This window comes from Staurois parvus, unplaced genomic scaffold (assembly GCF_062004578.1).
Source record: "Staurois parvus isolate SC_StPar_1 unplaced genomic scaffold, SC_StPar_1.0 ptg000719l, whole genome shotgun sequence".
Taxonomy (NCBI): Eukaryota; Metazoa; Chordata; class Amphibia; order Anura; family Ranidae; genus Staurois; species Staurois parvus.
In genome coordinates, this window is record NW_028318515.1 from 9,794,960 (window position 1) to 9,939,138 (window position 144,179).

At 41.4% G+C, this 144,179-nt stretch overlaps 1 long non-coding RNA gene across 1 annotated transcript; it reads right to left on the reverse strand.

Moving 5' to 3' along the window:
• Window positions 1-21,631: 21,631 nt before the first annotated feature.
• Window positions 21,632-85,525, reverse strand: LOC149445554 (uncharacterized). The gene is made up of 2 exons (XR_016306394.1): window positions 85,294-85,525; window positions 21,632-21,797 (listed from the first exon to the last, which is right to left on the reverse strand). It is a non-coding gene; the product is annotated as an uncharacterized LOC149445554 (long non-coding RNA).
• Between the last annotated feature and the right edge of the window lie 58,654 nt (window positions 85,526-144,179).

The following is a 144,179-nucleotide window of genomic DNA, read 5'->3' on the forward strand; positions in this document are numbered from 1 at the left end:
ACTTTTATTCTCTATCTTTTGTTGTCAGTACAATGCCCAATGTATACTGGTAATGTCTCTCTGTCCCTGTTTCATTACTTCATTGTTAATAAAATGTTTGGACAAGAACAAGTTGGCGACATATTGCAACATCTATTTTTTTCCATTCTTCAAGAACAACCTCTTTTAGAGCCTGGATGCTGGATGAAGAGTGATGCTCAACTTTTCTGTTTAGAATTCCCCGTAAGTGTTTGATTGGATTCAGAACAGGAGACATACTTGGCCACTGAATCATTTTCATCCTGTTCTTCTTCAGAAATGCAACAGTGGCCTTAGATGTGTGTTTTGGATCATTGTCATATTGGAAAAGCGCATGACGACCAAGGGCACAGAGTGATAGAAGCATCTTCTTTTTCAATATAGAGCAGTACATCTGTGAATTGCAGCTCTCCGACACCAGCAGCATTCATGCAGCCCCACAGAAGGCCATTGCCACCACCATGTTTCACTGTAGGCACTATGCATTTTTCTTTGTACTCCTCACCTTTGTGACCCCCATACAGTTTTGAAGCCATCAAAACTTGGTCTCATCACTCCAGAGTACAGAGTCCCAGTAGTCTTCTTCTTTTTCAGCCTGGCAAATTCTAGGCAGGTTTTTTTGTGCATGGGCTTTGGGAGAGGGTTCTTTTGTGAACGACACCCATGCTTGCCAATCCTCTGTAGTGTACGCTGTATTGTGTCACAGGAAACAATCACTCCAGTTTGGTTTTCTACTTCTTTAGCTAACTGCAGTGAACTTGTATGGTGATTTTCTTCAACCCTTCTCATCAGAAGATGCTCCTGTTGAGGTGTTAACTTCCATGGATGGCCTAGATGGCTCTATGAGATGGTTGCACTTCCATCTTTGTTAAATTTTTGTATCACTTTTGCTACAGTATTCTGACTGATAAACAACTGACTGATAAGCAAAGCTTTGTTGATCTTCTTGTAGCCGTCACCTTTCTTGTGTAAAGAAATAATTTTCTTTCTTAGGCCTTGTGACATTTCTCTTTTATGAGGTGCCATTGCTGACAGCATGAAATGGGAAGGGGTTTTCTTTGTTAAGTAACACCCTTTTATAATCAACTGTCTGCTGGACACCTGTTTAATGAATAATTAGACTCACCTGTAGTTGAATTCTTGTTAATTAGGATTTTGTTGTCTAAACTTTAGCTTTGCTCCTAAGACTTTTATTGGGGTGTATTCATTTTTGCAACATAGTCTTGAAAGAATTTGTTAGGAAAAATAAGTTTTTGTGTGTGCAAATTAACAAATCTTGTTTGCAATCAATGGCCCGCATTTGTGGGTGTATTTTGTAGTATAGTGTTCCATAGAAAATGTTGATTATGAAAGAAAAGTAAAGATGTGTATGTTTTATATATACTGTATGTGTGTATATATATATATATATATATATATATATATATATATATATATACTTATAAATCAATTTTGCTTTGTTTGTATTGTTCTTTCATACATGCTATACTATGCACAAAGAACGAATGTGGGTGACCACGAAAGTTCTAATTCCTAACATAGATGCATTTCAAGTATCATACTTCCATTAACAGAATTTCATTTGTTCAGTTAAGATATTAGAAACATTTTCTACCCTTAGCCTTCACATTTTCTTGTCTCTACGGTCAAAAATGATCATTGGTTTACCAATATAGCATTAGAAAATTGCAAAGAAAACATTTTTGAATGAAGTTCTAACCACGGATAACCAGCTTGAGAAGATATTTCATAATGCAGAGCTGGTTTGCAAAGCTGTAGCCAGTACAACCTCATGTGCTTTCAAGTGATCTGGTTATACTTCCATAACTTCTCTCAGTGAATTTGTCACCCAGCCTTTCATCAGCACAGATGGCTGAATATAAAAGTTCAATGTCCTGATCATTTGCTGCCATGAGGAACAAACTTTCAGTGCATGTCTAGGCGTCACCTCACTGTTTGCCCTTCTGTAAGCCTTTGATGAGTGACCCTGTTTATGTTCTGCTAAGAGTTCTGAGGATAAGAGACCTGCTATATAAATCAGTCAATAATACTACATCAAAGCACATACCCGACTAAGGAAAGATGTGGTGTGTGCATGTTGACCCTAGAATGTTCAGAACCATTTTGGTTTCCTACAAATAGAAATACTATATTTATACATCAACATAAACATATCAGAGAGTTTTTGAGGCCAGGAAAGATGAACTAAAATATAATACATGTTTATTTGGAGGGCTTTCCATATTGGGTGACTGTGATTTTCGTGCTGCCATTCGTCTTTTTTAGTTACCTTCTGTACTCATTATAGCCGAAAGACTGTTAGTATTCTCTTTTTTCAATGGCCTTGAACCTGAACCAAACAATGTTACACCCAGGCATACTTTCTTCTGAGCACTGGTCACTGGTTTTCATTAGGAGAGGGTTGTACTGTAAAGATAAATTAACAGAGACTGGGCTGACAGAGGATTTTTAGGCATCACGCCCCCATGCTACCAAGAAGAAAAATGTATGTAGATACTCAAATGGGCTTTTAGATTTCCACAAAATACCTACAGACTTAATGTGGAATTAAATCCAAAACCAAAAATGTTATATTTTGCAGCTTACCAGTCATTAGATGTGATGGCTGCATCAGTTTTCTTTTCTGTACCTTTATCCCTCTTTTATCACCTGGTGATCTGGCCAGTAACACACCTCCGGTATTACTGAGATACCACTCTGGATGAATGCCCACACATAGACACCACGACATTGTAAATCTGTGGGGGAGTTTTTAATGTATTAGCAGATTTGAGTACAATAACAAATTGGAGCCAAACTCCAGCTCTCACTTTACAATCAGTTACAGCAGTTTTTTCCCTTTTGGGATAAATGGTTTACATGAATAAATAAAAGCTGATAATTTTAATCACCCCTGCCAATGTTAAATGGTCTGTAAACAAAACAGTTCTCCTCCCTGTCAGCTCGTGCACACTGCTTTGGATAACAGTGCACAGCACAGCCATGTAAAGCAGTGTGCTTACAGTGAAGCACACACACAGCCAACAGAGTGAAAAGGCACACTGTTAACCCTTTGATCGCACCAGATGTTAACCCATTCCTGCCCAGTGCCATTTAGTACAGAGTCAGTGCTTTTTATTAGCACTGATCACTGTATTGGTGTCACTGGGGATGTCAGTGACACCAAGTCAGTTCCACCCAGTGTCAGAATGCTGATTGCTGACATTACTAGTAAAAATATAAAATAAAACAAAAAATCCCAATATATATACCGCCATTTGTAAACTTTATAACTTTCATGTAAATCAATTAATTTACACGTATTGGGATTTTTTTTAGCAAAGACATGTAGCAGAATACATTTTGGCCTAAATTTATGACAAAATTTGATTTTTAAAATTTTTTTACTGGGCATGTTTAATAGCAAAAAGTCAAAAATAAAAAACACACAGGCAATCATATACCACTGAAAGAAAGCTCAATTTGTGGGAAAAAAAGGACGTAAATTTCATTTGGGTGCTGCGTTGCATGACCACGCAATTGTCAGTTAAAATAATGCAGCACCGTAACACAAAAAATGGCCTGGTCAGGAAGGGGGTAAATCCTCTGGAGGACAAGTGGTAATGTGTCAGCTGTCAAACGGGGTCCCCTTCTGACAGCTGAATGTAAAAAGATTTTCCAGCATTGCTCAGCAATTAAAATGTTTTTTCTTTAATGCATGGGGTCATTCCCCCCCCCCCCCCCCCCCCCGTCCATACTAAGTCCTTTGGATCTGGTATGGATTTTGAGGGGAAACCCCACGCCAAAAAATTTTTTTAATGGTGTTGAGGTCCCCTCCAAAAGTCCATACTAAGTCCTTTGGATCTGGTATGGATTTTGAGGGCAAACCCCATGCCAAAATTGTTTTTAAATGGTGTTGGGGTCCCCTCCAAAATCCATACAAGACCCTTACCTGAGCATGCAGCCCAGCAGGTCAGAAAAGGGGGGGCAATAAGCACCCCCCCTCCTGAACCATACCAGGCCACATGCCCTCAATATGGGGGGGGCATGAGGGGGTGCTTTTAGGCAGAGGGCTCCCCCCCAAGCACCTTGTTGTACCCATGGTGATGGGGACAATGGCCTCTTCCCCACAACCATGGCCAGTGGTTGTGGGGGTCTGCGGGTGTAGGGCTTATCAGAATCTGGAAGCTACCTGTAACAAGCGGTCCCCCAGATTCCTGCCCCCCATGTGTAAAAAATTACAGGAGACCGTATTTGACACACCCTTTATTAAAAAAAAAAATGTCCCTTGATGCCTGCTGCCACCACCGACCTGAAAAAAGAAACAAAAATAAACCCCACTCTCAACACTGGCTCCTGCTGTCTCACAGGTGAGCCGGAATGACAGTTCATAAATACAGTGATGATGTCACAAGGGAACGGGGTCACCTCACTCCCTTGTGACATCCTTAATTGGTAAGCTACAATATAATAAATGTTTCATTTTGGGTTTAATACTGCTTTAAATAGATAAAATATTTTTTTTGTTCATTTACAACACTGGGTAAAAATATATGTGATATGACAAAAAAAATTTTTTATCTGATATACAAATCAATAAAAGCACAGTTCCTTCCCTGAACAGATTCTCACTATTTATCACTCACTCCTTTATATTTAATGTTTCAGCCAATCCAGAAGGTAATTTTCACTGGCATTAAGGGAGTAATCTTTCGTCAATGCATTTCGCACTTCTGCTTCTTCAGGGAAAGAAAATTTGTTTGAATACTATCCACTATGTTCAATGGTAGTATAGGTGAACAGAGGCTAGCTTTGTGTTCCCGACAAGGAAAAAAGAGCCCACTGGGTGTAGTTTCTTAGCATTAGCTGTCCACATACTTGTTGTCAGGAGCTGCTTTTCAAATGGAATTCAAATTGATTTTCAATACATTTCCTTTATGTTTTATACTGCTGTGCTTGTAATTTGATCACCAGCTAACCATAAAGAGAGAGCTGAAAGAATCAGTGGAAAGATGCAACCTATTCCTGTCTGCAAATCATACATTTTTAAATAAATCTGACAAAAAAGCATTATTGATTTTCATTTTTTTCCCCCCTTTAAAGCAAACCTAGTCACCAGGTCCAGATAGCTGACAATATAGCTCTATGAGTACATACCACATAAAGTGGTATTTACCCCAAAAACAACAATGTATTAAATTGTGGCTTACCATGGATGGATGTTTGGATGTGATGGTTGTATTAGTTTTCTTTTTCTCCCTTTGTTTTTACCTGATTGTCCAGATAGTAAGTCTGTTATTTTTCAACTTCCATTAACAGACAAAGCTGTCCAGACAAAGTAGCAGTTAAGGGGGTGAGGCAAACCATTTAACACTGGCAGGGGTGCTTACAATGGTCAGCTTATATTATTTATATAAAGCCCTTATCCAAAAAGGAAAAAAAAACTGTTTGATATAACTGCCTATAAAGTGTTAGCTGGAGTTCGGCTTTAATTTGTTTGTCAAATAATTCTAAATCTGTTAGTTTAACACTACCCTCCCCCAAGTATGCCAATGCTGCTGTCCAAAGGTGTCTACCTTACTACTTCATACAGAATGCAGACATTCTAAGGCTACGTTCACACTTGTGAATTGCAGAACTGTACGTAAAATGGTGTTCTTTTCCACAATGCACAAAAACAAGCAGCCGTTAGCAGATCCCAGCAGTGCCATTCCTAATGGTGCTCCCACATATCTTGGTAACATGTGCACATATGCATATGCCAAAACACATGCTAACAAAGTACAATGCATTTGGTGTGGAGCAATTTTTAAAAAGGGAGAATGTCACCAACACACATCGTCACATGCCTGATGAAGGGGTCCTGTGAGACTCCGAAACGTTGCCTTGCTGTAACTATGTGATAGTTAATTAAAACGTTTGGACCCATATTGGTGATCCTCAGTGTGCTGGGGACATTCTCCCTTGCTGATTCTGTTCGATTCCAGCCGACAGTCGCTGCAGCCCCCACTTATACACACACAGCCATTTTTAACACAGGAATGTGTGCATTTGTACACATGATTTTTAAAAAGGCTCATGGACTTCTTTTGCACCTTTCTCATGTGTTGGACAGCCCACTGAAATTAATTAACATAGGGAAGTACACAAAAACATATGCACACTCTGTCATACCTGCATGGTGTGAACGGAGCCTAAGACAGGGAGTGTGTCTGGCTGGATAACCAGGTGAAATAAAGGGAAAAAGGCTACAAAAAAGAAACAATGCAGCCATCACTACTATGGAATGGTAAACTACAATATTTTACATTTGGGAGGGGGGGATTAATACTGCTTTAACTTAAAGTGGGACTGTCACCTTGTCCAGCAGGGCCAAAGTTTTCATGTGTTTTGAGGTCAGTGAAGAAGATGTGTGGATGGTTTCTCATGAGGGAGGCTGTCACGTACCTGATGGGAGACTGAAATGACGAGGTCGGCCTCACTTGTGTCACCAGCCCTGACCCCGCTGGAGTTGGAACAGAGGGAGTCTAGGACCCAGGGGAACAAGAGTACCAGTAGTTGTAGTTTGCAGCTCTTGCAGATGAAGACCTTGGAAGGCTGATAATCCTCTGATTTTGGCACAGTAGTAGTAGGCAGCGCAGGTTTTGCAGATTGCCAGGCGTGCACCAGAGCAAGGCAGGTAGTGAGGACAAGAGACAGGAGCAGTGTCATGGAATAGCCGGGGTCATCAACAGTCGGGCAGCACGGTACAGAATCAGAAGGAAAAGCCAAGGTCAGGAGCAGAGCCGAAGTCAGGAACCAGTATCAGGAGATCAATCAGAGTCAGGTGAGGAACAAGCCGGGTCAGCAACAAAGGAATCATACAGGAACAAGCAGGACACGGGGGAGCTGAAGACCAGTCAGCACTGAACATGAGCAGAGGCACTCCCTAAATAGGCCGTCTGGCGCCAATCTGCATGTGCGCAATCGCGCATTCCTGCGCGTATGGGCATTTCCGATCACGATTCTTCTTGCCAGAAATCCCTTACAGAGGCTCTAACATTTGTCATGCTGCTGTTGCTACCTTTTGTGGATGTCATCCAGATAAGCAATGCTGGCTTTGCACAGAGTTTAATTTATATAGGACTGGACATGAATTCCTTGCTTGTGGGCAATATATTGAGGTAAAAGTTAACCCATGGCTACCCAGCTACCCTTCTGTGGACTTCTCTTCTTTCTTTCCCTATTCTCCATCGTAATTTCACTTCCTGTGCCCTAACAATATCAGTATTATAACTTCTGTTGCTGCTTTGGTTGCTTTGGATTAAATCAACAAGTCCAACAGTGGTGATAAAGAGGAAGTGATAGACACTTTAATAGCAATGACTACCCTGCCTTTTCATCCTCACTGCCTGCAAGGTTGTACCCCTTTTTCTTCTCCTTTGATTCCAAACATCCCCTACTTCACTAAAGGTATCTTTGCATTGTAAGCCCACCTTACATTCTTATTATTTCTGCACATCCATGGAACCAGCTGCAAATTACTACTGCAAAATAGAGCAGCAGCTATTGTAATGGCCAGTACTTATCTGTAATTATCCACTGGGCAAATCCCCTAGCTAGGCAACTCTGTGCCCCAACAACAACAGCAGACAGTGCTCACCAATTTCCCCCATCAAAAGCAAAGCCCTACTCTGCTGATTTGCACCTGTTGAGCCTGAATAAGGAAAGCCATGTAGAGGTTGAACAGTTGGCTTGTTTCCATCAGAAAATTGGTTGCTAGTGTTTTCCTTACTATCAACATAGTCGAGAACAAAGGTATTTGGGGAGACCCCTGCAAATAGTCCACTTTGCTCATGTCACATTACTGAACTCTAGCCCTGCAGGAAATGATAAATATTCCCCAAAGTTTCTGCTTCCACTTTGACACATCACAAACTCTGGTGGTTATGAAAAGACAGAATGGCCTACCAGCGGTTGACTACAAACTTTACCACTCAAAGGAATTTCACTGTGTACATAATCTTCTGAAGTATTGAAAAGTGGTCAGTGACTATCAGATGCCCCATCACAACAAAGCAAGGTCAGAAAGATCTTTCATTCCAGGTAGTGGAGCTTTATAAGCAAGTCCCTTCAAAGCCACAATGGAAAAGTGTAGTTTCAACAATGCCACCTACCCTCTCTAATTTGTATGTTCTCAGCAGCTTTCACCATCCTCAAACACAAGGGCAAAGAAGCCTGAGCACATAGACTGCAATTTTGCAGTGATTATAGCATACCTTAATAAAAATGGTTAGGAGTGTATCTTAGCCCCCAAGTCATTCCTTTCTCTTTGCTATTTTCTCTTTCATTGGTCTCTTTTCCCCTTCATGCTGTATTCTTGTAGAATTGAATTGTTAGCCCTCAGGCCCTTTGCTGAGAGCAGTCGCAAGTCAAAGAAGTAGAGCACTCAAAAGGATAACAAAACGTATTTGCAGAATTGCTGTACCATCACCCTTTATATTGCATTTTCCAATCAAACCATACAGACATGTTTTTCCCTGGTATTAATACAATACTCTTGGATTTATATCTTGGCTTTACGCCTATACTTGTTTTAACGATTTGACCTGAAACAGCCCTAACAGTTATGTCTAAAATAGGATGATATGACTAAAATTAACTTTAGATGAATCATTATTGCTCAAAAAATACATTAATGTATAAGTAGATAAATTATGTAAAGTCTATTGTAAGTATATTGAGTATTGAATGTATTTGTTAATCAATGAGCATCAATCTATTATAGAAACTATATTTCATAAAGTAAGATAAACATAAAAACTATGTAGATTCTGTAATTCCATAAATGATCTGAACATAATTACAATTGTGCTCAAAAGTTTGCATACTCTTGGAGAATTGTAAATATACAGTGAAGTTTATTTACTAAGGCTGGTGAGTGCAAAATCCGGCTCACTTCTACATATAAACCGATCAGCTTCTAACCTCAGCTTGTTCAATTAAGCTTTGGCAATAAAACCTGGAAGCTGACTGGTTTCTAAGTAGAAGTGAGCCTGATTTTGCACTCTCTTTGCAGCTTTAGTAAATAAACCCCAGTATGTACCATTTTTAAAGAAAACCTGAGTAAGCAGAAAAACACATTTCTTTGATTTCTTATGGGATTCATATTGAACTGTAGATCATAACAGAATTGCACAATAATAAAATAAAACAGGGCAACAATTAAACAAATGAAATTACCCCTGTTCAAAAGCCTGCATATTCTTAGTTCTTAATACTGTAGCATCAATGACAGCGTGCAGTTTTTTGTAATAATTGTCTATGAGGCTCCAGATTCTTGCAGGTGGTATAGCCATGGATTCGTCTTGGCAAAATGCCTCCAGATCATGCAGTCTTTGGTCGTCTAGCATGAACTGCATGTGTGAGATCTCCCCAGAGTGGCTCAATGATATTAAAGTCAGGAGACTGTGATGGCCACTCCAGAACCTTTTCCTTTGTTTGCTGTAACTTCTGGAGGGTCAACTTGGCCTTGTGCCTAGGGTTATTGTCGTGCTGGAAAGTCCAAGGGCATCGCATGCACAGCTTTCATGCAGGAGAAGAATGCAAATTGTCTGCCAGTATTTTTTGATAAAATGCTGCATTCATCTTGCCATCAATTTTCACAAGACACCCCATGCCTTTAGAGCTCACACACACCCAAACCTTCATTGAGCCACCCACATGATTCACATTGGGGATAGTATTCTTGTCAGTACAGACCTTGTTGACCCCTCTCCAAACAGAACACTTACGGTTGTGACCATGAAGCTCTATTTTGGTCTCATTACTCCAGATTACAATGTACCAAAAACTGTGTGTCAAGGTGTTGTCGGGCATATTGTAACCAAGCTTTTTTTTGTGAAATTGGTGCAGCAAAGGCTTCTTTATGGCAACTCGACCATGCAGCTAATTTTCACTCAAGTATCATCGTATTGTGCTCCTTGAAACAACCACACCATCTATTTCCAGAGCAGCCTGTGTTTTTCCTGAGGTTACCTGTGGGTTTTTCTTTATATCCCAAGCAATTTTTCTGGCAGTTGTGTTTGCAATCAATTTTGGTCTACCTGGCCTTGGCTTGGTATCAAGAGATCCCCGAATTTTCCACTTCTTAAAAATTGATTAAACAGTACTTACTGGCATATTCAAGGCTTTGGATATCTTTTTGTATCCTTTTCCAGCTTTATAAAGTTCCATTACCTTGTTACGCAAGTTTTTTGACAGTTCTTTTCTGCTCCCCATGGCTCAGTACCTAGTCTGCTCAGTGAGAGCTAACAAACTCATTGACTATTTATACACAGATACTAATTGCAATTTAAAAAGCCATAGATGTGGAAAATTAACCTTGAATTGCCGTCATAATCTGTGTGTGTCACCTTGTGTATCTGTACAAAGGCCAAACATTCCAAGGTGTGTAAACTTTTGATCAGAGCCATTTAGGTGCTTCCTGTTATCAATGTAATTTTAAAAGGAGCCAAACAACTGTGTGATACTAAATGGCTTCATAGGATCAATATCTTTAAATAAAAGACAGTTTTTGTGGCATGATCAGTAATATTTACAATAAAAAATGCCAAAATGTCATGATTTTGCCGGGGTATGCAAACTTTTGAGCACAACTGTATAAAGCTTTATGAGGGAAAGGGGAAGTTTCTAATGGTGACTGGTGAAGTATAAGAATGTTCAAGTTATCAAATCAAAGTACAGAAAAGCCTGAAGTATTGTTGTCATAATTAGGATAATGACAAGTACTGCACTGGAAAGCAAGTCTATATTCTGGGTGCCATGGTTTAAAAACACCCATATCATAGACTGGCATGCAGAGGAAGGTATGCAAGAGGATGTGTGGGTCAACATTCCCATCTGTGTTTTAACATCTGTGTTTTAACAAACTGTGCCAGCATGCTTATCATTAGTGCTGGCATAGCTAGGCTTACATGTCATGTTACTTGCTTGTTTGTGTATTGTGCCATACAACAGAGGGATTTTTTGAACGCTTGGTGTTAATGGTAGAATGTGTTTTTTTTTTGTTTGTTTGTTCTAAGGGATATCTGAATTAGGAATTTTGAAGCAATGATCTGCACTATACTTGTGTCAGTTTTAACAAAGCAGAGTGCTACCATTCCATGAATCTCTGGCCTTTCTTCATCTAGCAGTGCTTCAATGTTAAGCCAGAATCATTAAATGTAGTCCCAGAAGCCTTCTTGAAGAATGGCCAATATTTCCTAGCTGAAGTGCCAGACTGAGTTGTCAAACAAAAGTCCAGTGATTGGAAAGGAAAGTGGCAGCTTATCTGGATTGTCCCTAGGTTTTAGTAAATGTAACCAACAAATCCATCATTTTTTGTTCTGCACTATGGATCTTTGGCTTGGCCTGTCCCAATTTACCTTCCAGGATTTTCTATGGCAACATTCCTGTGTCTTTAGGAGGTATCTTCAACAAAAACAGCCTGGTAATGTAGGTTGTGGTCTAGAGCAGCATTTTTCAACCAGGGTGCCCAGGCAGCCTGGGGTGCCTTCAGGCTTCTTCAGGAGTGCCTTGGCAACATGCCCAAAAATTGTATACAAGCCAGCAGGTGAATCAATCTTTCCTTTTAGTACACAAAGCCACAGGTTTTCATTGTGCACTTTTATGACCTTCTAGTTGCTAGCATCTTAACAACCAATGACATCATCAGTTGATAAGGAGGACGTCGGGTGCATGCACCTCATCCTTGTTTGGCCTTCCCCTGCCCCTCTCCATCAGTACTGGGATCACATTAGCAGAGTGAAGGAGAGAAAATGAGAGAGACACACTGGAATACTAGTCAATGTTCAAAGGTGTATTTGCTTTGAAAGAATAAATAACTTCTAACGATGGCTGTACATTTTAGATTGGGGTGCCTTGAGATTGTGCATAATTTTAAAGGGTGCCTTGACTGAAAAAAGGTTGTGAAACACTGTCCTAGAGTAGCATGGATGGCAGAACTTTCACAAAGTCGACCACATCCTGATGCTCATTGTTAATAACATATTCTGGTATATAATAAAAAGTTCCAGGCTGGAGGCCAGTCACTGTTATCCAAACTGTTTCCCAATTGTGGCTGTCTTTGCAAACTGTTGCTTTTTTGTTGGTGGAATAGTGTATATACAGTTTACATGCTCTGGATCTGCAAAAAAAAAGATTTTCATCATATGCAAACACATTCACCTTACTAAAACTCATCAAAAATATTAAAACTAGACTAATTAAAAGAAAAATCAAAGCTCAATTCCAGCCTACTTTTGGTTACCTAAGAACTGTTCACAGTAATACTATCCTGTGAATCCATGTCTTGATGATACATTCTTCAGGGTGAGGGGGGAAGGGGAGGGGGAGGGGGAGATGTAATTATGTCCTTGAACCCCAGGGTTAAATATATATATATATACTTAAACTTTTGCATACCTTTGCAGAATTGGTAATATACAGCATGTACCATTTTTAAAGAAAACATGCAAAACACATTTCTTTTATTTCTTATGGGTTTCATATTCAACTGTAGGTCATAACAGAATAGCACATTCATTTTGATTGTGCCAGGATGTACAAACTGTATATATACTATAGATACTATATATCCAAAAATGTAATAAAGCAACCTATGAAATATTATTTTATTTTGACAAACTGCAGACATGTAACAAAACTGCAAAATAACCTGATGAATTAAGTATTCAATTAGTCTTATCATGGGAAGAAAGCTAAAAAAATATTGCAATGCTAATATATGATAGGCAATCAATGCATAGTGCAGGAAAAAAAGATTTTGTGGTACAATGATTGCATGGAACAAATCTTTAAAACCTGGAATTGTTCTAGGAAGTCAGGGACATTTGGCCAATATTCGGTAGCAAAGTTAAAATTCAAAAACTAGTACAAAGAGTTGTTTAAAAAATTATAGCAAAAACAAGAAACAAGGAGGGATTGCTCTGCTCTGAATAAACTTGCAATCTAAACAAAAGAGAAACTGTCTAATCCAAATGTAAAGTTTATTTTTCCAATCTCCTAAAAGCAATTTTGAAAAATAGTGTTTGAGCAGTATCTGTTTCGGTAAAGGAACAGAGAACACAAATTCTCTCCCTGTCTTTGGTGCCATGGGCCTGTTTTTGGTATTCTGGATAACTCTTCAATAACGTATTGGGTAATGAAATATACTGCAGTTTACTCTTACACCACTAGGTGGAACTGTATGAAATGATGATTTCATGCAAGAAAAAGATTGAAAAAAAAAATATTTCCGGTAATAAAATAGAGTAAAATACAGTATATAGCAAACATGATATTGCTTTGTGTCATATTGCCTTTTGTCATAACCTCTTATATATTACATGGAAAATCATTAGGTTTATCTTAATTATATACAGTTGTAAATTAGACTTTATTGTTAGGTTCAAATTCAAAGGGTATTATTCTAACATTTTGCCAAAGTTGCAAATTTAGAACTTTGGACAGGTCTTACTTTATGCAATATTTGCAAAAATTATTTATAGTTATATTACTAATCTTATTATTATTATAATTATTGTTATTTTCATAATTTATATTGTATAGGAGATTATACTAGTTCAGGCATAGCATGGAACTTTGGGGCATACCTATCATGAACCCAGTAGTGCAAGGAGTAAAACTTATAACATTTTGCTTTTTTGCTTTGAAGGCAGATGGATTTCATAATTGTCTATGATATCTATTAATGACAAGTTTAGCCTAGGCTCTGATTGAGATATTAATTTGTATCTAAACCCTAGGAGCAAAATTAAAAAAAAAAAAAAAAAAAACGCCTCTCTATATAACCTTTTACAGAGGATATGAAAAGTCTACACATCCCTTTTTAAATGTCAGGTTTCTGTGATGTAAAAAAATTAGACAAAGATAAATAATTTCAGAACTTTTTCCACCTTTAATGTGACCTATAAACTGTACAACTTAGATGAACAACAAACTGAAACATTTTAGGTGGAGGGAAGTAAAAATAAAGAACTAAAATAATGTGGTTGCATAAGTGTGCACACCCTCTTATAATGGGATATAGCTGTGTTCAGAATTAAGCAATCACATTCAAAATCATGTTAAATAGGAGTCAGTACACACCTGCCATCATTTAAAGTGACTCTGATTAACCCCAAATAAAATTCAGCTGTTTTAGTAGGTCTTTCCTGACATTTTCTTGGTCGCATCCTACAGCAAAAGCCATAGTCCGCAGAGAGCTTCCAAAGCATCAGAGGGATCGCATTGTTTAAAGGTATCAGTCAGGAAAAGGGTACAAAAGAATTTCCAAGGCATTAGATATACCATGGAACACAGTGAAGACAGTCATCATCAAGTGGAAAAAATATGGCGTAACTGTGACATTACCAAGAACTGGACGTCCCTCCAAAAACGAGAAAACTGGTCTGGAAGGCTGCCAACAGGCCTACAGTAGCATTAAAGGAGTTTCAGGAATATCTTACAAGTACTGGCTGTGTGGTACATGTGACAACAATCTCCCGTATTCTTCATATGTCTGGGCTATGGGGTAGAGTGGCAAGATGGAAGCCTTTTCTTACAAAGAAAAACATCCGAGCCCGGATAAATTTTTCAAAAACACTTCTGAAGTTTCCCAAAGGCATGTGGGAAAATGTGTTATGGTCTGATGAAACCAAGGTTGAACTTTGTGGCCATAATTCCAAAAGCAATGTTTGGCGCAAAAACAAAACTGCACATCACCAAAAGAACACCATACCCACAGTGAAGCATGGTGGTGGCAGCATCATGCTTTGGGGCTGTTTTTCTTCAGCTGGAACTGGGGCCTTAGTCCAGGTAGAGGGAATTATGAACAGTTCCAAATACCAGTCAATATTGGCACAAAACCTTCAGGCTTCTGCTAGAAAGCTGAACATGAAGAGGAACTTCATTTTTCAGCATGACAATGACCCAAAGCATACATCCAAATCAACAAAGGAATGGCTTCACCAGAAGAAGATTAAAGTTTTGAAATGGCCTAGCCAGAGCACAGAATCCAATCGAAAATCTGTGGGGTGATCTGAAAAGGGCTATGCACAGGAGATGCCCTCGCAATCTGACAGATTTGGAGTGTTTTTGCAAGGAAGAATGGGTAAATATTGCCAAGTCAAGATGTGTCATGCTGATAGACTCATACCCAAAAAGACTGTGTGCTGGAATCAAATCAAAAGGTGCTTCAGCAAAGTATTAGTTTAAGGGTGTGCACACTTATGCAACCATATTATTTTAGTTTTTTATTTTTACTTCCCTCCACCTAAAAGATTTCAGTTTGTTGTTCAACTGAGTTGTACAGTTTATAGGTTACATTAAAGGTGGAAAAAGTTCTGAAATGATTTATCTCTGTCTTCTTTTTTTACATCACAGAAACCTGACATTTTAACAGGGGTGTGTAGACTTTTTATATCCACTGTATGTAGCTGCAATAGCTCTGAGTCTGCTGGAGTTCCTGACATCACATCCAAGATGGCAGTGCCCAGCCAGATGTCTAAGCAATGCAGACTTTACAGGTAAATAGCATGCATAAAATGCACACAGAATCCTATAGAAGATGTGCTGTGTAAAATGAATGGTCTGCAGAAAAGGTCCCTTTATGCCATTCTCTAAGGACATATTTTAAAATGATCCTTTTGTCATTCTAGTGTGTTAATGTTTCATATACTGTGTAGGTGTTATCAAATTGGAGGTCTGTTTTCATAATACATCTAGTGTTCCCTTTAAATCAAACAGGTCATATTCTGTAATAATCATGACTAACTCCCCTCCAGACATTATTTTCAACACATACTGATATGACTCATTTTTGTAAGTAGATTGTGTCTGTTCAGCATATGAATTATGTCATCTGTACACATACTGTACAACGGATGGTACTTTTGTCACTTAAAAACAAGTCATTTCTCCATTTAATGACACATTTAGGCCCTTTCCATGATACTATTTTTGTTTTCACAAACAGTAACATTTCAGGATTCAGGGTTTTCCCTTCTTCTTGGTTCAAGCAGTACTGATACACAAAATTGTAGAAAAATATTTTGTGCTCATTAAGACTTGCAGCTTTGGGGGATGTTAAAAACACACAGTTTAGACATGTATTTAGTGCTTCCAACTGTCCCCCCCGCCTAAACTGCAAAGGCAGTGGACAAGTGTGCTCATGTGCTGTAGTTGTGAGACTCTACTTCACGCTCACAACAAAAATGTATTCCGTGCCGCATTTACTGTTGCTGAACACTGCCCATTCAAGAGAATAGGGATGTACCTTAAATGCTCTGCAACCCCATGCACACATTTGTAGTATGTTAGTATAGCACATACAGGGTTAAAACAGGCAGTGAAGAGACATCATATTGTCTCCTCACTGTGTGTCAAACGCCTCTGAAATGTAGTATGTTAGTATAGCACATACAGGGTTAAAACAGGCAGTGAAGAGACATCATATTGTCTCCTCACTGTGTGTCAAACACATCTGAAATGCATAAAGGGCAGCTTTTCCTGTTTAGCAACAAGCATGAAACAAAAATCACCTTGTTGGATGGTGGCCAACCTTTTCCTACAGTATTGGGTGTTTCCCCTTCACCCATGCCTACAGATCTTCAGAAGATCTTTCTTCAGGGTGGGGCACTGCGTGCTCCTTTAGGATGATAGTATAGATCTCCATCCTTTTTGAAGCCTGCCCAGATTTCCTTCTCCCCCTTAACCCAATCACCACAATCCTCCACCGCACCACCTGCACCCTAACCCTCTTCATTCTCTTTACATCAAGTACCCCAATGCTCCTCCTTGTACTTCTCCTCTGCCTCCCATCTCATAAACTGGTATAACGGGACCATCTCCAGAAGGAACAGGAGCAGCTGTAAGCTCAGCAGTTTTACAAAGCTGGTACTGAGATGCTAGGCATGTGGTTGATTAGGGGACACCTGTCTGGTCAAGGATACTGCTGGAGATAGCAAAGAGCTTCTGATCGATCTAGTTCTCTGCTCTTGTGGGGGGCACGTTGGCATTTTTACTGTAGGTGCTCAAGGACCTTGTTTCAACACTGAATAGAAGCTTTTTGCTGCTGGACAGTACCATTGAAGTGCTGGTCACACCAAGCTCTTTGGTATGTGGTACCCAAACAGATGGCACTTTTACCACGATGGATAAGCTGCAGGAAGAATTTGCAGACCACAATACTTCTGTTGGTAGCAGAGGCCCACACTGCAGAGTTTTTTTCTATTTACTATTTATTCAAGTACTCAGGTACTGTCCTGACACTAAATAATTTCTGTTGAACACATACAATGTACTTTTAACCTATATTTTGAATACTTTGGAAATAATTGTAGCTATTGGGATGGGAGGGAAATTAGGAAATTTGTGGATGTGGTTTTGAAGTATGTTGGTGCACTCTGTGTTGACATTATTATTATAATAAATTTTTAAGAAAATGCAATGCGGTACTATAAAAAAGATGCACATAAACTATGCTGTCAAACTCGTGTTCCACTGGCCAATTTGTACAAAGTTGAGAGATTCAGCTTTGTTTATTTTAAAGGTACAATTTCCGATAACTTTTAGATGTTTTGGCCACTACTTCCACTGGTGACTTCAGACCTGTTACCATTCGTTATAAAAATCAGTGGGCTCCATTCACAGAAGCAGATTGCATGCAACATTTAGGTGTATGGAGACATTTTGCATAAATATCGCATGCAATCCTGAAACTTTCAATTCAGTATACGGTTTTGCAGTATTTACTGCAAAACACTCAAAATGCTTAGTAAATACCGCACCAAAAGTTATTAAACTCAATTTACAGAAGACAATAAATAATTAAATGTATGCAGTAATTAAGTAGTAGTCCATACATGCAGTATTTAAGAAATGTACAAATACAATAGGCAATTTTGAGTAGTTTCTGATTTTTTGGATCAGTTCTCTCAACAGTAATACATTGAAACCTAAATATGGAAATATGGAAATCATTTGACTTGGTTTACTTAACCACAAGCCTACAGGACACTTATTCCCCCTTCCTGCCCAGGCCAATTTCCAGCTTTCAGTGCTGTTGCACTTTGAATGACAATTTCGCGGTCATGCAACACTGTACCCATATGAAATTGTTATAATTTTTTTGTGACTGAGCTTTATTTTGGTGGTATTTAATCAACTCTGGCTTTTTTATTTTTTCTTAAACAAACCAAAAACCACTGAAAATTTTGAAAAAAAAAGTTTTTTCTTAGTTTTTGTTATAAAATTTTGTAAATAAGTGATTTTTCTCCTTCACTGATGTGCGCTAATGAGGCTGCAGTGATGGGCTCCGATAGGCTGCACTGATGGACACTGATAGGTGGCACTGATGGGCACTAATAAGGAGGCACTGGTAGGTGGCACTGATGGTCACTGACAGGCATCACTGATGGGCACTGAAAGGCAGCACTGATAGGCGGCACTGATAGGTGGCACTGACTGGCACTGTTAGGTGGCACTGACTGGCACTGATAGGCGGCACTGACGGGCACTGATAGGTGGCACTGATTGGCAGCACTGATAGGTGGCACCAGGGGCGGACTGACAACTCATGGGGCCCCCGGGCAATAGGGGATCATGGGGCCCCTGTGTCCTTGCCCAAACTCAAAAAAGCCTATGAAAAAGGTACCAGGGGCATCTCATGGGGCCCCCTACTGACCCCGGGCCTTCAGGCAGTGCCCGAGTTTCCAGATGGTCAGTCCACCCCTGGGTGGCACTGATTGGCACTGATGGGTGACACTGAAAGGCAGCTCAGATGGGCACTGATATCTGGCATTGATGTGCACTGGTAGGCACTGATATGTGGCATTGATGTGACACTGATGAGCACTGACAGCTGGCACTGATGGACACTGACAGCTGGCACTGCTGGGGCTACATTGATCATCAGGGCACACTGATCATCAGTGCTCTGATGATCAGTGTACATGTCCCCTCTGTGGAATGCCGATTACCGGCTCTCCTCTCCTCACGAGCTGACAGCGTGACAGCTCGAGTGGAGAGAAATGCCGATAACCGGCATTTCCCTGTTTACATGTGATCAGCTGTGATTGGACACAGCTGATCACATGACCGAGCCGACATCTTCGGCTCTTTCCATGGATCGGTGATTCGCTGTGTCCGAGGGACACAGCGCACCGCCGATCGCCGCGCTGCGTGCTCCGGGAGCTGCGCATGCGCGGTGAGAATGGGAGGACATCATATGACGTCCTCCCAGAATGAGAGAACCACCTTGCGTCCGTCATATTACTATATGGTGGGCGGGAGGTGGTTAAAGAATAACTAAAGATTTTTTTTTTCTAACTTTTGGATTGAGTGGAGGTGGATTAGAACACCTGTCAGGTTTTTTTGTTGTTGTCTCTGTCCATGTTAGGGAGATTCATCCTCTCTATTTGTCCAGTTTACAATCATCATTGAAAGTGAAAGTAAAAGAAAAGAATGTGGGTTGTCCCCAGAAAAGTAAGAGGGGACATCTTCCAATGGTAACACGGATGGCAAAATTAAAAATAAAAAACTGACAGGGGCTATAAACTCCCTTACCGAAAATTAGCAAAGTGTTGCTTACAGTTCTACTTATTTTATTTATTTGTTTATTTATTACAGGGAATTATATAGCGTTGTCAATTTATGCAGTATTCACATACTTTAAGGCAATTTGAAAGTTGCTCCAGAGCTTAGTACATGAGGTAAAGCTTCACTTTACAAAGAATACAGAATCACATGCAAGGAAAAAAAACTGCATTTTTGCTTGCATGTGATTGAATGACGGAAGTCAGCACAGCTCCACTCATTTATTAAGCTCTGGAACAGGGGCGGACTGACCATTCGGAAACTCGGGCACTGCCCGAGGGCCCGGGGTCAGTAGAGGGCCCCATGAGATGCCCCGGGTACCTTTTCATAGGCTTTTTTGAATGTGGTTTGAGTGTGGGCGAGGACACAGCGGCCCCATTATCCCCTATTGCCCGGGGGGCCCCATGAGTTGTCAGTCCGCCCCTGCTCTGGAACAACTTCACTTGCAAAGTGCTCAGTGTGCCTTTAGTAATTCAACCCCATTTATTTAGTAAATCCACCCCATTACATGTAGTAAAATATACGTATTTTCTCATGTCATTTTGCCAGATTTGTAGAGCCTTTTTTTGTGACTATGCAATTATATCCATCATTTGCTGCAGAAAACTCCCAATCACTCAAACAATAATACAATGTACATGCTTAGCACAATAGTATAATCCTTTATTAGAACCTACGTCATATGTAATGGGGATACTTAACTTTTTCCCATGTATTTTTTAGAGATATCTTCCCACTGACAAGTTCCCACTGACATCATTGATTTTTTTAGCCATATATAAGGGGGTCATTCTTCCCAGTGACCACAAGTGTAAGGAACATCCTTCCCAGTGACCATCACACTAATGTATCATGACTTGTAGATATAGTAATTTTTAGCAGGGGTTTCCTGAGACTGGAAAATATTTCAAAGGTTCCTCTGTGTTGAAACTGTTGAGAAAGGCTGCTTGAAAGTGTAACTAAAGGCAAAACTTTCTTTTTCATTTTGGATAAACTAGTGGAGGGTTAGAACCCCTGTCAGTTTTTTGTCCCATTGGGGAGATTTACCTTCATGATATTGGTAAACATGACAAATAGAGAGGGTGAATCTCCTTAATGAGGACAGACTGCAATAAAAACCTAATAGGTGTTCTAATACCTCTCCACCCTATCCAAAACTAAAAAAAAAAGTTTTTCCTTTAGTTTGTCTGCTGGACACTGATAGAAGTCACAAGACTGCTATATACTGCTGATGAGAAAAGGTATTTAGCAGTTTATATTTACTAAAATAATTGCATTTCCATGTTCTGTGTGTTGTGGGAGACCAGATATAGTGAATGCAGGGTCCTGGGTTTACTAACACTAAATAAAAACAAAATATCTTTATAAATGTCAAATACTGAAAGAAAATAGTATAAAAAAGCACACACACATATAAATACCCTTCCTCCACCAATAAAAAAGACAATGTTGTAGAAGAAAGGTGTTTATATGTGTGATATGTATGATTTTTTTTTTAGACTATTTTCATTCAATATTTGACATTTATAAAGATATTTTGTTTTTATTTAGTGTTAGTAAACCCAGGACCCTGCATTCACTATATCTGGTCTCCCACAACACACAGAACATGGAAATGCAATTATTTTAGTAAATATAAACTGCTAAATACCCTTTCTCATCAGCAGTATATAGCAGTCTTGTGACTTCTATCAGTGTCCAGCAGAGCACTGGTTACAACTTGTAGGAGGAGTTTTCAGTCTTCTCTAGGAGGATGCAGGACCCCTGACCTCTGTCTGGACAGTGCTGACTGGCTCTGTGCTGATCAAAAGAAAAATCTCTCTCGCAATACATACCAAACTGAGCATGTGCAGCTTGCCCCCAAGCCTCTGTTCTATCAAGAGATATTTAGGAGACACTGGAAGAAGGGGAGGATCAGAGAAGACAGGATTAACCCCTAGATTCCACAGTGAGTATAACAAGCATTCATTACTGCATATGCAGACTGATTTTACTGTTGTGGGTTTAGTAACACTTTAATGTAACTTAGTAGTTTTTGATACACCAAGTGTGTCCAGCTTCTCTTTAACTGGTATTCTAGTCACCTTTTTTTCTTCTGTATTAATACATATGAGTACGGTTTAAACCATCTTCTCCACTGAATCTTTTCCACTGGATATCATCTGAAATATAATAATGGTCTCATGAGATAAATACTGTATATTTCAATGAAATACCGCATGGCTTATTTTAGTAGCTTTTTTGTGAATTGCAAAAAAAAACAATTTTGAAAAATGCAGTATTTTACTTCAAATTTTAAGGAGGAAAATACTGCTTTGTAAATGGAGCCCAATATCTCCTAACTATGTACATTGACTTATCGTAAGTCTACTTCTATGTCATTTTGATTTAAACGTTGTGCGGTTTGTAATTGTGCTCTGCTGTAATGAACAAAAAAAGAAAAGGAAAAATATTAAAGTGTTTTACTGCTTTTGCAGCCAGATCAGGATATCACCTGCTTTATATTTGTTATACAGTTGCAAGAAAAAGTATGTGAACCCCTTGGGATTATGTGGAGTTTTGCATGAATTGGGCATAAAATGTGCTCTGAACTTCATCTAAGTCACAGCAATAGAAGAACACAGTCTGCTGAACATAATACTACACAAACATTAGATGTTGCCATGGTTTAATTGCACATAACATGTAAACATTCACAATGCAGGGAGGAAAAAGTATGTGAACCTTTGGACTTAACTGGTTGACCCTCCTTTGGCAGCAATAACCTCAATCAAACGTTTCCTGTAGTTGCAGATCAGACCTGCACAACGATCTGGAGTCATTTTGGACCACTCCTCTTCACAAAACTGTTTCAGTGTAGCAATATTCTTGGGATGTCTGGTGTGAATCGCTCTCTTAAGGTCATGCCACAACATTTCAATCGGGTTGAGGTCAGCCATCCTCTGCGGAGCTTCAGTTGGCGGACAGATGTTCGTACGTTTTCCTGCAAAATGTCTTGATAAACTCTGGAATTCATTTTCCCATCAATGACAACAATCCGTCCAGGCCCTGAGCAGCAAAGCAGCCCCAAACCATGATGCTCCCTCCGCCATGTTTTACAGTGGAGATGAGGTTTTGATGTTGGTGTGCTGTGCCTTTTTTTCTCCACACATAGTGTTGTGTGTTCTTCCCAAACAACTCAATCTTGGTTTCATCTGTCCACAGTATATTTTGCCAGTAGTGCTGTGGAACATCCAGGTGTTCTTTTGCAAACTTCAAACATGCTGCAATATTCTTTTTGGACAGTAATGGCTTCCTCCGTGGTGTCCTCCCATGTACTCCATTCTTGTTTAATGTTTTCCTTATTGTAGACGTGTCAACAAAAATGTTAGCATGTGCCAGAGATTTCTGTAGGTCTTTAGCTGACACTCTGGGATTCTTCTATACCTTATGCAGCATTCTGCGCTGTGCTCTTGCAGTCATTTTTACAGGACGACCACGCCTAGGGAGAGTAGCAACAGTGCTAAACTTTCTCCATTTGTAGACAGTCTGTCTTACTGTGGACACATGAACATCAAGGCTTTTGGAGATACTTTTGTAAACCTTTCCCGCTTCATGCAAGTCAACAATTCTTGATTGTAGGTCTTCTGAGAGCTCTTTTCTGTGAGGCATGGTTCACATCAGACAGTGCTTCTTGAAACCAGTAAACCCAAAACAGGTGTGTGTTTTTTAAGGGCAGGACAGCTGTCAGCAACACATCCAATATCATCACACTGATTGGAGTCAAGGTTGGCTCACTCCTGGCTCCAATTAGCTCTGGGAGAAGTCATTAAGCTAGGGCCTCACATACTTTTTCCTCCCTGCACTGTGAATGTTTACATGTTTTGTGCAATTAAACCATGGCAACATCTAATGTTTGTGTAGTATTATGTTCAGCAGACTGTGTTCTTCTATTGTTGTGACTTAGATGACGTTCAGAGCACATTTTATGCCCAATTCATGCAAAACTCCACGTAATCCCAAGGGGTTCACATACTTTTTCTTGCAACTGTATCACTTATTAAATATTTAAAGAATTTAAGGGTAATACACTATATTTAGTTTATATTTTTTTGAGGTACTCTGGATCTGGAGTGGCGAATTGAAACAGATTTTCTGTGAATTGTTTGAAGACTTATTTTGGACAATTGTTTGGACATTTGCAGTAAGGACTATTAGGTGTTGGTTATAGGTATTTAAGAAAAGGTTTATAATCTACAAGGGGACTGCTGATCTAAGGGGGGATTCTGATCAGAGCAAAGATTATGATCTACAGGAGGACTCCAGATTTAAGGGAGGATTCTGATCAAAATTAGTAAATCCAAGGGGAGACTCCTGATCAAGGGGGAGTCTAATCTAAGGGAACTTCTGATCTAAGGGGGCATTTGGATCAAGGGGGGTTTCTAATCCAAAGGGTGACTCTAATATAAGAAGGGAGTCTGATATAATGGTGATTCTGATCAAAAGGGGGACTCTTGATCTAGGGATTTAGGGGTGGATTCTGATCTAAGTTAGGACTCTGATCCAAGGGTTCCAATCTAGGGGAATTTCTGATCTAAGGGGGCATTTCGATCAAAAAGGGGGTTTTTGGTCCATAGGGTGACTTTAATATAAGAAGGGAGTCTGATATAATGGTGATTCTGATCTAAGGGAGGGGTTTCTGATCTACGAGGGGAATCTGATGTAAGAGGAGACTGATCTAAGTGAGGACTCCAATATAAGATGACATTAATGTAAGAAGGGACTCTGATCTAAGGGGGTACTTATATGTAGGGTGACTCTGTAAGGTGGGGCTCTGATGTAAGGAATGACTAATGGGGGAATCAAGCGATTTTCTTTCCTGCAACCCATGGTTGCAGGAATGAAAATCCCTCCATTGTTGGTCAGCTTAAGAAGGTGGAGGCAATACAGAAAATAACATGCAATACAAACAGTGGTCACAAGGCAGCAGCATAATCAACAACAATTAACAAGAGAATAACAAGCTGTACACACAAATGCAACTGCATTTCCCATATACTGATAGAGACATACACTGATGTAAGGAGGGACTCTGATATAAAGGGGACTCTCATATAAGTGGGCTGCCCTCATGGCCTTGCCCCATAAAAAGCTTATTTAATGAATATGTTTACTTTATTTTCAAAGATTGTTGTACATCTCTGTTAGACTGAGGTTTTATGTAACCATGCCCCTTTAAGACTCTCCCACTGTTGACAACACTTAGTAATCTGTGCAGTGCACATGTGTAGGTGGCTGCAGTGTTAAATTGTTAAATGATGTACAGTACAAGTGTATGCGGCTGCGGTGTTAAATGATGTACAGTACATGTGTAGGTGGCTGCGGTGTTAAATTATGTACAGTACATGTGTAGGTGGCTGCGGTGTTAAATGATGTACAGTACATGTGTAGGTGGCTGCGGTGTTAAATGATGTACAGCACATGTGTAGGTGGCTGCGGTGTTAAATGATGTACAGTACATGTGTAGGTGGCTGCGGTGTTAAATTATGTACAGCACATGTGTAGGTGGCTGCGGTGTTAAATGATGTACAGTACATGTGTGGGTGGCTGCGGTGTTAAATGATGTATAGCACATGTGTAGGTGGCTGCGGTGGTAAATGATGTACAGTACATGTGTAGGTGGCTGCGGTGTTAAATGATGTACAGCACATGTGTAGGTGGCTGCGGTGTTAAATGATGTACAGTACATGTGTGGGTGGCTGCGGTGTTAAATGATGTACAGCACATGTGTAGGTGGCTGCGGTGGTAAATGATGTACAGTACATGTGTAGGTGGCTGCGGTGTTAAATGATGTACAGCACATGTGTAGGTGGCTGCGGTGGTAAATGATGTACAGCACATGTGTAGCTGGCTGCGGTGTTAAATGATGTACAGTACATGTGTAGGTGGCTGCGGTGGTAAATGATGTACAGCACATGTGTAGGTGGCTGCGGTGGTAAATGATGTACAGTACATGTGTAGGTGGCTGCGGTGGTAAATGATGTACAGCACATGTGTAGGTGGCTGCGGTGTTAAATGATGTACAGTACATGTGTAGGTGGCTGCGGTGTTAATTGATGTACAGTACATGTGTAGGTGGCTGCGGTGTTAAATGATGTACAGTACATGTGTAGGTGGCTGCGGTGTTAATTGATGTACAGTACATGTGTAGGTGGCTGCAGTGTTAAATGATGTACAGTACATGTGTAGGTGGCTGCAGTGTTAAATGATGTACAGTACATGTGTAGGTGGCTGCAGTGTTAAATGATGTACAGTACATGTGTAGGTGGCTGCAGTGTTAAATTATGTACAGCACATGTGTAGGTGGCTGCGGTGTTAAATGATGTACAGTACATGTGTGGGTGGCTGCGGTGTTAAATGATGTATAGCACATGTGTAGGTGGCTGCGGTGGTAAATGATGTACAGTACATGTGTAGGTGGCTGCGGTGTTAAATGATGTACAGCACATGTGTAGGTGGCTGCGGTGTTAAATGATGTACAGTACATGTGTGGGTGGCTGCGGTGTTAAATGATGTACAGCACATGTGTAGGTGGCTGCGGTGGTAAATGATGTACAGTACATGTGTAGGTGGCTGCGGTGTTAAATGATGTACAGCACATGTGTAGGTGGCTGCGGTGGTAAATGATGTACAGCACATGTGTAGCTGGCTGCGGTGTTAAATGATGTACAGTACATGTGTAGGTGGCTGCGGTGGTAAATGATGTACAGCACATGTGTAGGTGGCTGCGGTGGTAAATGATGTACAGTACATGTGTAGGTGGCTGCGGTGGTAAATGATGTACAGCACATGTGTAGGTGGCTGCGGTGTTAAATGATGTACAGTACATGTGTAGGTGGCTGCGGTGTTAATTGATGTACAGTACATGTGTAGGTGGCTGCGGTGTTAAATGATGTACAGTACATGTGTAGGTGGCTGCGGTGTTAAATGATGTACAGTACATGTGTAGGTGGCTGCAGTGTTAAGTGATGTACAGTACATGTGTAGGTGGCTGCAGTGTGGCATGGCTCTCTTTATGTTCCACAGTGAGTATAACAAGCATGCTTTACTGCATATACAGACTGATTTTACTGTTGTGGGTTTAGTAACACTTTAATTTTTGTCCTATTTCTGTACTAAATTGCATTGTAATTGTACTGTCTGCCCTTGACAGGTGAGTACTGTCGGCGGTATATAAATCCTGTATAATAATAATAATAATTTCAACAATGTAACATCCCTGATTGTACTTGTTACACTGAATAAGGTACACCACATTACTGGAGGTGCAGCTGTATGATCCTGGAATATCGAGGGTTCCTTTCTGTGTGCGACACTTATTAATAGACTGATGTGGCTGCATTTGTTATCACAAGGTTTTGTTTGCATCCCTGTGTTCAGAATGACAGTTTCCTGCTGATTAATTTATGTCTGAGGTTGGGTGGTTGCCTGAAGGCCAGCTTTTATTTCTGGCTTTTATTACCCTGGATATGCGTTTTTTCCCCTAGAGATTGTTGTCTTTGCAGATTTGTTCCTAACATTTGCCTAAACCTTTCTGTATCAGTACTGCTTGGATGCAGAAGAAGGGAACACCCCAAAAATCTTGTTCTCAAAGCATACCTGTTAGTACAAATTAAAAAAAAAAAAAGTATCCTGAAGAATATTTAACTGTGTTGTTGCCGGTGCAGTAATACAAGTACAATCGCCTTCTTCATGTAGTGAGTCACAGTCCATGTTCTTTCACACACTAAGAATGACTCCAGTTTATCGATTAAATAGCATATCAGTAGAGCACATCTGCTTGTATGAAGTATGCTAACAAGTGCACTTCATTCATCACAGATGTCACATTTCCTTTGATGGTGTGCAGATAGGGCATTAGATGAGTGCTGCTAAGCACAATGTTTTCAAACCTCTTTGTATTCTAAGAACTCCAACCAGCCAAACATTTGTCATGCTTTAAGGTGTTGGACCACATTATTACTTTCTTGCCATGTGTTTTTTTTTTCCTGTCCTGCTATTAGGGCTGCAGACTGGCTGGTATCTTTTATCAAAGGACTTTTAAACTGAGACAACCGGTTTAAGGGCTTCAATGAGCAACCAGCATCCACCTAATCCTTTTAATTCCCAAGGGAGCCCAACAGACTCCTTTTACAAGTTTGTCTCTGAATTTAATCCAGGTAAACAGTTTAAAACAGCAGGGGTGTCTTGGCTAGTGCAGGTTTATGACCATAAACTCACAACAGTACCACCTATAACTGTAGGCTGCAAAGTGCCATTTTTTACATCCTTTATTGTAATTTAAACCACATTCTACAGTTATGGAAGAAAAAAAAAGAATAGGAACCACACACATTTCCTGTATAATCATGGTGAGTTTCAGAAAAGAGCAGTTAATAGTGTTATTATTTATTATTAGTAAACAGGATTTATATAGCGCCCACAGTTTGCTCAGCGCTTTACAATATAAAGGGAGACAATACAGCAACAATACAGTTCAATACAAGAGGGTTAGGAGGGCCCTGCTCCTTGGAGCTTACAATCTAGTTATTATTATTATGATTATACAGTATTTATATAGCGCCAAAGGGTTTGCTCAGCGCTGTACAAAGGCAGGGGGACAGAACATGAGACCAGACAGAGACAGTGCGATACACGAGGGGTTCGAGGGCCCTGCTCTTTCGAGCTTACAATCTAGGAGGGAGGGGAAAGTGGCACAGGAGGAAGTGGCTGTGGGGGATGAGGTGGTGGGAGAAGTGGAGGTCAGATGTTAGATGAGGGAGGGGTAGGCCTCCCTGAAGAAGTGGGTCTTCAGGGTGTGCCTGAAGGTGGTGAGGGTGGGTGACAGTCTGATGGTAGGGAATTCCAGAGGATGGGGGAGGTCCTGGAGAAGTCTTGCAGTCGGGCGTGGGAGGAGGAGATCAGGGAGGTAGAGAGTAGGAGGTCCTGAGTGGAGCGAAGGGCACGGGTAGGGTAGTATTTGGATAACAGGTCGGTTAAGTAGGTTGGGGCAGCATTGTGGATGGCTTTGTAGGTCAGGGTAGGTCTAGTTTTATTTTATAAGCTCTATGTCTTTAAATGGTTTTTCTAAATGGTAATTTAGTTACAGTTTTTAGGATGCATTCACAGTTTCGTGTAGCGGGAAGAAGCATTTTCGCTTGCGATTTTGGTTGAACGTTTTGCACGTGATTTCACGAGTCACACATAGGGCAGTCCGTTGACTTCATGGGCTGCCCTATGCATGTTTGTTGACTAAAACCAGTTCATGCTCCTTATGAGGCGACAGTTGTAAAACTTGCGTTTTGCCAGGATTGTCACACGAAAATCGTGGCAGAATTCTGACCGCGATCCCAAGTTACAAGATGTGAATGGGACCTTAAAGTAAGCCTTCATAGGATATAACATTGGAGGTGAACGACTTGCTTTATAAATAAGGCCAGTCTGGTGAATTGTAATCTTTTAACCTGAGTCACAATTTCTTTGTGAATGTTGGGACACAATTTTTGATATTCTGAGAGTCAAGCAATTCAAGAACTGAGGTGAGATAGAACAAGGCTGCACACACACAAATGTACATTTAAAAATACAGTGCAGAGATAGTGAAGAAATTCACAGATGTCTCCAAATGTGTCCATTTGGGAATCAGTACACACAGCTGTCCTAACAAGATCGTTAGAAAGCTTTGTCACTGTATGGATAGTTTTACCCTCCAGTCACATCAAACCCCACTTTGAAATCGTGCGACTTACAGTTAAGTCGCTCGATTTCAAAGTTGGGGGACATGCTGATTTCAAGTGCGATTTGCAAGACACCTGACAGATGTCTATGAAAATCACACCAAAAGTAGTACATGTACTACTTTAGAAATTGGTGAGGCTCTGACCAAGTTGGATTTGACCGCTGTAATTGCGGACAATAGGGTGCGACTTGGCATACGATTTGCAAGTCGCATGGCATGCAAATCGCATGCCAAGTCGCACCCAATGTGACCAGGGGGGTTAAAGGGAATGTGATTGTAAGGCTTCTTTTTTTTCTATTAAAATTATAAACATGTGATACTTACCTGCTCTGTGCAATGGTTTTGCACAGAGCAGCCCTGATCCTCCTCTTCTCGAGTCCCCTGCTGGTGCTCCTGGCTCTTCAACCTTGCTCCTGAGCCCTGCTCTGTGTGTCCATAAAACATTGGCTCTGATTGACAGCTGTGGGAGCCATTGCACAGAGCAGCCCGATCCTCCTCTTTTCGAGTCACCTGCCAGTGCTCTTGGCTCCAAGTCCCCCCCTCCCCACTCCTGAGCCCTGTTTCCAAGACACACAGAGCAGGGCTCGTCCCCCCCCCCCCCCCTCCCTTCTCCTCACTGGCTCTGATTGACAGCATCGGGAGCCAATGCTGAATCTGCTGTATCTGAGCCAATGAGGAAAGCGAGAGCACATTGCTGGATCCAGATCGGGCTCAGGTATGTATTTAGGGGGGGCTGTCGGGGAGGTAAAAAACCTTCTGCCTTTACAACCACTTTATAGTGTTACTAAACCCAGGACCCTCCATTCACTATATCTGGTCTCCCACAGTACACATAACATGGAAATGCAATTATTTATTTATTATTATTATTTCAGGTACTTATATAGCGCCATCAATTTACACAGTGCTTTACATATATATTGTACATTCACATCAGCACCTAACCCTCAAGGGGTGTACAATATAAGGTCCCTAACCTGTATTCACATACTAGGGCCAATTTAGACAGGATCCAATTAGCCTACCAGCATGTCTTTGGAGTGTGGAAGGAAACCGGAGTACCTGGAGGAAATCCTCGCAGGCACAGGGAGAACATGCAAACTCCAGGCAGGTGGTGCCATGGTTGAGATTAGAACCTATGACCCTAGTATTGCCAGACAGAAGTGCTAACCATTTAGCCACTGTGCTGCCCCATATATAAACTGCTAAATACCTTCTCTCATCAACAGTTAGAGCAGTCTTGTGATTTCTATCAGTGTCCAGCTGAGCACTGGCTAAAGCTTGTAGAAGGAGTTTTCATTCTTATCTCACTGCCCTGTGAGATTGCATCACCCCTGACCCTCTGTCTGGACAGTGCTGATTGGCCCTGTGCTGATCACATGCACTCTGCCAACAAAAAGAAAAACTCTCTAGCAATACACACTAAACTGAGCATGTACAGTGTCCCCGAGGCTGTGTTCTATCAGGAGATGAAATGGGTAATGTGGAAGAAGGGGAGGATCAGACAAGACAAGATCAAACATCCTTTTTACAAAATGCAGAGGACTAACCCCTTAATTTCCACAGTGAGTATAACAACGATTACTTTACTGCATATACAGACTGATTTTACTGTTGTGGGTTTAATAGCAATTTAAGCTCTCACAAAAGAATACTTTAGGGCTCATTAGTAGCAGAAAGCAGACATCGTTATTCTCTCTTTGCTATAAATTTCTAGATTACACAACACTATGGCCAGCATTTTGTGACCCATTCATAAAACGCAGGCAGGTGTGGAGTCTACAGTATTTTATAGAGTTCTCTGTGTTTGACACAGCAATTGCACTTTAACAAATCATGTCCCCAGGATTTTCTTCTTCAAGCACATTGCTGTGTTTTATAAATGTGCTCATTTATAGCAGAAAGCTGACATTGCTATCCTCTCTTTGCTATAAAATGCTAGTTTGCCCAACACTATGCCCAACACTTTATGACCCATTCATAAAATGCACTGCACGTTTATAAAATGTGTTTTATAAATGTGCAGTGCTTTCCCATTTTTTTAAAGCAGAAATCTATTCTGTGGAGCAATGTAAAAAATATTTAGCCAAATATGGTTAATTGTATGTTCAGTCATCCCTCAAACTGCAAACAGCTTGAGTTTGGATCAAACGTATGCTCAGCCCCAACCTGACATTCATCTCTATTGTTCTCTAGGAAAAATACCAGTCCTATGATTGCTTTCCTAATAAACATCCCCATGTGTATTTGCTGGGCCAGTAATATACCAGCTGGTTGACAACCCTATTTTCTCTGCCTTGTGTGCTGATTCGGCCATCTTGATAGAGGTGCAAGGCTTGCTTCCTCACACCAGAGCTGGCTCTGATAACTGGAGGCCTGTTGGCTAATGAAAGAAAGCACAGATCCACAGAATGAATAAAGCAGGGAAATTCCTGCACCACAGGGCCTCAGGTACCATTGAGCTACATAGCAGCCACATCACCAAAGTTCCCTCTACATCAGCTAGAAGGACACTACTCTCTCCCCAGACTTATGACACTACTGTTCAAAATAAAACTTCAGCACAAAAAAATCACCAATCTCCTGCGTATACTAGTGCTGCTGACACTTACATGCGTTTCCACTCATCCAGAATGCAGATACCTTTAAGCTGGCCATAGTTAGGTGGGTGGTAAAGCAGGGACCAACAAAATTTTAATCAATGTGTGGGCATTCCTTCTTCTCAACAGAAATCAATCTAAAGATCAGCTTCTGTAGAACAGGGTTGTTGGAAAATTATTCTCAATCAGTGGCTGGAGCCAATGGGCTGCATCCACTAATCAGTGTATTTTGACAGTGGAGAGAATGCATTCTTGTAGACTGAAAAATGACTTTCAGCATCTTTCCAATAGCTGGTCAATGGGGCTACCAGTGGTGCAAACTCAGCCAGTCAGTAACAGAGGATATCAACAGGTTATACACTTTATAAAATTGAAAAGTGATGAATGGTGAATATGGAAAACCTTTTTATTGGCTGCTGTGGCTGGTGGATGCATCTTTGAAAATAAGTGGCCTTCATTTACAGTGCTAGTAGTCAATAATCACAAGTAGACCTCATGCACAAAGGAGTGTTTGACAATCTCTCCTTTCCTGGAAAGGAGGGATTGGCAGAAAAAACTTTGACACTTTTAAGCACTTGTAGACGTGGTTGTAGATGTGTTTAGGTGCGTCAAGTGTTTGGGTATTTCTTCATTACATTGGCCAGAATAATAATTTCTTCAGGCCATGGAATTGAATGAACTCTCAAGCGCTTGATGTGCGCATTAATGTGCGTTTAGATGCGTTTACACCCATTAAACGTTTTTTCTGCCAAAACCCTGCTGCTCATAGACACACTAGTAGTGGGTTTTATTCTGTCTTCAAACACCCCCACCACTTCTATGTGTGCATGGACACATAGGCTTGCATGGAAGGACGTTTAACCACCTCCTGCCCGCCATATAGTACAATGACAGGCGCAAGGCGGTTCTCTCATTCTGGGAGGATGTCATATGACGTCCTCCCATTCTAACCGCGCATGCATGGCTCCGGGAGCACGCAGCGTGGTGATCGGTGGTGAGCTGTGTCCCTCAGACACAGCGGATCACCGATCGACGGAAAGAGCCGAAGATGTCAGCTCGGTCATGTGATCAGCTGTGTCCAATCACAGCTGATCGCATGTAAATAGGGGAATGCCAGTTATCTGCATTTCTCTCCTCCCGAGCTGTCACGCTGTAATCGGCATTCCGCGGAGGGGACATGTATACTGATCATCAGGGCACTGATGATCAGTGTGCCCTGATGATCTGTTTAGCCCCAGCAGTGCCACCTGTCAGTGTCCATCAGTTGCAGCTGTCAGTGCTCATCAATGCCACCTGCCAGTGCCCATCAGTACCACATCAATGCCACATATCAGTGCCTACCAGTGCACATCAATGCCACATATCAGTGCCCATCTGAGCTGCCTTTCAGTGTCACCCATCAGTACCAGTCAGTGCCACCTATCAATGCCAGTCAGTGCCACCTTTCAGTGCTTCCAATCAGTGCCACCTATCAGTGCCAGTCAGTGCCGCCTATCAGTGTGCATCAGTGCCACCTATCAGTGCCCATCAGTTCTGCCTATCAGTGCTGCCTAACAGTGCCAGTCAGTGCTGCCTAACAGTGCCAGTCAGTGCCATATATAAGTGCTGCCTTTCAGTGCCCATCAATGATGCCTGTCAATGCTCATCAGTGCCACCTACCAGTGCCTCCTCATCAGTGCTCATCAGTGCCACCTGTCAGTGTCCATCAGTGCAGCCTATCAGTGCCCATCACTGCAGCCTCATTACCGCACATCAGTGAAGGAGAAAAATCACTTATTTACAAAATTTTATAACAAAAACTAAGAAAAAACTTTTTTTTTTCTACATTTTCAGTGGTTTTTGGTTTAAGAAAAAATAAAAAACCAAGAGGTGATTAAATACCACCAAAAAAAAGCTCTATCTGTCACAAAAAAATTATAAAAATTTCATATGGGTACAGTGTTGCATGACCGCGCAATTGTCATTCAAAGTGTGACAGAGTTGAAAACTGGAAATTGGCCTGGGCAGGAAGGGGGTATAAGTGCCCTGTAGCCTAGTGGTTAAAGGCAGAGAAAAATGCCAGAAACCCCTAAAAGCAGTGATAAACAAGGTAATGAAACAAGGCAAAGCTCTGCTTTTAATTCCAAGAACTCACAGGAAATGCACACCATAGCAAGGTGCCAGGGCTCAGGGGCTGGACAACTAGAAAAGTCATTTTGTGTTGGACAGTAATATGAAAAGTTAAACTGAACCTAACATCAGCTGTAGGCTTTCATGTTGCATAGTGTATGCATGTATTGCACTTATCTCCAAAGGAGCCACTTGATGTGTCGGGTCCTCTGTTCTAGTGCCCACGACTGTGTGAACAGTTTTGTACTTTCTAGCACACCTGGCTAGGCTGACGATATAGAAGCAGATACTTGTGCTTACAAATACCCCCAAACACAACATCATATATACACCAGAAAATGACACAAACCCATTTAAGTAGCAGCAATGTATATTACAAATGAAATAGTAGGAAAAGGTTATAGAGCGATAATTAGCAAGGAAAGGTTATACTGGATTGGTTCACCATCAAAAGCTATAACACAGCTGTCAACCATCAACAAACCGCAAATTGTAGGATTGTAATAGTTAACCAAATACAGTTAACAGGCGCAAATAGAGAATACATAATAGTCTTCTTAACCTCTTCCCATCCGGCCCATGTCGATAAACGGCCAGACGGAAATGTATCTGACAGGGCCCCCCCAAAAAATATTAAAATTATATTTTCATTGAGAATACACTGAAATCTTTATTAGCAGGGGGAATCGAATCCTGGACAGTAAAGGTGATTGGTGAGGTGGGGGGGAGTGTTACAGGAACCAATCACCAGTGTGTCTCTCCCTGCAGCAGCTGAAAGCTGATGAGAGGGAGAGAAGGAGAAGCCAGATTTTCGCTACAGCAGGAAGAGACACCCAGGGGACCAGTTACTCTAATTGCCCCCTCTACTTTACTGATCATCCCTTCTCTCGCCCATATCCAATTCCCTTGCTGGCCTGGGCACCATACTGGATGACTGGTGCTACCCTATCAATAGTATACTAAACCTTCTGCTGGCCATCTCTTTGGGTCCCACAACCTTGCATTGGAGTGTTCGGGGTAGTGCCCCTTAAGGAGTTTGGGTGTGCAGATGAAAAATCTTCTTAGCAAATCTGTCCCTCTAATAGTACATGCATTGCATGGTTGCCCAGCTGCTGCTCATCAGTCCTGTGTAAGCATAGACTTTCTGCCCAAGTGCCAGGCAAAAGGGTTTCTCTCTCTCTAATTGTCCTAAGCATCTGGCTCTGCACAGCAGGCTCCCCACAGTCTAGGTCGCACTTCAAGGATTCAAAAAACTGCCCGCTGTGCCTCCACTGCTCTCTGGTAGTGATCACCTACTCACTGTCCTTTCTGCACTCAGGTGGCATTCCTCCTCTCAGCCTGGGAAAACTACTCCAGTTCCTCCCCTTTAATGTCTTTCTCTTGGGAATTGGGAGTTTCCAGCCAACCTGTGGTGGTAGCTCAGTCTCGTCAGCAAACTACACTCCCCACAACCATTCATGATTTTCCTCAGTCTTTTGTAATCTACGTCCCTCTAGTGGATGGAGGGCAGAATTACCATTGTGTGTAACAGTTCCCCACTAAGACTGGCCATAGACGGGCCGTTTATTGGCCGAATTGTCGGCCGATAAATGAAAAATTGGTCGGCCTCGTTGCCGATGCTGCCACCAATGTCCACAAAAAACGGCCATTTTTCGTGGATTTTCCAGCATGACCGATAAAAATAAATGAGAAGATCCACCCCACTAACGGCATGAATATCGTCCTATTATTCGTTCGGATGAAAATTTGACCGATAAACAACCCGTCTCTGGCCTGCATAAGGGCAGAGGCGGACTGACCATTTGGAAACTCGGGCACTGCCCGAGGGCCCAGGGTCAGTAGGGGGCCCCATGAGATACCCCTGGTACCTTTTTCATAGGCTTTTTTGAGTTTGGGCAAGGACACAGGGGCCCCATGATCCCCTATTGCCCGGGGGCCCCATGAGTTGTCAGTCCGCCCCTGCATAAGGGTCTCCTCTGATATGGCTGTGTCTGTGTAGAAATCCTTTGTGGGCACACACATAGAAGTAGCAGCAATCAGAGTGAGTCTGTAGCTGCTTCTCCTGGCAATTAAAGGATAAATTCACCTTTTATAAATAAAATAATATTTGCACATCTTTTTGCAGATCAAAAATTTTTATTTTTTTATTTTTTTACTCTGCAGCCTTTAAAGCTATGCACCCGCGATCAGCAGATGAAGGGGGAAATGGGGGGGAGAGGAGGCAGGAGCTGGAACATGTTACATGTTCCACCCTAAATACTGATGGAACATGTAACATGTTCTAAAGGTGAACTTATCCTTTAAGCACTGGGCTACACATACACAGTAATATATGGAAGTGTAACACTTCCAGGTATTGTCGAGATCATAGTACGCCCCCTTAACAATGCTTTAAGCAGGTCATAGATGAGCCAAAAACTGAACAAAAAGTATTTTCAATCGATGCATTGTTTGTTTTACGCATCATTAGTATACCAGCTGCAACACAAGATTTTCGTGCCACGATCAATAGTGCCTGATCCAACATGCTGGATTTAAAAAAAAAACTACACCAATGATGGCACAATCGTATGAGCTATTTTTGTTTTTCAATCAACAGAAAATGTGTTTTTTGACTCGTCTATGGCCTGCCTTACTCTCAGTGAAGGGCAGTGCCATCTTTTCTGAAAATGGACAGTACAGTTTTCTGAAAATAACATACACAGGCTGTATATTGTGACTTTTATTTATACAGACGTGTAAAGTTACTGAAAGATCCCCTTTAAGCCTCTCTTGTTGCATGTGATGGTTTTCGAAAACCATGTCCTCTTCAAGCAGAAAACTGCGGATGGTATGCTGGCAATGAAATGGAAATGAGCCGTCTTTTCACAGGTCAATGTGTGAAGTATTCTTGGTCATCATTAGTTTGTCTACAAGTCTAGTGACAAGGTAGGAAGGAAGGAAATGAGGAAAGCAGTAATATGCTCTGACACCTACAGCAAGACAAATGTTAGGCTGTGTGGACCTTTTACAACGCCAGGAGAATTTCAGATACTGCCATTAACAGACATACACTGATTTATTTTTCAGTGCCATCAAAATAACGTATATCGGACCTAAACAAAATAATTTGATTGCAATTGGGGCAGTTGTGATGTTATGATTAATGCTTATTTGTTTATTCATCACCTTTAGTTAATCTTAGGCCCCTTTCAGATGGGGCAAACATCGTCCCTATCAGCAAAGAATCAGCTCAGAGATTCCCTGCTGATCAGAGTAGAGCAGGTCAGATGGCAGGTCAGTTTTTGCAGAGTGGACACTGACAGAGTCCGCTTAGCTCTATGGGTTGCCATAGACTACCTCCGATCCGATCCACTTACACAGAAGAGGACAGATCACTTTCTTTTTTAGTGGACCAGATTGGACCCGGAGGTAGGCGGGTATGAACGGACAGAAGGCTATTTACGCCCACCTGTCCATAGGAGTGAATGGACCATCCGATCAAGTCCACCTGAAAAATGAACAGTTGGACCTGATCAGACCCGCCGTTAGAAAAGGGCTCTCATGTGCCTGTGTGTATAGGCCTCTCATGATTGACTGATTAGTGCTGATCCTGTCTGGCAGAATATTGGGAGGAAATTCCATCTCTGACGATCATGTTTCCTCATTTCCTCTGAGACAACCAACACCTGCTGAGCTCTCCTTCTACATAGGCACAACAAATACATCTGATCTTTGATTATAAAGATCACTGGGCATCTAAACTGTGAATGCTACCATCGGATGTTTTTAAACATTCATCCATTCGCAAGATCCCCCCAAGCCCCAAATCCTTAGGACTAAAAATGGGGGTGTTTAGCATTTGTTTCTAACACTTGTGGGTGCTCCACCAGCATTCAAATCTGAAGGTTGTATTGATACTGTGGCACTTATCCTTTCCAGCTGTTTGAAATGTGAAAAATAAGCACTTAAGCTGGCAAATTTATGTATAAGGAAAGTAGCATACCTTCCATTGTCTGAACCCTGCCCTGAGAGGATGTCATCAGGGAGAGGATTCTGCAAATGCAGGTACATGTGATGTTCTGAGATATATCCTGTTACTCAGATAACATTGCAGGCATCATTGTAATTAAAAAGGAAAAGATCCATTTAGATGTGGTGATGTGATTAGACAGCAACCAGGATGCCTCAGAAGGCTCCACTTTTGTTTCTACAATAATGAACTCCTGATGCACAACTGTGGCAAACATGATAGGGGACTGCTTTACCTTAATAGACAAAATGGTCAATGTTCACTGTAATATACACTGCTCAAAACAATTAAAGGAACACTTTTTAATCAGAGTATAGCATCAAGTCAGTTAAACTCCTGGGATATTGATCTGGTCAGTTAAGTATCAGAGGAGGTTGTTAATCAGTTTCAGCTGCTTTAGTGTTAATGAAATTAACAACAAGTACACTAGATAGGCAACTATGAGACGATCCCCAAAACAGAGGGACATATTTTTCCCTACTCATCTTTTCTGACTGTTTTTCACTAGTTTTGCATTTTGCTAGGGTCAGTGTCATTACTGGTACCATGAGGCGATACCTGGACCCTACAGAGGTTGCAGAGGCAGTCCAACTCCTCCAGGATGGCACATCAATACGTGCCATTGCCAGAAGGTTTGCTGTGTCTCCCAGCACAGTCTCAAGATGCATGGAGGAGATTCCAGGAGACAGGCAGTTACTTTAGGAGAGATGGACAGGGCCGTAAGAGGTCCTTAAAGCGGAGTTCCACCCAAAAGGGGAAGTTCCGCTTTAAAGATTGGTCCCCCACTCCCCATTAAGGATTGGCACCTTTGGGGAGCGGGGGGGGGGGGAACAGGTACCCGAATTTGACAGGTACCCGCTCCCACTTCCGCTGCGATTGCTTAGGCGGTCGGAAATGGAAGTTGTCTCATACCCTCCCTCCCCAAAGTCTTGTGGGACACGTGACAGGTCCCAGAAGACGACAGGGCCATTCAGGAAGCGCAGAGCTACTCGCTCATGCGCAGTGGGCACCCGGTTGTGAAGCCGCAAACTGTCACACCCGGGTGCCAACATTGAAGATGCCTGCTTCCTGAAATACAGGACGGCCAGTGAAATGGGCTGCGGCGTGGGCAACACAGGATTGTGGGACAGGTGAGTGTCTGTTTTTTAAAAGTCAGCAGCTACAGTTTTTGTAGCTGCTGACTTTTATTTTTTTTATAGAGTGAGTGGAACTCCGATTTAACCCATCAGCAGGACTGGTATCTGCTCCTTTGTGCAAGGAGGAACAGGATGAGCACTACCTAAGCCCTACAAAATGACCTCCAGCAGGCCACTGGTGTGAATTTCTCTGACCAATCAGAAACAGACTTCATGAGGGTGGTCTGAGGGCCCAACGTCCTTTACTGAGCCCTGTGCTCACTGCCCGGGACCATAGAGCTCGATTGGCATTTGCCATTGAACACCACAATTGGCTGGTCCACCACTGGCGCCCTGTTCTTTTCACAGATGAGAGCAGGATCACCCTGAGCTCATGTGACAGACGTGAAAAGGTGTGGAGAATGTTATTCTGCGTGTAACATCATTCAGCATAACCATTTTGATGGTGGGTCAGTGATGGTCTGGGGAGGCATATCCATGGAGGGACTCAGAGACCTCTACAGGCTAGACAATGGCACCCTGAATGCCATTAGGTATCGGGATGAAATCCTTGGACCCATTGTCAGACCCTACGCTGGTGCAGTGGGTCCTGGGTCCCTCCTGGTGCATGACAATGCCCAGCCTCATGTGGCAAGAGTATACAGGCAGTTCCTGGAGGATGAAGGAATTGATACCATTGAATGGCCCCCATGCTCGACTAACCTAAATCTAATGGAACACCTCTGGGATATCATGTTTCGGTACATTCAACGCCACCAAGTTGCATCTCAGACTGTCCAGGAGCTCTGTGATGCCCTGGTCCAGATCTGGGAAGAAATACACAAGGACACCATCCGTTGTCTCATTAGGAGCATGGTCCAATGTTTTCAGGCATATATACAGGCACGTGGGGACCATACAAACTACTGAGTATAATTTTTAGCTACTGCGATGGGGCATCCTTACGTTCCTAACACATTACCCAGTAGATATCAGTACAAATATCCAGTATGATATTTTTCCCCATTGAGATCTGATGTGTTTTCAAGGTGTTCCTTTAAATTTTTGAGCTGTGTATCTCCTGACTGATCAGAGAGCAATAAAGTATCAGGAAAAATATGTCAACCCTTTACACTTTTTTTCTGATTTTATTCTGGTAACCAGGGGCGGACTGACAACTCATGGGGTCCCCAAGCATTAAGAGATAATGGGGCCCCCTGTGTCTCCGCCTACACTAAAGCCAAAGCCACACCCACACAACACCTACATATTGCAGCTCAGCTGCAAAAAAAGGGCATTAAAATAATTTTAAAAATAATAAAACAACGTTGTGGGGTCCCCCCCAATATCCATACCAAACCCTTATCCAAGCATGCAGCCCGGCAGGTCAGGAAAGGGGGGGGGGCGAGCGAGCTCCCCCACCCCAAACCATACCAGGCCATATGCCCTCAACATGGGGGTGCTTTGATGATGGGGACAAGGGCCTCTTCACCACAACCCTGGCCTGTGGTTGTAGGGGTCTTCGGGCGGGAATCTTATCGGAATCTGGAAGCCCCCTTTAGCAAGGGGGCCCCCAAATACCGGCTCCTCCCCATGTGAATGAGTATGGGGTACATACCCCATACCACTACCCATTCAAAAAAAAAAAAGTGCAGTGTGAAAAAAGACAGGAGACGGTCTTTGACAAAGTAGTTCCCCAAAGTAGATCCAACGTCAATCACGATGGCCGCCGCTACCGCTACCTGGATAGAAGAAAAAAAAAAAGGCTCCACTACCGACGCTGGCTCCTGGCCATCTGACTGCTCGTCTGGCTTGACAGTTCTTAAATATGTAAGGGGGGGACCAACCAGTGAGATCACGCATGTGGCCCCACTTCCTTGTGACATCACTGACCCAGCATGCCTTGATTGACGGTGCTATAAGGGGTGGGGACACACACGTGATGTCCCTGGGTGGCCCCGCCCCTTATATACTAAGTAACTGTAAAGCAGTCAGATGGCCAGGAGCCACTGTCGGGAAAAGAGCTTTTTTTTTTTTTTTCTTTTCTTCAGGTAGCGGCAGCCATTGTGATTGACGTTGAATGTACTGTGGGGGGCATTCTTTTATTTTTCTTCTTTTAACAAAGGACTTCTCAAAGCCTGTCCCCTGTCTTTTTTCACACTACACTTTTTTTTTGTGAATGGGTAGCAGTACCATGTACCCCATACTCATTCACTTGGGTTGGGCAGGATCTGGGGGCCCCCTTGCAGAAGGGGGCTTCCAGATTCCGATAAGCCCCCCCACCCACAGACCCCCACAACCACCAGCCAAGGTTGTGGGGAAGAGGCCCTTGTCCCCATCAACATGGGGACAAGGCACTCGCTTGTTCCCCCACTTTCCTGACCTAAGGGCTGCATGCTCGGATAACGGTCTTGTATGGATTTTGGTGGGACCCCCACTCCATTTTTTTTTACATTTTGGCATGGGGGTTCCACTCAAAAGCCATACCAGAACTAAAGGGCTTGGTATGGAAGGGGAACCCCGCTGACAGCTGAAACATGAACGAGTGGTTTTCACTACTAAAATACCGCATGACTTCATAGAATAGCTCATGCGGTATTTTAGTAGCGTTTTTTGGTGAATTCAAAGTTGTTGTTTTTTAAATATTATGCGGTATCCTACCGCATACTCGGATGCGGTAAGATACCACTTAGTGAATTGTGGTTAGTGAGCCTCTCACCAGGCCCCCTACTGACCCCGGGCCCTCAGGCAATGCCCGAATGGTCAGTCCGCCCCTGTTGGTAACCAGAGGTCAGGAATATGCTAATTGCACACCTATAGTATCGTGGCTTTCTGGAAGGCAGAAGAATAATTTGGTGCTCCCTTCTCTAACTCACTACTAAAGAAGGTCCTTCATCCTTGAACTCAAGGCAAACAAGTGTAGTGGTGCTGCTACCTACCTTCAATCCTCAGCTTCACACAGTGCTGAGACTAAAAGGCTGCTGACGCCTCTGTGTACTGTAACCCACTGGAGGGACAGTCAGCACTTGGGTAAAAGTCAAATGGCAGTATCCTTAACTGAAATGACATGAGATGTAAAACAGCCAACGCATTTTGGCCGTCAGGCCTTAATCATGGCTCATGACTAAGGCCTGACAGTCAAAACATGTTGGAACTGTCCCTCCAGTGATCCTTGAGCCAGCTTTGAAACCACATGTCTCCTTTCAAAGTTCCATTAATGCCTTAAAAATAAATTCCAGGTATGGATATTTTTACATAGTAACATTGGTCCAGCTTGGGCAATGGAAGCAGGGCAGTGACATTATGGAAGAGCAATTGACCTCTACTCGTGATGCAGTGCTCTGGTCTAGCTGTCAATCTCTGATCCTAAAAACTGTCACATAGCCAAAGAGTGATATCATTGCTCTGTGTGAGCTCTGACAGCAGGTAATTTCAGGTGCCTGTTATGGAGGAAGGAGCAGTGGGGGAGTGTTGTGAAGATGAGTAGAACTGGGTCAATTGGTGGGCTTTAAAGAGCCCTTGTCATTGCGGCTAGAAAAGGTAAGGTAATAGGTACTCTTTCACTTTCATCGTCACTTTTTACGGTGTTTACCCACCTTGGACTATCAATGAGCTAATGAGTAAAAATAGCATGGCTTCACACTTCCCTTTTAATGTACAACTTTCACATAATTGAAGGTAACTGAGCTTTAATTAGCAGGATTGTTACATTGTCACGTACAAACAGGGATTTTGTTTGCACATGATTGACTGGTTGAAATAAACACATCTCTGCCTTATTTACTAAGCTAGTGAACATTGACTTTTCAAGGTGGATCTTCTTTTCTATAAACTCCAGTGTGCTTAGAAATTGCAACATGTATTATTAAAGGACCAGATAACAAGGTTTTCTTTCTTTTTTTAGCAATATGACTATGAAAAAATGCAGAGAAGCATACAAAAATTGTGTTGTTACAAACTGCATGAAAATAAAAGTAGTAAAGCACATTAGACACATAGGGGTTGATTTACTAAAACTGGAGAAGGCAAAATCTGGTGCAACTCTGAATTGAAGCCAATGGGCTTCCAGGTTTTATTGTTAAAGCTTAACTGAACAAGCTGAAGTTAGAAACTGATTGGCTACTATGCACATTTGCACCAGATTTTGCACTTTACAATTTTAGTAAATCGACCGCATAGGAATGCCCCTTTTCTTAGATGAACACTGTGATGCGCTAAGGTTATGTTTACATCTATCTGTGTCTGCTTTTGTCTATTTTTAGTGAGTTTTTTTTAACGTGTTGTACTGTGTTTATGCACATTTTCATTATTCCATTGGCTATCTCAGTGCATGAAAATGCATATAAAAATAGACATGTAAATTTGTGCACAGTGGTTTAGTGGTTAGCACTTCTGCCTGGCAGTACTAGGGTCGCTGGTTCAAATCCCAACCATGGCACCACCTGCCTGGAGTTTGCATGTTCTCCCTGTGCCTGTGTGGGTTTCCTCTGGGTTTTCCGGTTTCCTCCCACATTCCAAAGACATGCAGGTAGGTTAATTGGATCCTGTTTAAATTGTCCATAGTATGTGTATGTATGAATGTGAGTTAGGGACCTTAGATTGTACACCCCTTGAGGGTTAGGGACTGATGTGAATGTACAATATATATATATATATATGTAAAGCACTGCGTAAATTGACGGCGCTATATAAGTACCTGAAATAAAGCGCAACACACTTCATCGAATAACATTACTTCTTATGATATGCTTCTTTACTTTACAATGCATGTGCTAAGAGGTGTGAGTCTTTAAGGCTGCAAGTTTTTCAGGAGATTTTTTCAGGCATCTTTGTGCATTTTTTTTTGGCAGATTTGCAAATATCATAGGTGTTTTTTCAGGAGTTGCTCATTTAGGCGATTTTGCTGTGGCCAATAGAAATAGCTGCTGTTTAAGCTGAAAACGCCTGAAGAAACACTTGAAAAAACTCATTTCTACTGTTTAGGTGTATTCCATTCAATTCTATAGGGAAAAAACTCTCAGATCTGCCTGAAATGTAGTGCAAGTACTTTTTTGAGCGAGAGGCGTTTTTCTACAGGCAACAGAATGCTCAATTGTGAACAGAGGCCCTTAGAAATAATGGGATTTTACTTGTTGAGATTTTTTGAGCATCGAGCTTTGAGCTGAAAAGCGCTTAAGTGTGAATGCAGCCTAACGGTTTCTTCCAGAAAATGATTAATATTACTATTCTTAGGAAATTATCCAATCAGTTTCCTTCCCATTTCTAGAAGATTTCTAGTAAAAACGACAGAAACAGAAAAGATCTTTGGTACCTGGCCAAATGTACATTGCGAGGAGTACACAAAGTAACTATTCTTTATGCCCAGGCTGTGGGTGAAGATAAACCCAACAGGGAAACTGCATACAATAGTACTGTACGTTTTTTCTTTGTATTTCAGGTCTTGAAGTATATTCTATGGAATGAGTGAGCTAAATGTTCTTTCACTCTTGCTAGGATGAAACAATCAATATCTGATGATGAAAAAATTGCGTGTTTTCACATGTTTACACTTAACTGCAGCTGTCTTTCACATATATTAATAGCAATCAAAGGAAATGTGCAGCAAAAACCACGAGACATACAAAAACCCAGAAAGGCATACAAAGAAAAGTATTAATAATTAATAACAACAAACATCTGAGTGAACGAACAATAATATATATATATGTATATATATGAAAGATAGAGATTGGATTGTAAGCTCTTATGAGCAGGGCACTCTTGTATTGTAACTGTATTGTACTGTCTCCAATTAGAGTGTAAAGCACTGTGCAAACTTCTGGCACTATATAAATCCTATATAATAATAATAATATTAATAATAATAATATCAAAATAATAAATAAGGCTGGACAGAGAGGCTGTGTTTCAGAAGAAAATTTAGTACTGTCAAAAGATGTAATGAACACATTGGTCATCCTTTAGCTGTACTGAAGGGTTAAGGCTCATTCATAAAGGTGGCCAGGGGGTGGAAAAAGGTGGTTAAGCCACGGCTTTACCAGCCCCCAACACCCACTTAAAGAAGGGTATGCCGCTAAGAACAGGACACATGTTGTGGCTGCGATGCTTTCCTCATGCCACATGTTACAGCTGCAGAAAAAATTAAACAGCATGTTGCATTCAGAAGGAAGTACCATCGCCAAATGATACTCATTTAAGTGTATGGGGCCACTCCGCAACTACTTTGCAACAGGTAAACGTCAAATGGCAATATCCTTTATTGAAATTACATGACCTCAACACTGCTTGTCAAACATAAAAGGAATATAAATCAGTGAGCGCTCTTGGTAAAAAGCAGCTATGCACAAAAGGTAACCAGATAAAACCTTAAAAAATTCATAAATCAAAGTGCAGCGCTAAAACAATCACAAAAGTGTCCGTTTATGTGACCCAATATAATATGTAACTCTGATATAATAAATAAAATTATAATGAATAAGAAAAGTTCATAAGGTGATAATCTGTGCTGAAAGTGCCAACTGCAACGATGCTTCAGTGCTTGTGCTTGTAGGTGTAGTAAAATTACGCACTCATCAGATGCGCATTGGAAATGCACATATATAAATATATAATCAGAGGTCCCCTTAAGGAAAGCAAGGTAAGCCATGTAACGGATTATCCTCCCTCTAGGTGGCGGACAGCACAGCAAATATTCCTGTGGGAAGTCTGCAACTTCTGAATCCCGCACAGATTGTCACCTTATGAACTTTTATTATTCAATATATTTGTATTCATTATATCACAGTTACATATTATATTGGGTCACATAAACGGACACTTTTGTGATTGTTTTAGCGCTGCACTTTGATTTATGACTGCTTGTCAAACACTTCAGAAAAGCAATCCACCACTGATCACTTTATAAAAGGGGAGGCAAGGCCTGCCGCACATAGGAACACCCATAGGAAATACTGATTGGATGGAGATTTTTACCTACAGTAGAAGACTAACAACAAGGCAATTGCAGTTTGCATGCAAGCTCTGCGAAACTACAGAAAAATATTGCCTGGACACAGTCAGGATTCTCTGCATGGTGATATAAAGCATATATATAAAACTTTTAAAACATAAGGCCATGTAAGTAGTAATTTTACAGCTGGTATTTATGCTAGGTTCACACTGGCCCACATGGCAAAACGCATAGTCACACTTCATTCATTGTTGAATGGTTTGTCTCATCCCTGTAACTGATACATATGCAGAATAGCTTGTTCTTTTGAAAAACAAGCGACTCATTGTCCTGATCACCGAATTAAAATATAGAAGAGAGAAAGCCTAAAAAAATAAACTAATGCAGCCATTGCATCTAAGAAATGGTAAGCTGCAACATAATAAACTTTTGTTGTTGGGTTTCATACCGCTTTAATCCTGCTCCTTCAAATGTTCTTGTTACTGTGGTTGAATGATTTCACCCCACTATTTAGATTAGATTAGGAAATTGTGCTTTCTTAAAACTGAAAATGCTGAATGAATTTCTACTAGTGTATAGCCAGCTTTAGTGACTGACCTCTGATTTCTTCAATAATTCCAGTATCATAAATGAGTAGTCCGTGCTGCTTTTTCATGGGTCACTTTCATTGAGCTACCCTCCTTCCCAAGGAGAAGTAATCAGTCCTCCACTGATTATTAAGGGGGCTGTGTGGCAAGCATTGGTTATCTGGATGGAAATACCTGTTAGCAATTTACCAGCCAAAGCAAATAAATAGAAAACAGGAACCTGTGAAGTTAAAGCTCTTCCATTAATAAAAGGGTTAAGAAGAAAGAAAATGACCAGCTTCAGGAAAACCTTTAATCCCTGCAGACACCAAATAGTGATATGCATTCCTTCCCCCCAAACTTAAGCTTTATTTTCCTGCTTTGAAATGTCAAAATGCCACAGGGGTAAATTGTTACCACACCTATTAAAAGTACAAAGCTTGACTTTAAAGTCAAAGAAAAAAAAACTCATTCCTATCAGGCTGAATCTGTCTCTTCTGAATTCTAGCATTCAGTGCACACTTGACCTCTGAGCACGAGTACCTGGTTTCTCTTTCAGCCCTTTCATGGCTCTACTTGTATAGTTAACTGTGATTGTTCTGAGGCTGCTCTAATAGCTCCAGGATATTATTGCTCCCAAAATACGCCTGTAATACTCCTGACAAATTTATCTCTTTATTTTGACCCTTGCTATAATTTACACAATACCACCTCTGGCTATTCAACCTCGCAGGTAAGGATCAAGTTCTGCTTACCAACAATGTTTTATAATCCAATTTACAAATGAACTTAAAACCTTATTCTAAATGCAACTGGACTGCAATACATACGCTATAGTGCCAAAAGTATTGGGACACCCCTCCAAATCATTGAATTCAGGTGTTCCAATCACCTCCATGGCCACAGGTGTATAAAATCAAGCACCTAGGCATGCAGACTGCTTCTACAAACATTTGTGAAAGAATGGGTCGCTCTCAGGAGCTCAGTGAATTCAAGCATGGTACCGTGATAGGTTGCCGCCTGTGCAAAAAGCGTGAAATTTCCTTGCTACTAAATATTCCAGGGCCAACTGTTAGTGATATTATAACAAAGTGGAAGCAACTGGGAACAACAGCAACTCAGCCACCAAGTGGTAGGCCACTTAAAATGACAGAGTGGGCTCAGAGCACGCTGAAGCACACAGTACGCAGAAGTCGCCAATTCTCTGCAAAAAGACCTCCAAACTTTGTGTGGCCTTCAGATTAGCACAACAACAGTGCGTAGAGAGGTTCACGGAATGGGTTTCCATGACAGAGCAGCTGCCCCCAAGCCTTACATCACCAAGTGCAATGAAAAGCGTTGGATGCAGCGGCGTAAAGCATGATGCCACTGAACTCTAGAGCAGTGGAGATGTGTTCTCTGGAGGACAAATCACGCTTCTCTGTCTGGCAATCCGATGGATGTGTCTGGGTTTGGTGGTTGCGAGGAGAACGGTACTTGCCTGACTGCATTGTGCCAAGTGTAAAGCTTGGTGGAGGGGGGATTATGGTGTGGGGTTGTTTTTCAAGGGTTGGGCTTGGCCCCTTAGTTCCAGTAAAGGGAACACCTAAGGCATCAGCAAACCAAGACATTTTGGACAATTTCATGCTCCCATCCTTGTGGGAACAGTTTGTTCCAACATGACTGCACACCAGTGCACAAAGCAAGGTCCATAAAGACACATATGAGTGAGTTTGGGGTGGAGGAACTTGACTGGCCTGCACAGCGTCCTGACCTCAACCCGATAGAACACCTTTGGGATGAATTAGAGCGGAGACTGCGGGCCAGGCCTTATCATCTGACATCAGTGCCTGACCTCACAAATGTGCTTCTGGAAGAATGGTCAAACATTCCCATAGACACACTCCTAAACCTTGTGGACAGCCTTTCCAGAAGAGTTGAAACCGTTATAGTTGCAAATTGTGGGCCAACTCAATATTGAACTCTACAAACTAAGACTGGGATGCCAACAAAGTTCGTGTGCGTGTAAAGGCAGGCGTCCCAATGCTTTTGGCAATATAGTGTATGTCAGCATACATGACAATGATTTGAACAGTTCATCTACAGCATACTTTATAGCTAATTCAAAAGTGATACTAAAACCCAATTGACCTTGTATAAAGTGCCATGATTAGTTTCCTGAAACAATAATATAATAATCGACTGGGAAAGCAGCCACAGCCATAGTAAAATAGCCTGTCCCATGCCATCATCCTGCAGAAAGAGACTGCTAATCTCTGCGTGGAAACAGTGGCTTCGCTGCATTAGTCAGATACATCCCCAGCCAAGTCACTGGGGTTGTGTTAGGCCAGTGCAGAGAAGCTGCTGCATCCATGCAGACAGCTGTAGGTTAAAGTGATTGTAAACTTAAGTGATTTTTAAAAATAATAAACAAGGTATACTTACCTGCAGTGTACAACAGTTTTGCTATTAGCAGCCCCAGTCCTCCTCTTCTGGGCCCCCCACCAGTGCTCCTGGTTCCTCCTCTTTGGCAAATGCCCCATTTCTATGAGGGTACTCATGCAGGCTTGATCCCAAGCATCCCTATCTGTGACTATAGACACAGACAGAATGACTCAGCCCCGGCCCTATTTCCTCCTCACAGAATTTATGGACAGCAGTGGGAGCCAATGGCTCCTACATAAAACACTGTTATGTTTTAATATACTCATGACACACATTATTGGGTTTCATGTTTACAACTCTTGGATTTAGTTCCCATTGGGAACTCTGTATGCTCAAAGCTTGTATACTTTTCCCTTGTTTGCAGGAATTATCTCTGGTTCCTGCATTTCTTCCAAATCCAATGGAAAGTTTAAATGGCCCCAGTGTGTCTGTTTGTATGATTTTGGAACAGATTTTAGACTCCAAACGTGAACATCCACTGTCACCACCTTGTGCAGAATCCAAGCCTACCAGAAAGGATGGACCTCAGATGCCAGAGGTCAATATGCATTTAGTATGGTACAATGCCCACACAGGATAATCCAGAGCCATTTGTACTGCCTCTCTCTCTTGATTATGAAATCAAATCATACTCAAATATTCCCCATAATATAAAGAGAAATACTCCAATGGCGTAGATCGCATAAAACAGTTTGTTAAAAATACCAATAAAATCACTGACAAAAATGTCCAATGACCTGATTTTTTGCATAGGAAGTTGGATTCAGAACCACCATTTAGTGACAATGCTGCTTATTCTCAAACTACTGCAGTGATTTCTGCACATACTGGCCATCAACACCCGACATAAGACATCTCCTGTCACTAATTACTTATTTGCAGCTCTCTTCTGTAGATCTTGTGACATGTAGAAGCCATAAATAAGTTGGTGAGGGGAGATTTTCTATGCTGGATGCTGCTTGCCAGTATCTGAGAAGATAGTGGCAGGTTAGAGGACATAAGTGGCACTGTCACCAACTGCCAGGTTTGTCCTGGGGGTAGTGCAGAGTCTTTGGGATAACCCAAAATGATGCCAATAACTGTCATATGAGCAGTAGTGGCAGGAACATTGTATCATTACTACACATGGTACCATGGTAGCATTGACATGAATATGTACACCAGAACCAACCACAACAGCCATAAATAGTAAAAAGCACATCCAGATTTATTCTTGCAGCTGGTGAGTCCGAGTTGTAATGGGATATAGCCCTGGCTCTGTCAGTTCACACCACCTACCTGCCTCAGACACTGTAGTCTCTGGCCTGGCAACTCACAGCATGGATGAGGAATTTCCCCTGCTGGTTTTTGTATTCAGACAGATAATGCCTGAATACCGGAACTAACATCTGATTACCTAAATGGTGACTGCATCCACTAGGATGCAGTCCCTGTTCATCTAACAAATTTCCATCTGGCTAATTTTGTTTTTGCATCAAAGTTTGTTGAGCCATCTGGAAGGCTACCCATGGTTCAAATTACCTGCTAAATCGGCCAAAGCTTCATGCTATGTAAGCCCTAGCTGTAATTTTGGCCACCAGGATTCACTGGCAATGGCTGCAAAGCTCTATGCCCAACTGGTTAATGGAAATGTTTTGTTTTCTCATTTTTTTAAAAATACATGTAAAAGAAATCATTCTAATTCATTAATGGTAATGTTTTCACAGCCTTCTTTCTGTGTATTGTTTGTAATTATATATTGTTTGTATAAATGTGGGCATAATTGACATATTACATACTCAGACCTTGCTTCCTACTCTGCAAGGTTGTGTGTCAGGGAATGCGCATATCTCTGCTCAGGCGTAGAACCCCTGTTAGTGCTGCTCATGGCTGATTAGCGAATGTGCAATCGCGCACACAGGTGCACATGCACGACAGTGCATTGGTGCCAGGTGGGCTATTTAAGCTGGGCTAGTGCCTTGCATTAGTGTCGTTTCGTCTCATACCTTTGAGCACCCGTTAATCCTGTTACCTGTGATTCCGTTGCTTATCTGATCTGCTATTGACCCTTGCTTGACCGCTGCCTGTACTGACCCCTGGCCTGCTCTTTGACTATCCTTCTGCCTTCCATTTATGCTTACTCTGCCTACTGGTTGCCAACCCAGACCGCCTGACCTTGCCTTACTCTGCTCCTGCACCTGAACCGGCTTATCTTGCCAGTATCCTGCTCCTGCATGTCTGCCTGTGTGCCACGTGCCAGTCTGCTCCTGCACCTCTGCCAGAGTGTCATCTGCCAAGCTGTTCCTGCACTTCTGCCAATATGCCATCTGCCAGCTGCTCCTGCACTCCTGCCTGTGTGCCATCACCAGCTGCTCCTGCACTCCTGACGCACGTCAACATCCATCCGCAGAAGTTCTACCAGGCATTCGTGCATCTCTGTGCTCTGGAGCTCCCTGTTATTCTACCAGGTAGCCCGAGCCAGAGCTTCAAGGGAGGCCTCCCTCTGCACTTCAGGTTCTACCACCAGGTATGTTACATTGTGCCTTATTGTTCCTTCTAACAATGTAAGTCTTTGAGTATGATTTACTGATAGGAAATGTGTAAGACAACCCAGCAAATATGTTCTTGCAGCTGATTCAATAAAGCATACACTTGTCCAGTACATACAATGCAGTCCCCGTTTACAGCGCCTATTGAACATTCAATTAGGGATGCTGACGTGATCTGTCTCTGAGCAGCTCTACAGACAGCATGCAAAGTCACCTTTCCAGCAGCTCTGTCCTGAGTGCACTGCTCTTCTATATGGACAGTGTGTGAGACTAGCCTCCAGGTACAGTGGTGGTCATAATCTTTCTTGCTAAAATGCTAGGTGGGGGCCTACATCACAGCTACAGTAGCAGCAGTGTTGGCAACACTGACCTACTTATTACAGTAAAAAATAGGTACTTTTCTCCTTCCAGTAATTGCCCATAACAGGATAAGGTTGCCAGTTAAAAATATGGCTGTGACACTTGGCTCAGAACTGCTCATGCGCAGTTCTGGTCCAGAGCAGATTGAGACCATCCAAGTGCCTGCTACAGTGTGCTCGGGCAACACAAGCAGGGGTCGGGTCTGGTGGAGACAGTGCCTGAACATGTCATGTGATGTCATGGTGCAAGAGACAGGAGTAGGCAAGCCGAGAGCAGGACTGTCAGTGCTGTTTGGACTGGAGTAGACTGAAGGAACCACCTGGCATGGAAAGAGATTGCCACTGTGAAATGCCATGTCGGTGAGGTGTCATCATCTGTGCTGCTGCACACTGCTGTCAGTATCACTGTGAGAGTCAATTTCACGTGTGTGTGCCTGCCCATTCTAATTTCCTGCCCTCCTAAGTCTTGTTCCTGAGCGACTTACTTACTATATCAAAAATAAAATAAGAAATATGTTTTTTGCCTTAATTTTTAACTTGCATCACATTGCTAATTGCATATTGTACTTGTTTGTAGCCTAAATACTGAAATTTGCACTTAAAACTGTAATTTTTTTTAAATTTTGCCAGTAAATACTTGGCTATGCCAGTAAAGTTTGGGTGTTGTGTTAGTGAATTTCAATATGGTAGGTTGCAGGGGCGGACTGACAACTCATGGGGCCCCCGGGCAATAGGGGATCACGGGGCCCCTGTGTCCTTGCCCAAACGCAAAAAAGCCTATGGAAAAAGTACCAGGGGCATCTCATGGGGCCCCCTACTGACCCCGGGCCCTCGGGCGGTGCCCGAGTTTCCAAATGGTCAGTCTGGTAGGTTGGCAACACTGAGTAGCAGTCAAAGTCCTCTCCTTTAATGCACTGTCCAATAAGGCCAGTAACGGAGTGACAATCTGTGGCCGAATGTTGCATCATACTGAGCAGCTTAAAGGGGCCCAATACCTGCACTACATGCATTTTCCAATTTTAACCCTTCACAAACCTGCAACTACAGAAAAATACTGTACTTGTTTATCTGCCAGAAGGCTCTGAAATTATGACATGATCGTTGGGTATTCATTGCACTTTTTGCACAAAATATCTTTCAGTGGTATATTTAACAGACCATAAAGACAGAAAAAAAAAAACGTTAAAGCAGAGCTCCACCCAAAAGGGGAAGTTACGCTTTAAGGACTGGTCCCCTGCTCCAGGTTTGGATATGCACCTTTCGGGAACGAGTACCAGAAACTGACAGGTACCTGCTCCCACTTCTGCTGCGATCGGAAGCAGAAGTTGTCCTCCCCCCCTCCTTGTAGTCTTCTGGGACATGTGACAGGTCCCAGAAGACTACAGGACCATTCACTTGTAGGCACCTAGCTGTGAAGTCGCAAGCTGTTGCAGCCGGGTGTCCACACCGAAGAAGCTGTGCTGGGAACACAGGGTGGCTGGTGAAACAGGCTGCGGGGGGGGGGGGGGGACACACCGTGGGATCGAGGGACAGGTAAAAGTCAGTAGCTACATTTTTTGTAGCTGCTGAATTTATTTTTTTGTTATTTGCACTGGAACTCTGCTTTAAAGTTTACTTACACTTTAATACAATGACCACATATGGAAGACCAAGTTTTAACATGATTTTTTACAAATTTCATCAAAGATAAGTGCTGCAAACATTACTATGCTTACTAAAATACAGTATACTTTTTTTTTTGTATCACAGCACATCACAACACATATGTTCTGAAATGTTTTGCTTTCATTTTTGGTGGTGTTACGAGAACAAAGCTACAGAAATAGCACCGATGTTTTAATAATTACACCAAATAACAACTCTTTATGAAAATGGCTTCAACATAATAACAGTTTACAAAGAAAAATGTAAAGTGCAGAAGGTTATTTGAAATGAACTGTAAGCACGTCAATGAATCAGCTGTCACCTCTGGCGGAAAACATGGTCCTATAATTTACTGGAACATGCCTGGAGAGGGTATGTGTACTGTCCTGCAAGAGTTCAGGTGTCCACGAAAATGTACACACAGTAAGGGAGTTTCTTTATTGTTAGTAAATGAGTGAATTGTAGTAAATGAGTGTGTGAATGATCCATAAAGCAGCGCTATTAATGCACAATGGCAATCCAATGTACGACATACAGCGCTTCACTCTTCACTGTCACTCGCAGCTAATTTGTTTAGGCCGGGGGTCTGCAACCTTTAAGACATAAAGAGCCACTTGGACCCGTTTCCGAGAGGGAAAAAAAGACTGGGAGCCGCAAAACCATTGCAACATTTAAAACAAATCCGACACTGCATATATTGCAAAAAGCGCTCTGGTCATGAAGGGGGTTTAAGGGCCCAGTAAGCAAAGGGTTAATCAGGGCCACAGTGTATCGTCATAATCACAATCATAGCCTTAGGTCAGTTGTGGGCAACCTTTTTTTTCAACTGAGCCAAATCTCGCCAAAACCACGATTGAAATTTATTTTGAGAGCCACATTTTTAAAACTGAAAATACATCCCCCATATAGTAATTCATCCCCCATAGTAATTCATCCCCCATAGTAATTCATCCCCCATATAGTAATTCATCCCCCATAGTAATTCATCCCCCATATAGTAATTCATCCCCCATAGTAATTCATCCCCCCTATAGTAATTCATCCCCCATAGTAATTCATCCCCCCTATAGTAATTCATCCCCCATATAGTAATTCATCCCCCATATAGTAATTCATCCCCCATATAGTAATTCATCCCCCATATAGTAATTCACCCCCCATAGTAATTCATCCCCCATATAGTAATTCATCCCCCATAGTAATTCATCCCCCACATAGTAATTCATCCCCCATAGTAATTAATCCCCCATATAGTAATTCATCCCCCATAGTAATTCATCCCCCATATAGTAATTCATCCTCCATATAGTAATTCATCCCCCATAGTAATTCATCCCCCATATAGTAATTCATCCCCCATATAGTAATTCATCCCCCATAGTAATTCATCCCCCATATAGTAATTCATCCCCCATATAGTAATTCATCCCCCATAGTAATTCATCCCCCATATAGTAATTCATCCCCCATATAGTAATTCATCCCTCCTATAGTAATTCATTCCCCATATTGTGTCAATTCACTTACCTTTGCTCCGCGCGTTCCTCTCACCGTGTTCCCGCGCCGTTCCGGTCTTCAGGGCGGACTGTGAGAGGAGAGGAGTTTGTCACGCTGCCCCGCCTACATCCTGACAGCCAATGTTTGCCACGCTCCGCGGGCCGGATTAAAAGGTCCGCCGGGCCGTAGTTTGCCCATTGCTGGGCTAGCTGCAGAGTCCTGACTTTTGGGGCGGCCGCCCGAGAGGACGGAGGGGAGCGGGCGCCCGGCACACAGAAGAGCCGCATTAAAATGTGTAAAGAGCCGCGGCTTGCCGACCACTGAGCTACGGCAACCCTATTGCCTGTCACCTGGTGGGCAGTGTGCTCCGGAGCCGCAGCAAAGGTGAAAAAGAGCCGCATGCGGCTCTGGAGCCGCGGGTTGCCGACACCCGGTTTAGGCTGTTGTTCCTATGAAGGGGATCCTTTCATGTCATCTGTTTGTAACAATTTGTTTTCCTTTGCAAGGTCAACTGTATGAATGCAGTTTCTGTGAAGCTGGTGGAATGACGACAGGATAACAATGCTGACTGAATGCAGGCAATACAGGAAGGTGAAATGTGGTTCATTTAAAGCATATGTCAAGGCCAAAATAGAAAAAAGAAACAACGTTTGGAGTACATGCACGTTTCCCAGTGCCTTTTCCCTTCAGAGACCTCGAAAGTAAAGACAAATACCTGTTTGATCATTCAGAAATGCACTCAGTCTTTAAAAGGTCACTAAACCTAAATACAAAAAAATACAGTTTTCCTTACCTTCTCTATGTGTCTACTTGTAAATCTGTTTGATGAGCCATGGATGTTTCTGGTTCAGGCCATTGCACTTTTTTGTCAGCGATTTTGTTTTTTGGTATTTTTAATAAATTGTTTATGCTATCTATGTCGTTGTAGTATTTCTCTTTATATTTTGGAGAATATTTAATAATGATTTAATTTCAGAATCGAGAGGCAGTACAAATGGCTGTCTTGCCTTTGTCTCATTAAAGAGATTTGTTCTCACTTCCTGTCCCAGAGGCACAATAGTGATCCCCTCTTTAACAGTTGACACTGGAAGATTCCCTTCACCTCCTGTTCCAGTGACAACTGTAAATGTTCATAAATTTCTATAACTATCTTTCTCAAAGTGGATTTACACCCTCCCTGCTCCAATTTTTGTTAAACCCTGCTTACCAGATAGTGTGTTCTGCACATTTCAGATACTCACCCACCCAGCAGATCCAGCATTGTCCTGCTAAGATCCTCTTCTATTCTGCTACTGGTCATACACATGCCGACCATGCTTTTGTGGGACATCATTGGGAGACTACTGCTGGCTCTAATGAGTTCAGCTGGTGGGCCTCCCGCTGCTAGGCCTGCCCCCTAATCCCTAACGTGTTACTAAACCCAGGACCCTGAATTCACAATATCTGGCCTCCCACAGTACACACAACATGGAAATGCAATTATTTTAGTAAATATAAACTGCTACATACCTTTTCTCATCAGCAGTTAGAGCAGTCTTATGACTTCTATCAGTGCCCAGCAGAACACATGTTAAAGCTTGTAGGAGGAGTTTTCATTCTGCTCTAGGAGGATGCAAAACCCCTGACCTCTGTCTGGACAGTGCTGATTGGCCCTGTGCTGATCACATGCACTCTCCCAAGAAAAAAAACCTCTCTAGCAATACACACTAAACTGAGCATGTGCAGAATCATTCCACATGATATGTTTTATTAGGAGATAAGAGGGGGGCACTGTAAAAAGGGAAGGATCAGAGAAGTCAGGATCAAAAAGCCTTTTTAAACAATACAGAGGATTAACCCCTTTGGTTCCACAGTGAGTATAACAAGCATGCTTTACTGAATATACAGACTGATTTTACTGTTGTGGGTTTAGCAATACTTTATCTGAATGAAGGACTATGCCTATGGGAATTGGTGATGTGCACATTCCAGAAGGCATGGTGCACGTGCGAGTGATATGCATGGGGGTGTGGCCCAAAGACTTTTCTTTTAAAAACAAAGAAAAAAAAACGGGCTATTTGTATAGCAGAGGGAAGGAGGGGTAGAGAGGAAAAATGATTGTTTTGAGGCTGAAGATCCACTTTAAGTTCAGTGGTCAAAAGGATTCATTGAGAAAATAAGGAATCATTCACACTGGGCATTTGCCCAGCTGCTCTGAACACCTTTGCTCCTGGCAAAAAACAGCTTTAAAAACACGCCTCAAGCTGCATTTTGCAAATTTGTTAAAGCGCGTTTAGGTGCATCAATCATTTTAGGGTTCATTCATTCCACTGGCCTGGCCTTAATAAATATGAATTTATCCTGGCCACTGGAATGAATTAATGTTCAAGCACTAAACATGCCTAGCATTTAGTCATGTTTACACGTGTTTAGGCACGTCAAGCGTTTCTCTGCTGAAACACTTCTTTCCTGTACACACAAGTGATGTTTTTTTCAGGCTCTAAATACTCCTGCCTCTAAATGCCTGTAAGGGCCTACAGTATGCATGCATGGACACATAGGCTAACATGGAGGGGTGTTTGGAGACAGAAAAATACATTCCAAATGCCTTAAAAGTGTTGTTCTTTACACCCAGTGAGAAAGGGTTTAAATGTCCTTTAATGTATACAAAAGTAAAGAAGAGAGAAGAATTGAGATATACATTAGGGGCATATTTATAAGGAAATGAATGTGTCATTCACCAAACATTCACTGCCAGTAAATCTTCTAGCAACTGACTTACCACGAGTGATTGGTTAAAGTGTTACTAAACCCAGGACCTTGCATTCACTATATCTGATCTCCCACAGTACACACAACATGGAAATGCAGTTACTTTAGTAAATATAAACTGCTAAATACCTTTTCTCATCAGCAGTTAGAGCAGTCTTGTGACTTCTATCAGTGTTCAGCCAAACACTAGCTAAAGCTTGTAGGAGGAGTTTTCTTTCTGCTCCAAGAGGATGCAAAACCCCTGATCTCTGTCTGGACAGTGCTGATTGGCCCTGTGCTGATCACATGCACTCTTCCAAGAAAAAAAAACCTCTATAGCAATACACACTAAACTGAGCATGTGCAAAATGCCTACAGTTCAGTCTGTCTTATCAGGAGATAAGAGGTGGACACTTGAACAAGGAGAGGAACAGAGCAGTCAGGATCAAAAGGCCTTTTTACACAATGCAGAGGATTAACCCCTTAGATTCCACAGTGAATATAACAAGCATGCCTTACTGCATATACAGACTTATTTTACTGTTGTGGGCTTAGTAACACTTTAAAGTCACATGAAGGACTCATTCACACATAGGGGTTGATTTACTAAAGGCAAATACACTGTGCACTTTGAAAAGTGCAAATGCACTCTGCAAGTGCAGTTGTTACAGAATTTAGTAAATGAGTGAAAGCTTCATTTTGCAAAGAATACCCAATCACGCGCAAGTAATATAAAAAAATGCATTTTTGCTTGCACAAGATTGGATGATGGAAGTTTCTGCTCATTTACTAAGCTCTGGAGCAACAGTACTTTGCAAAGTGCGCAGTTTATTTGCCTTTAGTAAATCAACCCCATAGGGCAGTGGCTGGAGTTTTTCCCCGCTGGGTAAACACTAGTCACTACTAGGGCACATAGAAAACAATGGTTTTTATGTTCTCTGTTTACACTGCAACTGGCAATGCTGTGCATTGACTTGCGGTAAAATGTGGAAATGTCACCACGCTGCTGTGCAGAAAAATTAATGAAGATAAAAAAACAGTAAACAGTGTCATGTGCTGATACATCCCCTCACCACGGCTCACTGCAATCAAAAGTTGACAGCTGCCGCACGCTAAAAAGGAGCATGCCTTAATGCTTTATAAATATGCACCTAGGTGTTTTTTATTTGTATTATAATTTCATTATTTAGAAAACAGTGACTTTAAAATGTCTTTATTTTTTGTTTATTACAGGCATTTATGAAACACTGACAATTTACACAGCGCATAAAAAAAACATTCTTCATTCACCTTAGTTCCTGTCCTCAAGGAGCTTACAATCTAAGGTCCCTATCTCAAACATATATGCAGGCCAATTTAGACAGTAGCCAATTAACCTACCAGCATATCTTTGGAGTGTGGGGGGAATTTACACAAGAACAGGGAGAACTTGCAAACTCCATGCAGGTAGCATCCAGGATTAGATGTCAAAATGTCATCTCAATGAAAGAGACAGACATGTCAGACATGGTTTGGAACTGCAGATTACGTTGATTATGTTGATTTCTATCACTTTGCTAAGTGCTTGTGTGTATTGAGCTGTTTGACTCAATATACTCTATTTGTCTTTACAGGACCACCTACAGACCTCCCTATTTAGATGTTCAGCTACATCATTCATATTTTACATCAGAGTTAAAGCTTAGCTGGTGTAGAGTGTACTTGGGACAAAGAGGACTCTGGCTGCCAGTGCATAACCACAACTCCCCCCTTGCATTCTATACAGGACTAAGCAACATTTTCATTTCATTAATATCTTTTCTTTTACCTGCTGTTTGAGATTTAACCACGTCCGCGCCACCCTATAGCAAAAATACTGCTACAGGGCGGCACGGGTGCGCAAAATCATATATATATACATGATGTTGCAGTGCTGGGTAGGGGGTGTGCACGCCGCACGCATGCCCTACCCTCACCACCATGTGCGGCCTTGGCTGTAAATCACCGGGTCTCGGCCGATGATTCCCCACCAACACCCGGTGATCTCCGAGGATTAACAACGGGGGAGAGACCTGTATGTAAACAATACAGATCTCTCCCCTGTCAGCTCCTGCACACTGCTTTGTATGGCTCTGTTTAGCAGAGCCATACAAAGCAGTGTGCTTACAGTATAAAGCACACACAGCCCACATAGTAAAACAGCACACAGCACACAGTTAACCTTTTGATCACCTCTCATGTTAACCCCCTCCTGCCCAGTGCCATTAGTACAGTGTCAGTGCTTTTTATTAGCACTGATCAGTGTATTGGCGTCACTGGGGATGTTAGTGACACCAAGTCAGTTCCCCCCAGTGTCAGAATGCTCGCCGCAGTCCCACTGTAAGTCGCTGATCACCGCCATTACTAGTAAACAAAAACAAATTCCAGTATATATACACCGCCATTTGTAAACGCTACAACTTTCACGTAAACCAATTAGTTTACACGTATTGGGATTTTTTTTAACAAAGACATGTAGCAGAATACATTTTGGCCTAAATTTATGAAGAAATTTGATTTTTTTACTGGAAATGTTTAATAGCAAAAAGTCAAAAATATTGTTTTTTTTTCAAAATTGTCAGTCTTTTTTTGTTTATAGCGCAAAAATTTAAAACCAAATACCAGCAAAAGAAAGCTCTATTTGTGGGGGAAAAAAAGGACATAGATTTCATTTGGGTGCAGCATTGCATGACAGCGCAATTGTCAGTTAAAGTAATGCAACGCTGTATCGCAAAAAATGGTATGGTCAGGAAGGGGGGTAGATCCTTTGGAGGGCAAGTTTTTTTAGCAAATAGGAAGGTATACCCTTTGTGTTAAAGTGTATAAAAAGGGTCGGAACCCCTGTCAGATTTTTTGGGCTTTCTGTGTCTCATTTTGGGAAATTTCCATTCTCTTCCTGTCCCATACACATTAGGATTATTAAGGATTCCATGCCTTTGTATAAAAATATATCCAGTATATATATATATATATATATATATATATATAAATTATCCAAATAATCCTTCATCAGCAAATCTGAAATAGAATCCCCAGGACACTGCCCTGTACTCATATAGTGTGAAATGCTGTACCAAAGCCCAGAGCTTATTCTATATACAGGCAGGACCTATTCAGGTACAGTTTTGTTTGTGTAGAACACAGGGTGATTTAAGTGCATTTAACAAGATATAACTCATGACGTATGATGGGAGGTACACGCACACCTGTATTATGATGTGACATGATTCCTATAAATAGGAGGCACCACAGACCACACTGTGCATGTACGCTGTATATCAACACATTTATTCAACTGCTTAGAATGAAGGGGCAGAATGCCAGTAGTAGCCTGCAGGAAAATACTGGGAGGGGTTCTCTCCTTCATGGAACTATTTGCAATGTAAATTCAGGTGCAGATGATTGAAATATTCCCAGCGGGTAAGTAAACAGGTTTCATAGGATTTCTCTTATCTGTAGCAGTTTATTATAGCTGCTGAACTAACTGGACAATGTCAACCAGTTGTTCTAACACCATGACTTTCCTATCTCGTACAGGGGTAGAGGGCTTTCTGTTTGGTCTTAGGCTGCCTTTAGAAGGCAGTCAATCATGGTAAAATCCAACCAACTTCAGATCCCCCTTCACCACCTACCTGCTTTCTTTTGCAGTGACAAAGGTATTGCCAGTTTTACCAGAAAGGAACTATCAAACATAGACACATATAGCAATAAAAATGTGACACTAAATCTCCTCTACCAAAATAAGTTTGATATTTATGTCTATGCTGCTTTTTGAGAGTTCTAGAGAGGTGGGGCTTAACGAGTGTGCCCAATATTTGGCAGGAATTGTTCTATTTCAAATGTAGCTTTCGGCATTGACATACTATACCTCCATATTCCCAGTCTATCCAGACAGTATGGTGATCTACTGACTTTGCATCATCCACAGGCACCTTAACTCTTCAATAAGACAGTGAATTTGAATCAAATGCATACTTACTTCAGATACATGCAGTGCAAAGAATCTTTTTTTTCAGTTTATAGAAGTATAAGAAGACAATGATTTTCCTAAGCCCTGTCTCTTCAAAAAAACTAACACTGACTGAGTGTTACATGGAATGAATTAGAAGGGTCTAGCTGGGACTAAACTAACTCACATTAAAAAGGTTGTGCGAACCACAATCGGGCTCAGGGTAGGATTTCTGCTGCTGTTCCTAATTTTTAGAGAAATGAAGTGCACGTGCAGGCCGGACAATAATCACACTAGCAACTGTGCAGTATAACAACGTCCTCATCTCTGTTTATTGCAGGGCAGTGCTTAACCTTTTATACATAGAAAACAATAGAGTATACATCACTATTACGTAAATACAGTCACATTCTAAAAGGCACATTTTGCTTGGCTGAAATATAGAAGAAATGCAGAAACTTGAAGCTTGCTTCTCGCCCGTTATCTTTTCACTCCCCCCTCACATACTCAAAGCCCAAGTATAAGGTCCTCACAGCTCGAAGGGAGGGGTTGAGAACATCGCTCTGAACAAACAAGTTAAGGAGGACTGCAAAGCCAGCGGACAAAAATATATACGCACAACACATATATTTAGAAATATGAAAAAGTATAAAAGTAAATATATATATATATATATATATATATATATATATGTATTTTAAACAGGAAACAGAATAGGCATTTTACCAAATCCATCACAACATGAACAGAAGGGAAGGACAGAGGATAACAAATCACATAATTAAACAAGTTGTAGTGGTTCAAAACCACCACTATATGACAACATACCAGGGGGGGCCTGACCATTTGGGAACTCGGGCACTGCCTGAGGGCCCGGGTCAGTAGGGGGCCCCATGAGATGCCCCTGGTACCTTTTCATAGGCTTTTTTGGGTGTTGTTTGAGTGTGGGCGAGGACACAGGGGCCCCATGATCACCTATTGCCTGGGGGCCCCATGAGTTGTCAGTCCACCCCTGCAACATACCCTAACCTAATAACAACCCAATACAGTACAATACAACAGAAAAAATACAAATAGGTGGGACAGAACAGGAGATAACACTACGCAAATGCTTAAAGGTTTCTTTATGTTATAGGAACCCTTTCCCATTCATTGAAGAACTAAGAAAAAAGGGTTTTAGCTAGACTTACACTTTAACCTGTAGTCTAGACTTTGATAAACTTACAATGAGAAATGGAAAGGGAAAGGAGGAGTAGACCACTGGTGCCAGCTCAAAGAGGAACTTTACTCTCTCAATCAACACTGACAAATTTTAATTCTTATGCTGCTAGTATTAGTAAATAGATAGGAAAGTAGATCATATTTACATGTTTTCAACTTTTTTTTTCTTCACATTTCTTCAGCTACTTCATGGTGTCCAGGCCTAGGCAAACAATGTTATACATCCCAGGTGTCTTCAGGAGGGGAGGAGGGGTTTTCTCAGCTAAGCACACCCTCCTGCCTGCATGTCTGAGCTAAGGACAGATGAATTCCAAGAAGTTAATGCTACATGAGCCATCTGCCTTTTCTTAAGATATGAAATGCTAAGAGATATTTTTCAAAGTGATTTCTCAGCAATATAAAGCATGGAGACGTGGATGCATGGATGAATTTGCTTTGAACAGTAACAATGAATTAATATACAGGATTTATATAGCGCCAACAGTTTGCTCAGAGCTTTACAATATAACGGGAGACAATACAGTTCAATACAAGAGGGTTAGGAGGGCCCTGCTCCTTGGAGCTTACAATCTAAGAGATTAAACAGCATATTTGGTTTGTGGTGCTCAGATACAGTGTAGTTCCACTTTAAAAAAAAAAGGAACTATACCAACTGAGATACGTTTTGTTTTTTTTACTGAATTTTTCCACAAAGCAGGCAGCAGGCCAGCTCTCAAGAAAGAAAGACATTAGAATGATACCCAATCCAACAAACATAACAGCTGCTTTGGGCTCCCGGGATCTCATGTGTCAGTTTGGAGTTACCTGGGCTGAACCAAAGTATGACTATATTCAAATTTACACTTCTGTTGAAAATGTTCCTCAATCAGTGTGTAGGCAGCACAGGGAAACCACATGCTGTGAGTTTACTTTGTATTATTTCTTCAGTTTTAGCGTAATGGTGCTGCTTTAATGTGTGAGTCAGCACCCCTTGTGGTCGGAGGCCAATGCACTACACTGGGCCCCACATCAGAAGGATAATGCCTTTTCACCTGCCACTGGCACCTGTCCCCGCACTAAGAAGGCATTCTGAGGGAGCGTTGAACACTCTGCTTCCACCAGTTCTTTTGCACGTTACACTATACTCTTCATTCTGAAGGCATGGAGGGAAGCTGCTGTATACTTCACAAGGACTCGCACACCTGTGGTCCAGGCCCCATAGAGATGAGGGTTTTGCTACGCAGTGGGCCCTAACGTAGGATCCCTGCCACTTAAAAGGGTAGACCATAGAGCCACCAATCCACCTCTCCAACTAAACGTCCATCTCTGGCTACCACTGCCTCCCTCCTGAATTGGTTGTTTCTCATTCCTTTATGGCAGACAGACTGCAATGTATTAACCCAAAAATCACCAGGAGTTACCCTATAAATGGCAATCACAAGTAATATTTTAGACACCTTCCTACAAGTGGCTGCAGCTGCTGATCAGTGTACTCTGACAATGGTGGGTGCAGCTGTCAGAATACAGTGGGGTTGATTTTTTCACTCTCCAGTTTTAGTAAATCAACCCCAATGTCTCTGTGTGGAGATTCCTCCGTCCAGTCTGAAAGAAAAAAAACTAACAGTGTATTGCCAGCAGAAGGCTTGCTGCATGTTTGATGCAGTTTCCAGCACTGCCTTGATGATGTTGTTCCATACCATACAGGACAAGTGGTCTTGCTTATAATGTTAGCACATCTAAGGCCTGCCCACATTTGGGACTGTAGTGGTTCAACTGTCAGGGGAGAGAGAATAAAGGTACATAAACCTCCATTTTTCACTCCCCAAATCCCCTTCCCAGACGAAACAAGCATTTAATCCTACAGGGGGTGGGGGCACACAAAATGTATTTTTAAAATCTGCAGTTCATCTTTAGGCTCCATGCACACTGGGTGTTTCAATAACGCTGGTAACATTAGCTGAGTTTTTCAGCGTTTTTTAGCATTTTTGTATTAGCGTTTAGTGGCTTTTTTGCTCTTTTTCGCGTTTGCATTTTTTAGGGTTTTCTTAAACAAACACTAGTCAAAAAAAGTCCAAAAACATTGGTTTGCCGCGATTTACAGCTTTTTACTGCGTTTTGCCATAGACTGTTTTTACAGTTGAAAAACTCCACTAGAAACTCACTAGTCCTGTGTGTTTTTTCCAGACAAAAAACGTCCCTGCCAAAAAACGTTGATTACAGTCTATGTGTGCATGGACACCTAGGATAACATGCTGGGGGGTTTACTAGCTGTAGAAATAAACGCCAAAAGCCAAAAACTGCAGCTGTAAAAACGTCCAGTGTGCATGAGGACTTAGGTCGTTTTTGCAAAAACAATCCCCACCAATGTCATATGTTTGTACAGTATATGAACTAAATGAAATTAAATAATCTTTTTGCTTTTTATATCCCATTGTTTAATTATGGACACACCTAAACCTTATATATGGCCTAGTATTCCCAGATTAAGTCCACACCCTGAAAGTACACGTGCAATGAAGTAGGACTATCTGGGATATCTCCAAAGAATGAGGAATCGCAGAATCAGTGATAAAACTGACCTGCAGACCAGCATCTAAGTATTCAGTTCAAGTACTTACAAGCATTACGCATTGTTTTACCTATAAATGGTGAATGCTTGTGAGCTATTATGAAATGAGGTGTTCAATATGTGACTTTTAGATGTCCTTATTTCTCACGTGAGGTTCGCTGGCACTTGCACTGACTCATATGCTAGTGTATATATAATATTTTCAAAATAGATAGTGCCGCGCTCCCATGTACCAATATGTATATCTTATACTTTCAAAGTGCTAATGAATAGCTTTCAAGATACTGCATGTATCAAACAATTATTACTAGTGACTCAAAACATCATTGTGAATATTAATCTTCATGCAAGTGACATTAATAACTGATAATCCTAAGGTGATAGTGCCTATTAAAGTACAGTGATATACAAATCAGAAATACTCCTCTATTCTACTGTGATCCTTATATTTATATTGTGCAAACACATATATATTATGTGCACGTGCTTATGATATATTCAATAAAAAAAAAAAAAAAAAAAAAGTCTTTCAAAATAAATGTGCAGGTGGATTCTTGGTTCCCTCTCGCCGAGTGCTTAATGGTCTCCCTATGTGCTCACCTCTATATTTGCCTGAATAAATCCAGGCAAATACACTTTTTATCCTTCCAGGATAGATGGGATGGAATGATGCTCTTGAATTATCTCAGAAGGTGGATGTGGATTTATATTTGTTCTCCTGTAGCTGCTCATGAGTGGGTATACTGACCATCTCTCTGAGGATCTCCCAATTCCCCTCCTGGGGCTGTTTCCTTTTCCAGTCCTCCTTATATCAGCTCAAAGGGTGTTGTTCAATTGAGAAAGGAAGACAAACAGACCATAGTGTCTTATCCTTGTGCAAAAAGGGGGTTTATTGCTGCCAGTTGCACAGTAGTATACAATTGTAGTCCAGCATAAATGTGCTCTGCCTCTGTTCCTGCAGTGCTGTCTACCTGTGTCTGTATTCAGATCACCGAGCCTCTCCAGTGCAATGTCGTGACGTCAGAGCCCCTCCCCATGTACCTACCAAAACATTTTTTTTCTCTATACAGCTAATTTTCTGATGTCATCCCTCCTGCCAGACAGCACAGCCTATTTCTCCACCTCCCCTGTACAAGCAACAGCACAGGTTGGTCAACACACTACCCAGCCTGATGATCAGACAGTAAATTAGTAGCTGCAGACTGATAAGTCATCAATGCCTTATATACGCACAGCCTGATCAGCTTGGGTTGAGCATACACATTATAATCTGATTGTACATTCTCCTTTAAACTTGCCAATCATAATATAGTGCAGGTGATATATGAAATGACTAGATATGAATTTAAAGGGTAATTTACGTGGACCCTCTTATTACATTGTTTTGGCAAGTCTAAACGAGATTGTGCAATTTGTTTGTATTATATATGGACAGCTTTAAGGTGCCCCCCTTAGCAGGTTAGGTGCCTAAGATGATATTGGAACAAATTCAGGCACTTACATTTTATAATAAATACATAACTGCTAGCATTTTCTTTTATATCTGCCTAGATTTCATTTACATTTCATTAACAAAAAAAGGGTCCACGCTGCAGGTTTAAGCCATAATGTGCTAGCATGTACATTCATTTTACCTACAGGCAGGGCCAGTTCTTCCACTAGGCAAACTAGACAGCCACCAAGGACGCACTGTCACCTAGGCACACCTGGGCTGGCACTCTCTCTGTGTGGGATGTAGCCACATCATGAATGATCCTCCAGCTGAAGGAAGGGGCGGCAGACAGGAGGAAGAAAGGACAGAGGAGGATGCCAGGTGTCTAAGACCAGTCTAGCAGCTAAGCTGCCGCTCCTTTCAGTTTTCCTCTCAGACTCAGTCCCTTACTGGCTGGTGGCTTTTGATTACTGCGGAGTTCCAGCCCTTCTGTTCCCATTCATCAGTGGAGGCGGATCTGTGCCTGCGGAAGAAGGTAATGTCTGATTCTGATGTCTCATATCTGTGTGAGAGTGACCCGGCCAGCAGGCCGGCCATCCATCACATGAGCCATGTGTCAGAGAGTGATGACATCCTCACAATCCCAAAGCCTACTCTTCTAGTGCCTACTGGACCTGATGATCTGTGTCAGTGTTAGTGGTGTTGTGTTGTGTTGGATCTGTCACTGTGTGGGATCACTCAGTTCAGGTGTTCTGTGTGTGATGGGCTGCATGTTGTCACAGCGTTTTATCTCCCCCTCATTACCTGGGGAATTCCAGCTTGGGATCAGTCAGAGTGTTGATCCATCATTCTCCACTCACTGCAACTATCACCCTGCCACTGCCAGCCACAGAAACAGTCCATCCGTGACACTGATTTTGTCTTTAATATTGGTGCTGGTGAAATCTTACAACATTTATTTTTTAAAGGAAATCTAGCAGTTTCATGTTTTGTTGATGTAATATTTTCTACTGTTTCAAAAAAAAAAATTGGGGGGGGGGGGGTTCAGGCGCAAGTAGCTGGTCTTGTCTAGGGTGCAAAATAGTATAGCACCAGCCCTGCCTATAGGTAAGCTTTATTATAAGCTTACCTGTAGGTAAAAGTTGCAAGGCGGACTTTACTACTGTTTTAATGATCAAGCATGCATTCCATGCTCAGAATATTTGTAAAAACTATCTTTTAATTGCAATTGGTCATCCTTTGCTTATTTTATTTAAAATGCAATTTAGGGACAAACTTATTTTTGTAAGAGTTTTTCATAATAAACTAGCCACTATGAAAATTAAACTATCTGCACGCATTTAAAGGGTGGTCTGAGGTTACATTTCGTAGCTAAATGAATGTTTGCAGTTGCAGGACTACAGAGGAAGGAGGCAATCACACAAAACTACAGCAGTCTCTTTAGTCACAAAGTAGATGAAAGGTTTATTGCTAACTTGTATGCAAACTGCTTATCTAAGATGCAATGGCTTTCATAAATGTTTTCCAATGTCCATTCATACAAGCTTTCCTGTATATGGAATGGAGGAGGTCCGGGGAGAATCTTGGAAAAGAATATAGAGTCCAGGCAAGATTTTCTGGACTGTCCTTTAATTTTCTCCCCTGAGAAACCTATTGGAGGGTTTTTAAGGTAAAAATGTTGTATCTAATGTCTATGGGTACCTTTAGGCACCAGAACCAGGTATTGGATCCATGAACAGGAGCATCTTTCTGGCTTGATAATTTTGTCCATGTCAATAGACAGGGAGAAGATGAGCAGGTGCAGTCTGCTATTTCCAGTGCAGGTGGCGAGAAACCAGAGCGGTACTGCAGCCTGAAGAGGAAGTCAGGAGAAACATGGTTTCTCTATGGTTTCCTGGACCCTGAAGGCAGCATTCTGGTAGTATACACTGAATCCAAGTGATCCCAACTTGGGTCAGCGGAGCCTTTATAAGTCCCTGCACCCGGGTTTTGGTGTGCATTTTGGGAAAGTGACTAGAGTAGGGAAAGAGCACCCACCTGTCAGGGAAAGTGATAGTGGCTGGGAAAGCTTCCTGATGAATAGGGACAGACTAGTGATTCCCATTCTTGTGCTGTAGCCTCCCATTTGGGACCAAACGGCCCAGGCTGCCTTCCACCCACTGAAGACAGATGTTGTCTGTGAATCTATACCTGCTGCCTCTCTGCCAAGACTGAACTGTGGGTGTTACTCTAAGTAGTGTTCTCTCGCTGGGGTTGCTTGTAGTTGGCATTCTCTACAATATAAGTCTGCAGTTTTCTGCAAGCTGGGAGATATCTGACCATCATTGGACCCTGAGCGTTAGGATCCATCCTGCCAACAACACATTAGTGGTACTTTGGATCCTCTATTTTTCTCCACTAAAAAATTAAGCATCAGCACCAATTTGATAAGTGTCTCCACATTCTAGAAGGTCAGAAATAGCTTTATAATTCCTATTGATCCCCTAAAGTGCTTTTATGAGCAACCTAGACTGACAAACAGATTAATAAAATCAAGTACTCCCAATTTCGGGCATTGCTTATGATTGTCAGGTTGCAATGCACTTTTCATTGTATGGGGAAATTTCTCATCTTGTTAAAATAAATCTCCCTTCAAGCAAGCCTGATACTTTCTTCTGATAGGAGCAGGAAGGATAAAAGTACCAGGCATTCACAGAACTTACCCACATACAAGGATCACAGTGGGTCCTGGCAATATTGCATCTTTATCAAGAAATAACTGATATATTCTATAATTCATAGGGAGCTACCCCCCATTCTCTTTTTGCAAGACCTTCTGTATAGAACTCTCATCCGCATTCTATAACTTGTCAATCCCTGCTTTCACAATCAGATGCTGCTATATACTAGGCAGAGCTGAAAATTTCCTCATATACATGAATACACATACACATGAATATTAGATGCCAGAGCACTTCCAGGATATGTGTGGTTTAATGCTACATTCTGTCCAGCATGTCAGTGTTGGAACAACTGAACCATAATACCAGGTTGCATCTCAAGGGTGCTAGGGTGAAATCAAAAATTGTAGTTTCTAATTGTAGCCAAATTGAGATCAGGAATAACTGTAGATAGGGGCCCTCCATGTTTCCAAACAGATATAGCATGCCATTCAATCCATCTACAGTACATAATACAAGCATATAAGTGCTTGGCTAATGGATTATGTGGATTAAGTATTCAGTTCCATATTGGTCCTCAGCATCTGGGAAGTACTCAGTGCTCAAGGAAAATGCCTGCTGGCACCCCCTGTACGTGGAGAATGAATTTACATCCATAGGTTTTGGATCTGCATTTGCAGCTGCCAGCAAGTCTTTTAGTTGCAACTTTCCATCTCAGTTATATTAACGTCCAGTGCAGTTTTTACTGCCTCTCATTTGCATTCTGCTTTGAAATCCTTATCATTTGGATTCATCCAATGTACTAATTACAGAGGAATTTGAGTATTTGCTCCAGTCTGTCCCCTGGATAGTTCCTTTGTTGTAGCTGTGATATGCAATCATTACAAGATTCACCTACTTTGCAGACCTGTCCTTTGTTGGGTGGAATTCTAGACCTGCTGAGCAGAACCAGTCAGGGAGCTAATTCAAAAGCAGGAACAAAAATGAATTGCCCAGAATGGGTTCTAGTCAAAGCGAAGCCTGGATGTAACAAAGAGGCACTATCTTCCTAACTCTGTTTCAGTATATGATTTAGGTCAGAGACACACACAAGTTCAGCAACGCTTTTAAGTCAGCAAACTGAACATACAACTTTATTTAATATAATGCAATAATAACCTCTATGAAATACAAAGGATATCATAATAAAAAGTTTTTAAGGGTGCATCGTTATAAAAAAAACTGTTAGTGCCAAAGAAATGTAACTATATTGCAAGTGTACAGTGGAGAAGCAATATTTTAAAGTTAAAGGGCCACTACTCCTGAAACATACTGTAGAACTAGCAACGTTTGGGATCCTTGAAAGTTTTTTTGTATGTACTGTGAGGTTTAAAGAGGAATTCCAGGTATGGGTATCTGATACATACATCTGGCTTGGACCAATGTAACTATGCATATACTGTACCTGGATAATGCCCCTCGAAGCTGGAAATCACTGAAGTAAACACCATTACTCCAGTGATCTCCACTTGCTTTTGGGCCGTGCGCTGAGCGATTGCCCTGCTGCATTTTGAACACAGGAGGTCAGTGACTTGGCACGGACACCATTCAGAGAATGCAAAGTGTTTTCTGTTTAGACTAGGTGGAGAGGAAGGGTGGTATCGTCACAAGGGACCAATGTACATACGTATAAATTATCTATACAGATAATTCCTCTTTAATTTTAAATGAAGAGTTTTTCAAGGATTCAGTCAATTCAACAGAATGCTTCTTAGGGCCTTTTTGCCCACGTTTATTCACCCAATTGTCAATGCAACACAAAGTTCAAGCATTGTTTAGCATAACAAGGAACACAAACATCGTTCAGCCTCCTGGCCATTTTGAAGCACAGCTTTCTCTATTTCTCCTTGGTAGTAATGAACCGCCATATACAAGAAGCATTTATGTGTGCAGCTGCGGGGCAGAGAATGCCCCATCCGCAGATAATTGGGTTCAAATCCAAGGACACCTGAGTTCATCACTGCTCTTTAGGACAGAGATACCCAGGCTCAAGCTGGCCATAGATGAATCGAATCTTGGCCTATTCAGCAGGGATCGGGTGAGATTCAATCCATGTATGGGCAGGCTAATTGTATGATGGATCAACTTGGGTATAACCAACATATCCGATTTTTAGCATGCAGTTATTGCCAGCAGCTATAGCTGGCTGTGCAGGCCTATAGGGAGACCCAAATTAACAGCAACCCCCAAGGGGGTAGTGCTGCAGAAGCGATTTTCTTTCCTGCAACCCATGGTTGCAGGAAAGAAAATTGCATAATTTATGGCCGGCCTCACCCTCTCTGCTTGACTGGATCCTTCAGACACCTGACTAAATCTGTAGTCTACTCACACACAGACTGCTAGTTGTTAACTATAGCTCAGACATGTTGGTCTGTTCGAACATGGACAACCTCTGTCACTTTGCAATTTCAAATTTCAGACGTCAGTCTGGCTTGGCAGTGTGTCTGTACAGGCCACACAGGCTTGCACAAGCACTACCCATATGTCAGGCTTCACACTGCTTATGACTGACTAGAGAATACTCTCTTTTGGGGCAGAACCCATCTGTCTCCAGTCAGCTTTACAACTGTTCAGGGACCCTTTCCCTGCTAATATAGGCACTATCTGCATCTTTATACAGTGACAGACTGTCCAACATTACAATACTTTGACTACAATGCCTAGAACGTCTTGAGTTGAGTAAAACAATGCACAAGGGATATTGTGTAAAACCTGATCAAACAGGCTTTATACATACACAACTGATTTCAATGTTGGGCACTTGTTCTCTAAGATATTCCTCACAGCATGATAACTTTGGTGATGCAGTCAAAGCCTGTGCAGATACAAAGCTTTTGACTTGATGAAAAGGGAGTATCTTTGGCTGGTCATGGAAACGACTGCCAAAGAGTCATGTGTGACATTATCATATTTATTCCTAACCGCTAAAATTAAAAAGTAAGGAAATGTATCCAATTGCATTTTAAAACTCTACCCATTTAATCTGTCTAGGGATATGTGTTAGAAATGGTTTTATGATGTTTAAAATTCTTTTTCCCATTTTTTAAATCAAAAAAGAGAAGTCTCTTATATTTACAGTTGATATAGACACACCACTTCGTATAGTAGTTCCATATAGTAGTAGTAGTAGCATAGTTCCTTATTAGTACAGTGTCTGTCAATCTTAGGGAGGAACTCCGGGCAAAAATAAAAGAAATACTTTTACATGTTTGTAGCGCCACCCCCGCAAGAGCCACTGAATTTGATTGGGTCCCTCCAAGCTCTGCATGTCCAGGCAACATCCACATTTTCCACATCATAACACACAGAGTCAGTAAACCAGTCCTTGAGATTTTTTTTGTTGTTTTTATTGAGGGGTTAACAACTTGGATTGGGTCTAAGGGTATATGGGATGGCCAAGGAACTGCAAACCTGAGGACAAACTTCTTAGCAAACTGTACACTGTACAAAATTGAGGATCAGTAAAAACAGCATTGTTTCTTTAAGGAACACTGAAGTCCCCTTGATGTACCTCTCAGACCCCAGGTGAATCTTTCCTCATTCACCGGCTGCACTGAGGGTATCCCTGGGCAAGGGATTCCAAGATCTGCCACTTACTTAAGTAGTCCCGGATGAGAACTAGTTGGGTCTTCACCTGACCCCTCTCTCCCTTTATCTGGCACAGGGGGTGTAGAAGTACTCACACTGTCCTGTCCTATTAGCTGGGCTGGCTCCTTCCCTGTTGACAGGATTGTCCTCCCTAGGAGACTTGGCATGGTGGAGATCCTTCTGTCTAGTAACCAGCCTGTAGGTAGGCTCCCCTACCTGGGGCCCCCTCCCAGGCTCCAGTCTCCCCTCAGTCCATCTTCCACCCAACTCCCCTTGTTGCACAGGCTCTGTCATATTTAAGGGTTGCCCATGGCCACCATGCCTCCTGCCTAGGGATTGGCTAAGTTCCCCTACACATGCAAATCTGGGCCTCCTCCCCTCCTATGCCCCTCTTCCAGAAAGTGTCTGGAAGGGCTCCAGAAGCCCTGACCTATACACCCTCCCAGCCTGTTCTGAGGTAAGCTCCCTATCTCACTCCAAAGCTGACTCATCCCAGGCTTCTAACAAGCCTCTAACTAAAAAAAAAAAACAAATCCTATTTACCTATTGGGCACTACATGTTCATAAGAAATAAAATAATTTAAAGTAAAACTATTGGCAACATTTTTATTTTCATTTTGGATAAAGAAAGGGAGGGTTATAACCCCTGTCAGATTTTTTTTTCCATCTGTGTCCCATCGCAGATATTTCTCTTTACTTCCTGTCCAATAGCCAAACAGGAAGTGAGAGGAAATCCCTGCAAATTAGGGGAATTTTTTGGGGACCCCCTCCCAGTTCACCAGAACTAGTGTCTGCATTGGAAGATTTCCCATCTATTACTTTTCTGGGGACAGCCCAAAATGTGAGATTTTCTTTTACTTTCACTTTGAATGACAATGGAAAACAGAACAAATAGAGAGTGTGAATCTCCCTAACGGGGACACAGACAGCAATAATTACTGATAAGTGTTCTAATCCATCTCCACTCTATCTAAATGTAAAAAAAAAGCTTTGCCTTAAGTTATACTTTATGTGAAGTCCCAGGCAAAAGTCATATCTTTGTATCTCAGTTATATGCCCCTAACTTATAGTTACAAGTATCCGCTTTGTGGCAGTTTGGTACGCTTTTCTCTTTATATCCCAACCACGGCACCACCTGCCTGGAGTTTGCATGTTCTCCCTGTGCCTGCGTGGGTTTCCTCCCACATTCCAAAGACATGCTGGTAGGTGAATTGGCTCCTGTCTATATTGTCCATACTATGTATATGTATAAATGTAAGTTAGGGACCTTAGATTTTACGCCCCTCGAGGGTTAGGGACTGATGTGAATGTATAATATATATGTAAAGTGCTGCATAAACTGATGGCGCTATATAAGTAACTGTAATAAATAAAAATAAAAAATAATATCATGGTAATCGTACATACCAATTGGTGGGTGACTATAGAAAGGAATGGCTGCTGAAGGCAGGTATTCTGCTCCTCCCTATCCTGCTGATTGGACAATGAAGGAATAGCAGCAGAGTAAAGAGATCTTCACCATGTTCCCAAAATCATGGTATTTGTACTCACTAATACTAAAGGAGAGAACGGTTTCTGCTCATATATGCATTCCTGCTTCCTGCTTCTCCAGCCTCCTGATTAGATAGTGAAGGAGCAGCAATTGATGAGTTCTTTGTTTTACTCTCTTCTCCTGAAACCGTGCTTACACAGTTAGTATGCAACACTTCCTCTCTAGCTTCAGCTGTCCCTCCTTTTGTGGTAAAGGTAGTTTGATACCAGCAGTAGTGAATATGATAGACGGGCCTCTCCTCCATCACACATAAAATCCTAGATGTAAGATCACTAACCAGATCACATTGAGCCCACAGGCAAATATCAAAGTGTACTTGAGGAACAGTCTTCCATGTAAGAGGGCTGGTGGCATTACCACAGGAGACTGTTCAACAAATCAAACACATTGACTTATCTGTGGGGTCAGTGTAAGCCACTATGTGAACCTGCATATGGGAGTATGTGCGATATGGAGAAGGGACGTAGCCATTACATTCACAACTGCTAGGATCATTCAGTGCTTGACTGACAAGCACTGTGTAAAGCCCTGATTGGATTAGAGTGCTATCCCTCATTCTCTTTTACTGCAGTGCATAGGCTGATATCAAAACTGGTACATATGTATTGTAAGTAGAAATGCGTTTGGGGCCAGTTCACACCACATGTAGTCCAGTGCATTTTTTTCTGCATCAAAAACTCATTTATAGTTGGTTACATGGCATAGTTCACACCAGCGCGGTCAGCTCCAGTGCATTCCAGTTCCAGAAAAAAATTTTTTTTCCTGCACTGAACTGTAGAGGAAAGCAGTAAAACGCATCAAAAACACACTGGAGTGCACCAAAAATGCACCAGAATGCACCTGTCATTTAAGTTGACGAAAAAGAATGCACATGTTCTTATTTAAGTTGAAGAAAAAGAGAGGGGAAAAAATTAACTTGAACGCATCAAAACCACATAAAAATGCATTAAAAAATGAACTGGAACACATCAAAAACGCACATACAGAAACACATCCAGTATGCATCCAGACTGCATTTCTATGATGTGAACTGGGCCTTAATCATTATCTAGTGAATTAATTACAGGATTAAAGAACATTTTTGAATATCTGCCTGGAGTTCTAGTTTATTTATTTTTTAACTTAAAAAAGTAGTCTCATTCATTAAATGGCATATACACAATCAGTCATAACTTTATGACCACTGACAAGTTAAGTGAATGACACTGAGTATCTTGTTAGAGTGGCATGTGAAAGTCAGCAAGTAAAAATGTTGTACCGGAAGTTGATGTGTTGAAAGCAGAATAAATGGGCATTGCAGTTTGTAGTGTATGGGGCTGAATAGCCACAGACTTGTCAGGGTGCCCTTGCTGACCCATGTCTACAGCCAAAAGCACCTACAATGGGCACGTAAGCTACAGAACTGGACCTCTGAAAAATGGAAGAAGGGGGCTTGCTCTGATGAATCCTGTTTTCTTTTACATCATGTGGATGACCAGGTGTGTGTGTGTCGCTTATGTGGGGAAGAGATGGTACCAGGATGAAGTATGGGAAGAAGGCAAGCTGGAGGAGGCAGTGTGATGCTTTGGGCAATGTTCTGCTGGGAAACCTGGGGTCCTGCCATTCATGTGGATGTTACTTGACATGCACCACCTACCTTAACATTGTTGCTGACCAAAATGACCCCTTCATAGAAATTGAATTCCCTGATGGCAATGGCCTCTTTCAGCAGGATAATGCGCCCTACCACACTGCAAAAATGGTGCAAGAATGGTTTAAGGAACACAACAACAAGTTTAAGGTATTGACTTGGCCTCCTAATTTAACAGATCTCAGTCCAAACAAGCATCTATGTGATGTGCTGGAAAAACAAGTTCGATCAAACAAGCATCTATGTGATGTGCTAGAAAAACAAGTTCGATCCATGGAGGCCCCACCTCACAACTTTCAGGAGTTAAAGGATCTGCTACTGACAGCTTGGTACCAGATACCACAGCATACATTCAGAGGTATAGGGTCAGGGTTGTTTTGGCAGCAAAAGCAGGACTTACTAAATATTTTATGGGTCATCATAATGTTAAGGCTGATCGGTGTAATATTGAATTCTTTAAAAAAAATTCAGAATGTGGCAATCCAGACTATGTAACCTGTAATGTATAGGGTACAGTAGTTTATGGTATGTAACATACAAAACTGCGTAGAGCACTCATTTGCAGTATGAGACATGCAGCATTTATATGCAGAGTGCACTGGGCCAGATTATGTACCATGCAGCACAACGTATAGGATACAGTGGTCTGCAGTATGTTACTGTATGTACAGAATAACATACAGAATAGAACAATCCTGAAAATGTAATGTACACTACAGCATACAGAGTGCAGCCTTCAATACTTTGGAACATGCATCACAAAGTTTGGGTTGCAAAATCTGGTGCAGCTGTGCATAGAAACCAATCAGCTTCTAGCTTCTTTTTTATCAGCTTCATTGAGCAAACTGAAGGTAGAAGCTGATTGGCTACTGTGTACAGCTGCACCAGATTTTGCACTCCCCACTTTTAGTAAATCAACCCCTATGTCTTATAAAGGACAAAAATCCAAACTATGTGATATGCAGCAGGGCATACAGAGTGAATCTGTGCCTTGGAGCATTACATAAAGAGTGCAGTGGTCTGGAGCATGTAATGCACAATACAGCATTGGTTTAGAGAAAGCAAAGTTTACAGAAGTCAAGATAATGTAATATACAGCACAGTGTACACAGTGTGGCTGTGCAAAACATGTAACGAAAAGTACAGCATTCAGTTTGCAGTTGTCCACTGCATGTAACATACAGCATGGCATATAGAGTATAGTAGTCCTCCCTATATTGGTTGTCGGTTCCTTCCATGGGTCAAAGGAAAGAAAATTGCTTGATTCCCCCATCAAGCCAGTCAGTGTTGATGGGGAAATCCCTCTCGCAGTGCTATTGTGTTCAGCCAGCAGGGAACCTTCCCTGCTGGCAGAACACAATGATCACCAATAGAGGCTATAGCCACCGGTAGTAATCGCATGCAAAAAAAAATCCAACAGGCTGCTTGTAATGAAGTAGATCGATGGACTGACTTCAGTACAACCAGTCTGCCCATATGGATCAAATTTCGGCCAGTCCCTGCTGAACTGGCTGAGATTTGATTTGTGTATAGCTGGCCTAAATCTCTATCCCTAACAAGCAGGTTCCTGTCCCTGCTTGGTCCATTCACCAAATTCCGGTAGGGTCCCCAATTTTTATAAGGGCTGCCCCATCCAAGATGGCCATGGAAGGTCACTGGGGATTGCAGTGTCCAATCTACCAGCTTTGAGACAAAACTCTCCTCTGGTACTGCACCACTGGCACTGGCGAGTAATTTACATGCTGACACAGGCACCCTCAACCAGCAGATTAATCTGCCAAGGCTGGATTCACACTTGAGTGATTTGTAGCTTGAAGCTCGATGCTCCAAAAATGTTCAAACTTAATAAAATCTATTGTTCTCTGTGGTGCCTGTTCACACCTGATCGAATGAACAGGCACCACAGAGAACAACCGATTTTTTAAGTTTGAGCGTTTTTGGAGCTTCAAGCTACAAGCTACACATTGTTCAAGTGTGAATCCAGCCTAAGGCAACAGATCAATCCATCATCAACCTCGTTTTGTGGACATACACCATCAACACTTTTCCATCAAAAGTACTGTCCTCCACCATGTTTTCCAGGACAAAATAAATGGTATATATTCTGCCTGCAACTACATGGCAGCAGACATCTCTTTTTACAGAAAAATATACAATATGTCTGTTTTTCTATCTACAGCTACACACTGCTCTAAGATACTCATACACCTGGAAACCTAACCCTATTAAACTTAGACAATTGAAGCACCTAATGAATGAAACCTTCCTTTCTGTAAGATCACACACACAGGTGGAAGGTGACCTAATATATTTGAGAACATTTGGGGAGGTTAGCTGGATGACTCAACGTGAGCAATGGATGTGTGATGCTGATTCAGTTTTGTGATATGGAACGTGACGTGCCTTATGAAACGAGGAACCCAGATGTTCTCATTTTTCTGTATAAATTAATCTTTACTTCGTCTGTAAAAAACTGCCAATTTGGGCACAGAAGGGTCAGTGAAAATGAAGACAATCCACCAACTGGTAGGTGAGAGGAGGGACAACAGACAGTGACAGGAAATATACCAAATACAGTGGATAAGCATGGTGAACATAACATACAGCAAAGTGTATAAAGTGGAACATGTAACACAGATCACAGAATCCTGAATCTGCACTTCATCTGTAATATTTTACTGTACTGAGGATTTTGATGGAAGGGTGGGGGTGGAAATGTACAATGCTAGCATATGAATCCAGATTCAGAAACTTTTCTTCAATAGGCATTTTAATTTAGCAAAGTTTAGAAAATGTTATCAAAATTCAAATTTCCACATACTCTAACTATGTTTATAGTACTGCTCTGTTAACTAGACAGTTGTGTGAAACCTCTCTGACCTGGAGCATTCCTAGGATTATGAATGATCTGGAGCATCCGTGGCCACACTAAAGAAAAGTGCTGGATATTTGCTGTGGCACAGTTAAATTGAACCTCAGTCTACTTGTAGTAAACTATGCCATCTTGAGTGCTTTTCTGCACATTGAATACAGATAAAGCTAAAAATTGGTTTGAGTCTTCCTTAAGCTATATGTCACGGATGTTTGCAGGCATAAAATTTGCGTAGTGTAAAATTCCCAGTGTTTTTCCATGTCCAAGGTGCTGCAGGTGGAGCTTACAATCCTGTGTGCATCAGTGTAAAATGTACTTCCCAAACAAGAAACTGCATGTTTGAAAAAACAAATTGTGTGCGCATGCGCTGTTAAGTATCATTGCTTTTGCGTTTACATAAGTACAGGGCCATAGAGTAATTCATTTCTATGGCCAGGTGTAAACCCCACCTGCAGCACTTGCATGGGAAAACACTGAGAATTTTAAGCTAGTCATATGTAGCGCTACTCCGTAGCAGCTCTTTGTATTTTTTCCCGGGTCTCCCCTATCTTCTCCCCGCAGCCAGGCACAAGTTATTTCCTATAGAAAGGTGCGCGTGGACACACTTTCACTCGTTGTCTCCAATGACTAGTCTAGGGGATGTTGTTTTTTGTATTTGTGTTGCATTTTTTGTTGTTTTTTTGTATTTTTATTGTAGAACTGAGGATACGGATGGGGAATTTAGTAGGATACTCCAGAATTAGAGCTAATTACAGTTGGGGACTGTAATCTGGTATCTGGACTTTCGTTGAGCTTTAGGTGAAGTCCTGGCTTAAGCAGGTAAAAAGACTTCTCCTTTGCTATAACAGTAACAGTAACTTCTAGTTAGAACACAGTTCCGTGCAGTAAAGAGTAAATGGACAGAGCTCTTTAGAACACTAGACAGTGTTCCCTTTTCTTAGACCCACGTTGACTATAAAGCACCAGAGGGGTAGAGAAAACACACATCCCCAAGATCTCTGTGTCTGTACTCACCAGGCCCAAGGACAGAATGGTAGCCTCCTTCCAGTCTTCCTAGTGACACCCTCCAGTGATACCAGAAAGATCTTTGTCAGACAGCTCCCCTCAGTCAGCGTGCTGAAGAACTAGGGGTCATCCCTTCTCCTACTTCAGGCCCTCGGCCCACCTGAGGCCACATGGCATCAGTTGCCAGGTGAGGCAAGCCTGCCTCCAGCCTGGCATGGTGTAATCCTCTCCAGGAAAGACCCTGAGCCCATGTACTCTCAGAAGATAAATTCCAGCTCCCAGCATGCAACGGGGATACCCTTCTTTATAACTGCCTAGGGCTGTATACATATTCATACTTTTCATTTGCCTATCACCTGCCTATGTTCTGGAAGGCTCTTATGGCTTCCAGAAGGCAAGTGGAGTTCAAAGAAAACTCAAACATCCCCAGAGCATGATGAGCAGTCCTGACTAATCAATTGCTGCACTCTGTTAAGCAGAATGCCAAACAGAATTTACCTAACATCTCTCTGTTAAGATGAGAAACACAGCTATACTATTCTAACTTCTGTCTAGGAGGGTGATACACTTATTTTATTCCTTTACATGTCCATGTGGTAGTAAAGACTAATGCTAATTATTCCTAAAAATGGTCCCTCCTTCCCCCTCCTACCTATCCTGCATACACTGTATTAAAACAATCTGTGTACTTACCTTTTTTTTAATACTCTCTGGTCCGGTCATGTGATCCGGCAGCTTCACCATCTCTGTGAAAGGGAGCACTCGACAGCAGTTGTCTCGGAGTAGTGATGTCATCCATAGGGTCCCATAGCTCAACCATTGTTCGGACTCCCTCTTCTTCCTGACATTGGGGAGCCAGAGCTGATATGTCTAGATTGGACATTGGTTGTCAATGGAGAAGCACTAACTTAAATTGATAGTAAGTGCAGCACCTCTTTACAAGGCTGGTCAGTAGATAAGGTCCCTCCTACCTTGGTGATCAGTGTAGTGCCTCTTTACTTTTAGGATGACTAGCATGAGTGTGGCCATTTTGGCTTAGAGGGGTTTGTGATAATGAAAGCAATCATGCTATGTGAGTCTGAGAAAATGTCAGGATCATTACTCTATAGTAGGGTATATACAATGGAGAACTGTGGAGTATAAAAGCAGCGTATGTACATCAAAGCAGAACTTTACACATAACAACGTGATAAAAATGATGTTCTTTAGCAAGGTACAGTACATAAATTCCATATTAATAATTATGCTACCATAATTAGGGTGTGCTGTAAATTGCACCCGCATATTTAGGGCTTTGATACTGTACCTCATGACACGACAAATAAATTAGCAACTTCAGTCACAGAGGCACCAGCTAAGCGGCACCAACAATTTGCCCTCTTTGAAACTCAGTAAGCTTTGACATGACTCCATATTATTAGCAGTGCACGCAGTGAATGACGAAAGTGAGGCTATTAGTTAGGTGTCTCATCCCACAGCGGATGTAGAAGAGTGTTACATCACTTCCGCTTTCAACTAAATGCATGTCGCCACTTTCACACCTGCAATCATGTAGTGTTTCCATTTTTTTGTCCAACCCCTGTACATGCCTCTTGGTGTCTTTGGGTTGCCTTTAACAATGAATGGCACCTGTGTTTTTTGAGCATTTCCTAAACATGGCTGTGCTACCCTAGTATAAATGCAGATGCAGATATAAGACACAAGTGAAAAAAAAAACAAGGATTTAAATTATATTTACATGCATGGTATGTTAAAAGTAATAGAAACAGAAATCACAGATCACTACCTTATATTATTAAAAATAGGGTTGCCTAGATGAAATGTTGTTACAACAAACATATTCGGCTCAGTGTTACATTTCTCATAAGAACCAAGCTTTTATCTGGATAATCAGTGGGATTTCCAGCACGCTGTCTTAATGCAGGTTTCATCTTGTCTGCTTTGACAGCGCACAGACACAGTCATTTAGCAGTTCTGTTTCACAGGAAGATTGCAGACAGCTCACCATATGTCGTGAAACATCAGCTGTTTTCTTAAAATTGCTTTTTCTCACAAAGATCCTGCAATTTGTGTTCTGAAAAACCTCTCCACTATATGTACTCCTTGTCTTAACAGTTGTCTCATAACTACCTGGATATGTGATTTTGTTTTTCTTTTACCAATTGGCAATATGATGGTTTCATTGTTAGCACAATTGCCTTGTAGTTCTGGGTTCCTTTAATACCTGATACAGTACCACTTGCCCTCAAGAGGATCTACTCCCCTTCCTGATCAGGCCATATTTGGCGTTGCGGTACTTTAACTGACAGTTGCACAGTCATGCAACACTGCACTTACAAATTGAGCTTTCTTTCGGTGGTATTTGATTGCCTCTGCATTTTTTTATTTTTAGCACTATAAAAAAAAGCCCAATAATTTTGAGAAAAAAACAATATTTTTGACTTTTTGCTATTAAACATCTCCAGTAAAAAAAATTAAAAAGTTAAATTTCGTCATAAATTTAGGCCAAAATGTATTCTGCTACATGTCTTTGCTAAAAAAAATTCCCAATACGTGTAAATTAATTGGTTTACTTGAAAGGTATAGTGTTTACAAATGGTGGTATATATAGTGAAATTTTTTTTTACATTTTTATTAGTAATGGCGGCGATCAGCAAATTATAGCAGGACTGCAGAACTGCAGCAGGCATTCTGACACTGGGGGGAACTGACTTGGTGTCACTGACATCCCCAATGACACCAATACAGTGATCAGTGCTAATAAAAAGCACTGACACTGTACTAATGGCACTGGGCAGGAAGGGGTTAACCACTTCCCGTCTGCCCTATAGCAGTAATACTGCTAAAGGGCGGCATGGGTGCACAAAATCACGTATATATATACGTGATTTCGCATTTCCGGGTAGGGGGCGTGCACGCCCTACCCGCGCTGCCATTTGAGGCCTTGGCTGTCAGTCACTGGATCCCGGCCAGTGATTACTCACCAGCATCCGGTGATTGAGTACACAATACAGTTGTCTCACCTGTCAGCTCCTGCACACTGTTTTGCATGGCTCTGCATAGCAGAGCCATGGAAAGTAGTGTGCTTACAGTTGAAAGCACTAACACAGCAAAACAGCACACACTTAACCCTTTGATCACCCTACATGTTAATGCAATTCATGTTTGTCCATCAGTTGTAGTTGTAGTTACAGATAAGAGTTTGCATACAGTGTTACAAAAAGGTTGTCGTTTTTCCAGTCGTTGGGCACCCACTTTAGGCACTCATTTGTCACCTAGCCTTTTTCTTTCTTCCTCTAAGAGGCATCAACCCACCTGGTTAACTTGCACAGGCAATTCTCCCTATAATAAGAAAACTTGCAGATATTGCCCTTTAAGTGTAATAGGGAAATCCTACTGTTCTTTGACATCTGTGGAAGAGTTTCCCATATAACAATATATAAACTGTGGGACTAGTTTTGTGATCTATCTGATCACGTGTATCTCCTGCAAACTACAGTATGTAGGGTATACCACACGTTTCTTACGAACCAGAATTGGAGAGCATTTCTGTGACACTAATAATCCTAATGCTAAGCACATTTTGAAATGTATCCCGCCATTTTACAGATTGTGGAGGAGGTGATCTCTCAGACATCAGGTTCAGAGGCACAGGGAGGCTGTCTTGATCTTTTAGAGGGGGCGAGAAGGAGAGGAAGAGGCTTGGAGGATTTTTAAATTACAGACTAGATTCCCTCAAGGGTTAAATATGAGATGGGATCTGGAACTACATTTGCATTAGTCCTCATGCACACTTGACATTTTTACAGCTACTGTTTTTGGCTTTTGACTTTGGTTTTTTCTACAGCCAGCAAACATCCCCAGCATGTTATTCTATGTGTCCATGCACACATAGACTGTAATCAACTAGTGGGTTACTAGAGGAGTTTTTTAGCTGTAAAAACACTCTAATGCTGAAAAACATGGTAAAACGCCGAAAACCAGAGTTTTTGGCCGTCTTTTTAATAAAAAAAATTGCTGAAAATTGAAAACGCCGCTAATCTCTAATGCAAAAATGCTAATAAAAGCTGAAAAACTCACATTTTTAATGTGACTTTACACAGCTAATGTTACCAGTGTTATCAAAATTCCCAGTGTGCATGGAGCCTTTGAGGTTTCTCTGACATTTTGTGGTTATATATGTTGGTTAAAGTTTAAGATATATATTTTTTCTCCCTCTCTGCCCTCTTAATTACATATATAATGTCATATTTTCTTTTTTTAAATGTATTGATATATGAATTTTGGGCTGTCCATCTCAGCTGTTGCCATTTTCCATCACTATTTGCTTAACTGGCCAATTAATTGGTGAAGCTTGTCCTACCCACCATATATATGCATTCTCTATGTTCCATGTTACTGTATAGGTTATGACTAAGGTTTGCTAAGCCGAAACGCATCAACCTTTGTACCTGTAATGTTCTTATTGTGGTGGACTTAATAAAATGCAGATTTAGTGCGGATTGATTTCATTCATTAGCCATCAGTTGTGCCTTGATTTATTTCCACATATAGAATGGTATACTGGTAGGTAGGTGCCAAAAAGACCCCAGTTTGTGAAAGGCTGGATCCACACTTGAGCAATTTGTAACTTGTAGCTTGAAGCTCGAAGCTCCAAAAACAACTTAAAAAATCAGTTGTTCTCTATGATGTCTGTTCGTGTCATCAGGTATGAACAGGCACGATAGCGAACAATTGATTTTTTAAGTTTTTTCGCTCAAGTGTGAATCCATCCTTAGATCAGGTCTGAAAACACTTGGTCATCACATCTAGAACTGGGATATACTGCATGCCACAGTTTCCTGTATGACTCACCCAAAGGACTTAACACTTTCCTTCTTCTCATGATCAGGTTGCACAGAGAATTTGCAACAAATGGGAAATCTCATTCTGCAATGATGAATGCTTTCAATATCAGAAGAAATCCTGGAGCAAACTCTAGATTGCCCCACCTTTGCTCAAGCTTCATCTGTTGGATTCCGTCAGGATTGGTTATGGCCAGTTCATTTCCATGGAAGGGATGTTAAAATGTAAGAGCTTCTGTTACAGTGGCAGTTCATGGATCCCTGCACTCTATGACAAACTTAGATATTTCTTAACAATAGATAAATATCAGAAATATACATTTAAAGAATGTACTTCACACATATAATTACAAGAGCTATGTGTCAGCAAAATCTAGACCAGACTCACGGGTTATTAACTACAATATACTCAAAACATGTAGGTATATGCTGGGTATACAAAGCCTAATGTTAAGTCATTAAATGTCTTAACTAACCTTACCCCAAGTAAAACTTGGGAACCAGAGCTCGTTATATTAAGGTGGTATTAAACCCAAAAGCAAACATTTATTAAATTTATTAATATTATTAACATTTATTATATTGCAGCTTACCAATTCTTAGATATGATGAGTGCATTAATTTTCTTTTTTAGGCTTTTTTTTTCTATTTCCATCTGGTGATCCAGCCAGCAAGTCTGTTGTTTTTCAAAAGCACAAGCTCTCCAGCAGAATGTGTCAGTTTACATGGATGAGACAAACCATTTAACACAGGCATGAGATGCTTACAATGATCAGCTTTTATTTATTCATGTAAAACCTTTATCCCAAAAGAAAAAAAAAACTGTTCGCTCTAACTGATTAAAAAGTGTGAGCTGGAGTTTGGCTTCAGTTTGTTAGTGTTTTTAAATCTGCTAATACATTGATCACTACCCTCACTCAGACCGAAAATGCTGAAATTTATATTTCTAATAATTTCCTTTTGAGATTAATAAAGTATTCTGATTCTGCTGCCTGCTGTGCCTTCTGTGCCTCTCCATCCAGAGCAGAGGCACTCTAAAACAGGAGGTGTGTTACTGGCCCAATCACCAGGTGAAAATGGAGGGAAAAAAGCCTAAGAAAAGAAAACTAATGCAGTCATCACATCTAAAGACTGGTAACCTGTAATATAATACAATTTTTTGTTTTAGGTTTATTATCATTTAAAATGAATAATGATGATAGTACACAAAGCATTTAAGCCTACTCAACACCTACAGTTGTGACCAAAATTATTCAACCCCCACTGAAATTGAGTGTTTTGGCCAGTTTGACATTGCTTTTGATCATTCAGTCATCTTGCTTACATTTACATTAAAGAGGCACTTGTAGGTCAGACAAATATAACATAACAGTTATAATGAAATAACCACAAATGTCTTTTCTGTGCTCACAGCATTATCAGTTTTATTCAACCCCCAAGTGACATTCAATCTTAGTACTTAGTACAGCATCCTTTTACAGTTATAACAGCTTTTAAACGTGAAGCATAGCTTGACACAAGTGTCTTGCAGCGATCTACGGGTATCTTCGCCCATTCTTCATGGGCAAAGGCCTCCAGTTCAGTCACATTCTTAGGCTTGCGCACTGCAACTGCTTTCTTTAAGTCCCACCAGAGGTTCTCAATCGGATTTAAGTCTGGTGACTGCGATGGCCACTCCAAAATGTTCCAGCCTTTCCTCTGCAACCATGCTCTAGTGGACTTGGAGGTATGCTTGGGATCATTGTCCTGTTGAAAGGTCCAACGTCTCCCAAGCCTCAGGTGTGTGACGGACTGCATCACGTTTCCATCCAATATCTCCTGGTACTGAAGAGAATTCATGGTACCTTGCACACGCTGAAGCTTCCCTGTACCTGCAGAAGCAAAACAGCCCCAAAGCATGATTGACCCTCCACCATGCTTCACAGTAGGCAAGGTGTTCTTTTCATCATAGGCCTTGTTCTTCCTCCTCCAAACATAGCGTTGATCCATGGGCCCAAACAGTTCTAATTTTGTTTCATCAGTCCACAGAACACTATCCCACAACTTTTGTGGTTTGTCCACATGGCTTTTGGCATACTGCAGTCGACTCTTCTTATTCTTTGGAGACAGCAAGGGGGTACGCCTGGGAGTTCTGGCACGGAGGCCTTCATTACGCAGTGTGCGTCTTATTGTCTGGGCTGAAACTTCTGTACCCACATCTGACAAATCTTTTCTCAGTTCCTCAGCAGTCACACGGGGACTTCTCTCCACTCTACGCTTCAGGTAGCGCACAGCAGTCGAAGTCAGCATCTTCTTTCTGCCACGACCAGGTAGCGTTTCAACAGTGCCCTTTGCCTTGAATTTGCGAATGATGCTTCCTAAGGTGTCTCTTGGTATGTTTAACATCTTTGCAATCTTCTTATAGCCATTGCCCTTCCTGTGAAGAGAAATCACCTCTTCTCTTGTCTTCCTGGACCATTCTCTTGCCTTCACCATGTTTGTAACCACACCAGTAAATGTCTAGAAGGAGCTGAGTATCACAGTCATTTTAAAGCTGCCTAATTGGTGCTTATTATGCTTGATTGCTGCTCGGTGACATCCACAGGTGTTTTCAATACCTGATGGAAAGCACCTGTATGAACCTCTGTTCTTCAGAGTGGTAGTCTTTAAGGGGTTGAATAATTGTGGCAATGAAGAAACCACATAAGAACCATTTACTACTGTATTACATAAACAATTGATGTCATTTTAGTTGCATTTGGGTAGTTACAACGTCCTTGTAGGATTTGATTCTGAATACAATTCCAAATGTACACTATAGTCCCTAAACCCCTTTACAGCATTGGGGGTTGAATAATTTTGGTCACAACTGTATGTGGTGTGGTACTGAACAATTTACTGTGCGACCAAAATTCAAGGTGATGCTCCACTGATATGATTGGCACTTTAAAAAGGACCCCAACACATTTTGCAGAGGCCTACTAAGAAATAAAATATGCACTGTGACGCACCACAAAACACACATAGGATTTTCTAAATCTAAATTTGACAACTTAAATGACATTAAGTTCTGGTTTAAAAAAAAGAAAATTATATTCCACTATGTATTTTTAACTAAAAAAAAATCACATTCTATTGTTCTCAGTCTTCTCCAAACCCCCAAGTTCCTTTTTTTCCTGCCTTGATCTGAATTCCTGTTACAGGGTATGTACATTCTTCATGGTCCTACTGTATGTAGGAATGTAGCCACCCTCCCTACTCACTCCTGAGACACACTAGAGCAGGGGTGCTCAACCCGTGGACCTTAACCCAGGGAAGTGCATGTCCAGGGTCGGCAACCCATTGAACAGTAAGGGCTCCTTTACATTTGCAGATTGGGGGTGGGGGAGCAGTAAAACCCCATAGAGACATGTTTTTACCACACCCCCCCACCACAGGTGCATCTTCAGGGGTCACAATGGTGACGCTGCCCCATGCTCCAGGCGGCCCGTGCGGCCTCTCTGTCACATTCTGTTTTACACCTGGACAGGAGGGGTGGTGGGGTCGGCATATATGGGAATCGATCCTTTCCATTTTCTGCCTGCAACCACTGAAAGATGTCTTCTTCTCTTCTTTTTCCCACCTGCATTCATCGGCTGCAGGAGGAAAATGTTCATTATGCTATTCAAAGTCAAAAATTTTAATTTCTGAACCATTTCATTTCATAATGGCTTGCAACCAGTTACCAAATCACTTAAGTGGACCTCGCTTTTCTAAAGGTTAAGCACCCCTGGACTAGAGGCTAGAGACTATGGGATTTGTAGTGTACATAGAGCAGTGTACATGACTGCAACTAACAGGCAGTGCTTGTTCCAAACAAATTAAAGTGAAAAAGGAAAGGAAAAGGGTTAGGAGCTCACAAAAGATGTTACAAGGAGGCAGAAAAACACAGTAAGAAATCATTTTATTTAAAAAAATAGTAAATGTGCATGAATTATTTTTGGAAAATATGGATATTGTTTAGTGTCACATTAAAAAAATACAAGGGATGCCATTGCCGACATCCCTCTGAAAACTGTAGTTTCCTGCTTCTTTGGCCTTAAAGAAGTAATAAACCCCAAACCAAAAAATTTAATATATTGCAGCTTTCCATGTACAATGTAGATGTGGTGGCTGCATTCGTTTTGTTTTTTTGCTTGTTTTTTTTTAAGTGCTGCTAAAGCCCTGTTGTTGTTGTTGTTGTTTTGTTTTTTTTTTAATGATAAGCACATCATACTTACCTGCTCTGTGCAATAGTTATTCACAGAAAAGTCCTGATCCTCCTTTTCCTGAGTCCCCCACCAGAGCTTCTGGCCCCTCCCTCTTGCCACGGTCCCCCAAGAGCAAGCTGCTTACTCTGGGGGCACTTGTGCATGCTCACTCCCAAGCCACTACTGTGTGTCTATGGAACACACAGAGCGTGGCTCAGTCCTGCCCCCACTCCCTCCTCACTGGCTCCCACTACTGTGTCTCAGCCAATGAGGAGAGAGAGACCTGGAGGAGCTGCTGCTCTTTTGCGGTCCACAGGATCGACATGGGGCTCAGGTAAGTATAAGGAGAGCTGCAGGGAGAGCTGTACCCTGAAAGTTTTTAAAATCCTCAGCCTTTAGAACCACTTTAGGCTTTATTAACCTTTTTTCCCCTCTGTTTTCACCTGCTCATCTGGCCAGTAACACATCTCTTGTCTTAAAATATCTACACTCTGGATGAAGGAGCACATGGGGCATCTTTGGACAGCAGCATTGCAAGTGTGGGGGGAGGGGAGTGTTAGATGTACTAGCAAATTTAGGTACACTAGCAAATTGAAGCCAAACTCTAGATAACAGTTTTTAAGTAGTTACAGCAACATTTTTTCTTCTTTTGGGATAAAGGTTTTATATGGGTAAAGAAAAGCTGGCCATCATAAGCCACTCTGTCAGTAGTAAATTGTATGTCTCAATTCTCTAAGTGCTACACCTGCAGGACAGCTTGTTCTTTTGAAAAACAACAGACTTACTGACAAGATCACTGGTGAAATTTGGGATTTTTCAATTCAGATATAAACACCTAATCCTGGTTAATCAGTGATACCCAATTCAAGAGATAGTATGCAGCTACATAGAGACCAAACAGACTCAAGTATCTTGAATCAGTTGATCTGCTTTAATATTTTGGCACATGAGTTTAGGTACACAGATTGGCATATGTAATGTAGGTTGTGTCAAGATATGAAATTGACCAATCAAAGATTAATCTGATTACAGCAAGCATTGAGTTAATTGTCCTATGATCATGGTTCATCAAGAAATCATCATTAACCACTGCAAGTCCGGACACTTTCACCCCCTTCCTGTCCAGGCCAATTTTCAGCTTTCAGAGCTATCACACTTTGAATGACAATTGCGTGGTCATGCAACACTGTACCCATGTGATTTTTTTTTGAGACAGATAAAACTTTATTTTGGTGATATTTATTCCCCACTGGGATTTTTATTTTTAAGTGTTCTTCTTATAAACTTTTGCAAATAAATAATCTTTCTTCATAAATCTTGGCCAAAATATATTCAGTTATCTTTTTAGTAAAAAAAAAAAAAAAAACCAAATTAGTTTATAACCAAAAATTATAATTTTTCAACAAATTTTTTACATTTTTTTATATTATTTATGCACTGTTCCCGTCCAGCCATTTATATACATGGGCCAGACGGGAAGTGGTTAAAAGATGTTTATTTCTTGTGGCTTTGGGCGCCATTCAAAAAATAGCCGTCTGGATGGGTTTTCCAGGAACTTTGTTTGCCACAGGTTCTGCAAACATAAATCATAAGTTTCAGGTAGTCATCAGAATTATTTCTGCAATATGCCAATGTACATGTAAAGGAAGAAATAAGCACAGATTAAGGTTCTTATAATGAAGCCATTTTGTCCTAAACAACCATCTTGCCACCTCAAAACGAATGCAGACATCACATCTAAGAATCAGTAAGTTGCAATATAATAAATCTTTGCTTTTGGGTCTATTATGGCTTTAGGATTTTCTGGGGCACTGACAGAACAAGTATGCCGAATTCTGGCTTAACTTGACTTCACTTGTTGCACAATTGTTCCACTTCAATTACTCAGAAAGAAACCAGTTCAGAATGATAGGCTACTATTGCTTTCAAAAAGAGGTCAACAACATTAGCAATATAAAGCAATGACAGTAACAGTAAAATAAAATACAATGCTGTGCTTGCAGGTTGTCCGTGTTGTAGACGCTTTCAACAGACTTGTTTTCTATGAATGTGAAATGAGTTTAGATTTATCAGAACATTTGTACATGTATAAGTGTATCTATATCCTGCATGTAAAAAACTCATTATTCCTCTAGCAGCAACCAATAGCAGAAAAGTGTGTACCCCATCTTGGCTCCTTCTTTCAAGTTCCTCTACGGTTCCTTATTCTAACACCCACTCTTGCTTCTAACCCCTCCTGCCTCCTTTTCTCTCTGCCGCACTTTGTGTGTAGCAAATTAAATTGGTTTAATTTGTTCTTTGAACTTCAAACCCTTTCTTCAGGATAATACCTGACATCCAGTAAATCAAAATTATGTTTGATCCAAGAAAAATAAGTGTGCTTTATTGCTACCATCTAGTTTAATGAGGATCAGATTTCACACAGGTTCAGGGCTAAGTCATTGAAATGAGGAAAAGAGAATCTACACGCACATTCACCTACGTACACAGCCCACAATAAAAGAGGTGCCAAACTGCTTTGATAAAACATTTGTGAATCTGATGCATGTGTTCAGCTACAGAGAGTGAAATGGAAGTAAGCATCCTCTGTAGATGACATTAGGACTGTATATACCAGGGGTGGGCAAACTTTTTGACTTGAGGGCCGCAATGGGTTCATATATTGGACCCGGGGGCCGGACCAAGAGTAGATGAATGAATATTCCCCCATAGTAAGCATAGTAATTAATCCCCCATATAATAATTCATCCCCCATAGTAATTCATCCCCCATAGTAATTTATCCCCCATATAGTAATTCATCCCCCCTATAGTAATTCATCCCCCCTATAGTAATTCATTCCCCATATTAATTAATCCCCCATATAGTAATTCATCCCCCATAGTAATTCATCCCCCATATTAATCGATCCCCCATATAGTAATTCATCCCCCATAGTAATTCATCCCCCATATAGTAATTCATTCCCCATATCAATTAATCCCCCATATAGTAATTCATCCCCCATAGTAATTCATCCCCCATATAGTAATTCATCCCCCATAGTAATTCATCCCCCATATAGTAATTCATCCCCCATAGTAATTCATCCCCCATATAGTAATTCATCCCCCCTATAGTAATTCATCCCCCCTATAGTAATTAATTCCCCATATTAATTAATCCCCCATATAGTAATTCATCCCCCATAGTAATTCATCCCCCATAGTAATTCATCCCCCATATAGTAATTCATCCCCCCTATAGTAATTCATTCCCCCTATAGTAATTCATCCCCCCCTATAGTAATTCATTCCCTTCTGTGTCAATTTACTTACCTTTGCTCCGCGCGTTCCTCTCGCTGTGTTCCCGCGCCGTTCCGGTCTTCAGGGCGGACTGTGAGAGGAGCCTAGCTCCCCTCACGTTCGTCACGCTGCCCCGCCTACACACATCCTGACAGCACGCTCCGCAGGCCGGATTAAAAGGTCCGCCGGGCCGTAGTTTGCCCATTGCTGGTATATACCGTTTAAGTCATCTGCATTCCTAGAGATTTTTTCAAAAGTGACGTTCACCCAACCCACGCCTTTTTCGGCAAATGTGTTTTTCTTCTCACCCAATGCCTGTACATTATAGTGACAATAATGGTTTGCTGAACACTTTTATATAAAGCACTTCTTCAAAGCAGCGGTGGTCAACTTTGTTGATATGGGGGGCCTTAAGTGTAGCCCCTGACAGCCCTAAAGCCCAGTACACGCGATCAGAAAATCGTAGGAAAATACCGCTTTTGAAGCAATCATATGATAATCTGATTGTTAGTACACAGCGTTTACCCAAAATTTTTTGAAGGGACAAGCACAAAAATATTTCTCATACAATACCAGATCATACGATTTTCATTTAACCCCTTCACGCCTAAGGGTAAAACAAATCTTAAAGTAAAATTTTACAACTTTGACATGTGTTAGTAAAGCTGTACATGTCATCACAACTACTTTGTACATCCAGGAGGGTTATACCTTGTTTTTTTCAGGACAAATTGGGCTTTCATTTGGTCATAAATGGTAATGGGTAGCTCCTGATTTTTTTTTTATTATCAAAGGAAAACTGGCATCAAATAGTAAAAAAAAAATATATTTTTTTAACTTAGCTGTGTGTTTCTTGTTACTACCATAACCTACCACCAAAGAACAACGCAAAATAAATATTCCAGCTCTTGGCGATCGCAGTGATACCACATGTGTATGTTATTTGTTGTTTGTACCTGTACTACAGCCCAGATACAATAGTGTGCATTTTGTTTTCTGTTTTTTTACCTAAAACACACTGACACTAACTGACACTGATACCAATTTAAAAAAAAAATAAAAAATCCTGACCTTTGACACTGACCTTGACCCAAACACTAACCCTGGCACTGAAGTTGATCAAACCTTGATCTAGGTATTTTCTTCTTTATTTTTTAATATTTATTTATTTATCTTTTTTTTTTACAAACAGTTATTTTTTTTCTCTCTGCAAGGAGAGAGAGAGATATCTCTCTCCTCCATTCAGAGAGAAAAAACACAGGGAGGAGGGCTTCACAGTGACTGATCACTATAGCCAATCAGAGCCTATCACAGCGATCATGTGACCCAGAATTGGGAGTCCCGGGTCCCGATCGTTAGAACGGGACCCAGGTCTCTCAGTGACACTACGGACTTTGTGCTGGGAGCGCACTGTGCGGTGCACTCCCAGCACAAAGACAGGTACATAAATATGTGGCCCCACAGAAAAAAGCCCAGTTCTGTGAGGCCACATATTTGTGTTACGTCTGCGTGAAGGGGTTAATCAGTACAGTTTTCCTCCAGAAATACAGTACAAATACATTAAATGACTTCTAAATTTTCTTTCTGTCGTACAAGAATCTTTGTAACCTCACTAACCTCACTTTTAATATGAGACTAGCATGCAAAAAACAAAAATGGACAATCATTCGCCCAATATTCTCGTGTGTATGGGGCTTTAAAGGATGCACATAAAATTCAGTCGATATTTATTATCAGAGACAGCAGACACACAATAGGATAAAGTCAAAGACAGGGCAGCTGTTAGAAACCACAGGGCCCCATACAGCCAACCTGACAGGACCCTTCCAAAAAAAAAAACAGTTTACTATGCTTCCATTATGAACACAGTGAGAAATTGGTGCCAATCACTCGTGTTCATTCAGGAAAGGAAGGGATTGATAAATGTGACATATTTACCAGACCCTTCCCCCACTCTCCATCCTAAAGATTCCTATTGTCTGCTTGCAGCTGCTGGAGGGAAGGAGAGGAGGAAAGCCAGCAGCACTTTTGGGGTGTGGGCACACAGGGGGGTCCTGGGCAGCAGGGGGGAAATGTATGGTGCACAGGGGGGTGATAGGTGTAGCCAGGGGGGGCAAATACCGGAACCGATCCCCTGTATGTCTCTCTCTGCAGCAGCTGAAAGTCAGCAGTAGGGATAGGAGAAGCTTTCAGCTGCTGCAGAGAGAGACATTCATCTGTTCCAGTAATTGCCTTCCCCCTGCCATGCTGTTCACTCTCCCTGCCCAGCTTCCTGGGCCCCCCTGCTTGCCTGGGCCCTATACAGGAGGACTGGTGGTACCCCCTTATCTACAGCCCTGGTGAAAGACTATAGACATGATACAAGAAATGGTCAGAGAATGTGGACATGATACAACAGACGGTCAGAGATTGCAGACATTATACAAGAGATGGCCTGAGAGTGTGGACATGCCATTGGAGTTAGTAAGGACTGGGGATGTGTTTCAGCAGAGAGTCATAGACTGGATACATATTACAGGCTGCTATAAATCAGTGCTACAACAGGGTAATAGGGAAACAGATTCTGCAGGTGATCTGAAGGCCATACAAAAATGCTAAAGGGCAGCAGATTGCACACCAGGGGTTTAAAGGGTTAGTTCAACTTTTCAGAAAACAGTGAAAAAGTGAACTAACAACCTCTGGCCCCTTGGTCCTCACTGTACTTACCTTCATGGGTGATGAGCTGTCAGTGCCCATGCAGCCGGTGTAGCGGTCCAGGGATTTGAAATCCCTACTGTGACGGAGGGTAGGCAGGACAGAACACACAGAGTAGATGGCAAATGCACAAAGCTTTATTGAGACAAAAGATGACAGACACTCAATAGGGGGGTTCACCGGAAGGGTGACCTCGGCGGCAAGAGAACAGCAAGGAGGGGCTGAAACACTTATAGTCCAGTACAGGGGCAAGGAAGAGTCTGTGTAACAGATTGTAATCCAACAGGGGGAGTAGGGGGGTCAACACGGGAGCAGTTCAAGTAAAACAGGGAAAAGCATATGCCCACGGGTCCAACAGGGTGCCTAGTCTCCCAGGGATAGAAAGTAAGACACAGGTACCTGTTGAGGTCTGGAGTAGGCGGGTGGTCTCTCCTGTTGGACCGAGGTCTCGGGCAGCTGGCAGGCAATTCCCCTTGGACTGGGGTCTCAGGAAACTGGTAGGCAATCCCCCTGGACTGGGGTCTCCGGCCACTAGTAGACAATCCCCCTGGACTGGGGTCTCAGGCAACTGGTAGGCAATCCCCCCTGGACTGGGGGTCTCCGGCACTGGCAGGCAATCCCCTTGGACTGGGGTTTCAGGCACTGGTAGGCAATCCCCCTAGACTGGGGGTCTCAGGCACTGGCAGGCAATCCCCTTGGACTGGGGTCTCAGGCACTGGTAGGCAATCCCCTGGATTGGGGTCTCAGGCAGGCTTGGGTGTGGCTCCCCCCTTGCTGGGGGTCTTGGCAGAGTCTAGCCACGAGGGTCCCGCCGCAGCTGGGCTCCCTCCTTTGGCTGCACAGCGGAGAAGATGACCGGAGTGCCCGGCATCAGCTTCTTAAACTTATACAGGATGCTCCCTGGTCATCTTGGTATCCGGGGCGGGCCGGAGCTGGCGTGCCTTCTTGCCCGGCAACGAGGCATGCCCCCTGGACATGGGCTGCGCTTCTCATGAGCGTGACCTTTTTCCAGGGACATCCGCAAGCGCGGGAACTTCCCGTGCCCGCGCTGTGGATGACAGGGCTAGGGTGGCATCAGTGAGATGCCGCAGCCCAGAACATCCCTGCAGGAGGTTCACACTTCTCCAGGGAGAGGTGTGAACCTCGCCACCTTCTCCTCTCCGGCCCCGCCGGAGGGGGAGAAGATAGTGGCAGGGGTGGTGAAAGCCGCACCTCTCGTCCATCTGCAGCAGGATGAAAGGTGGAGGGGGTTCAATGGACAACAGGGAGAAATTATGCTTGGAGACAGGGGACACAGCGAGGGGGGCCAGGATGACACTGGGCCCCCTGGGGACATCAGAAGGACCTGGTGCAGGAAATTATTTAATGCAATTTGGGGACAAGTGCTACTGGCAGAGAGGGGGGAAGCCACAGTAATTGAATTTGGCCATTTGGCAGGGTGACACGGAGGACATACAGTGATTGATTCTGAGGGACGTTTGGTACAGGGAATTAAAAAGGGGATTAAGCAAAATCAATAATTGGCAGGGGCCCCTATACCGTGACACCTATCCTTCTTCTTTCTGTAGGGCTTCCAGGACAGATCAGACTGATTCTGATCAAAGCAGTCACATGCCAGCACTGACCAATCAGAATCTCTCTGATTTGTCCTAGAAGCCCTACAGAAAGAAGGGAAAGAAGAGTAGGCATTTCACATTCCCAGATGGCTACTCGGGCTGCATAGGTACTGACAGCTCATCACCACAGAGGTAAGTTCAGCAGGGACTGGGGTTGTGGGAAAGGTGTAGGGTGTTTGTTCACATTTATTTTTTTTTGTAAAATGGTGAACTTACACTTTAAAGCTGAACTTCAGGCAAACAGCAAAATACCAAAGTAAAATCAAAGTACATATACTTTATGGAAGTTGTCTTGCTTACCAAAGAATCTGTCCTTTAATTCCTGTGGTTTACACATCCCTATCACCCAGCACAGCAAGCCCGCAGACCTGATTTTTGTCTGCTGCAGGTAAGCAACAAAGCTAGGTCCCCTTCATGCCATAGCCTGTGATTGCACAGGGAAGGAGCAGCAACAGACTGATAAGGTTATTTCACTGCTCATTTTTCCTACCAGCGTGTTCCTTGTCAGCACATATGATTGCAGCAACTTTATTGGCCCTAAGCACTGCCGCTCCCTCTTACAATCTGCTGTAAGAGACATAAAGGAGCCTTAAATGAAATCCAATTCAGATGTTTTTCTTCTAGGTGTATTTAAATTATAGTGTTATATAGTGTTTATACATTATAGTGTTTCTACTAGATGCATTTATAATAGTGTTATATAGTGTTTATATATTAAATTGTTTCTACTAGTTGCATTTATATTATAGTGGCTAAATGGTTAGTACTTCCAGCTGGCAGTACTAGGGTCGTTGATTCAAATCCCAGCCACGGCACCAGCTGTTTGCATGTTGTGCTCTCCCTGTGCCTGCGTGGGTTTCCTCACTCTTCCCACACTCCAAAGACAAGCTTGTAGGTTAATTGGATCCTGTCTAAATTGGCCCTAGTATATGTACGTATGAATGTAAATTATGGACTTTAGATTGTACACCCCTTGAGGGTCAGGGACTGATGTGAATGTACAATATATATGTAAAGCGCTGCGTAAATTGACGGTGATATATAAGTACCTGAAATCAATAAAAATAAAATAGTGTTATATAGTGTTTCTACTAGTTGCATTTATATTAGAGTGTTTATATAATATAATGTGTATACAAGTTGCATTTATAATACATTTAACTGAGGTTGCTAACCGTCAGTAAATTTACTGACAGTTTGTAAAAATCTGTGCTGGTTAGTGTTGGCTCAGCAAGTGTATGAAAGAACCTCTTGGCAGCTTGATACAGCATCAGCAGCCACTTATCCAGGCAGAGTTTGGTCTTAGAAAACACTCTAGCGCTCAAGCCAGGGTACTTTAAACAGTTATCAGTATGTAATGCTTCCTTGGGTGCAGCCCTCCACGAATAGGGAAAATTTCAGAAAACTGTGAAAACACACACAAAAGGACACGGACTCCTCGTGCATTACTTTTATAAGATTTAATCAAATGCCAAGAGACAAAAACATACACAAATGCATGTAAACAGCACGCATATACAAGAAATACAGCCTTAAAAGGCCCATCCCATCTCTGAGCCATCTGGTAGGAATGCTAACACGTTTTAGGAGTCAAGCTCCCTTCCTCAGAGCTGAACCTAACTGGTGTCCTGTTTGCCCTTAAATGACGAGGGGACAGCTTAGCACACCCCTCCAAGCATGGATCAATGGGCGGGAACAGACAGATACGTCCCTATAAGTCTGGTAATCTGGACACCATAGGATACATAAAACACAAAGGATAAAATGCAAGATAAATATATATAACCATATATGATATAATGTAATATAATAAATAAATAATGTATCAGTAGTATATGCATCTGTACTCAAATATATGTATACATATCAAGAAGAAAGAGAAAAGAGAGGGGTACACCTTATATAGACTGCAATAGTGTGATGCTTAACAGGATGAATGTCGATTACCACAGGTGTATGTACAAACTCTTCCCCAAAAATACCATTTGCACTGATGGCACTTACAAACTGCCAACATGAGTGCATATGCACCAACCTTATGTCGGCCCAGAGTTTAGTAATTAGGATATGGGGGATTGTATCCTTAACATGCAAAACTCTATATATTAAACATTCTGGGCAGATTCAACACCTTTTATAGTGGATGTATCTGACTCTTTGGATAGGTGCCCCTCACTACTTCCACTCACCACTGATGAAAACCTCCCATTATAAAGAATATGATTCTGGGAATATGTGGTGGGTATTGTCCGCTGGAACGCACGCCTAATCGGTGGACAGCATGGTCCGGAGTGTGTGGAACACAAACTCCGGAAACTAACACCGGAACTGCGTCAGCGGAAAACGTGGGACTTATAGTGCAGAGAACCTCAACCTGTATGAACTAGCAAAAAAAAGGAAAAATTTAAAATTATTGATGTGTAAATAAATAAGTTTTTATTGAAAATTTTTATTGTTTTATTTGCACATCAATAATTTGAAAGTTTTCCTTTTTTTTTGCTAGTTCATACAGGTTGAAGTTCTCTGCACTATATCATACATACACTTGGGGGACTGATATGAGCCCCCTGTTGCCTTGGATGGATGCCCATGGGACTCAAGCTTCTTTGTGGTCAAGCGCACTGTCTCATGTGATAGGGATGCATCAGGTCTGCTCCTCAGCCTATTGCAGGGCTCTACTCTGCATACGGGCAGCGCTTCTCCCCTTTGCCCTGAAGCCCCGCCCTTTCCACTGATGCAGTTCCGGTGTTGGTTTCTGGAGTTTGCGTTCTACACGCTCCAGACCATGCTGTCCATCCACTAGGTGTGTGGACAAGACACCGGTTAGGTTAAGCTCTCAGGAAGGCAGGCAGAGTTTTGAGCCAGTTGGGATTATTTAAATAGAAGCAGACTGGAGCCGGTGGCGCCAGCACTAGTTCCAGCTGTGGAGTGATCTCAACTGTGCTTTGCCTGCCTCCTCTCTGCATAGATAGGTAGTTGGAACCCATGCTTGACTAACAGCAACAGCTCCTGCAGTCCTGTGCCACATGCCCAGCAGCTACACTACAATCTCCTCCTGAGTAACCTATCAGGTACTGTCAAGGAGGGGGATTTGGTGGTGGGAGAAAAGGCACTATACTGGGGGAAGGGGCGATTTGGAGGAGCAGGGGGAAACCCTGTACTCTGCACTCTGTATGCAATGCACACTTGAACCCTGTACTCTGTATGCAGAGCACCCCTGAACCCTGCACTCTGTACACAAAGCACACCTGAACCCTGGACTCTGTATGCAGAGCACCCCTGAACCCTGCACTCTGTATGCAGTGCACCGCTGAACCCTACTCTGTGTATGTAACGCACTCCTGAAACCTGCAATCTTTATGTAGCACACACTTGAACCCTGCACTCTGTACTTAACGCACACTCCTGGTATTCAATGCCCCTTTAAGACCCTCCTATTGTTAGTACTGAAATATTGTGCCACAACTGCAAGTTGGTTTGGTTTTTTTTTCAGCACCTTTTCTTGCCCCCCTTCTCTTCCAGGTGTTGAGACGGGTGATCCAGTTCTGCAGTCTGTGTCCACACTGACCAGCCTCTTTGTCATCTGACTGTGCCAGTCTTTTGGAGCATTGCATTTTTTTGTTTAACCGCCTCCCTCCCGCCATATAAGGTAAAGACGAGTGCAAGGTGGTTCTCTCGTTCTGGGAGGATGTCATATGACGTCCTCCCACTCTAACCGCGCGTGCACGGCTCCGGGAGCATGCAGCACGGCTATCGGTGGTGAGCTGTGTCCCTCGGACACAGCAGATCACCGATCATCGGAAAGAGCCAAAGATGTCAGCTCGGTCATGTGATCAGCTGTGTCCAATCACAGCTGATCGCATGTAAATAGGGAAATGCCAGTTATCGGCATTTCTCTCCTCACGAGCTGTCACGCTGACAGCTCGAGAGGAGAGGAGAGCCGGTAATCGACATTCCACAGAGATGGCATGTACACTGATCATCAGGGCACTGTTGATCAGTGTGTCCTGATGATCAGTGTAGACCCAGCACTGCCATCTGTCAGTGCCCTTCAATGCCAGCTGTCAGTGCTCATCCATGCCACCTGCCAGTGCTCATTAGTGCCTCATCAATGCCACATATCAGTGCCATGCCTACCAGTGCACAAAAATGCCACATATCAGTGCCCATCTGAACTGCCTTTCAGTGTCACCTATCAGTGCCAGTCAGTGCCACCTATCAATGCCAGTCAGTGCCACCTATCACTGCGCATCAGTGCCGTCTATTAATGCCCGTCACTGCTGACTATCATTGCCGCCTAACAGTGCCAGTCAGTGCCACCTAACAGTGCCAGTCAGTGCCACCTATCAGTGCCAGTAAGTGCCACCTATCAGTGCTGCCTATCAGTGCCATATATGAGTGCTGCCTTTCAGTGCCCATCAGCGATGCCTGTCAATGCCCATCAGTGCCACCTACTAGTGCCTCCTCATCAGTGCCCATCAGTGCCACTTATCAGTGCCCATCACTGTAGCCTCATTAGCGCACATCAGTGAAGGAAAAAAATCACTTATTTACAAAATTTTATAACAAAAACTAAGAAAAAACTTTTTTGTTTTTAGTCTGTTTAGCAGAAAATAAAAAACCCAGAGGTGATTAAATACCACCAAAAGAAAGCTCTATCTGTCTCAAAAAAATGATAAAAATGTCATATGGGTACAGTGTTGCATGACCGCGCAATTTTCATTCAAAGTGCAACAGCACTGAAAGCTGAAAACTGGCCTGGGCAGGAAGGGGGTATAAGTGCCCTCTAGGCAAGTGGTTAACCAATAGATGTATACTGTCTGTTTAGCTATTTCTTTATAGGGCAGTTATCAAACAAAACAAGTCACTTATGCCTCTGTATGCCCCCAAAATGACATCTATAATGAAATGTTTTCTTACATATTTACATAGTTAATCTGACTGAAAAAAGACACAAGACAATCTAGTTCAACCCACAGAGTAAAAAATAAAACCACACACACAAATAGAAAACCTCCACATACACAACAGTTAACTGTATACAGTAGTTATTCTGGTTGAAAAAAGATATAAGTCCATCCAGTTCAACCCACAGAGAGGAAAAAAAAGACAAAACACAAACACAAATAGAAAACCTCCATATAGATATGCTGGTATGTTAATTGTCTCCTGTCTAAATTGGCCCAAGTATGTGTATGAATATGACTTAGGAAGCTGAGATTGTACACTCCTTGAGGGTTAAGCCTTGTACAAAGGATCAAAAAATCATCCGAAAAAAAAAAACGCTTTCGAAGGGATCGTACAATAATCTGATCATTAATACACAGCTTTTGAGAGCCAATCATGATAGTTCATCCGAAATTATGTGAAGTGACAAACACAAAAACATTTTTGCACTATACCAAATTGTACAATTTTGGTTTAATCAGTACAGTTTTCATCCAAAAATACAATACAAATACATTACAATACATTACATAATTTCAGAAACTCTATTCTGTCATACTAGAAATTTTCTTTAGTTGAGTAACCTCTTAATTTTCGATATGGAGACTAGCAAGTAAAAAACAGATGAACATACATTCGATTTTCTAATTGTGTGTACGAGGCTTTTGGGCCTGATGTGAATGTACTATATGTACTATATGTACTATGTAAAGCGCTGCGTAAAAATTGACAGCGTTATAAAAGTACCTGTAATAATAATAGTAATAATATACATAAACCTATACCCACAGTTGACCTAGACCTAGAGGAAGGCAAAAAAAACCCCAATAAAGCATGATCCAATTTGTTCCAGCAGGGAAAAATTCCTTCCTGATCCCCCAAGAGGCAATCAGATATTCCCTGGATCAACTGCTTCAAGTGTTGCTAAACCCACAAAAGTAAAATCAGTCTGTATATGCAGCAAAGCATGCATGTTATACTCACTGTGGAACCTAGGGGGTTATCCTCTGCATTGTGTAAAATTGCTGTTTGATCCTGAATGTTCTGATCCTCCACTTCTTTCAGCATTCCCCTCTTATCTACTGATAAGAAATATTGTGCACATGCTCAGTTTGGTGTATATTGCTAGAGACGTTTTTTTTTTTTCTTGGGAGAGTGCATGTGATCAACACAGGGCCAATCAGCACTGTCCAGACAGAGGACAGGGGTTCTGCATCCTCCTAGAGCAGAAGAAAAACTCCTACAAGCTTTAACCAGTGATCTGCTGAACATTGATAGAAGTCAGAAGGCTGCTCTAACTGCTGATGAGAAAAGGTATTTAGCAGTTTATATTTACTAAAATAATTGCATTTCCATGTTCTGTGTACTGTGGTAGACCACACAGAGAAAATACAGGGACCTGGGTTTAGTAACACTTTAAGCATTACAAGACAAGACAGTTTATACCTTTCTTATTTATAAAATAACTATTCAAACAACATAGTGTTGATGACCCTATATTTTGTCCCCAAAGGTTCAACAATGCTGTTATATACATTTTATTCAGCTGGCATAGATAATGTATATCTAAAACTCCTTGTTTTAATTTTGCATCAGTAGGGAAGAGTTACATTCCTTTAAGTTGTCCACACACTAGTAGGATTTTGTTCAAAAAGTTTCATTTTAAGATCACTAGTTCAATTTTCTAATCGTTAGTATGATCAAAGCTGCATTTATTTTCAGCTTCAGTTATGGGAAAATTTGAAGAAGCAGGATTGAAATTTTTTCTCAAAAAAACACATTTTTAAGGCAGGCCATAGATGATGCCATTTTCTTTCTTACAACAATGATTCCCCCATCAACACTGTCAGTGTTAAATGGGGGATACCCTCCAGCAGAGCTCCAGGGAGCTGACCCTGCCAGGAGAACACAGTGATTATTGCTAGCAATCAGGGGCAGACTGACAACTCATGGGGCCCCCGGGCAATAGGGGATTATGGGGCCCGTGTCCTTTCCCAAACTCAAAAAAGCCTATGAAAAAGGTACCAGGGGCATCCCATGGAGCCCCCTACTGACCCCGGGCCCTCGGGCAGTGCCCGAGTTTCCAAATGGTCAGTCTGCCCCTGCTAGCAATAATCGCATGTAAAAATCCAACATGCTGGTTGTACACAAGTCATACAACAAATTACTTACGTACAATTAGTGTATGTGCTTTTCTTTCAGGAAAATAAATTCACCCCAAAATCACATTAAAAGCAAACGTTTTTTAAGTACTTTAGTAATGTCATCAAAGTATTGGTGAGAATATTCATATTAATGTTTGTAAAAGACATGCTGGTAGGTTAATTGGCTCCTGTCTAAATTGGCCCTAGTATGTGTATGTATGAATGTGAGTTATGGACCTTAGATTGTACGCCCCTTGAGGGTTAGGGACTGATGTGAATGTACAATATATATGTAAAGTGCTGCGTAAATTGGCGGCACTATATCATATATACCTGTAATAAATAAATAAATAAAAGTGTTCATTCCAACATCTATCCATTGTGAAGTTGTCCCTTAATTTGCTGTCCTGTAGACACAACAGAAATTGAGAGAAAACATCTCAAAAGGAGGTTTCCCCGCTGCTAAAATTTCCACTCTCTTCCTATTTGTTGACAACTATGAACTTTCAGTCCCAGTGACAATGATCACTGGGGCAAATAGGAATGGTGAATAAAAATCTATCAGGGGATCTAACATCTAATCGTCCTCCACACTAACTTTTTAGGTTGGCTAATTTAGCCTCAAAAGTGGAATACAATATGGGGGGCAACAGGAGTTATAAGATACTCAGCTGTCACTTAAAAAAAAAGCAAACAAAATAATGAAGGCATGTATATAGTAGCCTGGTATGAGTTAGCCTGAGATGAGTCAGCCAGGTTCACTTTAGGTCAGGACTGAGGGCTCTGCAGGTCAGTTCCCTGATACCTACCCCTGCTCTGGAAGCTTGAGAAGTTTCTAGAAGGCAGTGGGTGTGGGTAAGGAGGGGCTGATTTGCATACTCAAAGGATTCTGACAAATTCCAAGTAGGAAGCTTGGCATGGGGTCAGAACAACCCTTAAGTATGAGAGAGCCTGACCAGGAAGGGGTCAGTGTCGGGTGGAAGATGGAGTGAGAAGGCTGGAGTGTGGAGGGGACCCAGGAGAGGGCAGGCAGGAGCTGGAAGGGAGCATCTCTCAGACTCAACCATCCTGTGAGAGAGGACAGCCTGGGAAGCAAGGAAGGAGCCAGCCCAGTAAAAGGCCTGAAGGCAGTGACCAACACACAAGCTGGCAGCCTAGGACTGAGTGAGTAATCCTACACACCCTGGGCCAGAGGGCATTCTGGTGGGAAACCTGACTAGCCCTTATCTGGTAGTGTTGATTTAAAAGTGGCAATTTCTGGGCCCCCTTGCTCAGGGATTCCCTCAGGCAACTGGGTGAAGAGGAAAATTCATATGGGGTCTAATGTGGTACACCAGGAGGGCTGGAGAGCTCTCCAGGAAGATAATCTTTGTTTGTGGACTTGTAAATAGTTGCTAAGGAGTTGTCCTGAAGTTGTAGTTTCCTTGAGCATCCCATATCCAAGTTCAATACCCCCAATTAAAAAAAAAAAAATAAGCTCAAGGACTGTTTACTGTCACCAGTGTGCAAGGTCTGAAAAAAATGTGTGTTGCCTAGCTGTGCATGACTATAGGGGGACCAAGAACTCAGCAAGTCCTAGGTTTTGGTCACTAAAGACAAAAAAATTTACAATTTTTGTAGGAAGGGACTTAAGTGGCCTGTACAGAACCCTGACTGCTATTTGGAAGGGGTGCCTATCTCAAGAGAACTACAGTTTTTTTGGCAGGTAAAAAAGGCAACATACATGTATTTCCACTATGCCATTAGCTGTTTGTCTTGCTTTTTAACTCTATATACATTTAATTTTCCTTTACTTTATCTTATAGCACTACAAGCTATTTTCTATTGATTTTTTGGTTTTGTTGTACATGTCCGGTACCACTCATACTTAAAAGCACCCAGTAGAAAAGAAGAAAAAAACCCTACTTTTTTTAATTCACTTTATTGGAAATACCTAGCCTAAATTAAATTGATACAGTGTGTGGTGACTTCTCCCTAATTATAACATCTAACAGCTGCATGAAGACAATGCACCCTCCCAGGCAAATTGTTAGAGGGAGAACCTTGATCAAGAGATCTGCTACTGAAATTAGTTATAGAAGGGAAATGCGGTCACTTTACAGCCAATTGCCAGGATTGCTTAATAAAAGCACAGTTTGTTAGATGAGGGCTTCAGATCAAAAGATGTATGTAAAACAGCAGCAAATTAAATTGGCATCCTTAATCTTTGAGTTAATACCATCCTTAGTAAGCTTTGTACTGAGCCATTTAAGAAATGATGGCCAAATTACAGGTTTGGTACCTAAAGTAAAGCTATCCCTGCAGTAAAAAATACATACTGTATTACTGAAGACACAAACTATTCACTACAGTCAAAAGGAAGTATCGTTTGAAAATGAAATGTAATTCCAATGACGTTTCCTCTCACTGAAAATAAAAATAAAATATCCCAATTTCTCTGCTGACCTTTTTTTTACTGTCTCAGTTGCTTTCGTGTTGAGCATGGCATTATTAGCAGTCATCCAGTACACTGACAATATTTTGATTTTCTGTGATTTTTAATATTGTAGGCAGGTGCCTACATAAAGTTAATATTTATGCTGGCTGGTGCTGCAGGTGTTAAGAATTCTGTCTGTGACATGTCTTCCCCTGTCTGTGTATCGCTTTTCTTCTGAAGGCAAGGGTAAGACCAACCTCGTGGTACAGTTTGGGTATGGAGGTAAAGTAGTGAGGTCCAGTGTTATCATGTGATCTGTTTTGGTAGTGTGACCCTTTAATGGGACCTGTTCGTGGTTCAAAAGGATGGACTCTAAAGCCAGGTATACACGCACCAAAATGCATCCGGTTCAGTAGGAAACGGGTAACCTTCGGTGTGTGTACTCCTCTCTGTTCAACAGAAACTGGTCTAATGACTGTGGAACAGTCATGCTGAAATACCAGAATTCAATCAGTGCTTGCAGCCAATGGCTGCAGCTCTGATCTATGTATTCTGATGGAGGGAAAACCCCCACTATCAGAATGCAATAGCGTAGTGGGGGAGATCCCTGCATCCAAATTGCTTGCGTGGATGCAGGAATCTATCAGCTTTTTTGCAGTGCAGCCTTCTGGTTGAACAAAAAAAAAACATAACAGTGTGTACCCAACTTAACATTTTCCTTTCCTAGAACGAAGAAAATATAGATTTGCTTTAAAGAGGCTGTAAAGTCATAACGTTTTTTACCTTAATGTATTCCCTGCATTAAGGTAATAATGTCCCAGTAGCAGTATCACCCCCCTCCCCCCCCCCCCCAAATACTTATATAATTTCTCACTCGATCCAGAGCTGTGCCTGTCTGTAGCAGCTCTCTCCTCTTGCTCAGGGTGTAGACGGCAGTCCTGGCATCATGCAATCCTATCGATATGCTATGGCGTGGATGGCTTGGCCATGTTTCACAACACTATCAAAGATGTCACCTTGGACACTGGCCTGCAAGTGATGCCCAGGAAGGGAATGGCGGTCTGTCACACTAGGATGATTAAGGTCCTGTGTGAGTGGAGTGTGTAGCACTGATAGCTGCTTGGCACCTACAGAAGATGCCGGGCATTCCTGTTCAAGGTACTGCCAGTTGGGGAGGCCCTATGTGAGAGGTTTGTGCCTAGACAGGACCACACCCTATGACAAGTGGCAGACATGGTGAGCATTCCAGCTCCGGACCTGTTGTTGCAGGAGAAGAATATCTCCCACCAGAGCTCCTCCAAGAACAGTGGACTTGAGCTCTCCCCTAGATTCAGCAGGGTTGATTTCTGTATACAGCCAAAACAGGAGAACCAGCAAGGAAATGTGTCCACCGCATCTGTGGTACAGCTGCCAGCCCATCAAGATGACATCAATACTGCTACGGAACCATGATATCTGCAGAGTGGATGGTACGCATTAGGTTTTCAGCACGTCCAAAAGCCTCAACTGCTATGATGGCAAGTAGCAGACTCAGCTACGTTGTGCACAGAAGAGGCCTCCTTGGGGGAATCCCAAGACTTCCTTCATATAGCCAACACCCCATTGCAGACTCTCAGAAGATTCTTGTATCTCCTTGACTCCCAAAGGGTCTCACATCAACTATGAAACAGAGGTAGGCATCCACCAATCCCAATAGGACAATGGAGAAGTATTTCTTGTAGTTGAAATACCTTGATCCTGACTTGGGTGGCATTTTCACTCTATCGTGTTTTCCGTCAAGGGCTCCAATGCAGTAGAGAACTGAGCTTCTTCCGAAATTCTTCCTCAACCTCTTCCCACTTATCTTCTGTTGGCTGAGGCATCACGACATGATGCAACTCCTCCCACGGTGCCAAGAAGGTTTCCCTGGTCACTTTTGCCACCGTGCTCAACTATTAGGGAATAATGGTGTAGGGATTCAAACATTTGTCCTGTTGCCAGAAGCCTACAATAGAAAAATATTATCATAAAAAAGTAACCATATGAAAAAAACAAATAAAAAGGGGAAAAATATGAACACAATAAAAAATGTACAACAAAAATAAGCATATGGAAAAAGTAAAAAAGAAAAAAAAGAAAAAATGATTTTAAAAATGTTGAAAAAATAATCATAAGAAAATAAAGGGGAAAAAAAGAAAAATACACATAACATATATATAAAGATATTCATACAGTATATACTTTATACACACACACAACATACATTTTTTTTTCTAAAAAATGAATACTGCGACATTAGCATAAAACCATACCTGAGTGTCACCAGGAGATGCTCAGGTGATACGCTCATCCTCACATTTCATCTGGGTGTCCATGAGTGTGAGTCTGGGTTGCAGCCTCTCCAGAAGATCAGCAAAGGTGCCAATAGACATCTGCGTGAAGTGCAAATTTGTTGGGATATTTTCGCAGCTCGATATATATATTGATGATGTATCCCGAAGATAAATACTGAGACAGCAAGGGATGAGTTCAGTAGGGCTGCTCTTCTCAATTGTGTTTAAAGTGTATTAAAAAAATGAGTGTTTTTCTTTTCAGCTTTTTCCTGCCAGCAGTTCTAGCATTCAAAGGGGCTTTTTCAGACGTCCTTTGTGCATAAGCACTTACAGGTGAGGGGAAATCCTCTAATGGGTACACTTGTTTCAGTGGCAGCTGTCCAGATTTACTTTCTTCTGTTTAGACATTTATGGCTGCTATAGATGGCTTGAATTTCAAAGTTTGTGCCGTGGGCGGCCCGATTGGCACCAACTGGCTCAACAGAAGCTGATTTTTCTTCAATTGACTTTTATTGATAGAGTCAAACAGCAAATTTTTAAACCAAACAGTGAATCTAATCAGATGCAGTCATTGTTCAGGTAGTCTTATAGCCATGTCAAAATACAATCACTGGCAGGGGAGATTACTCCTTCGATTCTTCTCAGTGCTGAATGAGAGAAATCTATACATGTATCTCACATCCTGTTGCATCTCTGGGAAAAGAAGTGAAGAAAAATCTCTCCACTGGGACATTCACAGCAAAAAAAAAACTGAAAGGGATTTTAACCCTTCCACAATCCAAAACAGAAAATAAAAAAGTTTTAGCTTTGCATACACTTTAAGGCCCCTTTCACACAAGCAGACCATTGGGGTCCACCTGTCCTTTTTTTTTACAATAGTCTACTGACACCCATCGGCATCCAATCCTATCCTGTACTCCAAAAACAGATGAATGAGGATCCGTTCCCCATCCATCCAGCAGACTGGATCGGATGACAATCGGGTGGAAACAGACAGGCGGTCCGTCCTATTGAAATCAGCGGGCAGTCATCTGCCTGCTCAGCGGGGATCAGTAGAGAGATCCCCCACTGAGCAGGTGGATCACGTTGATGGATCCACCCATCTGAAAGAGGCCTAAGATTGCAATGTGTCATTGGTCATGGCATTGACTTTGAGTAAACCAAATGTATTCAAAGAGGTATAGACTCCAGAGAGAGATATCATATTACCCCTGTACAAATCATTAGTAATACCTCATCTGGAATATGCAGTTCAGTTTTGGGCACCAATTCACAAAAAGAACATTGGAGAACTGGAGAAAGTACAGAGAAGGGCAACCAAACTGATAAGAGGCATGGAGGAGCTCAGCTATGAGGAAAGATTAGAGGAACTGAATTTATTCTCTCTTGAGAAGAGAAGATTAAGGGGGGATATGATCAACATGTATAAATACATCAGTGGTTCATATAGTGAACTCGGTGTACTTATTCACCCTGAGGTCATCACAGAGGACAAGGCGGCACTCTTTTCGTCTGGAGGAAAATTAATTTAATCTCCACACACAGAAAGGTTTCTCCACAGTGAGAGCTGTGAAAATGTAGAATAGACTCCCTCAAGAGTTAGTTCTGGCCAGCTCAGTAGATTGCTTCAAAAAAGGCCTGGATTCTTTCTTAGATACACAGTATATAACTGGATACTAACATTTATAGGTAAAGTTGATCCAGGGAATATCCGATTGCCTCTCGGGGGATCAGGAAGGAATTTTTTTCCCTGCAGGAGCAAATTGGATCATGCTTTTCTGTTTTATTTGCCTTCCTCTAGAGCAACTGTGGGTACAGGATTATATCTTTTTTTTTTTAATGGTTGAACTGGATGGACTTTTGTCTTTTTTCAGCCAGACTAACTATGTAACTATGTAATATTTTAACAAACATGCAGAAATACGTGTTTTTAATGCCCTTCCTTTTTTCTTCCTGTTTTATTCACAAAAGAATTGTCATTATGTTGTTTTTTTTTTATAATCTCCAAAATCAAAAGAAAGAAAAAAACAGAAAGGGCCTTGCCTCACGCCCAGTCACCCAGACATGAACATCAACTGTCTAACAGCCACATTTCTGCCCCAAAGAAAGAAGCAATAAAGATAAGACAGAATGTTACCTACAAGCCCCAAGGCAAGGCGTGAACTGAAAACAGCTACATTCCATGTTCAAACTGCTGCTGACAAAACTGCTTTACTGTTCATATTTTCAAATGATAATGTATATAAATCACTATGCTGTATCTTGCAAGCTTTAAGATATTGCTCTAAGGAGAGAAGTGACTAACTCACAGTGTTTCACTGCCGCGGAAACAATCCAGCTGTAAATTGATATATAGTTTGCACTATGTACAAGTTTAGACAAACATGTATTTATTGTCAGCTAGCTATTACTTATTTTTTTTTAAAATAGGAAATGGGTATTAGATAATGATGTAATGTGTGAAGCATCTTCATACTAATGTTTAACCTTAGTAACGGTGTACCATATAACAACATTAAAGTAATAATGGTTAAAAGTTTGTGGGTTTTTTGTATGCTTTAAAATAACAAACGTGTTATACTTACCTGCTCTGTGCAATGGTTGTGCACAGAGCAGCCCCGATACTCCTCTTTTCGGGTTCCCCGATGGTGCTTCTGGCTCCTCCCCCCTCTCAGTGCCCCCCATAGCAAGCCTCTTACTATGGGGACACTTGTGCATGCTCGCTCCCGAACCCTTCTCTGTGTGCCCCCTCGCTCCCTTGGCTCTGATTGACAGCAGCAGGAGCTAACAGTTCCTGCTGCTATATTTGAGCCAATGAGGAGTGAGAGAGCCCAGAGAGCATCCACTCTCATGCGCGTCACTGTGTCGAGAGCTGGCTCAGGTATGTATTTAGGGGCACTGCAGGGGAAGCTGCATGCAGAAGGTTTTACAATTCCTTCTGCCTTTACAACTGCTTTATCTGTAAAACATAACAGGGAAAAATGTTAAAATTAGTAAATAAAAATCCCGGCATTTAAAAGTTCCCTTTAAAGTGGTTGTACACCTCAGATATAAATTATTAACAAAGCATATCCTTCTTTACTGTGTACTAGTCTCTACCCAAAGTGTGATTTCCCTCTGCTGTCTTGTTCCTGTTATCTGCATGAGTCATTTCTGACAGCTTGTCCCTTGAGACTGCGGACACAGTACAGGAGATGACCAGAGACTGCGGACATAGTACATGAGATGACCAGAGACTGCGGACATAGTACATGAGATGACCAGAGACTGCGGACATAGTACAGGAGATGAACAGAGACTGCGGACATAGTACAGGGAATGACCAGAGACTGCGGACACAGTACAGCAGATGACCAGAGACTGCGGACATAGTACAGATGACCAGAGACTGCGGACACAGTGCAGGAGATGACCAGAGACTGCGGACATAGTACAGGGAATGACCAGAGACTGCGGACATAGTACAGGGAATGACCAGAGACCGTGGACATAGTACAGATGACCAGAGACTGCGGACACAGTACAGGAGATGACCAGAGACTGCAGACATAGTACAGGGAATGACCAGAGACTGTGGACATAGTACAGATGACCAGAGACTGCGGACATAGTACAGGAGATGACCAGAGACTGCGGACATAGTACAGGGAATGACCAAACACTGCGGACATAGTAGAGGAGATGACCAGAGACCGTGGACATAGTACAGATGACCAGAGACTGCAGACAGTGCAGGGGATGACCAGAGACTGCAGACAGTAAAGGACCTTTGGGGAGGGAGGGGGAACGGGTACCTGAATTTGACAGGTACCCGCTCCCACTTTCGCGGAGTTGTCCTTCCTTCTTCTTCCCGCGGCGGCTTCTGTGACAGCCGGGTGCCCACTGCGCATGCGCGAGAACCTGTCATGTGTCCCAGAAGACACCGGACCATTCACAAAGTGCAGCGCTTCTCGCACATGTGCATTGGGCACCCTGCTGTCACAGAAGCCGCCGCAGAAAGACTGCAGCGCTGGAGTGAGAAACAGGTAAGGTCCTGCAGGAGAGAGGAGCTGAGCGGCCGGCCCGATATTCTGACATGGTGGCGGCAGAAATACCAAAACGGCCTCTTTACATTCGCTCCATAAGACTCACTGACATTTTTCCCCCCTTTTTGGTGGGAAAAAAGTGCGTCTTATGGAGCGTAAAATACAGTAAGTACCTGAAATAAATAAATATATAAACACAAACATTTATACTCACCTAAGTGGGTGTAGCATCGGTCTGATGTTGCATCTGTTTCCCCACGGCTCTACACCAAGAACTGAGCAATCAAAGACTGCTGATCACTCAGTTCTTTGTGTCCAGTGACCAGAGAGCAGGTGACTATCAGGCACCAGCTCTCTACTCTGTCGCTGTAGCTCTCACTAGAGCGCCTGGCTGTGGAGGGGGCAGGGGGGTTTGCTCAGGCTCTAAGAGGATCTGGGTGGATACTTACTTTAAAGTTGAGATCTCTCCAGAGCCTGGACTGGCTCAATGATGAAAGTGCTTTGGCCCTACTTCACCTTTAAAAATAAATAAATGATTAAAAACCACCATTTGTCACAGGGAGAGGGGGGAAGAAGCAGGGCAGCATAACATGCTATATAGGGTGAGGGTCCTGAAAAAACTACCTTCTTTTGCTCTCAGCCATCCCAAATATCCACATTCCTAGATTGTAAGCTCAAAAGAGCAGGGCCCTCCATCCCCTCATGTTTTGCATTGTATTGGTATTGTTCTGTCACATGTTCTGTCCCCCTCTGTAATGTACAGCGCTGAGCGAACTATTGGCGCTTTATAAATACTGTATAATAATAATAATAATAATTCCTCTTTTGCTGCTGTGATTTGACTTCTTGTTAGAGGATGGCTAAAGTTGGCCATAGATGGAATGATCTATGGCTGGACCTGTTCATCTGGAAACGGCCAAGTTTTGATCCATCTATGGCTGTTCCCATTCATGGGAAGTTAATCCAGTGATCAACTTCTCATGAATGGGCTTATTAGAAAATGTTTGTACAAACCTTTCAATCATCTGTTCATCCTCCATTCATAGATTGCATTTAATTCATGGAAACCTTATGTACATATTTAAGCCTATTGCTTCAGGTAGCTGGCCAGCTAAGACCAGTCCTAGGTTGTTAATATGGTTCACATATATGTGTATACCAAACCTGCCAATAACCTCAGTACAGTATATATGTGCATATGTTAAAGCCAAAAGCAGAATCATTGCTGTAATTTATGTCTTTGATTGTTGTATGACATTTTTATATTAATTGTGTTAGCAGAAGCAGAAAAGGAAAATATGCCTTTAAGAGTTAGTTAAAGGTGAGCCAATCACAGACAGCCTCACACTGTACAGAGCCTTAACCAATCCTAGCCAGTTTCACATTTATGCCTGTAAAACTCCCTGCTAGGATTTTCTAGAGACACATGCTCACCAGACAGAGGAGGAAACAGACAAAGTTCCAATCAGAGATGCTCCATGGAGGCAGAGAAGGCCAAATAGGTATTTAATGCACTTGTGTGTTCCTCTATTGTTTAACAGTGCAGGTAGACCTGTGTCTAAAAACTGTTGTATGTGTTTACTTGTAGTTCCACCGAACTTACGAATCAAGTCACTGTAGAGTAATCATAATCGATACAATCTACCGAATTTAACGAATTAATCTAACAACATAAGCTAACGAATCTAATGAATCTATCGAGATAATCTATCGAATCAACCCAATGTAATACGAATGAAACCATTGTAATATGAAAGAAATAAGCCATTGTAAGCAGTGTTATATGAAGAAGATTGAAGTTATTAAAGAAGTTAACTAAAGTATTCGGTGTGCTCTTTAAACCTACTGCATCCATAGAGCGGCATTGGAGGAATTACAGAGTAAAGTCAGTCTAATCAAACAAAGAAACATCAATTGCATAATTTTTCTAATGCCACAGCGCACAAGGCACCAAAGGGTGCTGCGCCTGCCACAGTGGAACTATTACCCTCAGAGGTCAAGCAACAGCGCTCCTCAACTTGCACAGTAAAGAGTACACTAGAGAAACAGAGCGCCAGCATATACGCCACGCGGAGACACTTCAGCGGAACAACAGTACAGGCCATAGCACGTGCGCATTAGTCAGACTGCAGACGACTCTTAAAGTGGCATAACGGCAAAGGCAAGACAGTCAGAGAAAGAGCGCCAAACCTCCTGCACCCCTAGAGAGAGAAAGAGATGCATGGGGGGAGGGCCAGAGTCCAGAGCTAGAGTGCCCGCACCGCTATCCATCAAGAGACCACGTGTTGCATCCAGAGAGTTCACGATACTAGTCGCAAGTCACCGCAGAGCATCGCAAAGTCACCGCAGAGCATCGCAAGTCACCGCAGAGCATCGCAAGTCACCGCATCAAGAAAAGTCTCCTTTAAGACTGACATTTGTTTCTGCAACCTTCAGATCACGGTATCCTGCTTTCCAATTAAGGTCAGAGCTTTCCTTTATTACTCACTTATGCACATAGGTTTCTGCAAGAGACATTTTTGTGCTCAAGAGAATACAGACTTTTAATAAAAAGAGACAGTTATAGTATACGATTCTGAAGTATTTAAAGTGAAAGTCATTTATTGCCTGCATTTTGGTGCTATTACATGTAAAGTGAAAGTCATTTATTCTTGCATTTGGTAGTATTGCATTTAAAGTGACAGGTCCTTATTATTCATATTAATTGTTATAGCATTCAGAAATGGCTGAGCCTAGCATTGCCACCCCACTGTTAGCGGATGCAATGATAGATATGGTAGAAGGTGAAGAGCAAGAGAACCTGTCTGAATCTGAAAGGTGCAATGTAACGGTAGTCTCGCCCCAAACAAATATAGCTCAAACAGGTGAATTAAGACGTTCATCACGGGACAGAAAACCGACCCAAAAGGTGCTAGAAAATTTGGAGCAAGAGGCAGCACTGAAAGAAAAAAAGTTCGCCCGAATGTATGAGAGGTGGAAAGTATACAGCATAGACATTCGCAGAAAGCTAAAACAAGAAAGCATAAAGGAGAATTTGAGTGAAATGATAGAGACAGTAGAAGATTCTGAGCTTATGACAGCATATGTCAACTTGCGGTCGTCCTTGACACCCTCCCAGGATACTGTAAGAAACATGGATACAGGTACCGCAGTCACTAGGGATTTAGTGAAGCTTATGAGAGAACTATCATCTGCAGCAAATTATTATGAAGTCAAGGCACGAAAGGGAATGAATGAGCTCTTCATGAAAGACTATGCTAGGTCCTTAGGAGGAACCACAATCTCAAGTCTGACTTCCATCACTAGCAGAAGCGCCAGCCACATAACAGAGTTCTCAAGTACGTCAGCCAAAAGAAAGGAATTAGCTGAACAACTCGCTGCCAAAAGAGCAGAAGTTGAGATGGAATCTGCCATTGAGGCTCAGCGCCAGGAAATGGAAGCTCAGCACCATAAAATGGAGGCTCGGCGCCATAAAATGGAAGCTGAAATGAAAAGTCTGGAAAGGCAGAAGGAAGTTAAGATTATAGAAACCAGACTCAGAGTGCACGAAGAGGATACGAATCAGGGTAGTCATAGATCCAAATCAGTGCTAAGTGGAGAAGCTGACTCCTACGTTCTTCCTTACGCCCAGGAAAATGGAAGGAAATCTCCAGCATGTAGTAAAAAAATAAGTCATAGTCCTTCCATCCCTGCTCAGAGAGAAAAGAAGAGAGACTCACCTGATTCAGAACAAAGTGGAAAAAGAGAACCAAATAATTCAACTCTCATATGTCATGGCAGTGGTCACGAGAATGTTGCAACTGCTGACCCGGCGAAACCTCAGAGAAGCTTTCTCACTAGACTTCCTGTTCCGGAACCTACTATATTCTCCGGAGACGTACTGAAGTTTATAGAGTGGAGGGCAAGTTTTGAAATGATCATTGAACATAATTGCTCCCGTCCAGTGGACAAGTTATTTTACCTCCAGCGGTATACTGGCGGAGAAGCAAAAAAGGTTCTTGAAGGTAACTTCTATAAGAAAGATGAAGAAGCCTACAAGCAAGCTTGGGAAAAATTAAATGCAAGATATGGTCATCCCTTCTTAGTGCAAAGAGCTTTCAGAGAGAAGTTGATAAACTGGCCCAAAATAGGTCCTAAAGAACACTTCAAGCTCCAAGAGTATGGCGACTTCCTGCAAGCATGCAGCAATGCTATCCCACATGTTCAAGGACTAGAAGTATTGAATGACTATCTAGAAAACCACAGGATGCTAGCCAAGCTACCAGAACAAGTGGCTTCTAGATGGAATCGCTATGTGACTAAACAGTTAGATCAAGGCAAAAACTTCCCAAGTTTCAAAGAGTTCTCTGAATTTGTCAATAAGGAAGCACGAATAGCGTGTAATCCAGTAACAGCATCTTATGTCTTAAAACCCTTAGAAAAAGGCCTACAAGAGAGATAAGACACTCAAGAGCAACTAGCTTTGCAACCAACACAGCTACTAAGCACCCAGATGCCCATGAGAGCAAGTTCAACATCACTACTGGGATCAGTAAAGAGTCAGAACCGACAAGTCTTCAGACTACCTTCAAGTGTATGTTCTGTGAAGAGAATCACTCCATACATAAGTGCCAACGATTAAAGGAAAGGTCTCCAGACGAAAAGAAGAAGTTTGTGTTTGATAATCAGCTGTGTTTTGGATGTTTAAGAAAAGGCCATATTACTAAAGAATGCAAGAAAAAGGCCACTTGCAGTGTTTGTAAAGGACGTCATCCTACACCACTACATGAAGAACGTCCAAAGAAAGAGAAATCCTTAATGCCCAAGGACACTGAGGAAGAAAATAAAGCGACAATATTCTCTTGCAGAGTGAGAGAAAGAGAAATCAATGTCACGTCAATGGTTGCACCAGTGTGTATTTCAAATCCTAAAAGGAAGAACAAGAAGGTATACGCCTATGCGCTACTGGATGCACAGAGTGACGTCACCTTCATTGATCAAGAAATCTGCAAGAAATTACAAGTGGCCACAGAACCAGTGAAACTCAAACTCACCACAATGACAGGAAGAGACACATTGGTGAACAGTCAAAGAGTCAAAGGACTGAGAGTTAGAGGACTCCACTCAAACTGCATATTAGATCTACCTCCAGCTTATACAAAAGACGACATACCTCTGGATCGAGATCGCATACCTACCTGTGAAACATCCAACAAATGGGAACACCTATCTGTCATATCTCATGAAATGTCCCCGCTGAAGGAATTTGGTGTTGGACTGTTGATAGGCTACGACTGTCCCGAGGCGTTGGTGCCACGAAAGATAATCGCAGGAGGAAAGGGTGAACCCTACGCAGTCCAAACTGATCTAGGATGGGGTGTTGTTGGAGGAAAATGACAGATTGCAGATTCAGGTCAGATGACAGGATTGTGTCATAGAATATCTGTCCAAGAGTTACCAACTGTAAGTCCAGCGAAAGTACTCAAAATCCTAGAATCTGACTTTGCAGACGTAAGTTGTAATGAAAAGAGTGTATCCCAAGAGGACATAAAGTTTGTACAAGTTCTAGAAGATAAGATTCAGCAAAATCAGCAAGGTCATCTTGAAATGCCCCTACCTTTTAGAGAATGACCTCATCAAATAACAGAGATCTTGCCCTGGCAAGATTGAAAAGCTTAAAGAAAAGGATGGGAAGAGATCCCAAACTGAAAGACGATTATTTGAAATTCATGAAATCCTCAAAGAAGGGCACGCAGAGAAAGTTGATGGTCAGCCTAAAAAGGGAGAAGTGTGGTACATCCCACATCAAGGTGTCTATCACCCAAAGAAACCAGATAAGATCAGAGTAGTTTTTGATTGCTCAGCAAGGTACAATGATGTTGCATTGAACAATCATCTACTTAAGGGACCAGATCTTACAAACACTGTACCTGGAGTACTCTGTAGATTCAGAAAGTATCCCATAGCAGTCATGTGCGACATTGAAAAGATGTTCCACCAATTTAATGTGAAGGAAGAAGATAGAGATTTCCTGAGGTTCCTATGGTGGGAAGACGGAGATACAGAGCCAGCACAATACAGGATGAAAGTACACTTGTTTGGAGCAGCATCATCCCCAGGTTGTGCTAATTATGGTATGAAGTATCTGACCAATCAGAATGAAAAGGATTGTCCATCAGCAGCAAATTTTTTGAAGAAAAACTTTTATGTAGATGATGGTCTTATAAGCCTAGAATCCTCAGAATCGGCAATTCAGTTGGTGAGAGAGAGCCAAGAGTTATGCGCAAAGGCAAACCTGCGTCTTCACAAATTGATCTCAAACGACAGAGAGGTACTAGAATCCATCAGTGACTCCGAACGTGCATCCACAATGAAGAATGTGGATCTTAACTATGATCCTCTTCCAGTTCAGAATGTACTCGGATTGGGATGGAATGTAGAAAACAACAATTTTTTCTTTGAAATATCAATGGAAGAGAAAGTTCCAACTAGACGTATCATTCTTTCCACAGTAGCCTCAATATATGATCCGTTGGGATTCTTGGCACCAGTAATCCTCAGAGCAAAAGAAATACTGCAAGAATTATGCAGACAGAAGTTGGGATGGGACGAACCCATACCTGCAGGCTTGAGGCCAAGGTTGGAGAGTTGGATAAGAGACTTGCAAAATTTTAAAGAAATTCGGATACCCAGATGTTTTGTACCTCCTGATTTCGGAAAGTACAAGAAAATAGAACTTCATCACTTTTCAGATACCAGTAGTCATGGTTATGGTCAGTGCTCCTACATCAGAGTAATAGGAGAAGAAAAGATACACCGTGCCCTAGTTATGGGAAAGGCCAGAGTCGCACCCAACAATATTCAGACAATACCAAGACTCGAACTAACGGCAGCCGTCGTTTCAGCATCAGTAAGTCAGTTTCTGAAAGAAGAATTGGAATTGAGAATAGATGAAGAGCATTTTTGGACAGACTCACAAGTTGTCCTAGGTTACATAAACAATGAAGCTCGAAGATTCCACACCTTTGTCGCTAACAGAGTTCAAAAAATTTGAAAAACAACGAATCCAGAACATTGGCACTATGTTGACACAAAGCACAACCCAGCAGATCATGCTTCAAGAGGCCGGAATGTAACAGAATTGAAGAATTCAAACTGGTTCACCGGTCCAGAGTTCCTGTGGGAAAGGAAAATCATACCCAGTGAAGGTTATACAGAACTGTCTATGGGTGATCCAGAAGTAAAGGTAGTTCAAACATTGAGCACTGCCGCCAAGTGTCAAGATGACATACTTGAACGACTAGCCAGATGTTCAAAGAGGAATACAGTCATAAACATTGTAGCTCGAATTCAACGCTTAGCAAAAGGAATCAGAAAGAAAGAATCGCTGAATGTAGAGGAAAGAGTGAAAGCTGAAAAAACGGTTATAAGACTCATTCATCAAAGATTTTACAGTGAAGAATTGAAGAGACTTAGTCAAGAAGCTATGAGACTTCCAAACAACCACCCATTGTACAAGCTTAATCTTATTCTGCAGGAGGGTATACTGAAGGTGGGAGGGAGGCTGGAAAATGCGTCGCTACCTAACAGAGTTAAGCATCCAGCAATTCTACCCAAAAATTCTACCTTCACAAGATTGATTATCAATCACTACCACAACAAATCCTTGCATCAAGGAAGAAGCTTTACTCAAAGCTGTCTGAGAGAAGGTGGTTACTGGATAGTGAAAGGAAGCAAAGTTATAGCGAAGTACATAAGTAAATGTGTAATCTGTAGAAAGGCACATAGACCTACAGAAGAACAAAGAATGGCCGCTCTACCAGCTGATCGTGTAAACCCATCACCACCATTTCTTTATAGCGGAATGGATTGCTTCGGCCCATTTATCACCAAACAAAACCGCAAGGAGTACAAGAGATATGGACTGATATTTACGTGTCTAAGCTCCAGAGCAATTCACCTGGAAATGTTGGAAGATATGTCAACCGACGCCTTTATCAACGCCTTAAGATGTTTCATAGCCATTAGAGGTACTGTCAGAGAACTTAGATCTGACCAAGGATCTAATTTTGTTGGAGCAAAGAACGAATTGAACAAGGCTCTAAAAGAGATTGATAAAGAAAAAGTAACTGAGTACTTGTTAGAGAAACAGTGTGATTTTCACATGAATGCTCCACATGCAAGCCATACAGGCGGAGTCTGGGAGAGGCAAATCAGAACTGTAAGAAACGTACTAAGTTCAGTGTTGAAGAAGAACGCCGGAAGATTAGATGATGCTTCACTTAGGACACTATTCTATGAAGTAATGTCTATTGTTAACAGTCGTCCACTTACAGTCAACAACATCAACGACCCAACAAGTTTGGAACCTCTAACTCCCAACCATCTACTTCACCTTAAGTCTGATTACATACAGCCACCACCTGGCAACTTCACCAAAGGGGATTTATACGCAAGGAAAAGATGGCGAAGAGTTCAATATCTATCAGAGCAGTTTTGGAATAGATGGAGCAAGGAGTACTTAGCTCATCTCATAATAAGAAGTAAATGGCAAACGCCTAAAAGAAATGTTCATGTTGATGACATAGTGTTAGTAAAGGAAGACGACTTACCTAGAAGTCAATGGAAATTGGCCAAAGTCCTAGAAGCTCGAAAGGATGAAGAAGGACTAGTAAGAAGCGTTTTGTTACAAATGGGAGACTCAAAACTGGACAAAAAGGGAAAACGTCTCACAACTCCACTCAAGTTGGAACGTCCAATACAAAAGTTAGTTGTTCTGCTTGAGAGTAACAAAGACACTTGAGAGTTGATTAACTGATGGAAAATTCCTCAAATTCATGTTCGAATTCCTATTACTGAGAACATAGAATTATAGGTAATTTTGGTGGGAGTGTAGCTGGCCAGCTAAGACCAGTCCTAGGTTGTTAATATGGTTCACATATATGTGTATACCAAACCTGCCAATAACCTCAGTACAGTATATATGTGCATATGTTAAAGCCAAAAGCAGAATCATTGCTGTAATTTATGTCTTTGATTGTTGTATGACATTTTTATATTAATTGTGTTAGCAGAAGCAGAAAAGGAAAATATGCCTTTAAGAGTTAGTTAAAGGTGAGCCAATCACAGACAGCCTCACACTGTACAGAGCCTTAACCAATCCTAGCCAGTTTCACATTTATGCCTGTAAAACTCCCTGCTAGGATTTTCTAGAGACACATGCTCACCAGACAGAGCAGGAAACAGACAAAGTTCCAATCAGAGATGCTCCATGGAGGCAGAGAAGGCCAAATAGGAATTTAATGCACTTGTGTGTTCCTCTATTGTTTAACAGTGCAGGTAGATCTGTGTCTAAAAACTGTTGTATGTGTTTACTTGTAGTTCCACCGAACTTACGAATCAAGTCACTGTAGAGTAATCATAATCGATACAATCTACCGAATTTAACGAATTAATCTAACAACATAAGCTAACGAATCTAATGAATCTATCGAGATAAGCTATCGAATCAACCCAATGTAATACGAATGAAACCATTGTAATATGAAAGAAATAAGCCATTGTAAGCAGTGTTATATGAAGAAGATTGAAGTTATTAAAGAAGTTAACTAAAGTATTCGGTGTGCTCTTTAAACCTACTGCATCCATAGAGCGGCATTGGAGGAATTACAGAGTAAAGTCAGTCTAATCAAACAAAGAAACAGCAATTGCATAATTTTTCTAATGCCACAGCGCACAAGGCACCAAAGGGTGCTGCGCCTGCCACACTTCATAATGCTACACAAAAAAATATCTTGCTTACACTCCTATCTCATTGTAAATCTTCCAAATATGGCCTGTCTGATTCAATAAAACTGATTGTCTACATACAAAAGTTTAAAGTGTATGAAAGGACACACGGAGCAGCAGGTGCCCCCATAGCAAGCTGCTTGCTGTGGGGGCACCCGACAGGAGGGAGAGGTCAGGAGAGCCTACAGGGGACCCGAGAAGAGGAGGATCCGGGTTGCTCTGTACAAAATCACTACACCCAGCAGGTAAATATAGACATGTTTGTTATTTTTTCTTAAAAAAAAAAATAAGCCTTTAGCATCATTTTAATATATTGCAGCTTAAAGTCCTTAAATATGGTAGGTGTATCGGTGTTCTTTTTTCTTGTTCAATACATTTTTATTGAAATTTACAATACAGACGTATAAGGGTAAACCAACACGGGCACATATGAAATTCACATAAAATAACATGGTTTGCAGGACTGTAGATTAAAAAGAAGATTGGAAAAGGTAAAAGCCCAAAAAAGAAAGCAAACGTGTATAACAAGAAATGTAGACTGAGTAGCCTCTCGATTAGGAAGTCAAGATATAGTAGGTTGACTGACAATTTTTTCATTAAAATGACTGGAAGAAATAAATGGAGGCTTAAACATATAACCAGTGCAGGAAAATTACATGCTCGCTGAACTGTCCAGGGTAGGAGGAAAAAAAAAATAGGACCTGGGGCGTGGTCGAAAATACTAGGCTGGGTGTAAAAAAAAGGGGGGGGGGGGAATAAAAGGAAATTAAGGGGAAGGAGAGTGGGGAACAGAAAAGGGGGTAGGTGATCATTTTTAGTCTTTTTTCTTTATTTATATTTTCCTTTATTTTCACCTTGTGATCATGCCAGTAACACATTTCCTGTCTTAGGGTGTCTCCTCTCTGAATGAAGGGGCAATGGATACACCTTTGCACAGCAGCATTGTCAGTCTTGGAAGAGGGTAGTGTTAGACCAGCAGATGTAGATATACTTGACTAACAAATTAAAGTCATTTTAAAGGAAACATTTTTTTTAATAATATGTCGGTACTTACCTGTTCTGGCCATGAGCCTCTCCTTCCTAGTCCCCCTGCTGGCACTCTTGGCTCCTCCCCTCCTCCAAGTGCCCCCATTGGGAAGCCGCTTCCCATGGGGGCACTCGTGCAGGCTTGCTCCCAAGCCCCACTGCTGTGTCCATTGACACAGACAGTGGGACCTGGACCCGCCCCCTGCTCCCTTGTCACTGGTTTTGAATGACAGCAGTGGGAGCCAGTGGCTCCCGCTGCCTCAGCAAAGCCCATGAGACCTGCAAGTGAGGGGAGAGAAAAGTTGCACAGCACTGAATCGAATGAGGGCTCAGATAAGTATAAGGGGGGTGAGGGGGCCATACTGTTACCTGAACATTTTTTACATTAATGCAAGGAATGCATTAAAGTAAAAAAAGTAAAGGCTTTAGAACCACTTTAAAGCCAAACTCCAGCTAACACTTTTTTTAAGCAGTTACAGCAACAGTTTTTTTTTTTTCATTTTGGGATAAAGATTATACATAAATAAGTAAAAGCTGATCATTGTGAACACCCCTGTTAGTGTTAAATGTTTTGTGTCAATACTCTAGCTCCCACTAGTCTGTTAACCACATTCCTACCCTCCTATAGCAGAACTACTGCTACAGGGCGGCAGGGCTATGCAAAATCACGTATATATATTTGCCATTGGTGGCTACAGCTGTTGATCACAGGGTTCCGGCCGGTGGCACACGGCGATCGCCGAGAAACACTGACAGGGGAGAGGTGTGTATGCATAGCAGAGCAATACAAAGCAGCATGCTTACACATTAAAACACACACAGCACACATAGTAAAACAGCACACAGTTAACCCTTTGATCGCCCCAGATACTAACCCCTTCCTGCCCAGTGTCATTAGTACAGTGATCACTGTATTAGTGTCACTGGGGATGTCAGTGGTAGATAGTCTGTTCCCCCCCAGTGTCAAAATGCCTGCCGCAGTCCTGCAGTCCCGCTATAAGTCACTGACCACCGCCATTACTAGTATAAAAAAAAAAAAAAAATTCCAGTATCTATACCTCTATTTGTAGACGCTATAAAATTGTCGTAAACCAATTAATTTACACGTATTGGGATTCTTTTAGCAAAGACATGTAACAGAATACATTCTGGCCTAAATTTATGAAGAAATTAGATTTTTTTAATTTTTTTATTCGATATGTTTTATAGCAAAAAGTAAAAAAATTTTTTTTTTCAAAATTGTCGGTCTTTTTTTTGTTTATAGCGCACAAAATAAAACCGCACAGGCAATAAAAATACCACCAAAAAAAAGCTAAATTTGTGGAAAAAAAGGACATAAATTTCATTTGGGTGCAGCGTTGCATGACCGCGCAATTTTCAGTTAAATTATTGCAGTGTCGTATCGCAAAAAAATGGCCTGGTCAGGAAGGGGGGTAAATCCTCTGGAGGGCATGTGGTAAAAGTAAGTTGTTAAATAACAGACTTACTGGCAGGATCACCAGGTGAAAATAAAGGAGAAAAAAAAAGGAAACTAATGCAGACACCACATCTAAGAATTGGTAAGCTGCAATATAAAACATTTTTTTTAATAGCACTTTACGGGAAATATCTACAATGCTACTGGTAGCCGGAGATAAAGTGAATTTGTCTGGGCTTTTGCTCATGAAGCAACTCTGAAGCAACATTTTTTATTCATGGCAGGAAAGAGGTACTTTTTTTCTCAAAATAATTACAGTATGTTACTTTGTGATGTTGACATATGCCTTAGTGAATTACGAGAAGTGAACTTTTTAATGATAGGTCCACTTTAGTTGTTTTTATCGTCTGCATTTAACATACAGTAAGGCTTTTTAATTTCTGAATCAAACACAAAAACTGCTTTTATTTCCCTTGCTCTGGAAGTCAAAGTGTTTGTAACTCAAATTGCCTTTCCCTTCTATGTGAAGATATTTTTACTGTCCTTACAACTAACATCAGAAAAGGAGGTGAGCATTTCTGAAAACAAATTCAGACTATGGTACCTGTTGGCTTGATTCTTTTAAGAAACTTTTTCTAGTAGCCCTTAACACCACCCCCCACTGAGATCAAGCAAGCATCAGCCTTACTGGAAATAGGCCAGCACATTGTTGATAGACTCAACGTGCTAAGAAAAAACAATGTGTATTTGATCTCGGCTTCTCTTAAATCATTTTGCTGAACCAAATTGCTCTTGATGTTTACACCTTACACTCCATGCTCTATCAGATGGCTCATAATGAGATGGCAGAACTACAGGGGGTAGCAATGAAATTCACATTGGAACTGGATCTAATTTATGTACAACAATTAGTGCCTCTGAAACTCAGTGTGGACCAAACAACACAAAAGTTATATATTTTATTCCTGGCTCTATTTAGTGGTGGTACAAAAATGCTATTTTTGTGCAATTGCACTAAACATTACCATAATTATTCATTAAGCATAGAGATTTAAATGTAACTGTTTAAAAAACAAGCTTCTATAAAGATTATTACTGGAATTTAGTAAATGTATACTTCCAATGTACATGTATAGCTGTAAGTTCTCTAATGTCTCTAGGGGTGCCCAGATGGATTTCCACAGTTGGTGGTTTGCTTCACAACAAGGGTAGTGGATAAATGTTGTCACATTTGTGGGTCTCCATAATGCGTTGATCCCCCCCGACCAAATATATAGCTTCCCCATCTTGTACAGTGGCCATTTAACAGAGGAAGGGTTCTAGTCCTCTATACAGTTCCTCTTGGATCTCATTAGTTATGCCATTGACCTTTACAATTTTACTGTTCTTGGTCCATTATAAGCCACCAACTCTACTGGCAGCTGGTAAAAAAAGTAAACCCCAAGGTTCGTAACTTCTGCCATCATCCCCACTACCACCACTTAATGCTGCTGTGTTAATGAGTCACCACGCCACCATGCTACCTGGCTGCAAAACTCAGTTAACCAAAAAGTGCATATATCTGCCATTCTGTGTTACAGATGTCTTTTCTTTTGTTTTTTTGTGATACATTTACTATTTTAATGCTGCTCATAGACACATAGATTGTTTTCTGTTTATCATGTAGGTGAATGGACATACCTCTCACTGCAGCTATTGTATTCTGACAGCCGGCAGTTGTCAGAATACCCAAATGGAATTCTCATCAGAATACCTTCTTATTGGATGCTAACAATTTTCTACTTGGCTCCTTCGATTTTTCAATCAAAGAATGTTGGGCAGGAAGGGTGCCAACAAAACCTTCCATGAAGCAGTTCATTAGAAATCAGCCAAAATTCAGTCAGTGGATGCCATTGCCTGTATTACTCAGTGCAGCTATTGTACCCTACGGGAGAATATGAAAAACACTTCAAAGTTTCAAAGTACTATTGCGCTACAGTTTCCAAAACAGTTTTTACTAAAAAATTTGAACAAAAAATGCATACACTTACAAATAAATGCTCTGAAAACATCTAATTACCATTTTTACAGATTTAGAAATGAGTGGGGGCAAGGTTTCACTGTGGTGGAGCAAAGATTGGGTAAAAAAAACCCTCAAAAATTACCAATGAAAAAATGTTTATTTGCTCATCATTATTAGTCTCATTAGTACTTGATGATGGACCTCAAGATGTGTATCCTAAGACTAGCCATCACTAAAGATGATTCAAGCATCATGTGTGGTTGTCTGCCCATTTCTGATGTCCTAGCCCTAATGAGTGCCTCAGTCAGTTGGAGGTACTTATTATCGCACAGGGAGATTTTTGCAAATTATGTTGAGCAAGCCCAATCCTTTCTTCTGCTTTATATCCTTTCCTGTGCCGCTGTCACCATCAGATGAGGATCACAGCATGTCTAGACATTTATGCAACTTATTCAAAGTTGATTAAGAAGATATCTGCTTGTTTATGGATGCCCTAATTCTGGCAATGCACATATAAATTAGATTGTCCAGTGAAATTATTGTTTTGATAGTCTGAATTATTTTAAAATGTATCATTCATTTTTTTTCTCACTTTGATTTTTATTAAATTTCATTTTTGTATTGAATCAAAGATGAAGAAAGATCAGATGGGTTGGAAAATTTTAATCTTTTTCAAAACACCCATGTGATATACGGATTGACTGATTCAGTGAAACAACCATTAGTATTTTTTGTTTTAGATTGAAAGTAATTGGACTGTCTTGGGCAAATTTACTGTTTGTGTTTCATCAAAAATTTTTTTGAGACAACCGATCTATTAATGTGATCTGTTCAAAGGGTCGATTAAATAAAATATCAATGCATGTAAAGCCAGCATAAGTCTCTGTACACAAAGGCACAGATGAGGCTCCCCTAATCGCTAAAAGCTCAAGACACACAGGTGCATGGCAAAGCATCAGCTTTGTGTCATGCTGTGCCATGTCAAAGTGATTGCTTTCAACTATGCAGTCTAATTCATTTGAATGACTCCCCCAGGTAAACATTACACCAGGGAAGAGCTCTGCAATAGGGAAAACAGAGCCAACAACTACAGTAGCTGGACATGCTTTTGTCTCATCCCTCTTTGTATACAAACCCTAAGGTAGAGCTTAGAGTTTGATCCATGCCTCTTTATGTACAAAGCCAGTGACAAAATCATTTCAATAAAAAATATCCCTGATAAGCAGCTTGCCAATTTTAGATTAGCAAGTGGCTTAAATAATCCAGTTCAGGACAGGGTATTTCACAGAAAGCAACATTAGCATGGACCTTGTTGGGACAAGACATACAGTCATGGCCGAAATTGTTGGCACCCTTGATATTTTTCCTGAAAATCAAGTATTTCACACAAAAAAGGTATTGCATTAACACATGTTTTGCTATACACATGTTTATTCCCTTTGTATGTATTGGAACAAATATAAAACAGAGGCAGAAAAGCAAATATGACATAATGTCACACAAAACCCCAAAAATGGGCTGGACAAAAGTATTGGCACCCTTAACTTAATATTTGGTTGCACACCCTTTGGAAAACATAACTGAAATCAGTCGCTTCCTATAACCATCAATAAGCTTCTGACACCTCTCACCCGGAATTTTGGACCACTCTTCCTTTGCAAACAGCTCCAGGTCTCTCTTATTGGAAGGACACCTTTTCCCAACAGCAATTTTAAGATCTCTCCACAGGTGTTCAATGGGATTTAGATCTGGGCTCATTGCTGGCCACTTCAGAACTCTCCAGCGCTTCTTTGCCATCCATTTCTGAGTGCTTTTTGACGTATGTTTGGGGTCATTGTCCTGCTGGAAGACCCAGGATCTTGGACGCAAACCCAGCTTTCTGACACTGGGCCCTACAGTGCGACCCAAAATCCTTTGGTAATCCTCAGATTTCATGATGCCTTGCACACAGTCAAGGCACCCAGTGCCAGAGGCAGCAAAACAACCCCAAAACATCATTGAACCTCCACCATATTTTACCGTAGGTACTGTGTTTTGTTCTTTGTAGGCCTCATTCCATTTTCGGTAAACAGTAGAATGATGTGCTTTACCGAAAAGCTCTATCTTGGTCTCATCTGTCCACAAGACGTTTTCCCAGAAGGCTTTTGGCTTACTCAAGTACATTTTGGCAAACTGTAGTCTTGCTTTTTTATGTCTCTGTGTCAGCAGTGGGGTCCTCCTGGGTCTCCTGCCATAGCGTTTCATTTCATTTAAATGTCGACGGATAGTTCGCGCTGACACTGATGCTCCCTGAGCCTGCAGGACAGCTTGAATGTCTTTGGAACATGTTTGGGGCTGCTTATCCACCATCCGGACTATTCTGCGTTGCAATCTTTCATCAATTTTCCTCATCCGTCCACGACCAGGGAGATTAGCTACAGTGCCATGGGTTGCAAACTTCTTGATAATGTTGCGCACTGTGGACAAAGGCAAATCTAGTTCTCTGGAGATGGACTTGTAACCTTGAGATTGTTGATATTTTGCCACAATTTTGGTTCTCAGGTCCTCAGACAGTTCTCGTCTCCTCTTTCTGTTGTCCATGCTTAGTGTGGCACAGACAGACACACAATGCAAAGGTTAAGTGAACGTCTCTCCTTTTTATCTGCTTTCAGGTGTGATTTCTATATTGCCCACACCTGTTACTTGCCCCAGGTGAGTTTACAGGAGCATCACATGCTTGTAACATTCTTATTTATCCGCAGTTGTGAAAGGGTGCCAATACTTTTGTCCAGCCCATTTTTGGAGGTTTGTGTGACATTATGTCGAATTTGCTTTCTTTCCTCCCTTTTTTTGTTTTGTCCCAATACACACAAAGGGAATAAACATGTGTATAGCAAAACATGTGTTAATGCAATACGTTTCGTGAGAAATACATGATTTCCTGGAGAAATATCAAGGGTGCCAACAATTTCGGCCATGACTGTATTTCTAAATGTTCAAGTCCACACTGGAGTGATGTTAGGTGGTATGGAGAGTAGGGCTTTGAAATGTTTAGCTACATTATTTTTCTTCTTAGGGCTCATTCACACCAAAATGCAGTGCGGGAAATCCGCATTCCGTGCACATTTCCCGCACCACGTTCAAAACGCACTAGGTGTTCGATCTACTGCGGGCGTCAATATATTCCTAATGATACCCCAAAAGCAGGTTGCAAACGCACTGCGTTTGTCTGGACCGATTAGTATAGTACTGTAGTACAATGCAATTTTGTGAAGTGCATTTTTAAGAAATAGTGCACACACTACGTTTGGTGCTATTGCAGCTTCTTCAAATGAACGGGCTGAAAATGGCACCACCATGCGTCACACAGGAATACAGTCCATGGTCAGGTGTGAACCAGCCCTTAAAGTGGAACTTTACATTCTTAATCAACATTAACTATGTGTAATCTTTATGCTGCTAGCATTAGCAAATAGATGGAAAAGTGAATTATATTTACTTGTTTAAACTTCTCATTTACATTTCTTCATATACTTCCTGTTTTCTGGCCTAGGCCAAATTGATATCTTACACCCCAGGAGTCTTTATGGGCTTTATTTTTCTCTTTAATCTGGAGGAGGGGAGGAGAGGCTTTCTCAGCTAAATACACCCTCCTGCCTGCCCTTACTCTATATGGCTGCAGCTAAAAAATGCCAGGGGGGTGATTTCTCAGCTAAATAAAGCATGGAAACATAAATGGATTGGTGAGTTTGCTTTGAATACTAAAAATTAATGAAATAGCATTTTCAGCTTTACATTTACAGCACACAAATGGTCTTAAAATCAGTCTTTTAATTGTTTGACCTTCATATTTTACCTTACACATCATACATGTTAATGTAAAAATAGTATATTTGGTATTACAATTCACTAATTGCTTGATCAGAAAGGTTTTACCCATAACAAAGAAACCTCCACTTCAATAATGAATTAAATAGCATTTTCATTTTTAATATTTGTAGCATGCAAATGGTCTTAAAAACTATCAAAAAGTCTTCTGATTGTTCAACCTACGTATTTAACTTTATATATCATGCACGTTAATGTGAAAATGGCATAATGGCTATTACAATTCACTAATTGTTTGATAGGAAAGGTTTTACCCATAACACAGGAAACCACCACTTTAGAACTGCCCAAGTATGCACAACATCTTGAAAACCCCCATCTACACGTGTCATCAACCAGTTACAGTTACACAGGAGGAAGACACTCAGGTGGGTGTATGTGACTTTCATCTTAATTTTCTAAATTTATACACAGAGTTCATTTGGAGTGTGACATTCATTTTCTTTTCTGTGGAGTGTTCACATATGTCTTGAGCAAATATGGGTACTTCCAGGTAGATAAATAATTACACATTATTCATGGAAATAAGGTGCTGAAACCATCAACACTTATTGATGTTAGACACATCAATCTGAACTCTGCGAAGTTTTGAAAAGAAAATTCATTCCCTATAAAGAGACCCTCTATACACAAATTGTAAAAAGTGTTTTCAAAAGAACAATTAGAATGGAATCACTGGAATGCTTGCCATGGAAAAATATATAATGATAAGTTGAAATGCTAAGCGATCATGGATCTTAACAGTCATGCAAAATAGACTTCAGCAAACACTATTTCTTCATGTGTCCAAATATACTGATTGATTTCTTAAGCAGGAGCAAATGAGTTTGCTTTCGGGTATTAATAGTCAAAGTTCAGGTAACGGTGATACCTGTAAACACTTAAACACTGATTTGGTGACTGGGTGTGAAATAAACTCAGCTTTGTTAGAACTTATGTGTTCAGTGCAGGGATATATTTGATCAGCTGCAAGGGAAATACTTCACCTTTAAAGTAAGAAAGATAGATAGTTTAAGGGTCAATATGCCATTTTCTTTCTCTTGTTGAAACTTTTAGAAAACCTGTCAAGAAATCACATACCTGTGTAACTCCAGTAAAGGGTTCACTGAAAACAAGCATTTTAATGTGTCATAAACATATTTTCAGCAAACACAGTCAAAAAATTAGACTCTCAAAAATTTCCTCAGGGGCTTCTATGAGATCTTACACAATTTTCATTCGATTTATGTTTTCCAGGATTTATTTTGGTAGAATAAGCAGTGTGAAAGCGACAAACTGCAGACAAAACACAACGTCTTCTTTAGTGCTAGTTCTTGTATTGATTGATTGTGTTGGATTCCCTTCTTTTCCTCTGTGGCCCAGTATTTGGTCTGTTTTCCTCCTTCTTCCCCACTGGGGTGTTGGTGGATATATGGGCATGTAATGTGACATCTAGCCCTGGCAGCAGACATCGGTGTATATTATCTATTTGAACCAATAGAAATCTTGTTATTTAAGTGCACATTATGGTAAGAGTTTAAAAAAAATTTATGAAATCTGTATTAATGGTTTTAATATCCTCATGTATGCACGCATATATCCATTACTGTGAAGTTATGTACATGTCTTTATAGACAACCCCCACAAAGCCTGTGAAGTAGCAGATGTGGACTGTGGAACGAGTCGGCATTAACAACGGGATATGGAATTGTCAAATCTTACAAATGTGATTTGTTGGGTATTTTTTAGAAATCTACTTATTAATTGGTGAAATAGATGGTCCACCATTTTAATGGACTTTAATAAATATAATTTTTTATCCAATTAATGTTTTGTTTTTTAGCACAGTGCCTTAAAAGTCCCTGTTTTTGGAGGTTACTCCTTTTTGGATTCAGCCTTGTAGTTCGGGATGTGGCACTATGTGTTCATCCCCCGAGTGATAAGTTATGTCTTTTGGATTGTGTTGGATTCCCTCTTGCGGCATTTACTGAGCGACTTTATTGTTCTTTACAATCTGATTGTAATAAATAGCTGCCAATTCTGTTTTTGTTAGATTTTCAACAACAGTGTAATGAGAGGGCCTACTTCAACATTTATCCTGTCAGGTAGGCCCTAGCACTACTTGGGTGTAAGTAAATCCATGACTGTGACTGTTTCATGGTGAATCATAATCTCTGTTTGGAAGATGAGTTACTCAGCTCCAGCAGCTACTAAATTGTTACAAGTACAGTTAGTTCTTTTACTATATATTGTACATCTCTGTCATCTGTCAGGTAGTGTCTATATCTCATTTGGGACGATTTCCCATACATTCCTGCGTGGAATCTGGAGTGAGAGAAGCCACTTCAATTAGAGTATTTTATATATTGATTTATTACAGGTACTTGTATATCGCCATCAATTTACTCAGCGCTTTACATATATATTGTACATTTACAGGCAAAATATATTATAATAAATATGTTTTTTATCAGTAGAATGGGGAAGGACTAGAACCTTTATCATGTGTTTATGTATTACTATCTTTGGGGTCAATTCACTAAGGGTTACCGCATGCAATATGAAGGTCACATGACTCATGTTTTGGAAATATTACACAAGATAATAAAAGAGTCAATACACCAAAGTAAAATATCAAATGTAAGGTAAATGCCACATATTTGTTTCACCTGGCGGTACTAGGGTCGTTGGTTCGAATCCCAACCACGGCACCACCTGCCTGGAGTTTGCATGTTCTCCCTGTGCCTGCATGGGTTTCCCTAGGGTACTCCAGTTTCCTCCACAATCAAAAGACATGCTGGTAGGTTAATTCGATCCTGTCTAAATTGGCCCTAGTATGTGTATATATGAATGTAAGCTAGGGACTTATGTATATGTATATAAAGTACTGACTAAATTGATGGCACTATACTTTAGGTTTACAGTGCATCATTTGCATTCCTCAAGACAGTGAGGTATTTTTGTCTGGATATGGTGATGTATGGGGCTTGCCCATGAGAGGCTGACATTTAAGCTCGTGGATGAATGTACCCATATTACATGTCTGTAGCAAGATAGATTATACTATCTAATTAGTTTTGTCCATGGGGTAACTCCATTTCCTTAAAAGAGATTATATATTCAAGCTGATAGGCTTATGATCAAACTACAGTGTCTCTTTTTATGCCGTCACTCCATCTAAAACGATATGGTATTTGATTTGGTCTGGTGTTATTAACCATTTGGATGTAAGGTAAATAATTGCAATGGTATCCAGTCATATTGTTGTGCACAATACATTCCACTCCAATAGGCATTAATTACAGCTGAGCATACATTTTTTATATATTAAAATAAAGGTTATATTTTAGATTCATCAATTGGCCTGGTGGTGCGTAGGGACACGCACCCTCGTCCAGCATAGATTCATTTGTAAGTGTTGGCTTGCTGAAACTTAGGTTTGCAAAAGTTTATTTATTTTATTTTTATTAACAGGGTTACCTACCCAATCGGCAAACAAATTGCTCTGTGTATGGCCGCCTTAATCGATCTTGTTATTTCTACCTCTGTACACAATTAAAAGGGCAAGACATCAAAAATGTGCCATTATTCTGGAGTGGTGAGCATGCCCTCATATCATGTAGTTGTCTCTACTCCAGGGTTTCTAAACCAGGATTTCGTGAAACCCTAAGGTTCCTCTAAAGGTTACCAGAGGTTCCTTGAGCAGCGACCAATTTTTGCCTCCTAGATAAGTTCCCACTGACACCAATTATCGTTTTAGCTATCTTTAAGGGAGTAATCCTTCCCAATGACCACAAATGTAAGGAGCATTCTTCCCATTGACCATTACACTAATGCCTCATTAGTTGTATATATAGTAATTTTTAGCGGGGTTTCCCTGAGACCCGAAAGTTATTTTAAGGCTTCCTCTGTATTGAAAAAGTTGAGAAAGTCTGTTCTACACTGACAAGTTAAATCGGACAATGTGCACCACACAAGTGCACCTAAATGTTGACTAAGATTGGAAAAAAGATGGTATTAGGTGTAGGCTGAGCAACCACATGCAGATCTCCTACCACCCATTGCTCTTACAAAGGCAATTAAATTCAAAACAACACCATGATGCTACTTTATCTGTGTATCTTCCTACAGATGTCCTTTGATGACCAATTTGAAAGTCCCAGCCAGATTATACATCTTTACTTTAATATCCTGTTTTCCATTTGTTTACAAGAGTGAGCTTGTTTGTTCAGACAGTAAACTTGCACTTATGGCCAGCAATGAATAGATATCAGGTTATTTAGGAAGAATGAGATCTAGAGATATGTGCCCATACAGTTATCCACTAAAACAAAAGCTCCTTTTGTGGACTTTCTGTTCTGAATTTCAAAGGCTTTTTTTTGCCTGCGCAGTTCTATCTGCTATTCAAAGTCATGAATTAAAATCATTTGTTTTTGGACATCAGAACTAAATCTGTTGGCTTTGATACATTTAGTAAGAGATTTTCTTTTTGTGTTGATTATGAAAAGAAGAAAACGCAGCTATGAAATATGATCTAACCACAAATAGAGGGATAACAAAGGCATTTTCACTTGTGCTTATGCATTGAGTTCTTATTTAAATAATATATCCAGTAATATATTATTCTAGTCATTTCTGGATATCCACTGCTCATATACATTTATGCAACAACATGATTTCATTGGTCTGAATTACCCCCTTGCTGCTTGTGTCTCTTGGGCACCAAATCATCATGATGTAACAACACATTCAGAAAGCTAATGTGGCTTCTCAAAGGATCATATCACATGTGATCATGATTCTTGAGAGGTTACATTAGTAAGCCTTAAGGCTACTTTCACACTGAGGAGTTGTTGAAGCGTTTTTGCATTAAAAAATGCGCCAGAAAAGCTCACGAAAAATGCTTCCCTACGTATGTGAATGTATAACTATGTATGCTTTCACACTGAGGCGTTGCGCTTGCGGTGCGGTGTAAAAACTAATGCTTGCAGCATCTTTGGGGCATGTTTGGGGAGTTAAAAAAACGCCCCAAAAATGACTCTTACCATTACAATCAATGGAGAAGCGCCTCAAAAATCCCTCTGAGAAGCATTTTTGGTGCAGTTTTTAAGTCATGTGTCTTTAAAAACGCTCAGAAAGCGTTGCAAAAGCGCAGTAAAAACGCCTATGTGTTTTTGCTGTGTTTTTGTGGTGGAACAGTGTGAAAGTAGCCTAAGTGTAGGTTAAAGAAATCAGACCTTGGAATAGGGTTGCCACCTCATTCCTTTAAAACCCGAACACATTTGAATTACACATATTCTGTGGCTGATTAAGGTGGTAATTAAACTCAGTGCCTTATCTGCATTAAATTAGCCTAGGAACCTGTGTAATTAATGTGTTTGATTTAAAATAGATGAGGTGGCAACTCTACCTTTGAAACCAACAGTGCATTCTTTTTGACAAGAACATTCCAAATCTAGACCTTACAGGTCCCGACCAGTATTTCCTGAGGTCCCCCTGCAGCTAATCTTTTCCTAATTGCTAACTTACTGCACCATGTTCTGCATTGTTTTGCTATGTGGAATGTGGAGGTGGCCATCTTTGTAGAGGAAGGACTTTGCTTCCTCATGTGAGAGCCGACAGTGAGGAACACAGTAGTGACATCACCACATCTTCTTCCAAATCTCCTGAGATTAAAAGTCAGAGACAGTAGTGCCTTAGATCTCACCCTGAAGATATACAACTATGAGGCTGTAGACAGAAGTGCCTAGGCACAATTACATACCAGGACGTGTAGTCCTTTTTCAGGAGGAATTCAAGAAAATTCTGATTTTTTTTCAAGGTGCTGCTTAGGCACAATTAACAGTTCCAGATGTTGCCTATAACATAGTAAATCTTCACCTTTTGAGTTCAGGTCCACAAATAAAATAAATATAAGGGAGCTGTTTTATCTGCTACATGGTTTGTATTTAGGCTCATCCAGTCATTAGGTTTACACAGCTCTATCACACAGCACAGCCTTTTGGTTCAGCTAAGGCAACATTCATATGCACATCAATTATCTTTTTTCTTATTATAACAGTAATCCTCAGTTTGCTACTGCTATTATATTAGCTCTGTGCTATGTAAACTGAACATTGAATTGAATTTTGATATTTACAGTATAACACATCAGAAAGGAACAATACATAATGGATTATATATTGTTTCTGTAAACATCATTTATAAAGGTCATGCAAGGCAATGACTATATGCAATGTGAAGGCAGTCATAGCAATCATTCCAGTATTGCTTTGCTCAACTTATTTCAGATATACTGTGATGCCTTCCGTTGTTCATATATTGCAATATGTCTTATTGAATTATTTGGAAGAAACAGCTGTGAACTCTAATTTGCTAAAAATAATTCACCTTTTATCAACTTACTTCAGTAAAATGATAGCTTACTGGCTTTTTTTGGGTTATTTTTCACATACCAATGCTGCATTTACTACCTTTGAATACACCTGAAAGTCTAACAGTAAATAGGGATGAGTAGGGTGATTTTGCTTCGAAGCAAAATCTCCAAGAGAGACATTCAATTGTGCTTGCTTCTTAAATGAAATCTACACTTTTTAAATTTTATTTAGAGGGTTATTTCTGTGTGTGTGTGTAGGCGGTAGAGTGAGTATTTAGGATAGTTTAGTTTATTTAATTTCATGTTCTTTGTATTTGTGTTTTTTTAATGTGTATTTTATTTCTGTACTATCGATTTAGTCTTTTATATATTTAATTATTTATTCACTATTAAGATTATTTTTGCTTCTGTGAAAATGGTTTAAGACAATGAGGCTAATAAGAGGTTGTGTTTTGCATAAGAACAGGTCCAAAATAATTGAAAGGAGCTTCCTTAAAGTGGAACTGCACTGCACTTTGAGTGTCATAAACTAAAAATGCTACAGTCAGGTCCATAAATATTGGGACATCGACACAATTCTAACATTTTTGGCTCTATACACTACTACAATGGATTTGAAATGAAACGAACAAGATGTGCTTTAACTGCAGACTGTCAGCTTTAATTTGAGGGTATTTACATCCAAATCAGGTGAACGGTGTAGGAATTACAACAGTTTGCATATGTGCTTCCCACTTGTTAAGGAACCAAAAGTAATGGGACAGAATAATAATCATAAATCAAACTTTCACTTTTTAATACTTGGTTGCAAATCCTTTGCAGTCAATTAGAGCCTGACGTCTGGAACGCATAGACATCACCAGACGCTGGGTTTCATCCCTGGTGATGCTCTGCCAGGCCTCTACTGCAACTGTCTTCAGTTCCTGCTTGTTCTTGGGGCATTTTCCCTTCAGTTTTGTCTTCAGCAAGTGAAATGCATGCTCAATCGGATTCAGGTCAGGTGATTGACTTGGCCATTGCATAACATTCCACTTCTTTCCCTTAAAAAACTCTTTGGTTGCTTTTGCAGTATGCTTTGGGTCATTGTCCATCTGCACTGTGAAGCGGCATCCAATGAGTTCTGAAGCATTTGGCTGAATATGAGCAGATAATATTGCCCGAAACACTTCAGAATTCATCCTGCTGCTTTTGTCAGCAGTCACATCATCAATAAATACAAGAGAACCAGTTCTATTGGCAGCCATACATGCCCACGCCATGACACTACCACCACCATGCTTCACTGATGAGGTGGTATGCTTAGGATCATGAGCAGTTCCTTTCCTTCTCCATACTCTTCTCTTCCCATCACTTTGGTACAAGTTGATCTTGGTCTCATCTGTCCATAGGATGTTGTTCCAGAACTGTGAAGGCTTTTTTAGATGTCGTTTGGCAAACTCTAATCTGGCCTTCCTGTTTTTGAGGCTCACCAATGGTTTATATCTTGTGGTGAACCCTCTGTATTCACTCTGGTTAAGTCTTCTCTTGATTGTTGACTTTGACACACATACACCTACCTCCTGGAGAGTGTTCTTGATCTGACCAACTGTTGTGAAGGGTGTTTTCTTCACCAGGGAAAGAATTCTTCAGTCATCCACCACAGTTGTTTTTCGTGGTCTTCCGATTCTTTTGGTGTTTCTGAGCTCACCGGTGCGTTCCTTCTTTTTAAGAATGTTCCAAACAGTTGTTTTGGCCACGACTAATGTTTTTGCTATCTCTCTGATGGGTTTGTTTTGTTTTTTCAGCCTAGTGATGGCTTGCTTCACTGATAGTGACAGCTCTTTGGATCTCATCTTGAGAGTTGACAGCAACAGATTCCAAATGCAAATAGCACACTTTAAATGAACTCTGGACCTTTTATCTGCTCATTGTAATTGGGATAATGAGGGAATAACACACACCTGGCCATGGAACAGCTGAGAAGCCAATTGTCCCATTACTTTTGGTCCCCTAACAAGTGGGAGGCACATATGCAAACTGTTGTAATTCCTACACCGGTCACCTGATTTGGATGTAAATACCCTCAAATTAAAGCTGACAGTCTGCAGTTAAAGCACATCTTGTTTGTTTCATTTCAAATCCATTGTGGTGGTGTATAGAGCCAAAAATGTTAGAATTGTGTCGATGTCCCAATATTTATGGACTTGACTGTATATAATGCTATGTAAAAATGCTATGTAATTCATTTTTAATATTCCAAACAAACTCCTCCATCCATCCATGTCTCCATGCTTTATTTTGCTGGGAAATCATTTTGAAAAACACCTCCTGGGATTTCTGGCAGTTGCCATCTTGAGTAAGGGCAGATGATTCATGTAGCAGTTACTTCCTTACTTCCAGGAAGCTATCCGTCCTTAGCTCAGGCATTGGCTAATCAGAGAACCCTCCCTCCCCTCCTGAAGACTCCTGGGATGTATGAGATTATTTGCCTAGGCATGGAAACTAAAAGTAAATAAAGGAATGAAAAAAAAAGGTTAATACAAGTAAATATAATATAAGTTCCTATCTGTTTACTAATGGTAGCAGCATAATAATTAGAAATAGTCCATGTTGAGTGAGACAGTGAAATTGCACCAAAATGTTCAGCTTTCCATTAAGTTTCAAGGAAATGATTTAGTTTATCCTTAGTGGTAATTTGTTTATAATCTATTTGCTGGGCAGTCATATGTTTGCACTTCACATATACAAAGAACCCATTTTGGGCATACTGTATCCATATGACCTGCCAGTATAAGGCTTTATGTGAGGAAATGACCAACTGGTCATGTAAAATCCTTCCTTGTCTGATTCTCACAGGAAGGCAAACTTAATGACCAGCTGACAAGGTGTGTGTAAGTACCATCATTCTGGCTCCACTGGGAAAAACATGACCACTGGCTGACAGAGTGGTGATACCGGATCTTTTTGTGTTAATGCAGTTTTGGTTTGTTTTGATTCACACCAAACATTTAACTGCAGTTGCATTAACTTGAGTTTGTGCTGCTTCTAGACTCAATTTACCAATAGATTCATTTAGACTCATCAACAATAGATATGTATAAGTTGAGAGGTGGATTAACAATAATTTGTTACTTTGTCCATTCAGGGCAAAGTGAGAGGCACCCATCCATTGATAGTTTTGCTATGCTTCCCCACTGCTCTGTTTGTTTGCAGGATTGTTGAGAAATAGAGGAGCATTGTGACTGTCTTCCATGATGCAGTGTTGGGCCTGAGTAGTCAATCATCAGGCCTGAATATAGTTACAAAAGGGAGAGAAGGCCATAAACCCTGTATAAGCTTAGAATCTAACACACAGCTTATACAAGTATTGGACTCAGGGCTAATGGAGTGGTGGGAAAATGTAGGGTATTGGTACTGGTGGGTGAGTCAGGAGGTGACCTATCAACAGAGCCATTCAGTTGGCCCTTGGCATTTGCAATCTGTACATTAAAATTTCCTGTACCAGGAGATAGCTATTGTTTCTGCTATACTGCAGCCGCAAGCTCCATTAGGAGCTGTAAGACCAGGCTGCTATTAGCAGTTTTTACCATAAAGGTCAGAAACCATGTGTGATTCCTGATCACATGATCACCATGATTTGAACAAATGGAAAGTAACTAACAAGCACACTAGTTGAGATGAATCTCAAAATCCCAAGAAAAAAAGACTGGTAACCACTGTCTGGTTCCTAATCACATGGTCAGTGGCATACCTAAGACAATGCAATGGGCAGGGCTTGCGCTAGACTATTTTTCACCCTAAGCAAGACCAGCTACTTGCAACCCCTCATCCAAAAAAATGAAATGTCCTCCCTACCCAAATCCCCTCTCTTAGCACAAATCCCCCCTTCTAGCTCAACCCCTCCCAATCCCCCTTCCTAGCACAATATCCCCCCATCCCACCTCCTAACACAAATCACCCCAAATTTCCCCTCCTAGCACAACCTCCCAATCCTCCCTCCTAACACCCCCCCCCCCATCCGCTCTCCTAGCACAAATTACCTCTAAATCCCCCCTCCTTGTACAAACCCCCCCAATCCCCCCTCCAAATCCCCGCTCCTAACACAAATACCACCCCAATCCCTTCTTTTAACACAAATCCCCAATCCCTTCTCCTAGGACAAATCCCCCCCATTCCACCTCCTAGCACAAATTCCCCCAATCCCCCCTCCCAGCGCCAATCCTCTTCCTTCAATCCCCCCACCTAGGACAAATTCCCCCAAATCCATCCTCTAGCTAAAACCCCTTCAAATTACCCTTCCCAGAATACAATGCTCCTACCTTACCTAAATCCACTCCCCTTTAAGAATAAAATCCCCCCTCTCCCCCAAACCTCTCTGCTACTCCGAGCACCTATCCCCCCATTCCATCTCCTAGCACAAATTCCCCCCCCCCCCCCATCATCCCTATTACCCTTCCCAGCACCCCTCCTGCACAAATCTCTCATCTCAGCACAAATGATTGTTACCCCTCCATCACTCCTTTCATTGTGTAACCCCCCCAAACTTACAGATGGGAAACCAAGTAGATGTGCAGATTATGCTGTGCTCTCACTCATGCCAGTGGAATGATCTTCCATGCAAGAGATGACACAGGATCGCCCTTGGATTGGGCTGTACACAGTTTGATTACCCCATCCTCTATCTCCTCCAATGACCGCTCATCTCTCAGCAGCAGGGAACCAGGGAATGAATCAAACACTGAATATGCCAACGTAAGAGCGATCCTGTGTCATCTGCTTTATGGAGGATCGCTCCACTGACAGGAGAGGAGAGCACAGCCCGCACTTCCCAGCTCTCTCCTGTCATTTCTCCTTTGCAGGCTTCACAGCTCCAGGCTTCTCTCCCCTTGTCCCAGCCGTGAGTGCAGGGATGGGGGAAAACACTCAGCAGTCAGACACAGTGTCCATGGAAAAACCGACCTGGAGGGGCACAACTGAAATCTGGGGAGGCGCAGCCCACCCTAGCACCCCCCTAGATCCGGCCATTGCTTTGCGTAGGGAAACCAGTTGTAGACTGCCTAGTTCACCTAGTGGTAGCGCTGGCCCTGCAAAGTATTTGAGTACAGGACCCTTTAGGGGTCTGCTATATATTTTGGGTATGTATTTTTGGGGACCTTTGGCGTCTGTTTGCCATTTCTGTCTTTTAAAAAAGAAGCCATGAGGGAATGTCATTTGCTGTCAGTTTAAAGTATACAACCCATTCAGTTCAAAATAGAAATGAAAGGCAAAACATTTGTGTATACATGTAAAAAAAAATATAAATACCATTTCCCCCTTTTTTTTATAAATGATCACATACCCTCTGTTCTCAGTTGCATAAGGATCTTATAGAGTTAGAGGAGGAGAAGCAGCAGCACACTGATCTTTCCAGTGAGGGTTGCGTTAAGAAAAATTGCAAAACTGAAAAAAGCTTTGATACTTTTTTAGTTCATAGGGGGGTGTACAGATGTGTGAGCTGAAGTGGTTAAAAAATACTGTTGAACTAAAAGTGGAAAACAATTTTTTGTTACCTACCTACAAAATTTAGAAAACATAGAGAAGCACAAATAAGTAACATATAAGGTCAACTTTTCTAATAGTATCTTTTTTAGGTGATTTTGAGGTTTTGCCATCACAGTACTACCACCAAGTCCAAAATTAAAAAAAGGTTTGGCTGTCAATTGGGTTTTAGGAGACCCTGTCATTGACTTAAAAATTGCATGTAAAAACATCAGTTATTGTAAATGATTTCTTGCAGTGCTTTACCGTTCCAGAAATTTTGTTTTCTTTTTTTTTTTCATTCATTTGTAATGAAAAATTAAAAAAAAATGATTGCTCCAGGAGAGTCATTTCCCTAGTACAACCTCCTTCTCTCTTGCACAGCCCCCTCATTTTCTGGGAGTGTCTATCTACTCTATGTGCTGGCCCAGCTTCTGCGCCCCTCCCTTTACCTTTCTACATAACCTTTTATGTAGCACCCAGGGCAGGACTGAAGGGGAATACTATAGAGTATTACTTGAGTAACAGTTCTGGGTCTGCTGGCAGCACCCAGCAGCAGTTTTAGGGCTTTTAGATGTCTACAAAGAGAGACTTTTATAGGTAACTAGAATGCAAAAACTATTTGGTGACCCAGTCTCTTTAAAGTGGTTTGGAAGAATATGCATTAAGGTAAAAAAACCTTCTGTGTCACAGACTCACCCCCTTTATACTTGCCTGAGCCCCATCAAGATCCAGCACTGTGCATGAGAGCTGTGGCTCTCCTGGCTTTGTCCCTCCTCAGTGGTCAGATCGATAGCACCCTTACCCCCCAATCCCTCATCCCTGGAGTTGGTTGATAGGAGCGGGAGCCAGGCTGCCAATGGATGCAGCAGCGGGGTTCTGGAGTGAGCCTGCACGATTGCCCCCATGGAAATCAGCTTCCTATTGAGGGCACCAACAAGAGGAGAGGAGCCAACGGTGCAGGTGGGGGACCCAAGAAAAGGAGTATCAGGCTGATCTGTGCAATAGAAGTAGAAAAAAGGTAAGTATAGGCATGTTTGTTGTATACAAAATACCTTTACAACCACTTTAACTTTTCTATGTCCCTTGCAGTGTCACCTGTGTTCCTAAGTAACTGTAAAAAATACAGTGGTTTTCTTTACCATCTTTAGTGCTTCACTAGTCAGTCTTCAACATTGTATGCTAACCACTGTAAGTCACAGCACGACAGGGGTCTTACTCACTTTCAAAAGGAAGTATTGAGTGGTATGAAATCCTCTATGATATTACATCACGGGGATCTATTCAAAGATGGGATTTCAAATTTCCTAGATAACTTC